We start from the raw sequence: 129,107 nt of genomic DNA, 5'->3' as shown, positions 1-129,107 counted from the left end.
GACCAACTGCATTTGTTGGCAGTTGACGATCTACATCAGTTAAAGGCGCAATCTTATGTCCGTTTAGGTTTCGTAATCGACCTAAACTCACCTAAACTGTATATTTTCCTGATTCATATAGCCCTCCTAAGATACGTATCTTGTATCTCGATACAATTATATATTTATATGAAGTATTGAGTATCTTGTATCGCAATACATGAAATAAAATAATTTCATTAAAAAATACTCGATACTTTGAAAAAATAAATTTTTCAGGATTATTTTTACTCGTCTATAATAACCACGACTATTTGACTATGTTTTAGTATAATACTATATTAATATGTGTAAAATAATATGCGCGGCAAATTTAAATTTATGAAACCATAATTTAATTGCAGTACAACTTATACGAAATTATTTTTCAACGTATTAGCTACATTAAGTTATATCTGTATATCCCTGGCAGGATTTATTCATAATCCAACCAGGAATAAATTATCAAACATTACTTTTGAAAAATTAGTAAGGAAATAAGAATATGATATGATATCTATAATTTATTTTTATTATTATTTATTTATGTAATTTAACAATTGACTTATTATAATATTTTTATACTTAATTAATATTTGAAATTTTAAAGTTAAATGCATTTAACTTTTTTGCAGTGTCATACAGTGGCGTGCTAAACATTTTTCAGACTTGAGGCAAACCATAAAATTTGACCACTCACCCCATTGCCATCAGTTTTTTTGCTATTTTTTTTTTTTTTTGATTATTAAAAATTATAAATATTAATATGTTTTTTAAGGTATCTACGATAAAATAGGTCATATTTTTATAAAAAACATCAACTATTATAAGATTATATAACAGTATGACAGATGCCGAATTGCACACGACACACTAATAAATTAATAACCCACCCCGAATTTTTTTCCTTGAGGCAACTGCTTCAAAAAATGACTGTTCAGCACACCACTGGTGTCATATACTATTCGATATGATTTCTATAATTTATGTATTTAATTTAATGATTGGCTTATTATAATATATTTATACTTCACTAATATTTGGAATTTTAAAGTTAAATGCATTTGTCTAGATTCACAACCTACCTAATTGTGTATAAATAAAATTAAAAAAAATCCTATGCGTCATAGGCTATGACTAATTTTTTAAAATGTATCGAATATTGGATATCGAGTATCTAAATATTTAAAATGTAAGTATCGAGTATCTCGATACTCCAAATCCAAGTATCTAGTATCGCAATACTGATTTTTAAGTACCTATCTTGTTCATCCCTGAATTTGTAGTGTAGTAGGTAAGTTATTAGTACTAATAGTAACTAGTAATCGACCAACAGAGACGACAAGACCTTATCTCAGATTCTTTTTTAAATTTGGTGAAAAGTGAATAGGACGAAAAGGGGAAGGTACGGTTTTGGTCAAAAACGGTCTCGTCCCTATAGATAATAATATGGTTTGACTCACATGGAATCGCTTCCAATTACCTTTTAGGTTTTTTTAAAAATCGGGGTCTACTACCAAGTACGGAGAGATTTAATATTTATCAAAAACATCCCTATCTCTGTTCAAAATACTCTATCTACACACAATTAACTTGCTTAAATTCGTAAATATTTATTAGTTTGTAATTTTTATGAAAATTGTATATTATGTTGTATATAGCTCATCGCTCGGCATTAACTAGGTACTAGTTTTGCGAAACATTAATTTATTATTTTTTTATGAAAATTAATTTCTGTTTATATTTTTTTAGCTATTGTTGAATATGAAATAACTATTTATACTCCGTATTGATCAGTTAATTGTGTCGTAAAATTTTCCTATTAATAATAACATATTTATCTATAGTTAATATCTATATAAAATATTTTAAATGACAAATCTCAAGTTGATTCCCTAATACTTTCATGGCATCATTACGCTACTTTAAAGCTGGATTCACATTACACAAACCGTATAGTGTCGTGTTCCGTATATTCAATATCTTATTAGGTACCTATAGTCTGTTCAGCGAGAGAACGCGCTGATACAGTGCAACCCTCCGCGTCATCATGTTATCAAAACTGGTTCGCTTATGGCTGGGTATTATTAGAGAATTCGCAGAAAAACTGATTTTGGTTGGTCTGCGGCGCGTTCTCTCGCTGGACAGAGTATACGTACCTATAGTTAAAACGTACAAGTCACACTCACAATGCCACATATATGTTGAATATATGCAAATCTATATATACATGTTAGTACGCTACAGTGTACCTATATAAGCTATATTAATGTGTACTGTGAATATTGTGAGCCATAGCCCATAGGTGATTTAATGACATTTTTTTTTTGAGGAAGAGTAGTATTTTACTAAACAAAGCGATTGATGAAGTAGCTTTGTCCCAGCATCCCAAATATTATATTACCTTATACCTACTTTTATTCTTGTCGTATCCAGTTAAGATTGTCAAAAATTCACAGATCTTTAATTTCATATGTTATATTGTAGCCAACGTGTAGCAAGGTCTATGGCGTTTTAGTTCGCTTGAATTAAGTAATCCATGAAGCATATTGCCGGATTCTTGGTACATATGTAAGTGTTCATCTGTCTGGCGTTCACCGCAATCACACTTGTCAACTTCTTTATTTTTAAGTCTCCATGTAACCATATTTGATTTTGTTTTAGCTACCCCTATTCTCATTCTATTAATAGTTTTACATAGGTTCCACGGTAAATCTTTATCAGGTGGTAGGTATTGGGAAAGTTGGATAGGATCGTCTGATTTTGTTTCATTTTTCCATCTTTGTAATCTAGCTTAGTGTGGAGAGTCTTTTAGTTCTGTCGTTGAATGGATAAAGCTATGTCCAAGGACGTATTTGAGTTGAAACCATGGGGGGGGGGGGCGAAATTAATTTTTATTCTATACAAACTAAAAATAATTTACAGTTGATTACTTAAATAGGCATAAAATTCTTATTATGTTAAGTATGATATTAATACGATTAACGACCTTTATCGAACAGAAAATATTTTAAATAAATTATTCATTAATGTATTATATAGAAAAAAATACAAGCGATGGGGGGGCGAATGCCCCTTACCCTCTCAAATACATCCTTGGCTATGTCGGGATTTATGTATTTTTCTTTGGGCTTCATACTCAAACAAGGTATGTCTCTCATCTTTTAACTGCTTTGTTTTTTATATGCCTATACTAGGCATTAAAATAAATAAACACGATTAACAAAAAAACAACTTGCATAGTTTAATTAAGGGAATATTTTAATATAAATATCAATTTTTAGATGAAATAATCTATAATTTTTTCGATACCTATGTAAATATTTTCTATGCATTATATAGAATAGATTAATTGATTAATAATAATTTATGCAATTTATACGGTAAGTATCTTGAACGGTGCTCGCCCGAAGCGGGCAATCGCCACGTATTAAAATAGAAGGTAGGAGTTTCGAGTATAACTTCATCTATTTATTTATATACATAAAAAATAATAATTTACAATATTTTGGGAAAAGGTTCACGTTTCCTCCGACCTTGTCTTAGGTTGGTGGAACGAGACCTCTGAACAAACTTTGTTTTAATTTGAGGAAAAACTATGTTGGGACGAGGTATGGTGTACCACGACCATTCGCTCAAATAAGTGGCGTCGGTACGTGGAACAGTCCGGAAAACGTGGCCTAGACAGGCGCGCTTGGAGGGATAATTCTGGCAGGGTTACCCTAAAAAGGGCCGTTTTGAGTGTCCGTTAAGTGACTTGTATCCTCCGAGTCCAGGTTCTTCTTTGGTGGACTTATCCGGTTGACGGTGAGTAATTTGATTCTGTCTCCGCAGCGATGTTAAGTTTATTTATCTGCAGTCGGCCCAGAGCAGGATCGTAAACGATGACCGTTAGTGTTCGGCGGGAACGATGGTCGGTTTGCATCGAGGTCGCCCTGTAAGGACGGTTTTAATGCAACGTCGGTAATACCGTCGGTGGGTTTCAGCCTAGCGGGTAGTAAAAGTTCGTTGGTGTATCGTGTTTGCGAACAACTCTAACTAGACTGGTTTGACCTTATAAGGACAATTTTAGCTTCACAGTTGTCTTGCGGTCAGGATGGTCAAGTCCCGGATGTACTAGCTGCCGCTCTGGTGCGAGTAGATATCGCCAAGAGCACTGGCTAGCTTTGTTTCCGGATGTCGTATTTCTTGCGATGGTCGTAGTCGCCGATGGAGCTCTTGATCGCTCGTTTGTTGCTGGGTGTTCTCCGTTTTTCCTTGGTATTTGAATGACGTATGGAAGTCTGTGGAGTAGGAGAGTGAATGAATTTAGTAGATTTGGCCTGTCGATACACTCGTATTTATACCAATCGGCAGGCCTTTCTGTGATGCTGGTTGGTTCAGGCAGACCGTTATGACGCGTGATCCTCACCTCGTCCGTACGGTAACTTGATACCATTGCTGTCGTTTTTATCAGTCAATCCAACGTTGGCCGTGATAAAATTCGTAATATTAATATATAATTAAATATATAGTAATTTATTTTTTAATCTTGTAAACCGATATTTTAATCGCTAAAAAAATTATTGTCTTATAAAGTTTAAAAAAAAAAATGTTATTTTATTGTAATTCAAAAAATATTTCATATTCGTGGTGACTTAAGAGGACGCTATACCCGCATGTGTTGTCTTTGTCTTATACACGCGTAACATAGTTAAAAACTGTTTTGCGCGGGACAACTTTATTCCCTCAATATTTTAATCTGAACAACCAAAATTATAAATCCCATTGGGAAGAACTTTACCTGTGACGTAGCGTTTTAATTTTTTTGATAACATGAATGCAATTAAAGTTATCGGTTTGAGAACTTTAGGTTTTTTTCATTTGATTATTAAAAATTATTGATTACCACTATCAAAAAAATTAAAACGCTACAACACAGGTAAAGTTCTTCTCAATGCGAATTAAAATTTTGGTAATTTTGATATAAATATCGAGGGAGTAAAGTTGTCTCGCGCAAAACAGTTTTTAACTATGTTACGCGTGTATAAGATAGAAACAACACATGCGGGTATAGCGTCTTCTTAATGCTTTATATGATATAATAATATTATGCCTAATAACTATTATTTATTATATAATATTGTATTGTTGTATGAGATTTAGTTTTAGTCATATAGTCATATCATAATTTAAATGTGCATCATTGCAAAATATACATTTATTACCTAATTTAAAATCACACGATTGTAAATATTATAGTTCTATATGTTATTCAATACTTTAAATTAACTATTAAAATATTGGAACAAGTCTATTTTGTCTATTTACCACTTTTGACTATTCTCAAGAAATTTTTAATTTTTAATTCTTGTATTTATGTGAGTTAAAAATGTAGGTGTAATCAGAATTTGTTGGTCGGACTTTCAAAATTTGGAATATTCATTAATTTTATTTTTGAAGTTAACCAATTTCAAATTTGGTATTTTACTATATACGTTATCAATATAATTCGAAAAATATGTACTTTACCAGGACCGTTTTTTTGTTCATTACTTGGTGTGTTAAACAGTTGTGCGAACAATGTTAATTGTTTCAACGGTGCGCTTTTTTTCAGGTGTATGGACTATGGTATTGACACTGTGCTATATGATAAAATAGCATATAGCATGATTTGATATTAATGGTTTATCTCTGAAAACGGATCAAAATTTTCGATCTTATACATAGGTGGAACTAGACATTTTCATTAGACTGGGCCACTCATTAGAGTCATTCTGTACCTATCATATCCAAAGAAAAGGCGGAGGTTGATAGGGAACCCTGATGTTTTTATTACAATACAAATGTATAACATAAATAATTTATTTTATTACATTTACCTATTTAAAATATGTTCTTAGCAAATGTATACATTGATACGGAGTTCCGGCTATGATCTTAACATATGAGTCTTAAATTTTAATAGCAATGATTATAACATATTAACATAGGTATTATAATCACCGAATATAATAATTTTATAAATTCTGACATAAGATGATTTTTTGTGTTAAAAGTTTACTTCACAACACATATATATTTGCTTTCAGATGTCTCAATATAGATTGCTGATAATGGTTGGTAATGTCGATTTGTATAAGTTGTTAACGAAAATCGCAAACATTTGAAATACCTACTGGGCAGTGCCGCTGCCGCATTGGTTACTGGTGGTGGCAATTGCAGCTAAGGTCATTTTTGTTTATATATTCTAATGTTTTTATAATTTTGATTAGGCAGGTACGCGTAAACGTGTTTATGGTTAAATCCGCACGGGTAAAAGCGGTTAAAACGGTTATCAATGAATGGTAATGTAATAATATTACAATAATCGGTTAGGTATTTACCTGTATATTTTCCATAAATATGTAATACACTCATATTCATAACTAGGTAACGTTTACCTTTGATGAATTTTGATGGTATATTAATATGTATAGTTTCCAATTAGTGTGGCGACTGGCGAGTGTGGTTAAATGAGTTGGTATAATAATAATTATTATCCTTTAAGACATTCGTCACAAATCACAATAGCTACAATAATGTTTAACCTTATTATTTATGTGTACCTCTATAAATATGTAATAATGTTCTGACTTGTATCACGTAAAATGTTATACGTACCGTTAATCGTTATATAATAAATAATATAATAGGTACCTACCTATTGCATTCTACGCGCAAGTAGTTAAATATTTATACGGTGAATATTATAAAACATTAAAACCGGCAGTAATTACGTGATTTACGTTTATTTTTGTCTTTGAAAATAGGTATCTAGCTGTTATCATTTCCAAAAACAGCAATGAAATAATAAAGTATGTATACAATTATTAATTACCTATATTTATTTTATTGAGTAAGCATACCATTAGAGACTGTTCTTGAGAATTAAAAACCTCCCCACATTTCCTATCTATTATTAAAATAATATTAAACAAACCTAATATTTTACAATTATTTTAGTAAATGTATAGACAATAGTCAAAATATTTTAATTAAAAATAAGTTGAATTAAAATTTTGATTATCTATTATTGTTAGCAAATGTATCCACCAATATAAATTTACTGAACACCATGTGTCGATTTACAGAGAATATTGCAAAATCGACTATTACTATAGTCTCAAATCTAAAGTATGATTTCTTAAATTAAATTTCTTTAAAAAATAATGTTTTAAATCTTATAAACATTGGAAAATTAGTTTCGGTCAATGTGGAAATCGACTGTGCTTAAAAAGTGTTTGTTTTGGTGGTGTATAAAATTCAGTGCAAATTCGTGTTAACTATGTGCAAACTTTGATTTAAAAACAGAAAATTGAGATTTTCGATTTTGTAATAAGTAGATAACGGGTAACTTATACACTATACACAAGAATATAACATTAATTGATCCGTTATCCAATATAGTAGGTATATAAATATGTGTCATAGTTGTTGATATATGTTATCACGTATAAAGTTTGAATACTTGTTATACAAATAATAAAATTAAAATAAGTACACGATATGGCATATATTATATACGTATAGTAGCGTACAGCACACTGCAGGCATTTGATATCAAATATTTTTGTAGTAAATAGCAAAAGTCTGAAAGTCTCCACTAAAAGCATTTGGACTTTGATAGGAGAGTGTAAACAATAACAATAATACATATATATATATATATATAAACAAATAAACACGGCAAACGTTAATAATTTCAAACAGCGGACAGCGCGTTAGCGATTCGCCCTAATAATGACGTCGTCGACGCGCTCTAATTTATCTCCGCGCGACACAAGGCCGTCGACTTGAACGTTTTAAATAATAACAATCAAAATATAATATATTATATTATCGATAATAAAACGCAGTGATGACGATAATGCAGCGATAATACTGTGATAGGTTAATTATTTTACTGTCTACACACATATCGTACACGTGCACGGTGCGTATACATAATATTATATATATGATATTGTGTACACAGCTCAGCAGGCTCGCACACGACGCGTATATATAAGGGTTGCGCGCGCCGGCCCGTCTGCTCATGGCCGTGCGTCGGCGGCGTCGGCGACGAACGTTTCGCCGGCGGCGGAAGTCACTGGCCCGACGTTGTCCGGACCGGAAGTGTTCTGTATACGTTACACGCGCTCAACACGCACGTACGGCCGCGGCGCGTAAATACAATACACGTACATCATGTATATATATGTATGTCCGTAAATGGGCTAATCGCGTACACATCACGGAAATCTATCGTACTGGGAATCGGGAAATCTCGTTCGAGGTATAGTCGTCGCGTACGAAAAAGAAAAAAATAATAATAATCAAATATATATATTTTTGACCGCGACGGTGAAGGTGCGGGAATAGTGATATAATATATTATAATATATATATGGTATGTTTTATATGCGTATCATATAAATACAGTGTACGATACCGTTCACCCAGTGCGTAAGTGTCTAAGAGATTTTATATACACGTGTCGTGCTTTTTTTTTGCACCCCGCGAGAGTGGTGCGACCGTTTCCGGACGGAGTTTTAAACGCGCTCGCGGAGCCGGAAACATTCAGTGCTGTAGATCCCGAGATCGCCGGCTGGCACTCGTGTAGGTATATCAGTCCGGCCGTAGTGGTCTCGCCGCTACCGTTAGTCGATCGGGAGGATCGCGTGATCGCACTTACGTCGACGGGTGCGGCGAGGGGGACTTGTGCGAAAACGAAAAACAAATAAAAATAAAGGAGCGGAAAGACGAGCAAGTGAAAGAGAGAGAGAGATTAAGTGAGAGAGATAAAAAGGCGCGAACTTTACGCGGTCGGGCGCGAATCGTGTGGTATCGCACGCATCATGTCCAGGAGGAAACAGGCTACACCTCGTTCGCTCAGACGTAAGTACACCGATTTTATACACTATAGCTATTTTATACCTATAAAACATGTTGTGTTCAACTACCGCGTGGCGCGAAATCGTAGCATTATCGTAGCATTATTAGAACGTGCACTGCACTGGCTTTTATAGTTACGAGCCCGGAGCATGCGATAGATGTGTATATACGGTAGAATCGCTTCGAAACTCCTGTGTATAATGTATATACGTGCATCGCGTATAGTGCATATGATGCAGCAGTGGAGTACGCGGGATATAAATCCACTTGTGTATTTCAAAAGCACTGAGGGGTATGACGTTTTTTTCTCAACGAGTGGCAGAGGTTTTTATTTATACTTTACGCACACACACACATACACACACACACACACACATACATATATTTATACATAACACAGAAAAATTCTGCAAAAGAACGTTTATTATATCTACCGTCGGTATACTTGTAAAAAATTTTGAAACTTTTTAGACACTGTGACTGTGTATTATGATAAGCACGGCGGAAAGATGTGTACAACATCATGCGTCATCACATAATAATATTTCATCCTAGGTGGTTACATGTAAAATGTTATTTACTTGTACATTTGTATCATATATTTTTTATTAAGTAATAATAAATTATCATAAATTATAATTATATTAAAGACAGCGTGCGTGGTATGGACATGCGTAAATGATAATTTTCAATATATATATATATATATTCATATAATATAGCTACTAGTTAGTCACAATGCCACCGTATGTTCACCGATCTCGACACTGCACCGGATAATCATATGCTTAATAATAATATTATGTTTTACCTATATGTTATATAACTATATATGTGCGTGTACTAATATCCGCGTTTATTTTACAATAGATAGTCGGTTTTTATTGTGTTAAATACCTTTACGGGAACTCACTACTGGAGGACGTGTTGCCAATTATTATTTTTATGTATAGGATACAATATTACGCTTACACACAAGACAACTGTTGCCGCCTTTTCGTCTATATTATTTTTATAAGAATAACCGGTTGACACGATGACTAAGTAAATAGTAAACCTAAGTAGGTACAATGCAAATTTTTATTTTCATAAACAACAAAATTGATGAACCACAAACACGCGAGGAGTTTATTATCATCAATCGGCGGTACGCATATGATTTCCATAATTTCGACGTTTCTGTGTATGGTACCAAATCATCGATAATTATTCCTAAATCTTATTAATTTAGTAACAGTTGTGCAAGATTGTATAAAAGTCTAAAATGAGAATTTACTGAATGCTGAAAAACTGAAAAAATAATAATGGATACTATTAGGTTATATTCATATATGTTTAAATGTTTTACGCAACGATTGGCCATTATCAGTTTTTATGAGCCACGATAATTATCAAACATGCTCCAAAATTTAAATTTAAGTTCTGAGGCTTGAAGCAAACTCGAATTTTTGGAGAAAAAATTTGAATAAATTAATGTTCCAATCTATCTTCATCTTGTATATTAACATGATTTTAGCACAGCCAATTAATATGTTTAAAATGATTAATTTGTTCAAATTATGTATTGAAGCCTAACCTGATTTTGTTATAAATTATTGTGTTTATTCTAATTTACTAAATTTAAAAAGTTAGAACTGTACAATCAACACACCTTAATATTTATTATAGTTAGTAAACTCTATATTATATATAAATAATCAATGTTTTTAACCATTAGAGTATGTTCATTCTTCACAGATAAATAATGAAATATGATTAGATATTTGTTAATATTTATTATATATTAGGCAATAATATAAACACACTATACGGTTTTATAGTCACTAAATATAATATGTTTTACATGATTCTATCCTAACTCCTAACTCCTAAATATATAAATATTTTAATTTATTAATATTATCAAAATTTTTCAAATGTAGTTTTAGATTAAAAGTCATGTGTCAACTGCAATATTTTATAGTTGAATGAAATAAATATAATGCAGGCATTCACATTCAGACAGGTTGTCGTGTGAAAATAGTCAAATTTCCATTTCATTATTACAGTATTACAAATTTGTTGACGTATATGAATTTAGACGTTTTGTATGAAAATTCGTTTCTAAGATGAAAGGTACTGAACGACAGAGCATATAAGTATGGATAAATTATAATTTGAAAATCTTTCAAATTTACATATAATAAAATATGTAAAAGTGTTTTTATTTAATAAATGTTATAAGTTATTTAAATTGGATAATAAAAAAAGTTTAAGCTAAGATAATTTATCCGTCAAATTTCCTTTTCCGCAAGAATTCCCCTGTTCAGGCTCATTCTATATATAAATATATATATGTCATTGATACTCACCACGCAACAATAAATTACGGGCTAGGACGATAGGTGCAGTAAAAAAAAAAAACAGGCTTTAATATTATCATCAGTTATCTAAAGCTAGGGTTTTGATAATAAAGGGAGTATAAAAGCAACAGATAAAAATATAAATCTAATAATAATAATAATTATTATTATTATTATTATTTATATTAGGTATTGTAGTAAAATATCTTATAACATGTTTAACGTTAAGATTCAAAAAAAAATCATATGTTTTTCATAAGTGTTTTAATATAAAGTTAACCAATTAACCCTTTGCGTTTGCACTACCTATAGTTTCATAGAAATTCGTACATCACTGAATAGATAGTCGAATCTCTTCACAGCCATATTTTCAACAGCGTAGCGTGTAAGCGGTATTTTCTACCACCAGTGTGTGCATTTACGAATATTACTACGGGGCGCTTGGAAAACTTTGTGATGCGTTCATCGTGATAACCATTCCACACCAACTTCATATTATACACGCAAATATACAGCAATAATATGATAATATGATAGAATATTATATCGTTTGAAATTCTTTCGATACAGTCTACCGATCGATGTGGCGTACCTTTATTTATTATATTAATATTTAGTTTTATTGTTGAAAATATTTATCGAATGGTTTTGCTTCACGTAAATTTATATTAAATCATTACGTCAATCATTGCGCTGATGCGAGATCACTTGTAATTTATTTTTATAAATTTATTTCAAATTATTTTTTGTTTTGATTATATTTGTTAGAAAAATAATTATTATTATCGCCTATTTAAAATTCTTCAAAAAGTGGTCGAAATATTATTTTCTCTCGTTTTCGTTACCAACCAAAAATTTTCTAAGTACGTGCCCTATACCCATACTGTCCATACTCTATAGCGGGTGTGGTCAAACTTTTTTTGATAAGACATCCTAACCCGAGAACACGTTTTTCCTTTGAAGAAACAAAAACGAACGACCATTGTAGACAGCGATCACTGGTATTTTATATGCGTCTACTAAATGCATGATTATAAATTCTAACAAAAGCAGATCTTGAAATCGTCTGCGATCAACCGACGTCTGGCCGCCGCCGTTTTACAATACGGTAATATATTTTGCATACCACACTACATATTATAACGTACGCGTGAACAGTTTTTTTGCGCGTGTACGAAACATAATCATTATTGCGCCGGTATATATATATATATATTATTATGTTATAAATATAAAAAAAAAATCGATTCGAGATCATAATTACTTTGGGATGTCCGTCAGCGAGTTGAGCGCGGGTGGCGGCGGCTGCAGGAACATCGGTCAAAATGAATTCCCATTGTAACGCAATGGGAAATTCAACGGGCACGGTCAGGCCTCTGGGGACGCGGCGTTGCCGGCTCGGTTTTCCCGCCGGTATACGCTTCTCGCGAGTACGCCTTTAGCTCCACCGCCGTCGCCGCCCGCACCCGTTACACGCACGCACGGGAGCGGTGGCAGTCGTCGTTTTTCCCTGACGAGGCGCCACCACCCTCTCCGCCCAGGTGCCGTCACGTACCTCGACTAGACGGCCAACGGGACGCGCGGCGGCGGCGGTGGAGGTAACAAACTTTTCCGTTCCGATTCGCGTGTACGCGTAGTACCATTTGTATATAGTGTTAGTACACGTATTGTATAGCTATAGTTACGCGTATATAATAATAATAATAATATATAGTAACAGTCGTGTATAGCAGTGGCAGTAGTAGTGGCAGCATAGTACGAACTGTGGTGGTGGTGGCGGTGGTGGTTGTTGTCGTCGTCGTCGTCGCCGTCGCAGCCGGTCTCTCGGGGGTATACTATATATATATATATACACACGCGCACACACACACACACACACACCGATGGACGGGCGCGGCGTCAGCGTCGTCGACGATGCCGGTTTGTGCGTGTGCGACCGTTGGAGGCGCGTTATATATATATATATATATTTGTGTGTGTGTGTTGCGAGTACGGAGAAAGACGTAGTTATATCGGTTGGGTGTGGGTAGGAGCGGGTGGCGGTTGCTCTCGGTGGTACGACTGCAGCGGGGGGACCAGCTGCTGTCTCTCGAGCGTCTCGGCGGCGGTCGTCCCCCGGGGGATGTACAACGTATAATATAATATGTACGTGCGTGCGTATATAATAATATATAATAATATATATATATACACGATGATAGCAAGTCTGTGTGTGTGCGAACACGTATAAATTAAAGTATGTGTGTACACGTGAGTGTGCACTCGTCCGCTGCGTGGGTGCGTTGGTCGGGTTAGGAGAAGGTGGTTTTGAAGGGAGATGGGTGGACAGTGTGGAAACCCTGTCAGGTGCGGCCGCGTCCGCGTCTCGTCGGGCGCCCTAACCTTTTTGACCGCGAACCTATATTATGACGGTGCGAGTAGTTCAGCAGTAGAGTAGGCTGTATAATATAATATGTATCATTGTAAACCGTAATAAGCGTCATAATATGACGGTCATGTGTTCGCGACTTCGCGGCATCTGCAGTGGTACACGACGTGCAGAACTTTCTTGTGTAATATTCTTAAGGGGTGAACAACGGATATTATAGGAGGGGAATGACTCGGCCGCCGTTATTACGGTGTTGAGCTTGAAGTCGACGACGAACGTGGCAGTATATCCTCGATATTGTATTATTATATCGTTATTATTGTGTTGTGGCAATACGCACGATGATAATAATACCTAAAATGGCTGCTGCACCTTTCGCATCGGCGGCGGGAGGACGGAGGCGAAGTGTGTTGCTGCTTATGCTGCAGATGTCGCGTGGAAACGTGGTGGGCGACGTGACGAGACGAGACCGCGGGTGAACAACACACGTTCGCAACTTCAAAATTGTATCGTGTTATATAATAATAATCATATCGCGAGCCGACCTTTAGTTTGTGTTACGAATATGCCCTCAAGACTATGTCATAAAGCAATCTTCCCACCCCTCACCGAACTATTGGGAACAAATCGGCTCACATATACATTTGCTAGTATTTCAATACGCCCATATCACTTATGCGTAAAGCATAAATGTGAGTTTCATTGTTAAGTTTTGAAATTTCGATTTTATCTAGCTCTGACTAGTTATGTGATTTTAATAGCGAGTAACGACACCGTTTTAAATTATGTCAAAAAAATAAAAAATAAACGACTTTTGTTGAGTCCGTGATGCATATTCGTTTGCCGGCAATTTTATTCAAAATAGTCTATTGCTTATTTGCTTGTGGTGAATACACCTTATATCCATGAAAATTAACACTAATAATAATAGCTTAATATAAAAGCATATCTTGCTGTTAAATCCACAGCGATATCAACTATAAATTGATCGATATCTTATTAATTAATATATTATTGCACGAATACAATGTCCTTATTTTAATAATAACATTCATAGTAAATTAAACAATATACATAATATAAAATATCACACTAATGAAGGTGTGTAGAATACTAAAAAACTGGAATAATTTATTTAAAATTGACAAGTAACAGTATTTCAGAAAATTTATTAAAATATAAATTTAAAATCAACGATTCCTAGGCATTATGATTATGAATAATACATAATATTACACAATATAACACACTATATTATGATGGTATATTATATATTAATATTTAATGTATTTGGACTTCGTAACGTTTCCGTTTTTTATTGTATACTTATATATCAGCCTCTTTCTAATGATTACACTTCACATAATTATATTTTTTAATAGATGCTCTCTATAGAAATTATAGTAATATATTTTTAAAAATCTAAGAAAATTATTTTTAACCGAAAATATTCGGTTAAAAAATTATAGCTATCGTTATGATATCATTAATAGTATTATTTATGAGGTGGTTTGGTTTATATAAATAATATATTACATAATAAAATTAATTAAATGATGAACATAAACAAAAAATAAATTCAAAAATATGATAATGTTTGATGTTTTAAATTTATTAATTTTAATTTTCTTCTCAAAATCATTAAGTTTTATACCATAGTTTACATTAAAATTTATTCAAATCTAAAATAAAATTACTGTAAACTAAACAACAAAAGCTTTAAAAGCTGAAATTAAGATTTTAGACTTTGTACCAACTGCTGTTCTACAACTACTAAATTATTTTTATTTTTATCGTTTTGGGTCTACGACAGACCATTATCTCCGTTAATTGTTATAGTTTTTACTATAGATTAGTTATGTGGATGGCATAAAATAAAGAATAAAATATAAAGATAAAAAGTGTGATTTTTCAATTAAAATATATTGCGTACAGCTTTTAATTTCATGAATTCGATAAATAATGTATTAATATAAAGGTGCGAATAACAAACGATTCGAATTGTATCTGTGCATATTGTATACATAAAATCAAAAGCGATTTCAAGAAATGTTATTTTTAGAATCGTAATCCCTTTTGATACAACAAAGTCCGGTGCTTCTAAATAATATATATATATATATATATATTAATAAGGAATGTTTGAAACGTCGGCGCGGAGAAGTCACGCGGAAAACAGAAATACTATCTACATAGTACTGCGTGAATAGTTTCAAAGGAGCGAGCACATATTCAAACATATTTTTCGATGCCAATCGACGATTCCAAATATTGCGTTTTAATTAAAATAATATTATACTGTTCGAGTTTGAAAGGGAATTCATGCTGAGAACTTCAAGAATTTGTACAGATACCATCGATGTCAATCCATTTGTATAAAATTATATATAATATGCTGTGTACGTAATAATACATTTGTCGAATAGGTTTTACGATATTAATTTGTTTACAACTATTATTGACACGGCGGTTCAAATTATTCACGTCATATTAATTCGTGAATATTGATTTTTCAGAATTTTCGCGTACAATTTTTCCAGCGGTCTTGAAATTGTCGAAAATCTGACGGACATCCTGGCTGTTCTAAAGCCGAAACTGACGTTACGTACCTAGTCTGCGACTGACGAAAGTATATAATATCATTGTAGTGCTGTCGTTGCAGGCGCAGCTATTTTTATGACGGTAATAACAATAATGAATAAATGATAATATAATGACGACGACCATACCACCACCTGCACCACCCTCCCCGGGGACGGATTTGTCAACGCCACTCTCGTCGTGGGCATCACGGACGACGCGCGTACGGGGGTTGTAATGTACTAATGTGCAGCGCGACGCACAAGTGCGCGACTGACGCCACCACCGTCGTTGAACACGGTGAACACGCTGTATACATATTATACACATTAAAATGATATGTCTGTCATGCATAACGGCGTGTACTTATAGGAATGACACGGCCCCAGTGCGGTGTGCACGAACTCGCGTCGTCGGATTAATTGGCGTTCCGGAGATAATACGTATAATACTGGCACGGGCGCGGCCGAGTACGCTGCAGTTTGACATGGCCCGCGACACGTTAACTCCCCTCCTATCGTCAACCCTATCGACATCGACACCCGTCGCCCATAACCTCGGCCCGGAGATAAACATAACCGTACGCTTTTTCCGCCGCCCGCAGATAATAAAATGCGATTTGTCCGCCGCGTACATGAACGTGACGCCGCCGCTGGCCTATGCATATTGTACTGTGACACGCGATCATCACCACCCCTACGCGGTTACTATCACCACTACACGATATGATTCGTTATTTCATACGTATTTGTACGTCACACAGTCACAGTATGAACAGTATAATATTATGATATATACGACACGTGTGGACGGCTCGCTCTAATAAAAAAAAAAAAAAAACGAATGCTTATATTATTATATGTATAGGGTGCATCAGGGAAATTATAGATACACACCCTGTAGTAGATTGTAAACAGTGTCTGATCAAAAGTATATATTCACCCATAGTCGTCGTTGTTGTATGGTAACAATAACGTGATTTATCCAAGAAGGTTAGCTTGTAGTGCTTATACGTTAGAATAATGCAATTTTTAAATCCGATAAAGGTAAGGAATGCGTACCTATACATAATTATCGTGGTTATACTATTTATCGTCACTGCGTCACGTAGATAGTAGTAATTCTTAATTCTGATATTATTTACACCATTGCACGTCGAAATTAGCGATAGGTCGAGCGTTAGTTTCACTTTATGCTTTCGGCATCTTGTTTTAAATTCTGAGCAGGGCGATATTCTACTCCGAGCCATAGGAGTACCCCGGAGTACTTAAATTACGTGTCTTTCGGACCTGTCAACGTCGATTTTTAAGCAGCTTATACGTCAGCGCGATCGGAAACATTTGGTCCTGACGAACATCCGAAAACCCTTCGGGAAGCGCGCCAGGATTCGTGATTATGCTTTTTGTTGCGATTTTGACATCGTCGTATCGGACAAATGTTCCTCCAAATCTACGTCATTTTCACCGCAGTGTAATATTTGACTTCAGCTCGGGTCGATTGCACTCCATTTTCGTTTACTCCTCTCACAGTAATCGTCGTATTTGTGCTTTAAGGGAACCACGCTTCTTTCTCTAGACCAATTTGTGACCCGAGCGTAATGATATATGTCAGACTCAGACAATATGGTCTCACGTCCGGCACCGCCTTTCGTCGTCATTCACACCAATTCGAATTTTCAAACGCGGAAAAAACCCGCTCTGACACGTAATTGTTTTTGCTTTCTGCGTTTAAACTTGGTCAAGTTTGGTTTAGCCACTGTTGGTAAATCAGGACGACACTGTACATACGAGTTTAGTATTATTATACAGCCGACATACTATTTAAGATTTAATCCAGAATAAAGTATTACATTATTATTATTATACAAATAAGATAAGGAAATGGCTATTGCTAACACTTAACGGAGACCGTAAATGACGATTTATATTTAGTTCCCAATAATAGGGTATGTGATCCAGTATTCCAGTTAACTCAAAGAAAACGATTATACATTTATACATTATACATTATACCTATTATCTACGGTCAACGGACGTAGTGCGTTTAATAATAGATTAAAAAATCAATAGGAAAAATACGCGCGGTCTAACTACACAATGCGTTTGTTATCTATTGCCGATTGATTCGTACATAAAACACCCTTTTGTATATATTTTATTATTCGCGGAAGAGTGATGGACTGGTCGACAAGTTCGACACGGTATTTTAGTACGGCTCGCGGCGCGTTCACAGCATAATACGAAATAATATTTTCAATTACGGTTGCGTGAATAGTAATTATAGTAATGTACAAGTTTATAAAGTGTACGCTACGCCAGAGGGGACGGTTGGGTGTGGGTGGAGGGTGGTAAGGAGGAAAGGTGTAAGGGTTAGCGAGATAGCCCGTCGCACGTACACTGCTCACGTATCGCCGACCGCCGGATCAGTTATTACTGGCCGTGGAGGCGGCAGCTGTGACTTTCTAAGAATATTTGTTATTCGGCTTAAATGCGTTTCGTTTGTATCGCGATTTAAAATTTATGCGAGGAATAAAACGGAGTGTACGCACGTTCTAAAAACTATTTGATCTCGCGCCGTAATGATATTACGTATATTATAGATACCTAATTATATTATTAAATTTCGTCGTGTACGGTAATCATTTTTCTTGTTATCCGTTCTCTTGAAAAACAAAATATAGTCTGTAATTTTTTAGTTTATTTCTAAAAACACACGTGCTTGAAAAAGATACTTATTAGTCATTATTTTGTTTGAACAATAGTCTTTGTTTTTCTATATCGTATAACATCACGTATAGTCAATATAGATAACATGATAATGAATTATTATTGCGCTTTTGCTGGTTAGGTCGAGTACATTATGCATTGCATCTAAAATCTATATAATTTATTATATCAACTTAAATATTCATATAATATGTTTATTAAATGTATTAGTATTGTCAGCTGCAGATATCGCCCGTCGGTGGAGATAGGACTGAAATAGTTGTATGTTTATATCACATTTTATATAAAATATCTAACCGATATAAACAACAAAATGTCTGCATCCGCGAGGGAACCTCGACGCTCTTAAGTTTATATTGTGTCCAATATAATTGAGTTTAATATATTCAATATATTTATATCATAATATATATATACATATATATATATATATATATATAGATCGACGTGTGTCTCGCTAGCTTTCGAATTTACCATCATTAAATTATTGTAGACTGAATTATAGACGTCTCAGTACGTATAATGGCATACAGACAATCTCACACGTGAAATGTGCCAACTGTACTATATGTAGTACACGTATGTAGTGTAAATGTGTAATATTATATAATAGCGTTTGGAATAATTACTTTTGAAACGCGTTTGTCCATTATACGACGCAAAATGCATTTCGCGCTGGCATAAATCTCACGACAGACCGAAAAATATTCAATTGTGACGATGATGGGTTACGCGGAATTCGAATTATCCACCGGCTTAATGCACTCGTATACCCAGGGTAGTGTTGTGGGATATATTAGCATTATGCTGTACATAGTTGACGCACTACGCGTATAATATGGAGCACAAGTTTTTCCCATATAACGTATTTGCTGCCGGCGCTAGCATTATGTGTTGTATTATATTATTATTACGATACCTGCAGCCATTAGGATAAAATATTCGACAAGTAAATTATCGTTTTGATGGGATACATCGCATTGCACTTATACACACGCGCAATAGTCGCGATCGAAATCCCATCGCAGTTATTCCCCTTTGGATTAAAATAATACCATTTTACCCCCTGTGGTACACAAGCCATCGTATTATTATTATTAGGTAATATAAAATTCACCTCCGACAAAACAACGAATTGTCGCCATACTACTTATAATATTGATTGATTTAAAATTGTCGTCTTCACTTAATATAGTTAAAGGTTATAACTCATTGGTATATAAATAAGTAATGATTTGGGTTTGCGCTTGTATTATAAAAAAATTACAAGTAAATAAGAATTATATTAATTTAAATCTGATTATATTTTATGGTCGCTTAATCAATTACTGAGCTAGTGGTGACAAATTAAATCACATTGGTATAGGTACCCCATTAATGATTGGGTCAATGATTATGTACAGATTTACTTTTGATTCTCTTCGCTGTTTAATTGTCTTATAAATTCTAATCTTAAATACGTTGAATTATATTACCGTAGAATATGTATTTATACATAACTATCATAATTTGTTTATTATGACATGTATCGCAACTGTGCAAGTAACATGCTATGTTTAAACTATTAACACAGATGCAGTAAAATATGTAATATGCATGTTATTAAAATTCAAATCGACTTTTGTGAGTGCCGATATACCCTAACCTAACCTATTGGCCACGCTCACTCATTGACTGCTATAGTGACCTAATTAATATTCTAAAGGAGGTCAGTATGTTTATAGTGAATCTAATAATGTCGTTACTCCACCAAGAATAGAAAACAATAACATCAGTATAAATATGTAATATATGTATATTGTATAATTATTATCATGTGATCAACTACAAATAAATTCAAATTATACACTTAATTCGTGTTATAGACGTTGCTCAGTGTCGTATATATTTAAAAGAAAAACACCGTAAATAATGTATATTTCGATGACCTTTAAACGGTCATAAAATCACTTCTACTTTAAATTATAGTATTTTGTAGACATAGTAAGAATACCACTATTTAGAAAATGTTATGTTGACATTTCATCGAATCAAAATATGTACAAGTATGTCTCTACTATATATAGACTTTTTTTTTGATTTTAGGTGCAAAATTTGAATAAGAATACTTTAAGAATATTTTAGTTTTGTTTACTAATTAGGAGTACAATATGTATAATATTTAATATTCATAATTACAAATTTACAACTGAAATAGGTACCATGCTTGACATTTTAGCTCCTGTTTGTAAATGATTATACTCATATAAAAGGACAAATATATGAATTTTTTTAATATCAATATTAAATTGATTAAAATGTGTATAATATTATGTATATTGAAAAATACACTGTTTTTATTTCAAATATAAGTTTGAAAAATATCTAAATCAATAACAATAAATTAACAAAATGTGGCTTGGTGTGGTGCGATCGTACATTCAACTGTGGAAACGCTCCGAGTGTACGTATCGGCCGGTGTTGCTAGCTCCCGGATGGTCACCCATCCGGGATTTTAGCGACAAATCCTTGTCACACATACAAACAAATGTGTTTCAACTTACTGTTCCTTCCTTCAACAAATGAATAAAAACCATCCAATGGCCTTTGTTGCCATGGATTAATTAATAATAAAAATAATAATAAAAAAAATTAATAAAATAATGATACTTAATAACTAGTTATATTATAACCTATATGGCTATATTATTAAAAGTATCTATGTGACTATATGACTATTATTATGACTGATGATGCAAAATAATACTTAAAAGTCAAAATGGATATTTAAAGATGTGAATAATAATAATAAAAAAAATGATTTACGATCTCTATGTATATAAGTACGTTGTATCATGTAATATGTATAGTATTTAATATTGATAATAATAAAAGGTGGGTGGGTATCTATTGGTTCGGCTGACAGTTGAGATAAAAGTAACAGTTTATCAATTTTATCAGTTATTGTTAAAACGAGTTTATTCATATTCAAAATTATCGTTAAAACAAAAAATAATCATTCTTAAATATTCATTTATTTTTTTCGTTTTCTATACAAATATAAGTATCTATTTTAATTATCATATTTATACTAATCTACTGTGTAGGTGTTTAGTGTTGACTAATGACTATTTATAAAATTACGATAATACTATTATTCACGGTTGTTTGTGTATAAATGTATAAAATTAAAAATAAAACCAAAAATAATTTAGATTTCAATAAATTTTTAGGAATTGAGTAGGCATAAATGTAATATAATGTAGGTTTATAATAGTTAATATTATAATATATATTTGGCTGTCACGTAATGAAGTCATCTATTAGATACGATTATTTTCTGACTTTTTCTCTTGTTACTCTTACTTTTGTTTTAATTTATAGTCATATTTTCTAGTGTTAAATGATCGATAATAAGTTTGTAGAAGTGTAGAGTGTAGGACAGTGAAATAATATTTTCGTATTAATAACAGACGTAATATATTATATATTTTATATTTCTTTAATATTTTTTTTTATTTTTTTTTTTAGATGGAAATCTTGACGCAGACGAGGTACTAGACGACGAAGACCTCATGCCACCATTGTCTCCTACAGGTGAGTACAAACAAAAGTAAAATAAGAAACTTAACAGAGATCATAAAAACATAGATTTTTCACACTTTTTTTAGGCTTTCGTGTATAATATAAACGTATACACTAACACACATACACAAATACATAAGCACGCGCGCACGTCGTTTTCTCTTATATTTTCGTTGGTAGGTTATAGGTAATATATATGTATACATGTATATTGTATATAGGTTTTCATCCCAACAAAACATATATGTGAATAAAAATCCCAGGATTTTCGAGTCACTCCCGCAGGTGCTAGGGGGATATTTGGTGTCCCTAGGGGCCGGCCGTAACGAAGAAACGAGGTGCAGGAAAACCCCTTTTGCAATTTCCACTACTACAGGCCACGTCCGCCGTTAGCCCGGCACGACGACGCGAGGTTGCATTTCAACTAAATTGGCCGCTTTTCACGCGGTATTTCCACGGTTCATATACGTGTTTCATTATGCCAATGGGAACGGTTTGTTCTCTCCGTCCTTCCACGTTGCTCGCTATCAATGCCGAACCCCCTTACTCATCACGCACGAACTCCCAGACTATCTCTTTCTCTCTCGCCTCTTTTCTCTTATTATATTTTGTAGTTTGTCCATCCGGCACTCTTTCAACTATTTACTGTACGGCTCACACTCTTTCACTAGTTCTCTATCTTTAATTTATTTTGTACGTACTTCATCACTCTCTATCCCTCTCTCTCTCTCTCTCTCTCTCTCTTTATTTTTATGATTATTTTCGTTTTACAGGTATATGTTATAAAGGTTGACTTAAGGTACATTAAAAAAATATATCCATTAAAATTCCATTTAAACGATTTTTATAATATTTTTTCTATCGTTTATTACGGAAGGGAAAATATGTGTATATAAAAACCCAGACCCGGTGTAATATTATCTTTGAATGATGTATATGTATAATATATATAAAAAGAGTGGCAGAGATAGACTAGCAGAGAAAGAACGAGAGAGAGATAAACTGAGTGTCAGTAGTGAGAGGGAGTGAGAGGAAGTAAGAGTGATGGAGAGAGAGAGAAGACAGAGAAAGATGCCATTTCAATTACAGAACGAAGAGATAAGAAGAAAAAGAGGGAAAAAAACCATCGGGACGGCGTCGCGGAGTAGAGAAACTTACCTTTTATGCGAGGGGGTTATGGTTCTCGAGGGGTTTGCCGACTAATCAGAGTTTTTCTTGTGCGCGTTTTCTCTTTTTCCCGGGTACCCTTACGGCACATGCAGCAGAAGCAGCAGCAGCAGCAGCAGCAGTGTACAACGACTTGGCGGCGGGCAAGTCAATATTAGGTATGCGCCTTGTGGTATCCCCTGGGGGCATCGTGCCCCGCTTTCGGCGCCTGATTAATTGCATCCCACAAACTCGAAAACAAGTTTTATGCCTTCTTCACCCCTTTCATCATGAAATCTATTACGGTTTTAAATATATATTTGTGTGGTTGTTATAAACGTTTTTTTATATTTGGATGCTAAATAATGTTTGTTTTGTTTGACTCAAGATCCAGGTTTATTCAGTTGTTCAATATAAAAATTAAATAATCAAAACAATATTTAAATACGTTGACATATTTTTCGTTGTAAATTATAATGATTATTATGCCAGTAAAATAAAAAACCTTTGCTTTCCATATTCTGAAAATTATAGGTAAATATAAATAGTCTTATATAAGGTGATTTATTTACCATAAAACACTCATTATTTCAAAAAGTATTCATGTTTTTGAAAAAATTGTTTTACATAGTTTCAAGTTGTTAAAAAAACAACGTTTTTATTAAAAAATTATATTTTTAAATATTTTTTATCCTTATATTTTTTATGTTTTTTAATTTTTTGAATGACAACATAGAGTTTTAATTTCATATTCCAAAGCAGAATAATTTCCTAAGTATTTTGATACATAAAAATCGAATTAAGGGCGAGTAGTTTATGAGTTATAAGTATTTAAAGCTTAGATGCGCGGAGTTGAGTGGTACGGGGTTGCCCTGAAAAATATCTGTCCACTACTCCGCTTGTCTAAACTTTAAATACTTATAACTCATAAACTACTCGCCCTAAGTTCGATTTTTATGTATCAAAATACTCAGGAAATTATTCTGCTTTGGAATATGAAATTAAAACTATATGTTGTCATTCAAAAAATTAAAAAACTTAAAAATATATAAGGATTTAATTTAAATCGTATATGTATATTGTACGCTGCATTATTCAACGAATTATGTAGCGTTGATATTTTATTATATTTGTTTATGTTTCTGAAACCTTAATTATCAAAAAACTTTTTTTCAACTGGTTTTTAATACAGCTAATTGTGTTTCGTTTACTTAATATTTACTTAGCATATTGTATGGCGTAAGAGTAAAAAGATAAATGCTAATATTTGCTAATAAAATATCACGTGGGTATTTTAATAATACAACCATAGTAACGCGGCGCTTTAGTTAGGCAATTTAGGTACACTACTTTAACGAGTTAATTATCTGGGTAATTGATAAGAATGGTTTTTAATACATCAAAGTATGATATATACTCGTAAGCGAATTAGTATTAGTGTATATATATATATATATATATATATACACCATAATGTAGCTAATAACAACTAAAAGCAATTTTAGGTAACTGAAGAAATATAATTTGTACTTCAGTAGTAGTTTTTATTTTAAACAGAAAAAATTGCAATACACTATTAATAAATAGTTTTTTTTGTATAAAACACTGTTATTAAAACGAACGAAGTATCTTAATTATATTACATATTATAATTAAATAGTGTTTATACCAGCTCTGTACCAGCTTTACACTTCTTCTGCGCGGGATTCTAGTAATGGCACAAATTACGATAAAGTAATATAATTAATTAAATATTACGAATAGTTTCTGAAGGACTATATAAAAACTATAAACGATCAATACTATAAAATATAAGGAATGGACGTTAATATAGGTCACGTATAAATGCATGATGGTGCGAGATAAATGATCCCATAAGAAAGTTTCTAAGTAAATTCAGATGAAAATATTTAATAGTGTGGTATATAGTCAAAATAGAAGGCAAAGTTAATGTTAGTTCTAGAAGAAGAGTAAATATGAAAACTACCGAAAGATGATATAAAATATTATGGTAGCGTGATTATTTATATATATATGATATAAAACTAACGATAACGAAAAGAACAACATGTTTATATTTAAAATGAAATCACGGACATATAAATTTAATTTTAAATATAATTTAAAAATAGATATAATCATCAACGATTTACACTTGAAAATCACATATAGAAGGGGAGCACAGAAAAATGTAGAAATATTTAATTGGGTAAAAACAGAATAAAAGTTTGAAAGGTTTTTAAATTTTTTTCATCGGTGTAATTTCTATTTGAAGATTGACAATTAGCTTATACAACAGAGATGCGTCATCATGCATGACGAATTAATAAAACTTATATAACCATATTTTATGGTGTTCTGATGATAACGTTTTGTTATAGAGTCATGGCAATCTATTAATAGCTCGATATAATCCGCTATATTTTCTTCGTGAATAAACACAGTAACAAATCAGCACTATGAATTCTGCCAGACGTTCATAACGAGAACGTTAAAGTACGGCATTACGTTCGTTAGAAAATATAATATACATAATATATAATGTTATCATGCAAGATACCCTTATTGAGTTTCGGTTGCGTTGTACAAGTATAATAAGCATATTTATAATTAACTGTGACGCATACATTAAATATCATAAAACTATTCACTACTTTGTGCAGGTAAAATACGTATACTTTATCTCGGACGATATTATAAGTGTACGAATTTTATTTTAAAGTCACAATGAAAGGAAACGAAAATCTCAGACCACATATATATTTGAAACATATATTATATATAGCATATATAGTACAGGTATAATATATATGGTATGCGCGGTTTTCAATTAGTCGATGTCGGGGAATCAACTCGTTTCGCATGCACTCGACGTTGTTATGATAAACCCCTCGTTGGGCGGTGGTGGCGTCTGAAAAAAAATAAAAGCACCGAGCTTCCGCTGGCGGCAGATATCCTCTCGAGTGACGTAGACTGCGGTGCTGACGGTGGAGAGGCGAGTCAGACCAGTCGAGGTGTGTGGCGGGGTGAGGGTGCGGGTGCGCGGTGGCGTCGGGGGATGAACGTTCGGGCGAGGGCGGGTTGGGCTCGAGTTCGACCGGTGCGAATTCAGAGTTCCGGTGGTGGCGGCGGCGGAGGTCGGTCGGGTAGAGAAAGGGGTAGGGTCGGGTAGATAAGCCGAGAGGCCGCCGGCCACCTGGGATTGCCGGCAACTCCATCAGAGTGGCTTAGCGAGGCGCAGCAATTTCCCCAGAGTAACGCTCGCGCTTTCGCTCCCCTCTTCACCGCCACAGCCTTCGCCGTCGCCGCCGACACTAAACCCCTCTTGCCCCTCTCTTCCTACTTACACACACGCGCGCGCATACATACATACATACACACACACAAACATATATATATATATATATATACATACGCATTCATTCGCGTACACACACACACACACGCACGTGTGCGAGCACCTACGCAAAACCCGCTGCTTGTCACTCTCTCGCCCCCCACGGCCCGCCACTCTCGAAACCACTAGGAGAATTGATGAGTCCTACACGTACACACGCACACTGCACCGTCTGTGTACACCGGGTTTCACCTAACCCCCCCGCGTGCGACCACCGGCGCCTTCGGCAAGGGTCAGACGCGCGCTCCATGTGTGTGCGGCGCGACCGAGACCATCTCTTGCGCCACTGCATCGTTCTACAAGCACCTCTGTCGAAACACGTGCGCTTGCGTGTTTGCGCTTGGTACGGTGACGTGTGCGCGTCCGACTCGTCAGGAGGAGACACTATTATTAACATTATTATTATCCTGTCGTAAGTCGCCGGTAGATTCGGCGGGAAACCGGTTGGAATCCTATGGTCTAAGACGAGGACTGTTGTACGTATACGGAAAGTGTAGTACGTCTTTAGTCTTCCCGAAGCTGCGACGATAATCCGTCTGATCTTGTGAACGGAAAATGTAATGTAATATAACATATTATCGACTCGCACGTTTATCGGTACGCATATCATAATAATAATAATAATAATATTATAACGTACACGCGTATATTGCGAACGGCCGTGAAGCGGCGGCGGCGTTTAATATACGCATGCATGAGACCGCAGTACGTCGGGCGGTAAAGTTGAATTGCGGTGTGGCGGCGTCGGCTGCGCGGGGCGGGGTGGTCGTCGAACGGCCTCCGGGGTGCCGTTCGCGTATAGAGGTAACCTTCGGAAAACGGTAGCTCGCTGACATATTAGTCTACGGGGGATACGCGTGTGCAACCCCTCGGCGGGCGGTGTGTGGAGAAGAGCGCACATCATACTGTCGCCTCCCAGAGGTACCTGCTTACCTCTCCCCGTACCCGCCTCGCCGTCTTCCTTATAGTCTTTCTCCCGCTCGTGCACAGCATATAAATATATATACACACACACACACACACATATATTTACAGACGTTATACGCACACAGACATATATACACATAGCTCTATATACATGTATATGCATGTACGTACAACAACTATATGCGCGTGTGTTTAAGTATATATATATATATATATATGTATGTATGTATGTATATGTATATGTATATATAGCACGTTATTGTTGTTATCTCGCGTGCACATGGCTTTTGTTTACCGGCTGAACGCCCGAAGGCGTCGAACGTCTCTCGGGACGTACCGGCAAGTTTGCATTTTAAAACTACTCCCGGGAGCACTTCTTTCCCACAGCGCGGTGCTCTACGCGAGTTGTTGTTATATATACGCGTCTTACACGCCGGCTAGTGTGTGTGTGTGTGTGTGTGTGTGTATGCGCGCGCACGCGTATATTTATGCGAGAAATGTAATTTATATACGTAAACGTGTATATACGCGGAAACGCGATCGTAAAATCGTCGTCGGCGTCGGCGACGGGGAACGGTTTCGGCTTTTGCCGTGTTGGCGAAAAATTGATGACGTGAACAGCTGTTGTGTTTTGGGTACGGCGGGGCACACCGACGGATGTGGCGGCGAGCTAGTGTATAACGATTTAAAAGCGTTGTTTTTAAAAGATCCGTGTCTTTTAAAGACGGTCGGCCGCGGATTCGGGTCAAATGTATCGCACGGCGGCGTTGAAAAATATCTGTTGTATAGGTGCCGTGCTTTAGTCGAGCTAGTTATGGTGGTCAGCGACCGTTAGGGTGGATAGAGAGACTTGAAACCAATTACGTATTGAGCCGTGTACGCGCAGAAATGAACTAAACGCACTGCGTATACGACGATATGAGATTTAATGACTACATATATAGGAGTGCGAAGACTTTGGTCGCAGGGTATGATGCTATTGAAGAAATGTGTTCCTCAAAAATATATGTGTCTCTAAATTATTCACAATTTCGGAATTATTTCATATTTGTTCATTATATTATGTCCTTAAAAATAGTTATGATAACTATTTTTATAATAATCGTTGCTTGTTACCTAGAAAATGATAGGTTTTTCATTTTTTTTTCATTTAAAAAATAAAAAATAAATTTCATAATGATTGCCACATAATCATGCCTTGAAAATGGGTCATAACTACAGATTTTGTTATTTTTTCTTTTTTATAAAATGTTATTTTGGACTTTACACACATAATGTATGTCCTCCAAAAAAAAATTTCCGGCCACAACCCTCAAGGTATTTAAGCGTATACCCTTCATACACTGTTCGTATATCTATGATATAACTTTATGAGTATACAGTGTCGTACAAACGCCGATTGTATGTTTGTTCTTCAATGCATTATGTCCACTGACTAACTTTGACTTTTATTATACTCATAAACTAGCTTCGCGTTTAATTTTTAAAACGTCTCGGATATTAAATAAAAAATAAAAACTAAATGGATTATAAGAAATGCGTCTCCCAAATAAAGTAATAATTTGTCGAAAATCGTATTTAATAAAAACTAATTTGCTAACTGGTAACACATTTTGTTTACTATATATTACGAGATAGGTGTATTATATTCACTGTAGCTCAAAACTATGTACATTTTCGCAATCTCGTACTAAATATACAATATATTTAGTCACGGGAAATACGACAGTCAATTGATTTTCCCGTCTGTTGTTTACACAAATGTACGCGTGTGTGACGGAAACAAAATACTTATGAAGTAAATGTACGTTTTACACGATTTATTTACTATAAATTATAGTTAGCTGAGTTAGCGCAAAGCCTACATCGGAATTAGTGGATTATGCCACGCCGATATTTCTGGTAATATAATTTTCTACCTATAATATATTTGTACGGTTTACTGCAGCGAATTACGTACGTTTATTCACAAGTACGTCGGTCGGTGACAGGCGGATCGCGTGATTAGGACCTACTACATATACGTCATGGTCGTCGACAGTTTGTATGTCGTATACCTACACCTTTATAAGCACCGACGTCGTAGCCCAAAGTGTCCGATCTGGCATGATTTGATTGATATATATTTTTCGCATCGATCATTATATATTTTATCACCCATCTTTCGCGTGCGAGCATACAGATGTGTTGTGCACGCCATTCGTGTATATTTACGCCCCAGGTATTCGACGTCCGTTTGTATGAACGCCCGCAACTTACGTTTGAAAAAAATGATTTTAATAAAAAAAAAAAGAACGTCGTATAATATTGGTGGATCTTATCCGGAATAAAAGGAAGGTTGCGTTTCTTAATCTCGACGTCGGTACAATTGAAAATATCGGGATACTCATAATATGCTTCGTGCACATTCATACAAATAATGATATGATATTATTAATGTAATGCTATGGTATTCCTATTGCTATTAATTATGTCTATAATACAAACGAGTAACATTGATCAAAGTGAATCATTATTTTTTTTTCATATTATGGACTAAAAATACAATCAGATGCAAGCAAATTCTGTTTGTGTTAACAAATTGGAATAGTGAGGTATCATACATGATTATGAATATAGCTTTAAATTGTATATTATACAGAGTTGTTGTGGTACGAAATTAATGTACCGTGATTTAATTTTTATGAAAATAACATAACTATTTTTTTTTCTCACGAAATTTGAAATTGATCAGAAAATGAATATGTGTATAATATAAATTAATACGCATGACAATATGTTGTATAGTTTATTAAAGTATGTCAAAAAAACGAATTAATTAACTGAATGTCATCTGGTGGAGATGAGTAAAAAATTGTTGTAGTGACAGAGACGTTAAGGTTGCTTGCGTAAGCTAAGATTATGCATTCTAAACATATTTGTGCGCTGTACGTAAATAATAATAATATATTGCATGATTACATATGAGTGATGACATAACAACTGAAAATTATTGTTTGTAGACTTTGGTTTTTGAGTTATGTATGCTAATATTGGTATTTTTTCTTAAAATAATATATCGAAACATTCGCTAAATTATTTGCTTAAAAAAATTCTGAAAACTTTTTAAATCTATGAACAACACTGATAATATGTGTAAAGAATAATTGTAATACTCTAATTGATATCTACTGCAATACAACATACATTTTACATATTTTATATTTTTTAAAATGATGCAGTTGATGCAGGTCAAAAAGATAGTAGCAACCAGCGAGATATATAGCATTTAAAGTATGCAGTAATTATGTTTTTTAGTCAGTAAGTTACTAAGTAAGTTTTTCTTAAGATAAAAACACAATTTTTAGTGGAATTGTTGAATCAGGCATATCGCAATTGATTTAAAAAATATATTGGTCATCATTCGAATTTCCTAATTGTAAAAATTAAAACCTTATTAACCTTATTAAAGTATTATTGATTTACAATTTTACTTTACAAATATGTTTATTGGTGCTGGCAGTACACTATACGTTTAACAAACAAAAGTATGTTTTAATAGGATGTATTTTGTTAATTCACTACACCACATTGTGTAGAACATAAAGTATGTATATTTTAAACTTGCACATTGTTCGTGTATAATTTTATGTAAAACTCTATTGATATGTATATACGTTCAAAACAGTACCTTGCAGAAAAGAATAGTTATTTTACTAAAATATATTATATTGTTTGAGTACAATATAATTAATTGTCATAAACTCATGACAATGATGTAACATAACAACAAATTATCTAGTATATGTATATTCAAATTATTTTTACAATGAAATATTTGGATTTTATACGGAAAGATTAAAAATTCAAATGAATCTAAACGAATTGATAGGTCATAAAATCATGAATATTATACATTTAAAAAGGAAAAAAATATATATTGTGTACATTGTATATAGTAATACGTACGTGTACAATTTATAGATATTGACATACACCGATAAAAAGTTATTTTCACAGGCTACACAAACAATTCTAATTAATTTATCCAAATATTATAACACGTAGACTTTTGTTGAGATGTAGGTAATGTTTGGTTTTTTCGTTGTCGATAAAAGCTTTATAAAGTAAATAAAACACTATACTTATACACATAATGTAATCCGTTTTACGTGTAAAAAATAAACATAAAACGTTTTGAAATACCGTTTGATTGGAATGGGAAAAAAAATCGCGTGATCCCCGACAGTCGTCGTCTGCAGTAGGCGAATATTTGCTTTGGTACGAATATGTATAGAATGCTATCATTTTATGTTATTGCAACCCACGGTAATAATGAATTATTAACGTGGTGTTTTTTTCCCAGATCCTCGTTGTTTTCGTTTTTCGTCCATCTCCGCCGCGTCAAAGTGCATGTGCATGTACATGTGCAATGTGCATGTATGACAGATGGTGGTGATTTACTGCCTCGCGATACTATACATATATACAGTGACAGTAGTGCGTAATGCAATAATATTAACCAATATATATATACCATCACAATTCGAGTAATCGGACAATATAATAGTAGTGACATTCTGGCGCAAATGATAGTGTTCACTGTTATTATTATCGTCATTATCATCATCGTTATCCCGCCTTAGGTATACAATATCATAGAAAAAAAATAATAAAATCTGCACTGCGTGCACTAGTTGCAGTGCAGCGTTTTGGTATGCAATTACCGGCGAATTCCTTGTATTGGTCATCGGGACGTCTGCGACTGCAATTTTCCGTATATACGTACAACACCGTTTGCGGTGCATATATATTATTATTATTATCATTACGTATATTGTTTAGTTAAGAGCGATCTGACGAAGAACGCGCGATCGACCGATCAACCTAAACCCGTCCACTATCGCACAGCCGCAGCGGGGTGTATGAAATTAAATTATCGGAAATACCGTTACTCGTGGCAAATGCCTATATATAAATGATTATATTACTAAATCGTGTTATTATTTTTTATTCTTATGGCAACGACAAAGCGCAAATATCGGCATAACGTTGTTAATCTATATAATATAAACAGAATGCCTCATTGTCTAGCGCAGCGTGTTTGTCTATGCGATGAATATTAATTTTTTTTTTTTTTGTTATTAATATATATTATTGCGTTGAAGACAACATCTAATACGTTACAATCGTTGCTATATTTTTTGAATTTCTTAAAATCGAAATGAAAAAAATTAAAATTCTATATAGTTTTAGTGTTCACTGTTTGGTGAACCGGCTGAGATAACCAACTCATAGAGCTAATTTATGTTAATGTTTTAAACAAAGATTAATTATGAATTCACATTATGTATGCGAGTGGCTACGCAAGTTTTAAAGTATAAGCAAGAGGTGAGTAATGGAGTGCCTATATATTGTGGACTGGCGGGCATATGTACGAGGGCAAACAGTGTGGTGAGAGTCTGCACCATGTATACACGAGTATATATAAACATATATATATATATATATATATACATACGCAGACTTGTTTCACTGCAGGGTTCGACGAGGAGGGGGGATTAAACCCTCTCCGGGATATCGACGCAGCAGCCTCCGTCGATATTGTCGGGGGACCGATAGACCGATGACCTGGACGGCGGTAAATCGGCGAGGATGAACGGTGAGAGTTGAGAGAGAAGGGGGGACAGATCTAATAACCTGCGGGTACGAGCGACCGCCGTTTAATTGATAAGTCCGGCGGGAAACAAGCGATAATTTATATTGTGGATGTATTGTATACAGTGTATAGTGTGTATATAGGTATAGGCATTCAGTGTTGTTTCCTCAAGACTTTGCACTTTGCCAAACCGAAAATTATAGTTTATAACGCTGATGAATTTTTTTGCAACTATAAAAAAAATGTGTATAAGCGAGCGTTTCATCAAAGGTATATTATTACGAGATCATAAACAAACAAAAATCGATTATTCACGCGGAATATTTTTGTTTCATTTTTTTTTTTTACATAGCGAATATTAAAACATATATTTTCGTTGACGTTGGTTAAGCAATTGGTGATGATTAATTACATGCATTGGGTATAAGCGAAATATTGCGATTTAATTTCGATTCTAGTTTGACAGTCTGTACGTAATATATTACATTAACATAATTAAAACTGAACTCTTATTGATCAACAGGTGGTCGGTAATTATTCAAATAATATTTTCTATACTATGTTATTGTTATTTATAAATGATATTATACTAATTTATGCCAATGAGTGGTTTTTGAATATTTTATACCATGATTACCAATCTATGATTTCTATGATTAGTAACCACAATTTATTTGTAGGTATGTTATTAAAAAATATTATATGTATAGTGTACATTGTACACAAATCACACAAAATACCACGTATCAACATAAGCAAGTGAATCCAAAATGGAAGACGGGACGTCTTTACCAAGTATTTACCAACTCATAAATAGTTGCTGACGAAATTAATGGATATTTTTTGAGCTAATCAGTTAAAATTCACTGATAAAATTAGTGACTGTGGAAACAATATTTTTATAATTATTTGTATTTAGTGTATATTTGATTTATTATATATCTTTGAACTAGTTGTTTAATTTATACCAAAATAGTTTCAGATTGGAAAGGAATCAAATTTATTAAGTTACTATACTAAGATGGCAAGGTATACATAAAATATTATTTATAATGTTATAATTTATAGGTAATATAATTTATGTATACTTTTAAACGATAATTTTTTGTTAAGAAAAAATATACAACTAAAAAAAAAAAGTTAACGATGAATAATGTTTAATTGGTTGTTTAATGGACTGATTTTAACAACATGACGTTTAGGTTTGTTGTTTTGTTGAATACAAAAACTTATTGCGTAAATGTCTTATTTAATCCGAATATTACCGGTCTCTGTTTATTATCATATACCCCTTCCCTCCGTGTACGTCAAGGAAAAAGTTACTCAGTGAGTTTTAACAAAACAGTTATGTTAATTGTTATTCGGTAAAGCTAATCGTCAGTCATGGTTTTATTGTTTAAACAATAAATTGGTAGGTATAACATACAAAATCAAATATTTATAGTAATAGAATTAATTTTGTCGATGATGGTAATTTTTGTATATCCAGACTTATAATTTTTAAAACAATACATTTAGCTGTCACAAAATAGAAAGTAAATACACTAAACATATTGTTTGAGACAAATTTTTAAGTAGGCAATACTGAGCTTTCTCGTAAACAATAGCAAGTCTGATTAAAAGTATTAAGTAGATATAATAGTATGATGTAATAGTTTTATGTTAGTTATAATAGTTATAACATTATATTTTATTTATTTATTTAAGTCAACGTGGGTTTTGGATAAGCTGTGCTTAGCACCCAAATATGCATAACATTTGCTTATAGATTTATATTTTAAATGTTACTAATTTAAATTTTTTTCTTAACTATAATTCACAAATAAAAATAATACATAATAGCTAGTGTTATTCTATGTACTTTTTTAATGTAAAAAAAAAAATATTTTTTTGTTTTGCAAGCAACAGTACAACGAAAACTATAAAACTATTAGGTAATGAAGTCTATAACTTGTAGAATTAAAATAAAACAACCGCAATATGCAGTGGATATTTTCCCATAAATTTAAAATGTACCTAATAATATTGTGATTGGTATTATTTTAGTGAAACTGTTTAGGTGATTTAATTTTTGGCTGTGTTGGGTTACAATATTTAAATTATATAAATTTCGCATACAATATTTTTTTTAAATTTATTATTTTTCGTCCACAGGGTCTGGAAGCACGAAAAGCGATGAAGATGAGGGAGACGAAGACGATGAGGAAGAGTGCACCGTTGATGATGATGATGATGACGAAGACGACGACGACGACTTGCAATCGGTCAGCTCTACCGAGGGATCAAACCACAGTCTGCTTTCTGGTAAATATAATATATTGCACTATAATAATATGACTTTAAGTACAAGTTATCCGATGTATGTATTACGCTACTTCTTATCGATTCTATAAATACTAAATAATATATATATCCCTTGCACCCAAAATGATATTTTAAATTGACACTTAAAAATTTGTGTTACTTACATGTATTAAAAAATATATTTTAGAATAAAAAAAATTTAAATTAGTGTAAATCTTACGGTTAGTTGGGTAAGGCGGAATATGTCCGAATACTGATTTTTTTATGCCATTACATTATAATAATATATTGTTTACGTGTATCTTAGTGTACGCATTGGCACGTGCGACGTTTACAATACCTCGTGTTTCCCGTGTTTGTTTTACACGCGGGAAATTTATAGAATCCGATTAGTATAATATAATCATTGTTCATTATCATAATTATTTTGGTAGGTTGGTACCTATAATATGTTGTGTAACAATATTATTCCGAATGGAAAGTCGCGTGACACTGCCTTGGAGCATTTCACCGTAATGCATTTAATACTATTGACGAAAGCAAGTCTTCGTGGCGACGACTGTCCTCTCTTACTGTCCCCGTTACACACTCAACCCTTACACGGTCCCCTCACGCGTACCACCCACCGACGAGCCGTGTCGTCGTCGGAAGCGGAACGGTCGCATCGTCGTCAATGGGACGCCGAGCATTGTTAGTCCGGCGGTGGTGTGTGTACCGGAAATAATTACAGCAGCCATGGTCCGCATGAAAACCGACTTTAATCACCTTTTCTAGTCTCTATACATACACGCCGAGCAAATCAAATATTGTTACAAGAGTGAAGAGCAAATAAAATTAATAATAATGTGATGATTGTGTGGTTGGAGTCCGCTTCGTCGGTCGGTCGCCGCAATGCGTAGCGGACAGAATCGTACGCGCACAGTAAGAATATTTTATTGATAATATATCCGAGTCAGTGGCGTCGGAGAAGAAGGGCAAAGGGGGCAATTGACCCCTCAGATATAAACCAAAGGGGCAAAAGTATACTATCCCCCATACTACATTAAAATTAAAGGGTATATACAATCGTAAATTATTACGTAATACGTTTAATTTATACATTTACTTATTCAAAATTGGTCTCATTTTTCTGAATGTGCGTAATAATATTAAGGTAATAAGTAGATACACTTTTTTTATTTCATTTATTTATATATTGTTACTTTTGAATAGAACTTCAGGTACATAGTGAATATATTTCTTTTATATTTAATTTATTCATATATTTATATTTATATTATACTATAATTATATCAATACATTCATATAATTGAATAGTTTTTATATTATTATATACTACCTATATCAACATTAAAATAATAAAATATCAAGAAAGATTTTCTGTTATTAATCATAAATATAGATATGTATTATAATTGTTATTAGGTTTTTATGTTTTATCCCCCCCACCCTTATCATGAAAAATAGTTCCTGCACCACTGATCCGAGTCAAAGGTACTCCTGTTTTTTCATGATATCTGCTGAAATAAGGACTTACTTATTAGAAACATTGCCATATGATACAATTTTCAATTCAAAATTAAGATCCAATTGAGAACAACGATGTGTATGTAGTGGCCAAATAGAAAGCACAGCATAAGACTAAATACGTATTTACGGTGTATTTTTTTAACAATTATACGGTATTAAAAGAACTGCGCAACATCTATAAGCAGAGTGGCGGAGATCACTTTATTTTCTACTGGACAATGTAATAAAATACAATTTGACTAATTCTCGAATGGTACACGAAATTCCAACAATTATAGTGCAATATTTTTGGTATCACGATGATATTCTATCGAAGAACATTCGATACACTGCTGGAACAGTTTTAAGGTTGTGCTCGTAGAAATAATATTATTTTTAGGAATTCGTGACCCCCAGACCCTGCTTAAGTTTGCCAAGAGCCAACGTTGTAACAGAAAGTACCTGTGTGTGCTATTTTTTACTTAAAATATCGTCATCTTAATCGTTGAACTCTTTTCTCTTTCTCGCTATTCATGGCCTATAGACAATCTTAAGTTTTATACTGTTTTTGTCTAATAATGTTTGATTCCCAACCTCTCACTCACTCCGCATGTCTCTATTATCAGTTCATCACTTTATTGGTCTGTGTTATATCATGGTATTAACCTAACTATTATCATATTGCATCGTTGCAAGTAGATCATATGGTATATATATAAACGACACCAGTGCAGACCTCACCATAATATTATATATAAACGAGCGTGTCGTACCTGATTATAATATTATACGTATAAAGACGTACAGTGCGGCGCACAGCCAGCTGTAAGCGTGTCGTTATCGTGTTTTATGTACTTTTTCTCGAGCCTCGGCGGGAGACGAACGTCGTGAATGGGTTATGCGAGAGTTTTGCGGGAATATAATTGTACCCTTGCTAAAAGTTGCTGGCGCCGTCGTCTGCGCACCGCTCACCACACTAGCTGCGGCGGCGGCATGCATAAGAGCGGCGTGGTTGTCCCGCGGGAACCGTATAATAAACCCGCGGCGGAGATCGCGTGCGGGTGGTGTGTGTTGGGTATATATATATTATTATATTATATTATATACGTTCGTTTTGTTTGATTGTTATTGCCTCGGTGGCAGTCGGCGGTTGTGCAAATGTGGATGGGAAAAAATGAGAAGCATTTTCTTTCTCTCACTCTGTCTTTCTCTCTCTGTTCGCCGTAGAGAAGAAAAAAATGAAATAAAATAAAAACACCGTCTGTCTATATAATATAATATATAAATATAATAATATATTATATATGTTCCCGTCACTGATGCTGCTACTGCAGCAGGCACTCGGACCTCGGCCGCCGTCGTCGGAAAATCGATATATGCGGTTTTTGCTGGGCCACCGCCGGCCCGCAGGACGTACAAAATTAACGCGCGCCGTGTGTCAATTAGCGACGGCGATGGCGGCAGCAGCGGAGGACGACTGTCCCGACAATATCATAGCCGCGTAGGTACCTGCAAGTCTGTCTCTCCGTCACCGTTGTACATTACACAGAAATGCACTACGCCCCGTAATGATATTTCTAGTGCAAAAGTGCAATTCAATTATCTGAAACTATATATGTATACATAAATATATATATATTATATGCGCATTAAGGGTATATACAGGGTAATTTATCAAGCACGACCATCGTTTTTTTATCATTTAACACTACAATTATTGAAATTCCAATTTTTTAATTTTTGATCATACTATTTATATCACAATAAGATCATAGCTTAAAATATTTATGTTATTATGAATAAGTGTCCGGTATCGATAATAATTTATTTTTTTTTAAAGAGGAATACAACTAATAATAATAATAAGGACAGTAATCGTTAATAACATTCTTACATAAATTCCAAAAATCAGAATTTGAATAAATAATTTAAAATACATAGTTAAAAGAAAAAAAAGAAAAGAAAATTATTAGTGAATCACTCTGTACATAACATATGTGCGAATTATTCGGAGTATGTGTGCGTATATTTGGATTCATATATATATATATAATATTATATGTACGAATAAGTCCCGCGCTGACATAATATATACAAATTTATATAATAATAATACACGTCCCCACAAATATTCACCAGCTCCTCTGTTGTACCATGTGCAACGTGCACATATGAATATCTGTATGTGTATATGTATGTATGTATATATGTATTATGTATGTATGTATATACATATTATACAGGGAAATTCTCCATTTTTCTCTTTAATAATTTTAATTTATTTACATTTTTAAGATTATTTTTATTACTTAAAGAGTGTTCTGTAGCGATACAAAAATTTTTTTTTTAAATCTCCCTTTGTTACTATATATTATTTAAGCAATAATTTTTTTTTAAATGTTGATATATCTAATTCAAAGTTTGAACCAGCAGTTATTAAAATGTTTATACATAGGACAATAATCCTAAAAATGGTTTAAAAAATATATTAAATACATATTACATTGAGTGTAGTATTTGTTATATTCGGGGAATTTTTACAAATTATAAAATTATACGATCGTAATTAATGCTGTTAGATTAAAAATAATAACTACATTTTTTTAAATAAACATAGCTTCCATATCTTTTAAACTCATTATCATGGACTTATTACCTTTATTACAACACAAAGAACCCGTAAAATAACTTGATAACTACTCGTTTGAATTTTGATTTTCAGAAAATGTATCTTTTAAATAATTTATAGTAAAATGAGGTTTTTTTCATTTGAAAAACATAAGTTTGTTCTTCCACAAGACAAAAATAACAAGAATTTGAAAATATTTTGTTCTTAAAGTATACTTAAAAATTCTAAAAATCAGATTTTGAATAACTGCATTGTTAAAGGAAAAAGGGGGTGAGGATATTTGATGAATCGCCCTGTATATAAATAAGCCAAATATAAAATATGTATGTATTATATTATACTCTTCTCTGGTCTCTTTGTGCAGTGCATGTATGACATTTAATATTAGGTAGTTAGATGTAGGTCCCATGAACGCGTATGTAGAACAGTAGGTATCTAATATTCGTGTGATCCAAACCTAATGTCGTTATCGCGCTTGTAAGCAAAAATAGTTAGTAGTTATCATTGGTTAAACAACATCATATAGGTATACTTGTTTAGGCGCGGATCCAAGGGGAAGGGGAAAAGAGCCATGCCTCTCCCCATTGACTCTACCACACAGGTAAATTTTAGGATGTCTGTTTTTGGCAATCGATAAAATACAATACGCACATGGTATTGTCCCCCCCAACCGTTAATATATTCTGGATCCACGCTGTACGCGTCACATAATTACATTGGTTCAATAAAATAGGTGAGTGTATGTTTTATTCATAATTCAGCGATAAAACATTGTGCAAAATTTATTAAAATGATGTTATATTTTGGAAAAAATTAACGTTTTGTGACAAAATAATGTGATGGTTCAATTGTCTTTGAAAAATTTTTATAATTTTTTGTATTATACCAGGCAATATATTGCACAAGCAAGGCGTTAAATGTGCTAATGATAATTTAAGAAAAAAGTTATTTATAGGTTATAGGACCTTGGATAAATATTGATGGTTATATTTATAGGGGGAACTATGGGACACCAAGCATACATTTAACATATTTAAAAATATTGGTTTGCTCACTTTTAATTAGGAACCTATATTAAGTCAAATTGAACAGAGAAATCTATAAAACACAATACAAATTTGAATAAATTTGAAAGGTACTTAACCAAGTTGATGAATTAATTATATTTGATTGGCATGGTGTGGTTGTTTTTTACGTACAGTAGTACAACATAAGTCTTTATGAATAGTATTGATTTTTTTTTTTTATAAATCACTATTTAGTTATTGTTGATATGCATATATAAATTTAAATATTAATATAATTTTTAATCTTTATATTTTTAAATATTGGTATCAATTAAGTAACATAAAAAATGATAAAATTGAATGATTCATTTTTACCTAATATACATTTAATATAATAAAATACCTTTTACCTATCAACTATAATACACACATGCATTATACTATATTTACATATTTATTACAGTTATTTACTATATTAGTATATTTTATGTTTTTATTGTCAATTATATCAATTTAAAAATTAATAAACTAATAATTAATAACTAATTAACGATGAGTGGAGAAGTTTGGTCACAAACATCTGATTATTTAAAAACGCAATTCGAAAGTTGTTCATACACAGCTTAAAAAATAGGTAAGTAAAAGATTATAATAATGTAAATTACATTTACAATTTTCATAATACTATTTGAGTTCTATATTGTTTTTTTTTTGTGGTGATGGTGGTGATGAGTGGATCTTTATTTTTAGATAATATTAGCTTCTTAATTAGTGTATAACTATAAGATTACATTTCATTAATTAGTGATCAAAGATCAGCGCAATAACCTGCTGAGCTATTAGTCTTATAATTTAGCATAACAGCAAGTTTTGTTTTGAATTCGGAAAAAATGATTATATGTTAATCAAATTTATTGATTAAACATTAAGTTAACCATTCAAAATACAACATTTTATTTTTGCATATCTTAAACGTAACTAAATACTAATAGCTTTTATTTATTTTATATTTTGAGCTGAGCGATTTATATATTTGTTGATAACCTTTTGGATCACTATAATTGCTTAGATTTACCACTTTTAGGCGGTTGGGATAAAAAAATTGGATTTAATTGATATTATTAAGGGAAAAAGGAAAATTATCGGTACTTTTCAAAATAACTTGGAAAAACCCGTAGTTTTCTAGAAAATGTATTTACATTTTTTATTGAAACTTAAAAATGTATAACTATAGAGACTTAAATTTTAAACCAAACAATCATATTAACATATAAAGAACATTAAATATTTTTTATTATTAAGAAAATAGGTATTTTAAATTTTAAATCTGTTGACGTTTTTATTCCATTTATGTATTTTACATTTTTTGCTAATATAAGGTTTCTCATTTAATTTTCATGTATCATTTAAAAAATTATTTTAAATTACTAATATTTGTAAATTATTTTGTAATATAAGAATCATACGTTTTTTAATATACATACCTTTGAAAATATAGTACAAGGTTCCAGATACGTTTTTCTTAAAAGAATAATATAAAGTAGTTGAATGCTAATTTACAAATATTTTTTAAAAGCGTTTTAAATTTAAATTTTAAGAAAATGCACATTCACGAGTAAAGTAACGTTTTTTATTATCTAATTTTGTTTTTTTGTGTAAAAAGTATTAAAGTATTATTTGTAAATGTTGAAAACTTGAAATATTTTACTGTTATCTAAATTGTAATTTCTATACTCAATTTACAATGTTTAAATATTTATACTAGATTTAAGCAATTTTGATTTATTTATTTATTTTAAAATATTGATAAATGTTTCTAGCATTAGTTAAAAACTTTAAAAATTTAATGCAATATTTCACTTAAGTCATTTTATCTATTTTAAAATATGTAAATTACTTTTTTATGGTTTTTTTATAAGCATTTGATGTTTTAAATTTTGAACAAAATTCGTCAAATTTTCAAATAACTTTGTTGTTAAAAGTTTATAAGACATTTCATTTTTATAGTTTAATCTTGTTAATTTCGAATTACCTTAGCGTTCTACCGTTTTTATAATATATTTTATTGGCAACAATATTGCATTTGTGCATGAAAATTAATAAATAGTTTATAAATTATATTTTTGTACATTCAGTAACAATATTATTAATATTTTATTTGCAGCTGTAATAGAATACTTGCGATACTACTAATTTCCTATTCAAAATTATTTCAAAGTGTCATTTGTTTCCTTTAGTGTTTAATAGTATATATTTTCACCTATGTACTTCTGTAAACATGATTAGATTAATTTATTTAAATTTTTTCTGTTGTATAAACTCCACACTGGTTGTGTTTAGATGAAATTTGCAATGGAAATTATAATTAATTCACTTAAAATAAAATATTTAAAGTACAGGATGCGACGTAATGGACTCCCACATTATTGTTATTATTATTATATTTATTATAGGCAAAAAATATATTTTTTAAAATAACATGACACAGAGTAAAGACTTCAATTTTTTAAACTCCCATTACATATTTACAACTTTTATTATAATAATATTGTTAAATTATGTGTATAGTCATTTATATTAAATGTTGTATGTAGAAAAATATTTCAAAGTGTCTATATATGTTTTTAACTTAAAGATTTATTATAAATTCAAAACATATTTATAAATATTTCTCAAAGATTTTGATTTATATTTGATATTTACTTGATTATACACCAAAAATTTAAGAGTACCTAACAGTATTAAACTACTGTTTGAGTAACGTAAAATTAAATAATATTATTTTAAAAATTTGACTTAATTAATATAAAACTTATAAAATTGTAGTAACATAATCATAAGAAATAGAAGGCGAAATATTATTACTCAATAAATTAATAAACTTGCCAGTATAGAGAGTTGGAGTATAGACTAATAATTAAAATATGTAATACATATTATGTTATTAACATTTCAAGTGTTTATTTAAGTACATGTACAATGTATATTGCTACTAACTATGTAATTAAAAAAATACCCAATCAACAGTCCATGAATATGAATATTTTAAGTCTATAAATTACTTTTAATTAAGTAGAAAAAATTATTAACTATCATGGATTTGGTTAAAAACTAATATCTCGTAATCTTAGTATTTATCTAATTTTTCTCTATACTTTGAAAAATTGAATATAAAATAATTTTAATTCAAAATAACTTGAAAATTAGAGTATATAATTTTATTTTAACAAGTAAACAATTATAAAGCATCATACAACTTATAAAATCTTTAAATATTCTATTATTTACTCATTCTTATATATTATCAATTATTATGTAAATATAATATAGTACTATTACTAAAATATATAATATTATACTTTAAATAATGAACAGTTATTATTATATTTAATACTTCATGTGTTTTGTATAATGATGACCATTAAATAATTAAATCAGTTTCATATATTTTTACAAACACAATTAGAATTAACTTTTAACATAATAAACAAAAATAAATAAAAATAAATACGCCAGAAAAATATTTAAAAATTTGAAATACTTATTTTTTATCCTCTAATTTCTTGTATTATTATTTTGTGTAATTTTCCGACTAATGTTTATACTTCTGGTTTCGAAGGTCAACAATCCGTAAATTTCATTGACTAACGTTAGATTACATTACAGTATAGATACTATTAAATAATACGTACACTAGTCACTAACTATGTTCTAATTAAATAAAAACACAGTGTAATTTATTAATAAATACTGATTGTGTATATGTCATGGCTTTTAAACAGATCTAAAAATGTTCACTCATACTATTTAGTGGTTGAATGTACTGTAAATTTATATACATCTGAATGCGTTGTATTTATTCTGTAATTTATTTTTATTTTTCTGTTAATGAATAATAATATTATGTTGAAGTGTACTACACATTGTTATTACTTACAATAAAAAATATTTTTTCTTGGGAACATCAACAATTATTATTTATTAGTCGATTTCGAACAATGCCATTGGTTTTATAAGTATAATATGAACAGTTATTGTATATAATCGATTTACAGGTGGGTATGGCACGTGCTTGTGGTAATGCAGGTGCTCTCCGCGCCCGCTCTTTCTCTCAATCGTTCGCTCATGACTCCTTCCATCTCATTTACTCTGACTTACTGGTTGTCCGCGGTCGTGTAGTAACAGACCAGGTGACACCTGCTGCGAACCTCGTGACCATGGACTATGGAAACCATGTAATAATTTATTCGGTTTGACCTTTGTTTCAACGACCAGTTACTGTTGAAATGTCAGAATATTCAACACCTTACACAGTATGAGCGATTGGGTTATCAACATATAACTTAAACAAAATAAAACAATGTGTCCAACTGTTGCAGTCGTACTATGTACAATATTATAATAAAATATTTGAATTATATGGAAATAAAAAATAATAATAATAATATGTTGATAATAACACGTCGAACGTTTTTTATTTGTTACGATATGAACATAAACATTGTTGATTATCACGCATGATTTAAGTCTTCTATAGTTTAGTGACTAAACTAGTCCATAAATCAAAACAGGGTATCAAGATTTACCAAGTTTTGAATTCGTTTAAAACATATTATTGTAAGCACCAGGACTGTATTATTATTAATTTCTATGTAAAATAGATAAAATAATATTACTGTTAAGTAAAAGCACTTGTTTGCATTTATTCGTATACATAATTTATTGAAAATCATTCTTTGATAATTGTTTATAAATATTTCAAATTTAATTTCATAACTATTTTGGATATTAAAATTATATTATTATTGAACATTTTAAGAAATGACCTATTGATCAAAAAAATTAATTAAATTAAAACGAGACATGATCGTAATGTTTTTAATTTATTTTAAAATTAAAGAATGAAAATTTCGTTCTAAATGATAAAAAAAAACCGTTAATTTTTTAACTATTAACTATTTCAGAATGATTAATATGACTATAATAATACAAAATTCCTATGATTATAATGCGATAAAAAAAATGGCACGGTCGATTTTCGATTTATTAGTAGGGATGTAATTCTTATATACTCCACTAATCTTAAGTACAAGTAGAAACAAATTGTCTCGCATGAATCTTATTTACCCGCAGGTGGGTAGGCCCTATAGGAACAGTAAATTATGTTTAATATATAGTTCTGTGTCGTGTACATTAATGAATAATAATTTATATTTATACTGTAGGCCAATACCGCGAATTAAGGTATATATATGTGTGTGTGTTGTACGTCTTAAATTTTAGCCAATACAAATAACAGAAATTTATTTTATTTACACCTAAATAGTCTAACATCTTTTAGTTTTTAAATAAATTCAACAATTTTTTACTTACTTATTTTGAAGGTATACCACATTGAGTTTTAGAATTTTTGTTCAATTATCTAACACTTATTTTTCATCAGTTAAATAAAAATTATTTTCGTTGAAATTTTTAAATACACCCCGCCTGTAAGCAAGTGGATTATAAGTTTATAACTTAAACTACGTATTATTATGATTAAAGCCGTTTCTTTCGAAAAGATTTTGAATATTAGAATAGCTTGTTGTTATTCACTTGACGAATGAATGTCAAAATGAGCATCTGCGAGGTCTCTCTTTTAATCCTCCACTCTCACATATCGTTTTTGAGAGAGTTTCGATTACTCGGACTGTAATATTATAGTGTCGGGTGTGTAATCCATAACTGCAATTATTCGCTGTCTCGGTTGAAGCTTAATCGTAAAACTTGGCCATAATTATATAAATTCGTGCAGGACTGCATCACACACACACACACACAAATGGTTGAAGTAATAATATTGTAATTACTCAACGAGAGATATTCGAGGGAAAGATTAAAAGAAAAAAAAACCAAGAAGGAGAAGTATTTAAAAAAAAAAAATAATAATAATAATAAAACAGAAGCGATGTCAGACTCCCACAAGCTGTCATTAATTATGTCGTCGTCGCACAGCGGGAGGGTGACGGGCCCCAAATGCCATCCACACTCTGCCGCCGCTGCCGCTGTTGCTACCACAATAGTTTTGTCATTTATTGTGTGAGTAATGGGCGGTGGAATTATGGGAACCGAGAAACCCAGGTGCTGGGACCCCCACGCCGAGATATTACGGCGGCGGTGATATAATAATAATAATAAGACAAAATCCATTTTTGCCGCAATTCGGACAAGGGTTATATATATACGCCACATTACCGGATTGTACACACACACACACACACACACACGCACGCAATAGACACGTCACGCGCAAAGGGGACCCAAATTTCGGATTACTCGCGTGTATTACGGGCGAACGAATATATATATATATATATATATATCTGTGCGCGCGGTATTGTGTTATGAATAGATGAGATGTACGAAAACGATACGGAATCGTTGTTTGCTCTTAAAACAATAGAAATACACTATATAATATTATACGCCGTTGTCGAGCATTTTTTTCTCAGCCTAATTATTATTATTTTTCCGACCAGAGAGAGAGAAAAAAAATTCTTCTCCAGTTTTTATTACCGCCTTTTGTGCATAAAGGATGCTTAACGATCAGGTGGATATACACCACAGTCACCGCCATGATCTCTCGTCATCTCTTTACACAATATACCTATATTGAACAACATCTCATTAAAGTCGGTATCACAACTTTTGTACGGCTATGTATAATAATACGTATTACGTACTCGCAGAAAATAATATATTTTTACACCGAGTCCATCAAAAAGTTTATATTCTTTGACAAATTACATTTCCATCCAAATTTTATCAAACATTGTTTATAAGTTTATAACATATACGACTACAGCTATGTACAATAAACCAAGTATATGATATTATACACGCCATAAAAGACTTATTCAGAAATAAATAATTAAAAACTCATATACGTGGTACTCGTGCTTTACATACTCTTTAATTTAAATTTTGGTTTTAGTATTTCGAAATGTATTTATAACTGTATAACTGAATAATACATGGTTTAAAACTGAATACTTAAGATAATTTAACATTGTATAGCTACTTCTTCTGTACATAATTAAAGTAACAAGTGATGTTTGCATTGAATATCATATTTTCGTGCAGAGAGATAAAACTAATATAGTTGCGTTATGATAACTAACAGCTAACAAAATAATAATAATGAAAATGGAAATGATTTAAGATGTTTAAATACCATATTCACGCGTATACAAAAATTATTTGATACTTCTATGAATGTATGAATACAGAATTTATTTTAGTATTTCCAAATGTAAGCAAAAAAAATATTGATGGATACATTTTATTTTATTTTTAAATTGTACATAAAGTACATGCTCTATTGCTCTATTATATTTTAACATAAACTTATTAGAAAATACAGAAAAATCCTATTTTTGAATATTTCAATACTTCGAATGGCACCGGTTGTTGCAACATCAAAATTTCTGATAAGTTGATGAAAACAAAGCATTTTAACAATTATAATTTACCAAAAACAATCTATTTAAAATATTATATTTTTATTGAACGATTATGTTTTTCAAACTAAAGATTAGGGTATATATAATAAATACCCACGTTTTATCCATTAATTAGGTACATCTGAAATTGTTTTGAACACAAAAGCCATCATTATACCAAAGTGTATAAAAGGCGATGGGGTACATGTTTATTTAATGTTAAAGTTTTCGTTTTAAAAATAAAGATACAACTGATACAAGGTTATAGTTAAAACGAAATTTTTACTTCAATGGCATGAATATACACTTTGCTATACACTTGATTTTATTTCTTTTCATCTTGTTGTAGATTGGTTTCTACATAATAGTAAGAAAAAAGTTTTCACGTTAAAAACTTTCATCTTTAAACTATTTGGTTCAAATGAAAATTAAACACAATGGGTAGAGAGAAATTTTCAAATTTTGTACTAAAATAAACGATTTGTGAGACAAAAATAAGTATTTTTATTTCTGTTGACGTTAAATATTATAAGTACTTTTTTCTCATATAAATTCGTTGAAAAAATCAAATTGTACTCTGAATGGAAAATGTTATTATCCAATCGGATTTTGTTATTTGTGAAGGAAAATAAAAAATATTTTGAAATAATATTAGATTTGAATAATTTTATTATAGAAGTATTTCTATAATATAATATATATATTCCCCTAATTATATTATACAAGACAAATTTGACGTTCCATAGCTAAAAATTATATTTGTCGTCGTTTTAACTGTATTTATGGTTTTAAACATAATATAATATAGGTAAATAACATTTTATGACAATTGCACCAATACAATAAGTATTATTATAATATCGAACAATACGTGCAACACAACATTCAAAACTTTCATATTTTTGTTTGTTTTTGTTAAATCTATAGAAATATGATTATTTTTTGAGAGTTTCTTAAATGTAATTTAATTTTTCAATATTTATAATTTGAAAGAGAACATCTTCCCAATACGCACATCGTCACGGTATGTGTACTTGAACATTACATACACATTGGTACGCTTACTAACCCAACACACGACATGACACACGGTAATAAATAACCGTTTAGTTTGTGGCTTTCAAAAATAGTAACACATACGACAGCAACAACAGTTTAATATCTCTTTTTTACGCACACGCGTGCGGTTTCAACGGGTAATTATTTTTTATTACGCTCGTCGTATAACATAATAACGTTTCTTTCGATTTTTGCGGCCAAAACGTCGCACGATGCTCTGCCCACACCACACCGTAATATTACAAAAATCACATCGGTCGTGTCGTGTAGCATTTGCTATGCCCGCATCAATGTGCGTACGTCTTTCCTACAATAACATATCCAACTATAATGTCCACTACGATTTTACAACAACCGCTATAGCTAGGTCGGCGACAGGGCCGCGCACGACGGTAAATAGTGTAATAATGGCGATAACACCGTAAAATGCGCCGAGGAGTATAGTCGCAGTGTCGCTGGCTAATTGATTTTCTCGACGCGCGCGACGAATGCAGCGGAGGCGGCCGAGTCGGGGGGTGTCGGACCGGCGGCCGAGGACCCTTATTCGCACGCCCCAGGTGTCTGGCGAGGTGTTACACGTGCGTACAGTGTACTGCGATGTTGTGTGTGTGTGTGTGTAACTGTTTGTGTTTTGTATTTCCTGCTGGGTGACTTTACCTGTACCGTCGATGCACATAATTGTATATATATATATATATATATCGTTCCGGCATTATTGCTGAAATTGATTCTGTTCGCTCCCGCGCCGCTCGTACGACAACCAACACCTCTACAAGGTCCCAGTGGAGACGATTTTCGTCGCGTGTACGCTGTTATTATATTACCGAAAACAGGTCGAATTTCCACTAGTTTTCGTGAAAAACGACCAACATACTATATGCGTTCACGACGATGCACCGAAAACACGTTAGTGGCGTTTCAAAATAAACCGATTTTTCCTATCACTCGGAAAACAACAATTTCGTTGGAAATATTATTGATTTCTAGTCAAGTGTCAAGCTGCGTGCAAAACAAAAATTGCTTTAAATTAATTAATTAATTATTTGTGATTAGATAATGATTTTTACTTCGTGTTTATTATCGTCTCCTCCTTATGCTTTTGTTAAAATTTCATTTAGTTATTATTTTTTATTTCTATTCGAAGAAAAGAGGAGAAATCGTTGAAAGTCCAATTATTTTAGGTTCTATTCAAAACGCATTAAGTGTGTAAGGGCCCTGATAATATCAGATTGCCAAACTCAGTTTTTCATAAGCTGTATAAATACCAAATCTTCTGACTATTTCGATGCTTTATTATTTTTGAGCAACAAAGTCAACAAATTTACTATGTCCCGATTAACGGATCCGTGGTTTTGGTTATGACATGGCTTTTCATTTTATAAATTAAGTTCAAGCTAATTCGCCCTTTGAGTTGTCATTGGTTTATTTACGAAGTTCAGCACAATAACCGAGGATAAAAATCATTTTTTCCATTTAAACTATTACTATTAGTATTTGATACACTCAAATGTCATTATAAATAAATTAAAAAACATAAAACCCACACTATAAAAAAACTAGTATTTATCGTAGAATTGTGTGTGAAAACTAGTTTAAGTGAAAATTTAATAAAAACTGAGTGAAAATAAACATTTTAATATTAATAATTGGTAGAAAATAAGTTTTACCTAGAAATACGCGTTCTTACGAACACTTTTTTGTAGTTTTCACTAGTATATCTTGGTTTTAACTTATTTTGGATGTTTACTGCAACATATATACTTACATAGATACCAACGGCAAATACTATTCGTTTAAATGTGGTGCCGTTTCGGTGCCAAAATTTTCACCCGCTCAAATGTGCGGTCGTAACGCGTTGACGGTTGACCTATTTCGTACTGTAAATTTCTCAATGAATAATTAGTATAAGTACTCGTTAAATGGAAGTGATGATTTAACTAATTACCATGTTTTACATGTAGCACAATTTTATTTCAGATGCATAGTCAATAATGTAGGTTTTATGCATAAAATTATGAACAATATTGCCTAATATTACATTATTATTTAATAAAAAATAAAAAAAAAACATATAAATAAATATTTTGTATATAATTTCTATCAATATAGTATAACATTAAATTAAAATGTTTATTAAATATTTTTATTTAATTATTTATATTTCGCAGTTTTACTGTAGTCAATAATATAGTTTGATCACATCACGTTAATTAAACATTTTTACAATACATACATTTATATTTTGTATAAATTTTTATTAGAAAAATATTCGTGAAAAACGTTTGTTTATCTATTTGGTAAATAACTATAATTAAAATAAAGTTATTAATTATATTGATATTTTCACTACTATGCTAGTAGTAATATTGTAATAAATTAGAAACACATGATAGACTTATGATAGTTTTAAATTAAATATTATGTACAATTACCGAATATGTTAAATAAATACTGATTAAATAAAATAATCAATATAAGAAACGTGTAATGAGGTTAAAATAACTTTGGAAAATATCCTTATTTTTGTAATAGTTTAAATGTACAGAATTTATTTCATCAGTTCAACGTTAAGGATGTTACTTCTTATAATTTATTGACTAAAAGACTGAAGAAAAAAATCGGTAATGTAGTTATTGACGATTCAAACTTATTTCCGGTATTCCCTCGAGACAAAAAGTATTGCAGGGACAGTAAAAGTATACTCTTTGGGGTCACACCCAACTTCTATAAAATTCTTTCGAGTTTACCGCGATACTTTCCTCAATAAATACACTATGCAACAACCATTGATAAGTAATTTAAAAAGAAAGAAAGTTAGTTTATAATGATAGCAAAATATCAAAGGTCCAATAATGGTTCTAAAGAATATAATATATTCTGTCGGTAACACTTAATAAAATATTATTACATCGAGTGTTCGAAAAGTTTTTATTTAATTGTTTCATTTAAAACGTAGTAAAGATCTTTTGTCAAACAAAAATATAAAATGTTAATTTTATAATTTTTTATCATTGGATAAATTATAAATAAATTACACATTTATTTATACGAGTATAACTTGCAAATAATTCTAATCATACGAAAGGAAAACAATTATTGATTATTGATTTTAATGTTTTTCAAATATACATAAGCTTATTATGCATTTTATATAATATATAAAATTTTCAATTAATATTTATATATCTCCAATAAATATGAATACTTGAATGCTTCTTATTTATAAAGAATCAGCTTTTTACTGATAAGTTATTATATAGTGTATTGTTTTTAATATAAAAATCGCTGCGTTAAAAATAATTAATTTTAATGAATAAATTATAATTAACGATATTCATTCTTGGATATTTAGCTAAAATATGTATATGGTTTATGAGTAAATGGCTTTTCATCACAGTTTGTATTAAAATATATTTTTTTTAACTATTTAAGCTGCTGTCACTTTTACTGAGTAATCATAATGAAATTACAGGAAATTTTCCATAAAATATTTTAAATATACTTCACCAATGAAAGGAATTATTTAACCTTTCAGATACTAATTTTTTTTTCAGTTATTCAAACTAAAAATCGCAATAATATCCAATTTTATTAGTTTGAATTATTTTTCACCTTCAAGTTTTAACATATTAGTAAATAGTATAAGATGACAATCACTAGAAATTCCAATGAAAATGTAAATAAAAAAATTATATCTGGTGTTAACTTTCGACGCGATAATAACTTTTAGTAAATAATATTAATAATATATAAATCTTCAATAATCTGATCAGAAAAACATTAATTTATTCTTTTATGATACGAATATTGATTAAGTTCCACGATAACGTATACATTTAAATCTTATTTTATTTTTACATTTATTTCAGAAAGATTGTTGATACTGCGTAAAGTGGGGTTTTTCCGCGAAAGCCTATTACAAATTATTCCAGAATATTTTATTTTATACGAACGCCCGAACATACAAACCTCAGTTACGTAATAAGAAATTATGCGTTGTGACCCGCGACGTAATATCATTAATATCTGACGATAGATTTCTGCTCGCTCGGCGTGTTCTCTGCAAGAGTTATTAAAGAGATATATATTTTAAGGTAGACGTTTTTCCAAACTTTGACTATTAAATGTTTTTAACTTTTGTTAAACATAAGTAAATTATACAGTTTCGCGTATCGTCGTTAGGGCAATACCACTGCTGCGGGAGGTCCTATGTATAAAAGTATAACAATATGTTAACCGCGGTATAATATACGTACGGGTTCGCGTCGTCATAAGCGCTCGTTAAGTTTTCAGTCTTCGGATATTTCATCGGGAAAAATAAAATAGTCGCGGCGGAGGATCATAACAATATAAACGTTCGTCGAACGACTACGCGAAACTAAACGTTAGCTATTCGTTTTCGGAATCTGGTGTTGTACCGATATCGTCCGCGCGGTCTGTTCGTTTACGGTAATGTGCTCGGAATGTGCGATAAATCGCCGTCGTTCGGCGTACTGGTATCAGAACTGCGGTCAGTGGGTTATTTTCACGACCACGTCGGACGAAAGTATGTACGCCGTTTTGCAATACGACGGAAATAGTTTTAACGGGCTAGCCGCCGCGGGTCCTCCTCTCGACTTGTCCCCGCACACGTCACTGCCGAACGTCCCTGTCCGCGGCAGTGTGTGTAATGCATATATACGTGTTTTGGCGTTTGTGTGTGTGTCTCAAGTGCAGTACAACGGAAGTTTGTCGATATTCGCGTAGCCGGGCTGAAAGACGATATATATATATATATATATATATAGGGACGAGGGAGAGGTATATAGCGGTCGTATAGTGTGCGTGCGAGCGAAACGTGTGATAGAGAACGATGTGGGGATTTCTTGCTGTAGGTTCTAAATTCTTCTCGCAGTTCTTATTCGCGGCAGCTTTATTCTGCTGCGGGCGGCGGAATAAGAGTCGAACCGGGACTGTCTGTGGGGACCCATAAACGTTACCTCCGAACGGGTCTCCGAGCGCCTATAACCCGACGGGGCCCGAGCGCTTAATGGTCATCTCCGGGCAATTAACTAGGGACACCTTTGTTACCCGAACTGCCGTTCAGAGCTCGTCGGTAGTATACACATATAATATAATATATATATACACTTGTATCGTGTATAGGTATATATAGGTGTGTAGTTAATAAACGACGGCGCTTCTGTATATACGCGATCACCGGACTCGGTAATTACCAGAGTAAGGCCGAGCAGCGTACCTATCACACGGAACCGCGGCGTCGTATTTATTTTCACCTCTGTCCGTTTTTCGTCCGGACGAGCGCGATAAAATTCGAGGGCCGGTTATAGGTTTTCATGTCGATATTGATTTTTCCTCACCTTCCCCCCTTCCCACCGCATACACCGGGTCCCCGAACCTTAAATACCTCCAGACGGCTAGGGGTCAATTAAATTATTAACGTTAAAATTCAATTTATTACCCATTTAATACTTACTATATATTTTACCTTCCACCACCTTCGCGAAAATACCTCAGTACCGCCGTTCTGATTATTTCTCTTTCGAATACATTTTTCTCCGTACGAACAATAAATTTGACTAAACTGCAATTTTAATTGGAATGCCAGTTTTATACTTATAATATGTAAATGTTTATACATCCGTATAGAAAAGCATAGGAAAGTGAGAAGTCACTATACTAAATATTCATTGTTGTATCCGATATGCATGCTATATATATCTATGATGTATAAAATTGGATAATATTAGATTATACCGTGTATAGTGCAGTGTATTCAAAATCACCTGTAGCTCATAAGGTTGTCATATATACCACCGTAAAACGACCCGAATAGTAGATATTTTCGTATATTATATTAAGATTCGATCTATTGGAAAACAAAATACGAACGTATTTCATTTATGACTGAGTATATTATGCTGTTTTTTACAATAGTTGTGTACAATATTGTTTTCTAAGCATGCGATTTTTCACCTAAAGTGTAGAACTTATACAGACCAAAAACATATTGTAACTATTTGTATAATTTTAGTGAACAGCATTGATTTTAGTGTGTAGTAATAATAGATTATATATCTTATAAATATAAAAAAAGACAAAATCAATAGGTTTTTTGTGCGTAATGATTTGTTGACGTTGTTTCCGAAATGATAGCCGTTATTGTAAAAACTGATAGTTTATATATCTATAAATAGACCGTTATCAAAGGTTATGTATTTTACTCATAATTAATTAATAATTTGTATTTTATTTTGATTTATTAGTTTACAGGATATCAATGTTAAGGTTAATACATTTTAAGAAGTTTAAATCATGTCTTACACTTAAATGGCATAATATGGCACGAATTTAATATATTGTTTTCCTTGTTAAGTAACGATTGCCATAAAATTCTTAAATTTTCGACAAGTATACGCATGGTAGAAATCCAATTGTTGCATATAATATTATGTATCTCATTTAAATAATATAATAACAACTTAGCTATCATTTATATTTATGTTTGACATTAACATTTTGAATAAATTCCTCGATTATCCATTTACTAAAATACTATTCGTTTCTAATAAAATATCGTGAAATCATTAATAATACTTAAAATATTATTTTTCATCAAATATTTGTGACATACTTATACAGTATTTGGTATGATAGTTTACTGCCTTTTCAATTTTACCAATTAGTATAATATTAATTTATCACATGCATTGTTTGAAGTTTGAATAACTCTCCTGGGTTGTGTAAATTACCGATTAATGGTTTCGGAAATTTGATTACAGTTATGGTGTTAAGGTAAAACTTATAAATCTTTACAATCGACGTTCAAATGTGTATAACATTGACACTCGTTGTAGTTAAAACAACTCCAAATTTCTACGCGTGTCGTGAACACACATACAATATTTTTGTTTTGTTCAGTTTATAACTAATTTAAAATATATTGTATGTTTTTGTCTATTGTCTTAAATTAATAGAATAGAAGAAAATGATATTATTTACATCTCGTCTGCGAATCAACAGGTAGTGAATGTACGTTAAAAATTAAGCCACCAGTTATTTTTGTTTCCGCTTTCACTAACATTTTTTCCATCATCAATGTTACATTTAGGTAAACATTTAACTTTCGATGTTAACTGTTTAATCAGACAAATCGCTTAAGTAACATGCAAACTTTTTTTACAATTATGTAAAATATAGTTATTATGTGCGTAAACCATAACATATGTTAGTAGGTATAATTACTATTTATCGTGAGTTACTATGTACAATTTATTAATATTATTATTGTTGTATATACCTTTGTCGCGTTACATCATGTAAATTTTGTAACACGGTTTCGGGGCACAGACGGTTTAAATTAATCGAATACAGCACATAAAATGCAAATCTAACAAGGAGGTATATCAATAAAATATGACCGGCGTGAGTTTTGTACGTTTGTACGAATAATATTGGCATTCGTTTTGAAGGTATCTCCGGCTACGATTGGGTTCAAACATTTTCGGAATCAACACTCTGGGTGGCTTTTGTATTATTTGTATTTCTCTAGTGGGAGAGAATATCGCACAATAGACGGTGTAGTTCCGGGAACGCACGTTAATCATACACTTGTCGATCCCTTTTCAAAATAAGATGCCTTTGCTCTTTTTTTGCCTTTAACACATATTTGTTTGTACGAATGTACACGCATACTGACACTTGGACACACGGACACATGCATATGGGATCAGAAAGGGTGCGTCGTTCATTGATCCGTTAAAGTCGATTGTCATTTTTAAAATACACACATCCTTTGATCGAAACATGTATCCATTTTTTCTTTATTATTATTTTCTCTTCCTCTGCTCCGCCCGTATACGTGTCTTCTTCTTTATAGTATATATTTTTTTCTTATTATATTGACCGACGGTATACCATTTTCTATCAAATGAAAATTGTCTCAAATTGACGTAGAAACGAGTATAGACGTTAAATCGAATTGCAGTCTTGAAAAGGCGATAAAAAGAAGGGCGATTTGGGACCCTGGGATAATCATCCATCCGGGAGTTTGACATTGACCGGTGCGAACAGGATAGGGCTGAACGGGTGGAATAAAAGGAACGCTCGTTGATTGTCCGAGAAAATGAAACAATTCCCAGGTCTTATTTTGAAGCCTGTCCCTGGATCCCCTCGAACATTATTGTCCCCCGAGACCCTTTCTTTTCTTTTATTTTTTGTTTGTTACTAAAAAAGAAAGAGAAAAAAAGCTAAAACAATACACTACCCGAAAGTCGTTTAAGCATTAAAACTGTTTTGTTCTCTTTTCACCGTCAAACACCATTACTTTAATTGCATCTCGTTATATATATATATATATACGTTTATAATATACTTCGTCGCTCCTCTTTGACACTTGTTTCTTTGGCCCTTTAATCTCCTTTAATCGAACAACCGACTTGAACCGGAAGGACAATGGCGAGGGAATTATATAGGTTTGGAAAAATGCACCCAATCTTCACGCATGACCTACGGAATTAATAAAAGAATTTGTCTGACATTTGATGTATGTTTATTTTGGTTTAAAGATAAATAGCCTATGTCCACTATATGCCACCCAGTGCCTAATGGGTCGAATCGAATGATTGACTGGAAGCCCATTAACCTGGTCGTTCGGGTAGGATTAAAAATTATCTACCTATGACTATTATGTTGTGTTTACAAAAAAGAAATCGAGTGTTGGGTTTCTCAAGAAAAAAAATACATATAACACTATAGTACTTAGGTAACGCATTGAGAGTGGATGATTTATTTAAATACTGACACATATAAAATAATCATTTTCAGTTTTTGTTATTTATTATTATTTGTATTGTTTTATGTATTGAGCATCGTATCGATACTCAGGTTATAATATTCACTTAGTAAACTTAGTAGTGAATTTACAATAGTTAAGATTTTCAAATTAAATTCACAAAAACGTGTGGTTGAAATATAATATTATAGTGATTTATAGGAATACAATTTATTATTTAATCATATTTTTAAATTGAAGAGAATTTTTTTCATAAAGTATAAACATTACATTTTGAAATATTGGTTTTTATTGGTATTAATAAAATTAAATTGAGAGTGATAATTATCTCTTGAAAACTATTATAATAATAAATTTTCAAATTGATATAACCTTAGTTGTTGATACTAGATGAAGAATAAAAAGAAATTAATTTCAAATCCTATTTGAGTATTATTGGAGAAAAATTTAAAAGTAACTATAATTATTATGATTATAAATTACTACAGCGATTTGAAAAATGTGTAAAGTATATAGTATTTTTTGGTTAGTTTTAACTAATTCATATTTTTAAAACAGAATACTAACTAAAAAATTAGTCGTTATTAAAAATAAAAAGTCTATAATTTTGTTAATCATTTTTTATTGAATAAATACAATAACTGCACAATTTAAAAAAATAATAAATAATAATGTTATATACCTAATATATTATACAATGGATCTACGATGTAGAGAAGATATCTTCTGAATAGACCAAGCGAAAAATCGTTAAATTCCTATGTTTATAAATTTGCATTAAATCATAAATCATTCTACCTGTTACCGCTTATCAGTTTTTTTTGTATTCTATAACAGTCTGTTTATCTTATTACAGCATTGTTAGATTATATTCTCACCTTTATTGATTGGAATATTATAATATTTTAACTTGTAGTTATAAACACATGTTGTATTAATTTAATTACATTGTTTTTTGACCATCATTTTAATAAAAATAAAAATTCTTAAATTTACACGAAAAAATCAAAATATGTCGCTTGCACCCTAAAACGTGTACATCGAGGTGGCCGCATAGTCGTCGTCGCGGTAAACCAAAACGTAGAAAAAAACCGTACATTCTTCGAACAGTCTTTCACGACGGTGGAGTTTTTATTTATTATTTCGTCGTGCTCGTTGACAAGTGAGCGGTTACTTCAGGCTTATTGAAAATCTCCGGGGCCACCGTGACGAGAACTACACCTCGTCACTACATAGTTACCATACCTCCGCGCGACCGTATACCGTGTAATGCGTATAATATTATGTATCTGAATACTTAACTATATGCACCGCGTATTTGTCGAGTAGTATATGTATATTATTATATTAGTATGCCATCCCGTAAATCGTAACATGGATCACTGCCACTGCAGTTCCACCTGCACTGATCGATACCTATAGGTATATCGCAGGATATCGTATCATAATATTATTTTCCTAAACGCGCACGCGCATAATAAAATAGTATAATGCTCGTGCTTTCGTAATATCGTATATTATATATAGGTTATACCGTCATCGCCATTACTGGATAACACCGCCGCCGCGTCGCGGTCTTTCCGAACAGATATATCGTCGTCTTTCGTCTACATCCGTGGTGCACAAGTATCCTATATAATATATAATATTATCATTGTATTATATATGGTGTGTATAATGTACACCGTGGGAACTGTCCGAGGCGGATGGCCCGTGACAGGCTTGGCGAGCATTACTCCTGCAGGCACCCCATTATCGCGCTCCGCCTAGACGGACGGTATATGAGCGTAATATCTATATAGAGCACGTCGTCCTATACATAATAAACACTAAACATGCGACGAAGGATAGACCACGGCATGTATATATATATATATATAAGTAGTTTGGTCAGAGCCGAGAACTATACTCTATGAACTATATATATATATATCTAAGTTAGCTAAGTACTTACTGTACGACAGTGGCCGGCGCGCGATATTGTAACAAATCGGACTTTAATATACGTATATATTCTCGACCCCGTCGTGCCGCGTTTCACCCTCGTGCGCACACTGCTGCACAAACGCCGTGCTTATATATATAAAACTATAAGGATTTTCTTGACCCGGCGCTAGATATTTTTTATTGTCATTATTTTTATTTATTTATTTATTTTTTTATTGTAATTGCGTACACAAAACTCATCGTCGTGAGAACACATTTCCCGTCGGACTGCGTTCGAAAGTGTATATTATACCCAACGCACTATAGGTATATATACACGCAAAGACGACGACGACGGTTTCTTATTTTTTCATTTTTTATGTTTAATATTACTTTTTTTTTTTAGTTCTTCTCGTTATATAATATAATACACACCCGCGCGCGAGCAAGCGCTCTCACACACGCGGCTTAGAGACGAATATTGAGGTTAGGTTGGTCGTTGAGGGAATACGTCCACCGCCGCCGGCTATGGGTCGGAGGTGCTTGCATATCGTCTTAAAGTTTAATTGAGTCTCGGAGACCGAACAAAGATTACTTCTGAGGCGTCCGTCTCTGGGGACTGGTTGCTGCGGAAACGTTACGACGCCGGGGTCTGGTGGCATGGTACACACACATATATATATATATAATACATTGCCGCCGCCGCTATATAGTGATGAAACAAATTATAAAAATCCCCGGGCCTCCCCCCACCCGCGAATCTTTCACCCCGGGTGTATGTCTTATCTAGTTTTTATGTAATGTCCCGTTTCTTTATTTCCATCCTCTCGGGTAACCAGCTCGCTCGTTCTTCCACCCCCTACAACTCACCCACACCGGACCATCATTGCCCGTCGGCAATGGTCGGTGGCGCGGTGATGGTGTGTATATAGATATTATTACATATTACAAAGTGAAGGTTCCGCATTAATCACCGTGATAAATACTAAAATCATTATTTTATACATAATATAATATTTTATACGTCATAACGTTCACCCCGCGAATAATACGCGCGAGATTGTGAGATGCGAGAAAATGCCAATTCGAGTTTTCCTCTCGCTATACGCCATTATATTATACAAAACTATACGTACCACTGTGTGTTATAAACTCGGACTCGAAAATTACGCAATAACTGTTAAAGAAGAAAAACAAATAATAACAACAATTGTAAATAGGGTGAGCGTAATCTGGACGAGGGGGCGCGAAACGATCGAGTAATGATTAGAGTCGTTTCTTTGCAAACGTTTTATTTGGGGTTCCGATTATTCATTTGTCCCATCGGACACATATTTACATTATTACTATAGTGTGCAATGAATTCGAGTTTATTAAACTCGTCCACATCAGAATCCCAAACATTTATAATTCGACCGTTTTAATTGTCATTAATGAGTTGCCGTTTTAGTTTCATATTCAAAGTAAACTTAAATTATAACCACGACTATTGTGGTTGTTTGAACTGATGTGTTTCATAAAATCACATATAGTTTGTCTCATTCATTAAATATAAAGGTTGGAATATTATAGTATATAATGTATTGTGTAAATTTCATTCAAAATTTATGAATTTAATAACCAACCACATACAGAAATATGATATAATTATTTAGAATTTTTCAGGTAAAAATAGATATTATAGACAATATTATTTAGTATTATAATCATATACCTAATGGTTAATTAAACTTCTTTTAAATTTAGCTTGAATAATGATACTTATGATAAGTATAAGTAATAATATGACCTACGTAATATAGCATATTTTAAGTACATATTTATGCGTATATGTACTATAAATAATTATAATACGTATACGTGCATTTTAATATTATTGTAAAAATAAGTTTAACGAGCTAACTTTCAAAGAATGCATAAATATAAATGCATGGTTCGAATTTTTTCCCTGTCGAATACAATTTCTATTCTAAAGAAAAATAACAGAGGAAAAGAAAAACGATTTAAAAGTACCCTTTTACAAGGTCTGTATCAGTTTGTGTACTGTCGCATTTTAAATGAGTATCAATTCCCTATAGATATGTAAAATTGTTTGTTTTATAATGCTGTATGACAATGTAGACGAATAGTTTATAAGTAAAATGTAATTTAGGAAAGATTTTATTGAAAATGTTAATAAAAAAAAAAGAATTATCTCGAATAGAATTTCAAATGAGATATCTTACACTGTTTAGATTAGGAATTTTTGGTATTTTTCATTTGTACATATTAGAAAGGTTCTCAAAATAGTCAGAAAGTTAATGTCGAAAGCTTTTAAATAATTGAGTACACAATTATTTATGATTTAAATATTATAAATAAAAGTCCAACAATATTATTTGTTAGTTTTAATAACTCGAATATTTTCTATAGAAACTTCTATGAAATCAAAAACTTTGAATCATTTAAGTTCCATACAAATAAGAGTACTACATTGTTTTGCAATATTGGTGTCTCGTATGATTTATAAAATCAGTGTAATATATGCTATAAATAAATAAGAACGAATAATTTTATTTATAGTATTCTTTTATCTGCGTTGTTTTAAAATTCTTGGTGAATTTTTAAAAATAATTCATAAAACAAATTTGAGTACGATACCATTAGAATCACTATAATAAACAGCGTAAGTGCATCAACGTAAGAGCACATAAACTTTATGTTATTATTCTTCATTTTATGTGTTTAGTAAAAATAATATTATACATTTATACATCCCATTTCGTTTAATATTGTAACAGTTAATTATTTTTAATGAATTCAATAAATTTATCATACAAATGATAAAAGTTAAAAGCTTCAAAACCGGCACATTAGAAGAGAAATATGTTAACACGTATTTAATAAAATTAACAAACATCACTGCTTATCTATTTGAAAGTTGCTTGTAACATCAGTATGTGCAAATTAATTATTGACTCGATATTTTCTTTTACAATGCATTGAAAAAAATGTAAATCTGTTCATTGATCTGTATCATTTATGCATATTTTCTATTCTTAAATGTGAAATTAAAATCGCATAAAATTTTTTACACAAAGGCATTATAAGCGTTATTAGTTCATTAGTGATATAACAAAAATTATATAATAACGACAATTATTAGTGTTTATTTTATTTTAATACGTTGGTATAAAATAATAAGTACCAAATACATATATTGAAGTAGGTTTATTCACAATAAGATATATACGAAACTGAGAGGAGGGAGAAAGTCAGGACATGTCCTAGCTACCCTTATTGTTGCTACGTCATTTGTAAAAATTGTGCGAAGATCCAGGTCTTTGCCGAGGACAACCATTGGTGTATTTATTTATTTGTTTATTGAATAAAAGATGTTTCATGAGGGGACATAATGTTTTCGCGGTCACCTCTCATGTGACAGTACAAAAATAAAGATATATTCACAGTATAAGCAAATTATTTCTATGAGTTATTGTTGAAAATACAAATCTGCAACTTCGTCATAGTGAATAAATTATAAACAATATAATATAATTATTTTATTATATAAAAGCAGTTAAAATATAAATTACGGTTTTTAGAAAGTAATACGCATTTATATTTGGCTGTTTAATAACAAATAACAATATAGTACATTGTTTTGTAAAATATAACTTCAGTGTTTTTGAATTTCAAACAATTTATAAATTGTTATATTTTTAAAACTAATTTAGTTTTATATTTTTTTTTTTGGCCATAGTATTATGTAATAACAGAGATTTAAACAAATATGATTATTTTGTATTTATTCATAGAAAACCGTCAAGTACACATTGTGTATGTTCTTCAATTGGTAGGTATGACATATTTTAATACAATACCAGTGCATACGAGCAGATTAAATATTAATACTATATTATATGCAACGTGTTATTATATATACTATTAAACCAGTAAAGCATTGTGTTTGATATGCCTTGAAAAAGGCGAGTCCGAGTCGTTATGGTCTTGTAATACACGGTAATAGTGCAGACCTGAGTAAATATTTTCTGATTTTTTACGTTCCAGGCGTACATTATTACGACCTTCCAACAATTAACTGCCGACCCATTATACGCATTTTCTGATCAGAAATTCCGTTTTGTAGTTTGAATTCTTATAGATTTCAACACCGTTTAGTTGACGATCGAACATCGTCGTGAATGACATTCAACATGCTTAACTATAGTGTGTAACAATATTCCTAATAATCGAATATACACCTAAACCAATCGTAAAACAGAAAAAAAAGAATAGCGTTGTATGTACACTAATAATAATATATTTAAATACATAATATTCTATCATTATTCTCGTGCAATTCACTAGAAGTCTGTGTAAAAAAATGAATTAAAAAAAAAAATGGTTGTTTTTCGTTCGATTCGGGCGGATTGATATTGTGTGTATATCATAGTAATAATAATAATATAGTCGTCAGAGTTGTCAAAAACGCGCGCGCTGTAAATTGGTGCTAGCTCTATATAGAGCTTCTCCTTCTCTGTATACGATGAAGGAAAAGAAAAAACGTAATGATTGAATAATAATAATAAAAAAAAAGACAATAAGAGATAGGTATATTGTGCTCTCGATCGAAATTAGTATTCTCACGGGGCCTATAATAATATACTGCGTGCATATAGGTATATAATATAATAGTATATATAGCGTAGCACCGGTGCAGGATGGATGTTTACACACAAAACGACGCGACTGTCGTTGATTTACACGGCGGATTGGCGGCCACCGCCTCAAACGGTGGCTAATCGATTTGCTAGTGGAAATTTCGCCTTATCATCGGTCCGTGTTGTTTACATTTTAATAAAGATATCAAACCGTCGGCCGACGTCCGAGGAGAGCTCCCATTGTGTGTGTGTGTGTGTGGTTTTTTATATAACTGTCTTTTTTTTCGTGTATTTTTTTCTTCTCGTTTTTTGTTTGCGTTGTTGCGTGGGCGACCGCGTGTATATTATACACAACCGTCGTCGCGTACGACCAACACGCACACGATAGTGATGTATAGCGGTGTGACGGACCAAGTCATTGTTCGGACGCGGAATGTCACGGGTTTCCAGCAAGTCATCGTGTTCCCGGGCTCCTCCTAGTCGGTTTTCCCGGCGACGGCGACTCCCGGGCCAATATTATTTTTACACGCGTTCCTATAGATCATAATATTATATATTATGATAATTCGGAAAATAACATAATAAAACCGATGAGCACAAACGCACAAAGTATACTCCCATATACAATCGACGTGTTATTACTCGCGATTATCATCGATAATGAAGTGTAATCCTTATTATTACCATCGTAATAGGTACGCATAACAGCTGACGCGTTGTAACCACGGAAAACGGGTTACCCAAAAGAGGAGGTACGCACACACACACACTCGCACATACACTCGAGCATTGTTTATGTACTGTAGCGCGCGCGCGCCCCCGCTTACGAGAAAAACACGTTTTTTTTAGGGGGTAGGGGGTGGTAGTGAACAGTGACGAGTCTCGGTCGGAAGATAATATTATTTTGGCGGCGCTGACACCTCGCGCACGGACGAGACTGCGCCTCCGCCACCCTCGAATAACGTGCGCGCCCGTGACAGCAGGGCCACCCAACCCGTCTGGCGCGGCAGTGGTGGCGACGACGGCGACAGTGGCGTCGGTTTTGTGTCGGACCCTCGTCAAAAAAAGAACACAAAAAAAAAAAAAAAAAATTAAATCTCTCTACTGTTTCTCCGACATACATAATATATTATATTATGCGTGTAGTGCGTCGCATCACTTTAGTCGTCCGGTCGGCGGCGGCGGCGGTGTTGTCACAACGTTAGGTACCTATACGTATATACTATAATGCTGCTGCCGCCTCAGACGACGATAACAACGGTAGCGACTATCGTACAAAATATAAAATAATATTACATAAAATATTGTTCTGGTCTATATAGGTATAGTGTGTGTGTGTGTGTATACCTACCAGACACGTTATTATTATTATTATTATTATTATTATTATACACGCACGCACACATCTACAGGTCGGATATACGGTTGACGAATACATTATGGATCGTTAATCGGAAACGGGGTTGATGGGACCGAAGACGACGACGTCTATGTGCTGCCTCCGCCGCCACCGCCAGACGTGAGCGTGTGGTAAACCGTCATAATACGTACTCGCGGAGTAAACGTAGGAAAAAAACTCGAAGGAACGCGCGCGCGCGCGCGCGTAGAAGATAATATAATATATAATAATATATAGGAGTCGGCCGAGAGAGACGCAGAAAAATAGCCCATACTCGTCGTCGTCGTGTACACACGTCGGAGTAGAAAAAAAATTCATACATTTACACACACACACGTGTAAATAGAACAGGTTTCGCGTACAGAATTCCCGTATACAGGCATTGGATTTTTCTACGGACAGTACACCCAGACTCTCGGAATCGACGACGATGTTGCTGCGGTTGCCCATCATCGTCGTCGTCGTCGTCATATAGGACTGGTGCAGACGCGACAACGTCTGTCTGAGAACAAATAACATAATAACGACCGAGCGCGGTGCGACGACGTTCAAAGTTTATATAATATAATAACACCGCATATACTATATAGCTATATAATACGGCTCTATAGCTAGTCACCGGTGCAGCACATCACAAGCTCCCTGCGTGTGTCCCATCCGTAGTATAACGGCGGCGATCTTGAAAAAAAAAACGTTTTTTTATTTTTCTTCAGTCGTCGCGCGTACCTAACCCGTCCTACTAACTATGGTATGATGTTGAAAAAAAAATACGCGTATTAGCAATGACCTCTGGCTAGTTTTATACTCGCAGTATTAAATACGTTACATATATATATATAATAATTCTCCCATTATAGTTATTGCGAATAATTCCAAATCGCCTAGAGACACACGAGTACAACATGCATTGCCAATCTAATACATGCGCGGCGTAACTGCAGTGACGGACGGATGAGCGATCGTTTTTTTAAGTTTATTTTTAAACTACTTTGGGGTACCGAACGCGACAAAACACGTACACGGTTCTCGACAAAAGAAAATAAATGGAGCGCGGGGGCTAGGGCGAGAAAATTCGTATGACAGAATCGAATATTATAAAATTAGGCATCATTTAAACGCATAAATCACGCAACTTATTTTTTCCAGTGAGAAATAAGAGTTTCGCGTTCCTAAATTTTGTACTAGCAGCGCTTATAATATGCTTAAATAAAATCAAAAGTGATAATAGTTATAGCTAACGGTCGGAAAGGCAAAGCATTGATTTTCGTTTTACGACCCGCTATTATATAGGTACACATTATGTTCGATTGTTATTGAGTTTCGACCCCGAAAACGAACGCGAGAAATTACTATTTACGCTCGTCTATGTCTAACATAATTATCGTTGCAATTCTCCCGTAGAACTAAATAATTCATTGAGCTCTGCAGTGAAACGAACAAGGAACAGACCGCCTTACACCGTGTACAATAATGTTGATAATACTTAGATCGTATAGGCACTACTATCGGGAATGAAAAGTCGTAAATTTTATTGAGACTTATTGAACACAATATGTGGAAATTAATCAAAATGTGCACGATAAATTGAATTTTCGATCGGCAGGCGGAAGTCATGCGAGTACGAAATATAATATCTATAATATTATTATCGTTTGATGAAAAAGAATAAATTATATAACAAATACGTTTAACATAAATGTATTTTTGTTTTTTTGCTATCGACGACATAATATATTCCATTAAGCCAATTAATCATTCAATGCGACCGTAGTATTTTTTTTTTTTTTTTTTATGTTTTAGTTGAAATTGAAATTGAAACTGAAATTAATAAATTATTATACGAGTGTATAGTATTTTTTTCATACACAAATCTGACAAGGATGGGAACGGTTCAAACCAGTTATTAATGGTATTAATATTATGGAGGGTTGACGCGCTAGAGAGGACAACAGACTACAGACACCCAGACGAAGAATCCGACACGTAAACGATTGAATGTGGTTTTCAAAGAGCCATTGACGAGTCGCAAAAAAAGAGAAAAAAACCAAGCGGAATTTTAAACGCCCGATCGCCGAGTGAAATAAAAATTATATGTGTTTTCTTACACCTAGCATGCATTGATTTTCTTGAAAGGAAAAGGTAACGATTGTTTTCAAAAATAAAATGTGTGCCATTTACTGACTTTCTACGATAGTAATATATTAATTCATAATAAGTAATAGTTTCGGTAGTATTCGTATATAATGAAACTGCCATGCCCGCGGTATTGTAAAAACGACCTTAATTTATTTCGTTGCATCATTAGACGATACAGTCAAGTGACGAAATTCACTTCCTATATACAGACACGTCGCGACGTGTGCACGTTGAATTTTTACTTGTGATTTAATCGGTAGTTTTGATGGCATGTAATGTAATATTCTTATATCTTATTCACGATATAATAATAGGCGTGTACACTGCAATAATAAATGCACCTATCCGGCGTATTTAAATGTTTAATAAAAGCATATATTATATAGTTGTGTTAAAATGTCTGTTCCCCAAAAGTGTAACGATCGACAACAGATTTATAATAATACGTACAGTACATAATATGATAATATATAACCACATAATAATAATTTTAACAATAATAAATATAATAATAGGTATAATATTATATTGTCTGCGTGACGTAACTACATCGATTATAATATTATGGTGTCCGTGTAATTGTATTTCCAAGTCTTAAATCTGTAATGCTTTGTAAACATATCGAAAACATTATACTATTATAGTATTATACACCTAATACTCTATAGCCGCCGGGCAGGTGTATGTCGGGTCGCCTTATTTTAACCACGTACTATGAATATATAGCACCACAAAATAATTATGGTGGTGTTCATTAATCGACGAATCTTACTCGTGATTGGCTTTTTAAGATTTCACGTACATGGATAACGCAGTTTCACCTAACTATGAGGTAAAGCACGAACAACACTTTTGATGGTCTCTTAAACAAACGGCGTGTTACACGGATTTTTAAAAACCTACATCTGTTCTTTTTAATCTTCGTAAATATATTTAAAAGTATGATATAGAGTGTTCTGTTCGTCGTCGGAATGATCCACCGCGCCGCCGTAGATGCGTGCAAGATGTCTGCAGATAGTATGGAGGTATTACCTACAGTTATTAAACATTTTCCCGAGGGGGAGGGGAAACATGATCATAACGCATTTATAAATTGATGTAATTTTTTGCCGAGAAAAACGTCCAATAGAGATGACGTATAAACATCGGAAAAATAACGGTTGATTAATGATTGAAAAACGTTCGGATCATCGACAGATCCAGACCATATCAGTAACGGTACGTCTCGGCGTATATGTATATGCATAACGTGTATAAATATACATTTTAATACAGGTACATAAAAAATATACGTATTACAGCTACTGCGCGCCACGTGTTGCGCGCGGCGGAATGGCTGCAGACATATTATGTTATCATATCACTGTGCTATATCAAATGTTTAAGTCTAGGTACAAATTGCCCGGGCGATTTATACCGCGAATGGTTCGACCTAAGCGCATAATGTTTATATCTCCGGGGACCGAGTACAGTTGACCTAAACAATTTATATCAGATGGGTGTCCTACCGCGCGCATTAGCCAGGTCTGTATTTATCTTTATCCATAGGGTACAATTAACCTCGGTAATTTATATCGTACTCGCGGCGGGATACGGTGGGTAGGTTATACCCACACTACCTATATACACAATAATGTAATATCGTCGGACGTCCGGTTGCGCCGACGGCGGGAGATGAGCAAGTCAAAGATGCTGCACGGTTAATTGTTCAAAATCCGTGCCGAATATGTAGTTGTGGGAGTAAACGAGGCAGTGAATCGTCATGGGAAAAAAAATTAGTTTAACTATAATTGTCTATACTCCAATTTCCAGCTGCTGTAAAACGTAGTTGAACGGGGCATAGCTATATTTTTAGTTACAAGCACTATTTGTTCGTAGTTAAATCTTAATTGAACTAAAATGTAAACTAATTAGAACGTTAACTTTATTCTTAAGTTCAGCCAATGATATTATAATTTTTATGACAAATACAATATATACTGTTCAGTATGATATGTAACTGGAAATTTAATAATTGTAACCAATAATTTCATCTAGAATAACTGTTATACAAAAATAATATGATTTCTTAGTATTTCTTATTAAAACGTTTTAGTTGAGACTACTAACTGTTTATTATACATATTATATAAAAATGTAATACTATATTATGTATTTTATGTAAGCACGCATATAACAAATTTAAATAATATAATCAGTGAAGTGAAAAAAAAATATGTCTTTAAATTTAATAATATGATATGGGTATTAAAAATGTAAAGCGTAAAATATATTTATTTAGATTTTAGGTATTAATAATTGTAATAATATATATTATATAATAGTTATAATTTTAATTGGTATTTTTTAAACTCCAAATTAATAATAAATGCCAACATTTTTCCAGTATGTTGGAGGGTTATGTTGTATAGGAAGGAACTTTAAAGTTAATATTTAGTATTAAACTAATAAATAATAATTTAATATTATATAATTCACGATATTTAGTTATTAAAAGTTTACCAAGTAGAACATCATCTAATTTTAGAAATTTATCCAAGATAATAATATCTATGATTTGTTTTAAAATAATAAATACAATTTAAAATTCAGAATTGAATGAAACTAATTCAACAATACGCGTATAACTTAATCTAAAATATTTTAGGAAACGTGTTTCATTTATTGATATTTTAATTGAAACGTTTATTAATAAATTATTGGATAAATCATTATAAGATTAGTGTTCACCTTTTCCTTTTTTATTATTTAATAACAAATTTATTCATTTTCTGATATTTGGAATTTTTAAATATATTATATTTTTGAACATGCCGATGCACCTAAATGTCCTAAACCAATAGGGTAGCAATGAAAAGGTTTTTTTTAAATTATTTATTAGCTTTATGTAGATACTAAGGACGATATATTTTCCTTAGAAATTGTTTTACATAAAATATACACAATATATCTAGTCTAGTAATTATTATACTCGGATAATTTTTATAAATGATAAATCTCTGATCTATTATAATATTCATCAATTTATAATTTTCAAATAACCATAGGTAACCTTATTTTTTTTTTCATAGACGTAATATTCTTATAGTATATAAAATTAAATAATTGAGAAAACACTCAATAAAATACTCGTCGATGCTGATTCTTACAAAAAAAAAAAAAAGAAGTTAGTATTTTTAATTAAATAGTACGTATAAAAATCAAAATATTTAAAAAAAATAATCTTTAAGTACACTTAGATGTTATAAAAATCAAAATGATTAAATCAATTTAAAAAAAAAGTGAAGTTGCACGCATGATTTTTTCGTATTTTTGCTGTTAATGTTCACTATACGAATTTATTGGCATTTTATTGACTTTCTTATAAATTCATTATTAATATATCACATTATAAGAAGAAAATTTCAATATTTTTATGAAATTCGTAATACCTAGAACTCTAAACTATAGTATTAATAGTATATTATTATGAATTATTTTATAATATGCTTAATTATTTATTTTTTAATAACTAAGCTAATGAAAGTGATTGAGATTAGAATTTAATTGTCTATACAGCATTACTATGAGTATTGATGATTTTTTAATCATGCAGGCTTGCGCTAAACGAGAGAATATGATTATCCTAAGGGAAAACAATTTATTGTTTAAAAGTTTAATACAAAACTCTCGCCTATTTTTCAAAAGTTGACGTAATTAAGTTCACTTTAATAATATATTACATGTCAAGTACTCGTTTTATAAATATTATTTTACAGCAGTTGCGAATTTTTTAAATATATAATTTTAAATAAGTAGTAATTCATTATGTATTATTATTTGTTAAATTTTAAGTAGCTACTTACTTCATTAATAATGACTCATTATCAATTAAAATATGAAATAGTTTAAATAATACAATTAAGGTTTAATAGGTAATGATTGATTATAGGTCGTACTAAAATTAATATTCGTCACTTCCGATATTACATTGTAATATATAATATTACTATCGTATAATTTATAGTTTCAAACTTATTAAATAGTATGCCTATGAAGTATAAATTATAAGTTTTACATTTCTCACAAATCATGTGTTTTGTTTGTTTTTGAAATATTTCACAAAAGTCATTCTAAATTTCTGATTTTTTCTCTTTAAAATATTTATGATCGTTATTTTGAATTCGTGGTTTTAGTCGTTTAAGGTTATATACGCTTTTAATCTATACATATTATACAACTTGGTAAACAAGTGAACACTGAGTTGTTAGATAATATTAGATAAGTATAAGTAATATTTCCAGAGGCTATCGTATCTTTTAGTTAATCCGACAGCACGGTTTAATCGTATGGTAATATCGTACTGTTTAATACTTAATATAAGAACAGGAATCAATATATTTGTCTATAGAGTATTATTATATATAATTAAACACTAAATCGATAATATTAAATGGTTTCAGTAAAAATTAATAAAATAATTTTCCTATACCGATGAAAATATGAATTCTTATTTCAGATTGGCTGAGATAATTGATCAAAGTTGGTTTTAAAGTAATTATTTATAGTACGGCCGACAGGTGAATAAACAAAATCAGCAATTTACAATTGACCATGATTGATATAACGAATTCATAGGTAAAACGATTACTTAACCATTATAACCGAATTTTGACTTAACAATAATCTACCAAACCGTATAAATTTCGCGTAAGCGGCTTATAAAGTTTTAATCAACTTAAGTATCATAAGTAATTTACGAACCACATTAATCCACTAAGATCGGATTTTGACTTGCCATGATATTAACATTATATGTATTACTAAATCACATTAAGGATCCTATATACATCAATACAGACGATTAGATGTTAAAACTAACGCAAAACGTGCTGTCTGTGAATTAAATTCGTACGGCAATAGACACCTAATTTGAAATGCCATAGTTGATTAGCTGCTCGTTTAATAATATTATTTCATTTATGTGTATATGCGTAATTCCGTTTTCAATACCAAACCCCTAATTAGTAAACAGTAATAACTAATAATTTATTCACAGTTCACTCGTTTACGGATAGCGAGATTTCCAAAACTAATCAACAAGTGGCGAATTCCGATGCATAATGAAGTGATTTTTATTGAACTCCCGTTGTAACTATTATAGCTATACCAATATTATTATTTTTGTTAATACATTAATTAAAAATATTGAGCTGTATGCAGATGTACAGTTCATCAGTTAAAAATGAACGGAAAGTTATGTAATAAATAGTATATATTATTATCGTTGCTAATGTATAAAAATGAAAACTTCGTGTTTACCGTACACGAATCTGTTATAAACATTTACAATACATTATAACATGGGCGTCTAGATCGGGAGAGGTGATTCAGACCCAGTAATAGGTATATTAATAAAAGTATACAATTTTCAGTGTCTAATAAATTATTTATACGTCGTTGAAATTTGATAAAAAAAAAAACTGTATGGTACTCTGCTGTTTTTTTTTTAAATAAAATCCTAAATCGCTCGTATTATACTAAGTCTAATCAATATAATATTCTAGGCAACTGGAGTTTTCTAAACAAATTTGTAGATTTATTTAAGCAACTCTCAAACGTATAGAGATTAAGATTAAGATGGCGTGTATGGCATCAAACCCAGTTAAAGTAATTACCGGTTTTAGACAAGGAGATACACTCTCCCCATCAGGCTTCAACTATTATTACTTAGTATTGGAGAAAATGAGAAGATAAATAAAACGGATGGAATCTTCGTATACAAATGAGATCGAAGAAGTAGGATAGGATTTGAGGCGTTGTCCAAAAGGCTGTGCGAAATCCAATAATAAAATTAAAAAACAAATAGCTAGGTATAACGGATAGATATGAAAAACTCGAAAAACACATAAATTGTGTACAGTGATGAAGATTACAGCATTGAATAAGACTCGTCAGTTCGATTTGAACATTACTATTCGTGTTATGATTGCAAATTGATTTTGATACGACCAATTTTACTGTCATAATATGAGCCAGGCTATACCAACAATGTGCCAGTACATTATTATGCCTTTACACCAGTTGACTGTAACCAGAATCCGGAACACGATAGTATGCGCTGTATTATTGATGATAATCGATATTATACTGTGGATCGATGTTCGCAGGGGTAAAAGAAGTAGACCCGTAAGATATTATCGTAGTCGCAGCAGAGACGCCGAGCGGAAGCCGCGTGCGCATTACACCCGCACACGTCCGCGGGGAAATAGCTAGTGGCTATAGGTATTTTAGTATATTAAACAATTAATGATGCGGTGGGCGCGTGTTCGGTAGACTCGCGTGTTTAACTTTGGCAAACAATTGCACAACGCGCGTCGTCGTCGTCGTCGTCGTCGTACGGATTGCGTCGATACAATGTACATAATTACGTTGTGTACGCGGTATCTGATATTATTATTATATCACATAGATGGTCTGTGAAATACGCGTATCGTTGTTTGTTATTATTATCATTATTATATATATATATATATATATTATAAGCGACGACGAAGTCGACGATGATTATCGAACCAGACGGGGAGAGAGACCGGTGTAGGTAGCACGGCGGCGGTGACGTTTCAATACCAGAATATTTCGTCTGGTGCACACACACACACGCTCGCACACATATACACACATTTACACATATTTACACGCAGACACACACACGCGGATAAACACACAAGAGCGCTCACTATATACGTACGCCATCAGGTCATTCCGTACGTAGTTAGTGCAGGTCAGTTACGAGCGCAGATCGATTTTCTAGGAACTGCCGCCGCCGCCTCTCATTGAGTATCCGGTACACGAACGCAGCAGTATTACAGTCGTCGTCGTCGTCGGCGGCGGCGGCGGCGGCGACGATTATCGCCAAGCCGCGCTCACCAGTAGCGTTTATGCGCGTCGCCGCCGCCGAAGGAGACGACGGAGGGGAAGGCACTCTGTGCAGGTTGCTGTTGCAGTCGTCCCGCATATATATATATATAAATATGAATGCGCGTGTGTGCACACTCGTATGTACGCAATCAGACAAACTGCTTCGGGTCCAATACCGGTCTGCAGGCGGTCTATAATAGAGGTCGTACACGCACAGAAGCGGCGGAGTTGGGTAGGTATGGAATAAAAAGAAGAAAAAAAGCGTCGGACCGAAAGGAGGGAAAAAAAAATCCGCACTTGGGTCTTGCGCGCGCGATTCCTTTTGACGACCGGGTGAGTGATTGTCGTCCGGTCCGGTACCTATGCGATTGCACTGTTGCCTGCTGCCGCTACTGCTAATGACCCTACTCCGCCGCCGCCGCCGCCGCCGCCGCCGATGGTATAAAGGACGCGCGAGATAGACTGTATACACTATATGTATACTGAGCGCGCGCGATCGCAGAGGAATGCGACACGCGCATTATCCGTATATATATATATGTGTGTGTGTGTGTGTGTTCGCGCACCGGGCGGCGGCTGGTTCTCGGTATAAAATATACGGTATAGCCACCGCCGAGTTGCCCTCGTTTGTACCGGGAAAATAGCTGTAAAAAGTGCAGCACGTCCGCGTAACGCGCCGCCTGCGCTGAGCGACGGTACGCCACTGCAGTAGTAGTCGTCGTCTTCGTCTTTCGGTCCACGACACTGCCCGAAAACCCGTCGAGTACGCATCACTGCAGTATGCTCGCCGCGATACTAATAATGATATGCGCAAAACAACCACGTGCATACGATAATAATAATAATATCGGTGTCGTACGCACGCGCACCGCACTGCACTGTTGCTTGAATAATATTCACACACCCCGATGATATTGTCGTGTACATAATGATATATTATAATTACCGCTGTAATCATCGGAACGGGTTTTCAACGCCGTGGGGGGACGATGAGCTACACCCGATCATAATAAGGGCAGAATATCGAACTCGCCAATATTGTACGGGCTTATGATAATAATATATATATTAAACAACACCGACTACGACAGTCGCCTACTCGTCTGACTTTGCGAGTCCGATGAAAATGTTTTTATCAACACATCCCGAGTTTTACTCGAATATGGGAATTTACATACCTGATAGGGGGACGACTCAAAGTCGTTATAAGTTAATCAAAAACCATTTTTTTTTTTTTAAGTACTATATCAATTCACGGACTTCTGGGTTTTACAATATTTAATAAAAAGCATAAATAAACTATGACGAGTGCATAATGCACTGTGTTTATAAAGGTAATCACAACATTACTATTATTATTATTATGATATTTCGTACATAATATAATAACGATTAAGATTTAAGAACAATATTAGATTTGATGCTTTTTGGTTAGAATAAACAATACAAAATAAAAAACCTTATTTCTGTAATAACTTACGTAATAATTTCAATATAATATTATTACAAGACTTCAAGGCTGTTCGATAGTCTCCGTTTAGAGTCGTTTTTCGTTCGTATGCAATGATTAAAATTTAAACAATCGAGTACCTATACTCACTCGACGCCTATACAATGCAGCAGAACAAAATATTCTGTTTTATTTTATAGTTTATGTTTGAAGTATGTTGGAAACATTTTATATTTCTTGGTCAAAAAACTAAATAAATCAATACAAGTTTTCTTGTGAGTTTTTTTTACATCAATTATTTACAAAAAAAAAAAAAAAACCCCAAAAATACATACCTACAGTTATACTATCATACGTTACATATAAACCAATTTTACAATAGCGTTTTGAATTTATTATTAATAATAATATATAAAATAAAAAACAATTAAACTACTTATTAAAAAGATTTATTTGTGACGTTCAATACAATTTACAGTAGCCATTTTAGTTATTATATGATATGTATTACGCAAAGCGCAATAAACCATAATAGGTACGTCTAACAAATTTGTTCTTCCGGTGCCATAATGATTGACGTTTACGTTAGACTCTTACAGAAATCCTATCTATAAGATCCATCGTCTAAGGGGTATCTTTCGTCAGCGGACAACCGTACGTATAGCATAGCCTTCCGCGGTCTTCAGGCCTTGTGACTCCGCTTGAACCGTCGAGGTGATCTTGACCTCGGTTCTGTACGCCATCACCGTGTGGTTAGAAAGTGTTGTACCAGCAATACATTTGCTTATTGTTACTTTGGGTTTATTCGGAAAATTTGGCTAGGTTTAAATCAATCATGCCGCGCGGACTCTTAATCTCGGCTCCTTGCGTTATTCAACATCGGCGTGCGATATTTTTTAGTGGGCCAGCTAAATCACGGTTTTCCGCATCGAGTTTTGCCAGTTTTTTTTTACTTGCTTGAAACCATCGAGGTTAGGTTAGGTTAGGTCGAGAAGCACGACATTTCGTTTCCAATCTCAGACGTTATAACTTCTATGTTTGGCACTGTATCGTATTTTTAAGCGGACCTTCGGAATTATCGGTTGCCATAATGAGGCGGTCTATAGCTTTTTGGCTATTCAAGTTGACGGCGTCTTGATCTCAGCTTCAGACATAAATGAAATATCAGGCATCCAAGTGAAAACTTCGTCAGTAAACCATCATGTGACATAATTAATTAATTTATAATACCATGTTAATGCTTTTTAATAAATACGACGTACGTCTTAATTTTTAGACTAAAATAGATTAATATTTTTTACAATTTTCATGACGAAATAATTTTTATTGTTTTTATGTATCAAGAGTAAATTTCATGCCTAATTCAAATTAAAAAAAAAAAAATCACTTATATTCCTCATAAATTGTCTTTTAAATTATATAAAAATAACTGAAATCGTTATTTTACGTTTAAATATCTAATTTCATACAAATCTGAACTTATTGGATTGAATCCGGTGTAAATAGTAGGTAAAAACGGCCACATAAAATTAATATTTATGAATTATATTTGCATATAGCCCGATTATAAGTTTTTTGTCCTGTATAGCATATCATATGCTCGTTGCAGGTTCTCGACCCAGGTAGGTAATACAAATTCTATACAGAATATTACCTTATTCAGCCATGTTCTATATAATACTAAACTCGAGAAACTTTTTCGCAAACAAAAATTCAGCTTTCCATGACGTTGATTAATTAAACGTGTTTCGAGGAAGATATTGATGTGGTCTGATGTTTAGGTGATCGTGATATCGGTTATTTATCAACTGGTTAATAATGTAAATGATTACCCAAAACGACGGAAACTTTTAGATAAAGCTGCATCTGAAAGATATCTGATCACAGCTGCATCGTTAATATATTTACTTAGTATTATTCAACCTTCTTATAGAGTTATCGAGTAATTAGCAATAATGCAGTATTATATTATTACATGTATATTGTTGTATGTGTTAGAAGTAGTTTATATATTATATTTTTACAATTGATATTAAAACATGTATTATACACTTCAACTGACGACAGCTCAATAATATATAGATTATAATATAATTTAATCAATTGTGATTTTTAATTAAAATATTAAACCATGATTTTCAAGCTAATAAATGTATGTGTATTTTTAATGTCATACATTTAACAATATATTATGACTAAATAAGTAATTTTTGAAAATATAACCATTCTTACGTTATTTGTTTTTTAGTTATTTACATTTAAAAACATGTTATTATTACAGATAATGAATACTAGTAGGTAGGCGCCTATATGTACTTTATAATATAATATTTAGGTAATCAATATATTTTAATATAATTCATAGTTATACAACATAATATGATAATATTTAAATTTACTTAATTTATAAAATCTATTTGAAATTTTGTATAGTGTATTGAATAACATTACATTATAGGAATAAAGCAATTGATTTATGAAAAATTGAATTCATCGCTCGTAACCAAACAACAATTTTTATATAATATTTTCATAATATAATGCATCAACGCTTTCATTTGTTTAAAATGTTAAATTCAGTAAAAAACTCAGAAATCGTTATGATATTTATCGTAAAAATAAAATGTATATCTTGTTGTGTAAAATATAGTACATAATATATTATACGAAAGTCAAATACGATAATCCATTTAGGTTAATTTCTATAACGCTCTATTTTAAATAATTAACTGATAAATTTATAAAATATAAATAAAAATACATTATTTCTGATTATTTATTAATTAAGGTTTATAAACCATGGCAAAAAGTGTAAAAATTATTTGATTTTTAACTTTTAATATTAACAAATATATATTTAGGTTTATATAAAATATCATACTGATCCTAAAACTTGCATTTAATCAACTTCATAAGTTATAAAACCGTATCATTTTGAACTTTTCGAAACTTCATCAAAGCGAATGTATTATAACTTTTCTTCTTTATTTTGTTGTGTGTTTTGTAAAGTTCACATGCTTTTTAGAACTTTATAGTGAATATATTGTGATATCGCGTTGGTATCTACTTCCAATGTACATTTTATATGAATAGGTACCTACACTTTGATGTGATGACAATTTTAAAGTCCAGTATCAAGTTCTATGTAGTTTTTTGTTGTTATTGTACTGTTAAAGTTTAAAACGTCTTCGTATTTTTTTCATATCTTATCAAACATGATTTATTGAAAATTTAACCGTCATTTAAAAAATATTTATACTCGTAATGCCGTAATAGTTAACTGATTATTGCATTTGTAGTTTAAAGATAAGTAATCTCATTTTTTTTTTTTTTTATGTTTTAGGTGTAAGTAGTAGGTACTTTTATTGTTTATTAAATAAAACCTGAAATGAGAATTTTTAATAAAACTAGTCAGCAGAGACCTGTATCAATTATATTTGTAATGCAAGTATTTATTTTTTTTTTATACACAAGAAAAGAACAAAGAACAAGTAATAATATATACGTAGATACATCGTCCATGCAGAAAAAAATTATGAAAGTGTTAACTCCGGTACTCATAAAATAAGTCTCCGTTTAACTTGTATTTTATTAGTGTCACACATAGACATTAATCATACAATTTTAACCAAATACACTTTATCGTTAATTCAAAAAATAAATATATAGTTATGTAATATTATGTGTTCACCCAAACAAATTTTTTTTCAAATTTAAACTCGTTTGTTCCTCCATAGTGAAGATTTTTAAAATCGTTAGGTAATTATGATATCAAAGCTATAATTTTTAAGTGTATTTCTTAATATATATATGCTATTATATTTGTTGTTTTATAATTAGTTTTACACATAAGTAATATGTAGTATAATGTAGTAAGTATAATTTTCAATTTACTAAATATTTATACTTCTATCTGTATACATGTTAATGCTAATAGGTTAGGTGTCAACATATTGTATATTCAAATAATCTGATTTATAAATATAAATGTTTTTTTAATTTTTTTGTTTTACAAGCAATTTACAATTTATACAATTTATATCGTATAATATAATAATAATATAGACTAAAAGTAACAAATACGGCAAGTTCCTATGATTACCTAATTATTATAAATGTATTGTATTGAATATAAATATATAGATATGTTGAAATTGGCCTATTATAATATTAAGAATAACACTGTTAGCACGAAAAATATATTTAGTATACAATTCGTCATTTAGAAAATCAATTTTAAAAACATTTAATGTATGGAACAGATAAAGATGCCTATTCACTTATAGTCACCAATATTATCAATGATTTATTCTTTACAAATAATAAAATTAGTATCGTACATACTACAATAAATAGTACAGAGAATTATTGTAAAAGTATACTTTAAGAGTATTTAAACAGCATTTATTGTGGTGAACATGTATAAATTGTAATAATAACTATAAATTATTAAACATTTTTATCGAAAAAGGATAACAAGATGTACGAGTATTTAATGAATTGTCTATACTAGATATCTATACACAATTAATTTAAAAACTAGCACACAAGATAATTCGATTACCTTTGCCTATAATAAAAAATTTGGTTTAAAGAAAATTCTTTGTGCCTTTGTATATGTTTTCCTTTTATGACCTGAGTATATTTTTACTTATCATATCTTTCGGTTCAAATAATTGACATTTTATTGAATAATCAAATCGATTGTTGAAGTATTTCTATTAAATAACTTTATGGATGAATTATATCAGAGTCAATTTAAAATAAGTCTTTTTCTTTTATTATATATACAAAGTGATTTCCCAAACATTTTCGTTCCCCTATTTTTCATTTATTTATACATTTAATCGAATTCTGTGTTCAGACATTTTTAACATACTTCTTTAAGTACAATAGTGCATATTTTATGTTATTTAAGATTTTGACATCTGAGAAATAACAAACTTTTCCAAATTAGACTCGACCTTTACTGTAAATTGTTAAGCAGATTTTTCAAATTTTTTATTTAATTTGGACGAAATTTGAACGACCAATTTTCGAGTTATTGTATTTTATGCACAATAATATAATGTAGTAATGGATTTAGACAATTGGGGGATGATGACTTAAAAATTATAAACATTTATATTAATTTATTATATTTTACAGTAAGTTTGTATATTTAATGACAAAAAAATAAATAAATCGACACAAATATGACTGACTTGACATTTTTAAAAACACTGCAATTTTATATATTATTCTATACATTTGTTATCCTCAAGTTCTCATGGGAACGGGAAATTACGAGCGTTCCCCGAAGCTTAAATAAAAACAATTATATCCTATAATCTATTAAAAATAAGAATTCATAATACTTCATGTTCTTTATCATTGTAGAGTACATATTGTAGGTACGTATGTTTTTATATGTGAAAATTGAAAAAAAAACATGCCGTTGTTTTCTTAAGATTAGTTGTCATTTTAGTACTTTTTATTGTCGCGTCGAAATAGAAATAAATTAAAGCCTGTTATATGTGATTGTATAGAGCGTATATGAAACGGTTCAGCAGTCAATTAATTCCAATGTATTGCATTATTTAGCTTTAATCTGGCAATTATATCAGGATAAGACGTGGCAAATACATTATAAACTATAATTTACATGTCTCGCGTCGAGCGTGTACAGTAAAAAAGGTCTCTGTTGGTCTGGTTTTTGACGGGAAAAAATAGGGTGCCTGCAATTTTGGAAGGGTAGTAACACCAAAATATTTTCTTAGCCGGCGTGTTGTACAACGTTTTAGTTTTCACGTTATTCGACTTGTTTTCTTTTAAAACGTTGTGAAATGTTTGACGTTCGGGGCGCCGACTCACCTTACATTATAGTTTCCTACAACCGACGTGCCCATATACAATGTTTCTACGTTATTGGTCATTATACTATGTGTATAATATGTGCACACTGCACACTGAACGATTAAATCTTAAATTATCATTTACTGGCAATTTATCTGACCACATGTAACCGCAGCAGTGTGCGAAACAAATGTTTAGCTTGGCGTAATAAACAGTTTATATAGGTACGTCGTCGTGTCGTCATTGTCGTACACAAACTCGTTGTTGACATGTTCAGCGTATCGTAAATAATGATTATGGAAAACAAATCGGTGACTTCTTCGCGAACCGTATTAAAAACGCTATTATCTCTTAACGTGCTTCTTCGTATACATCACACAACATATACTGCACCGAAGTTTTTACAATACATAATATAATATAAAACATACAATAGTACCGTACATAAATTCGAATTTGTCCTGTCGTGTACGTTTCGATTTTTACCGTAAAACGACGTTCAACCAGTCGACTTTATAATAATGACAATAATATAATAATGAAACCGCTGCGGTACTTCGACTGTAATGCAGAACGACAATACGACAACGATATAATACATATTTTATTATATAAAACGGATTCAAAACGCGTTCGTGTTTCGTCGTCCGAACAGAATGGTTGTTGTGACTTAAATTGTTATATTAATATTTTTATTCGGTCGCGGACGACGACTAGGATTGATTGCATTAACGGCGGCTGCACTCGGGTAGGTACCTCCTACCTGCGCACATTATAACATTAGGCATACGTCATATTTATTACCGCGCATTTCGTGTAATATTATTGTAATATAACATCATGAAATGCGCGCGCTGTATGACACTATTGTGACCGCCGACTTGCAGGCATATAAATCACGACGAGGTGTACAACAATATTAATAACAATTATTATTATGATAACGATTTTTCGTTTTGTTCTTGCCGAGCGGCTGAACCGATTTGTTCGTTTGTAACGGCACACGCATCCGATGTGCGATCAAAATTATAACATAAAAACGACTGCGACGACAATTGCGACGACGAGGTTATAATATTACATTGTGACAAGCGTAATTTGGAGTCATCACGCCGCTGCACCGGAACGCGTCCGCGGAAATCCCGTTATCGCGCAGATACCTATACGGTAATACGGTATATATTATATATACCTGAGCAGTGTCTATATACCTCATAACGTATAGGTATATGTATTATACTTAGGTACCGGACGGCGGTGGCGGCGGTCATCGGCGGACAGCAAGCAAACAGCGATCGTCGTCGTGTTGCTGTTACCATAACGCAGCTAATAGTTAGCCTATCTCACAGAACGAATAGTGCTATGAATTTATGATATCATTTAAATGTTAACGATAAATAGTATAACATCGTATTACACTTTTATTATTCGAGAGTTCATTACCATTTTCTAGTTAAAAATATAGGTAGGAACTACTACAATATAGCTTATGAATTCGAAAAATTATTTTTTATTTCGCTTTTACCCTTAGTGCCTATGTAGAATGCATTTATTACAGATTAGACATTGTCACCTGCATCGATCCATATTACCATAATATAGAAAAAAATACGAACTAATTTTATCGATGTTGTGGAATTTACATTGTTTTAAATTCTGTTGAATTATTCGTTAGATTATTACTATAATATATTATTGTTCTTGTTCCTGTAGTCATATTATAGGCGATATTATGATCAGCTTAAACTACTAAAATCACTCGTATGATGTAATGTATTAAAATTGTTCTGTATACTATTGTGTGAAAACAGAGCATATTATTACAATTTATCACTAATCGGCAATATGACAATGCATAAAAATTTAATTTTGAACTTCCTAATAATTTTGATATTTTTTATAAAGTATACACTTTCGTTAAACTATTTAAATAAAAAACCAACCTATATTATAGAATATAGGATATTAACCAAAGAATTGATACATTTAACACCAGATAATATTCACTATTTACTGTAAGTACCTGTATATTTGACACTAATTTAGACATGTATAGGAATTTTTGAAACTATTTGTAACCGTGAATAAATTATTATTTCAAAGTTTTCTTTTTTTTTTTTGTAAAAAAATTATATTACAATTTCGTATACCTAAAATGCAATAAGTTTTTACTTTTTGAATGGAAACACAAGTGAATTTTTAATTTTATGCTCCAAAGTGGTACGTTTTTCGAGTATTTCCAAAAATAAAAATTGAATTCCGAACGAGAAGCTTAGTAATATACATTTAGCACTTCCACTGCTACAAAAATGCCAAAACACAATAATCCGGATTGTAAATAAAAAAAATTTGAAATATTCAACAGAAAATCTATTAAATGTCTTTAATATAAGTCTCCTATAACGGCTATATTTAAAAAATATCCATATTATCTAAAAAAAAAACACAACCAGTTGGATCCTATAAACCATGACGGGAATACGGGATCAGCATCAGATATATAGCTAATAAGTTTACCTAAAACTGGGAATCTAAAAGTATTCTATTTTCTGAGGACTCGGTTATTTAATGTCCTGTGATGCGACCGAAATTTCCCACTGGCCTCGATATGAATACGACGTGACCAAAACTAAATATATATCACATATTTTGATATTTATATCAACACTTGCAACTTGATCTTAAAATTATTTATTTTTATTAAGAAGATTTGTTTTTCTTTATATCATAATAAGGGAATTGTGAATATATCGTTAAGAATACTTGTTTTTTACGAGATTAAAAAATGTTCTTGTGTGGTGGTGTAGTATCCATAGTAATTAGTAATTTATATACTGCCAGGTTTATTGCATATATTGTATAAAAACTGTATCCTTTACAGTATAGGTTGACAAATGGACTTGTCGGTGCGAGTTTTTGCCTGTACATATAGTATACAAACGATTACCACAGAGAGAACAATAAAGGCTTTGGCCAGACTTTCCTATTTCCGTGACATCATCATCATCAGAAAAAAAAAAAGTTGTTTAAACAATAGTCAATTGAGCTGGCTAGGTATTATTTTAATCGTTTTGTACGTCAGAATTAAAACGAGTAGTAATTTCAAAAGCATTCCACTAAAGTCTACAGTTTAAATAGGCCGTTGATTCCATATTATATCGTGCACTCGTAATATAATATAGGTACCTATTATCTATTATGTTTACACTTTTAACATAAAAAAAAAAAAAACGTGTAGCGGAGTTAACAATTTGTATACCTGGACGAATATATATATATATATATTTTAATCAACCACCGCGTCTACAAGCACTACTACGGTGTTACGTAATTACGAGACTAATAATCGTCGCTAATATTATAATGAAAAATCATAAATTTATGTAAAAATCACGTCGAGGGACTTGAACGATTTCTGTAAACGAGAATACATTATATATTACACGCGTAATAGTGTCATAACGAATGTGTGCTCCGCAGTCGTATAACATGATGAGTGCACTCGGCAGCAGTCGCAGCCACCCGTCCGTGACCACCGAATTTATTCATAATAATAATGACGTATAAACTGTCTCATTCGATAGCATAGTACATGGTATACGTATTATAATAGTTGATCTACAGCAGGCGTCCGTAAACCGTCCGTGTCAAAAAACGATTTTGATAAACATGTGTATATACGTAATAGCAATATGTACACAGTGATTGATCTTAGTCGACGGTCACGATGCGGTAATCAAAATAACTAAACATCAAATATAATGGTAACGAAAAGACGAGTGGCGAACGGTGTAAATAGCCGCGGACGAGATCGTTCGAACGCGCCGCCGACGCCATCATGGAGTGATCTGAAGAATCGTGAGCGCGTGTTTGTTCTCGAATCGGCAAGCCGCGGTAAAAAAAAAAAAAAAAAAATCAAAAAAATCTACGTAAATATATTTTTGATTTACTACGGACCTATAGAACATACCACCTATAAGAGAATGGTGCGGATACGGTTCGGTTTTTTTTCTCATCGCCACAGCAGAGTCTGCCACCATTTTTCTGCGAAGAGGCGGTGTTTTCCGGTGCGAAAAACACCACGCACGAACGGCTATAGAAAATGGAAATGTACAGAATAAATATATATATACCAAAAAAAAATTGCGAATTATATTCGGTGCGCGACGGCCAACGGTTGTTTGACGAACGCCACACTGCACCGCACACCGCGTACAGGGCACGTTTGGAAATTGGAAGTATGTTGTTGTTATTATTATTATTATTATGCAGACCACCGACGCCTTGATTCGAATATATCAGTATATATATATAGGTAGTGTATCTGGTTAGATACCGCTATGGTTATCCTGAATATATATATATATATATATATATACAGAATTAGCTGTATGTTTACAATATGTATATTTTATATATATATATATGTATAATTATTATCGGAACGCAACAAATTAATTTACCACACGAAACAGTGATGCACGATTCGGTGTCGGTCCACGATGATGCGAACATCGTCATCATCATCATCATCATCATCATCGTATTATTATTTATATTGACGATACACCGTGTTATTCCGTCTAAAGTATATGTATAACGTATATATATATATATAATATTATATTATTTGTGGATGTGTCTGCGCGTGTAACGGAACACATAATTTTTTTTTTTTTACCGCAGTGGTGTATGTGTGCAGATGACGAGCTGATTGGGTTCGCCGCCGTAAACCCGCGAATAGTTATGACTTCACAGTGAGAGAGACACAAACGAAAAAACAACAATATTCACCAAAACCGTGTACAGAAAAACTACCGAAAAATCTGAACGATAATAATATTCTGAATAACAATCAGGTGTATTTTTTAATATTGTTATTATTATTGTGCGCAACGGACATGCGAATTCCAGTAATAAAATCCGTTACAGTTTAACGTTTCCGTCCGTTGATATCACATAGTATCTATGAACACATTTTGTCGTCTATAGTCTTTAGTTGTCGTCGTCGTCGTCGTTGTTTTTATTATTATTAGTTTTTTTTTTTTTTATTAAATAATTTTTACGATGTAGAACGCGTTTTTTTATTCCACGTCAATGGAAAAACAATATTGTGAATTAACGTCGTCGGACGAGTTTTGATTTAATACGCGCGTCACGTCTGAGTAGCGAGTAGTGAGTATATGATACTGGTTCGTATTGTACTTACCAGGTCGTAATAAAATTGTAGAAAAAAATTACCCTTCGACCCTGAAGGCGATTATCAAAGATAATAATAGCAGTACACACACAAACATACATATTGGATATATATGTTTTTATAATTTTATTCATGCCAACGATATCAGCCTTGGCGACTAGCGTCGAGATCTATAACATAATATAAAGTAAAATAAAATTTATGACACATGGTGTAATGTAAACATGGTGTACAAATCTGTTAATATACAACTAAACTCTAAAACGCAACGCATCAGATGCTGTATTATGTAATGTTTTACAATAGATACAGAAACATAATATTTAATTGACATGTTTTTGTGCATAATCTTAATGTTTAATTAAAAAGGAACAAAATATTAATTTTTGTTTGAAATCGAATTTAATCTTTGACGTATACACATCATAATGACAGATTCCTAATATTTCTTTATGTAAATTATTAAAAATAATCCCATCGAAATATAATGACACAATATATTAATTAAATAGCAATAATATATGTGTAATTGAATTTGTTTTTGCAAATAAAAACAGATTTAAGCAATTTATGCGTTTTATTATTGGTTTACAAATAATTTACAATTACACATTTTCGTCTCGTCCTTGATCTTTTGGCTTCTTTGTTCGGAGCTTCTCTTTAGAAACCACCTAAAATTTAATTAATTTGTTTACCAGATTATAAGCTAAGTTGTAAATTAATTTAACCGCACCGAAACTTCAACTTTACATAGGATATTTTCGATCGTATAATAATATAATATTATAACCGTGTACGGTGTACCACACGCGGTAAATCGAAATGTTGACTATACAATATGACTTTGTTTCTCAATCGGATTCGGAATATGGACCAAACGCTTTGGGATCGGATGAGTAGACATATGTGTATACATATAACACACGGTATTTATGGTTTAGGTAGTAGGTACTTTGTGGGAGGTGAAATATTGTGACAATAGCAGTGGACAATGGGTGCACAGTACCTCACAAAGTATACACACGTGTACACGTGTATACAAAACGTATATATTTATTATTATTATACTTACTTTTTTTTTTTTTTTTTTTGGCAATAACAGCTACCTACGATTTTTCATTATATATGCGCTGACAGACGGGCGGCGATTTTCACCCCGTCGTGGTAGTATTGTAATAATTTATGGAGCCGTCCGTCGGGACCCATCTCGTCAATAAACTCTGGCCGATATTTTCCCGAAAAAACCGCACACAACACGGCTATAATGATAATACTACTACGTATATAATAATATAGACGTATTATATATTTATTGTTGTATTATGTCTACGTATGGTCCGTGCGGTGACATGTGTCGTTACATATACAACCATACCTTATCGACCCTCATCGTCGTACCCCAAGACGCGTATCTATATACACTGCAGAACACACACACACACACACACAAATACGCGATATTATACACGACAAAAAGGCAAAATGGACATGACGAGTATTTCACTGTACAAGATTACTATTATTATTATTATTGTATAGAGATGATTATATGTGCTGCATATTTCGCCGCAGTAGGTACGACGCCGTAAACGCGATTTTTCTCAAAGGCCTTGACGCGCGTGTCGTGTACATAATAATATTATGTATAAGGTAAACGAATATCGCGTTCGTCTTTGGGTTGCGGAAGAACATATACGACGACTCGCACGCGTAATATATTATGTATATATATATGTGTAATATAATTATTGCTTATTTATTATGTTCGTACTGTACATGTTCGCGGGAATAATAGATTTTCGCGGCGCATTCCACGCGCGCCTCGACAAAGCACGTATGCCGTGTGTAAATCGTATACACATTGGTATATAATATATAGGTATGCGACACTAGCGGCACTTATATATATATATATGTATTATATCGCCAGGTGTTTCGCGCTCGAGTATATAAGGGCATATTGTACCCGACACTATCCGGTAAGCCTTATATTATATGTACCTGTACATACTTTTACGCGTAACACGTGATATGACGTGTGTGTGTGTGTGTGCGTGTGTATAATAGTGCACTGTGTGTGCAGGCGAAAAGCTCCGCAACGACCGTGAACCTGATTAGGTATATGTATACCACATAGTATAGGAATCGGATACAACGTATATAGTCGCGCGTGCCGTATACAGTAGCGACGGACAAACAGTAGGCACGTTAATAATTATTGATATATACTTAATAACGATTGTATGGGTACGATGTATATCATTACTGTCGATGATATTATACTCATAGACCGCGGTCCGATAGGAGGCGGCGAACGGGGAGGAGGCATAGACGAAGACGATTAGGACGACAAGACGCTTACCCGCGCTACGATATTATACGCTGCTCCGTGCGCGCATATACACCCGGATACTGCCGCTGCTGCAACAGCGCGATTCGAGGGGACGTTATACCCGTGCTCGTGTTGTCTCTGTCTTACATACACACGATACGGACAATTTTTGGTTCAGCAGAATTCGATTTGCGATGTCAGATTTGAGTAAACTTACCTACCATAAAATTTAAAGGCAAGAATATTATCTAGGAAATGTCATATGCTAAGTGAGCTATAGCTATTATGGCTTTAAAATGTTCATAACTCGTTTTAAAATGATAATATCAATAAAAGCGTATGATATGTCCTGCTGGACAACATTCTTGCCTTTAAATTCGATGGTAGGTAAATTTACTCTAATATTAAAGCTGACATCGATCGCAGGATGTGTTGCTGAACGCAAATTCGCCATGATGTACGTTCGTAAGACAGAGACAACACATGCGGGTATAACGGCCTCCGGTGGCGGCTCGAGTCTTCATAACTCAAGGAGCAAGTTTCTAAGCAACCCACTCACCCACCCACCCACCAACTACATTTACTAGGAGGACCGGTGTAATATTTTTAGGTTCTTCTTTAGTTAAATTCTTCGTTAACTTTGATAATCTACGATATCCGATACACTTATTTTCACTTGAACGATCAACCTTCTGTTATGAATTACGAATAAACCTGTTAAACTTTAAACATTATTTTGTTTTCCAATTTTCGGGACTGCAGGAGCAGCCGCTCCTAGTGTTCTTATGACAAGTCGCCCCCCCCTCCGAAGGCCTCTTAAGCCTATGATAATATCACATAACGTAGGAGATGAGGAATAATATTTACTACAATAGTGATGATATTGCAGATCTGTGCCCGCCGTCCGTACCCTTGGCCGGCCGACGTGGCGGGCGTATATCACGACGGTACGACGAGAAGAACGCGCGCGTACGTGCGGCACAATACATATAATACAACGTACGATAATGTTATATTATTATTATACCTGTGCAGGCGGGCGAGGCGGCGCGCGTACGACCGAACCGGTCCGCCGTACATGACGACGTGTGTGCGCGGCGGTGGCGGTGGGGGCAGCACGCCCCGCCCGGGCCGCTGGGTGACCGTCCAATCGGCTGGACCCGGGGCACCAGCATCCAATCCTCCGGTCCACCTCGACCGGTGCGCGCACACCACGAGATCCGCAGCGGACGACGACCGCGACGACCGACGTGAACATCGCGCTCGGCATTTTACCGCCGCGCGTAAGGTCCGTCTCCGTCCGTCCGTCTCTCCCTCTATCTCGACCGCCGCCGCCGCCCGACGACGAGGGTGCCGCCGCCGCCGCCGCGTCGTACGCGCGTCTCTCGCGGAAACGTCGCTCGCTCACACACCGCCGCCGACAGCGAGTCTGCGTGGTGTACCTATACGTCTCTCGTGCGCGCCCACCCCGACGCGCGTCGTTCCACAATTCGACGGTTTGTTTATTTTTTTTTTTTCCACGTTTCCCGTCACCGCCCGTCCGCGTATACGCGTCACAACAACGACAATAATAAATCATAAAAGTTTATAACAATTTACGAATTTTTCGCGTGCACCAGTGATGCTGTTCAAAGGTAACAGTAGTCGCCTACAGCTGCTCATCGAAAAGATACAGTCCAACAACAAGGACAACAACGACGAACAAGACATAGAAGGTATATATTAATAGAACACACATTTATATTATATCAAAGCCGCGATATCGATGAGACGCGCGTCCTCGCCAATCACCCCGAGGTTATGGGATATATAGGTTCTCTGCGTTCTGTTTGCTTTTGCTCTTGTTTTTCACTTGTTGCGCGTGTTTCTGTACAATATAATATGTAGGTAACGATTTATTGACGGTCGAACGAATGGTTCACGTGATTCGTAAATTAAATAAATAATATTTACATTTTGATTTAGGTACTTACAAGTATGCATGTATAGACGTATGAAGTGGGTATATATTGTACTATCAAAGTATAATCTAAAATATACGTAACATCAACGCCGGGGTGGCGCCAAGTCTTGTGCTTCGTTGGGTTATTGTTTCTAAACATAATAGAATGTAAAATTCGGTGTTATTTTTACGCGCACTGATGTTTTGGGGTAGTTTTTTTCGGAACATAATCCGTTTTACCTTGTAATTGTTGAAAAATACAATATACGTACGAGTGGTGAATGATGGCCATCTGTTATTAAATTCTAACGTCAATATAATAAATATTTGTAGTTTTATTGAATCATTTTGGCCGTTTGATTCTACATGGATTTTCGCGCGGGAAATTCGACACGTGCGCAGGTTTTTGGTGAGTAGATATATATACAGCGCTAAACAGTAAACATGAATACTTAACCGATGCATAGAGACAAAGTACAATTTACGATAATGTTGAAATTTTCTGTGAGCTATTATAGAGACACCCTCGGGAATACCTCCCCTCTTCTTTCTTAAACAAAAGGGTGTGACGTGAACCTGCACTTAGTTGCGGTATGGAAATTGAAATCAGTTTGGTAAAGAATAAAGAGTTGATAATCTGTATTGTTTTTCCTATTGATAATTTGTATATTAGTCAATTTGATATGAAAATTAAAAATACTGTGTTTTACTATTTTGATAATACGATGAGTACCTAGTCTAGAATTTAAATACATAATTGAAATTTCTGTTAATCTTATAGTAAACACATCACATTTATGTCAATCATTATATTATAAATATTAGCTCCATAATGATGTTTAATTTAAGTTTAAAAAAACCGACTGATAAAATAAATAAATACATTTATTAAGCTTAAATATTTAAATCAGACTACCGAAACTTATGATGGCATGTGTGTCGCATAAAAACAACTTGGAAATGTATAGTTAGGATTAACCCTTTTAATTTTTCAGCGTGTTTAAATATATTTTTTTTCTTTTTACTCACATATTATTATAATAGTAATTTTTAACATTATTCGAGAAATATTTGATTAGTATACACATTCAGGATTCTTGTTTTATTACAGAGGAATTTACTTAAATAAAAAATATATGTATTAATTAAGTATTGGCGGTATAGCTTTCAGCTGCCAATAATTAAAATCGTAATACATTATCAAAATTTATAATATTATTGTTAAAAATAATAAATTATTTGTATATTTTATTTTTTTTTTTTATGAGAAACTGGTTTGTGCAACTAGTACATTACTTAATTCATACTAGTTGTATTACTAGAAACTAATTTGTGTGAGAGGAAGGTGCAGGGTGTGATTAGCATAATTATTTTTACAACATCTTCTTTGGCATGCAAAAAAAAAAATTATAAAAATGCTGACATGTGGTTTAAATATGATATTGCAATTTTTGACATTGAGTCAGTATATTATATTTATTTTTTCAACTTTTTTCAGAGCAGAGTACTGAATGTATTGATTTTACAATGGTGTGGTTTTTCAAGTAGATTTTCAACTTTGAGAATGGTTTTGGATAAAACATTAGAACTAGTTTATACTTTAGAGAGATCAAAATTAAAAATTGCTAATATTTTTCTTTTATAATCCATAAAAAAAAAAATTAAGGAAAAAAATGAATTTTTACGTTAAACCAGAATGAAAACCACAGAAAATAAAACATTTTGCTAAGTATTTATATTATTATTTTTTGTATGTGGTATAATTTTCAAAACATTTTGACGTTATTTATTGACAATTGAAATTTTCGATTATTTATTTTTATAAATGTCTCTTAAACAATATGGGTAAACATACTTGAACATTTAATATAAGATTTCTCATGCGATACATATTTGAAAGCAATTATTTTTATAAACATATTAAATTCGAATTTGGACAAAATTATTAATTTAAACGATAAATAACGATGTTAATTAATTTGTTATAATTTAAAAACATAATTCGTAAAAACCTAGAGCTTTTACGTATATTATTTTAATTATTTAGTATAGTATATTATACTATTATGAATTTTACTATACGCTATGAAATTTTTGATTTATTTTAAAATATTATTTTTTTATACCATGACTTATGAGTCTATGAACCTATTTTAGTAGTTTTACTGTATTAGTAGAAAAATTTCATTACATTTTTGAGTTTATATAAATTTTTATAATATGTTATAAATTTATATTATTATAATAATTGAATACTATATTATCTAAAATTACACAAACCTTTAAACTGCTATAACAAAAAAAACATACTATATTTCTGCTTAGAATCGTTTTTCGTATACAATAATAAATCATTGAATTCAAATTTAACATACCCATTAAAGTGACCCACTCGACAACTAATGTACAGCAAAAAGGTACATACTTGCCTACCTTTTGAAACATATTTTTGATGTATTTTAAGTGTCAATTCACCAAGAAAAAATTGAATACAAAACGGTTATGTATTTTAAAAACAAAGAACAAATAATAATTTAAAACAGTTGCTTATATTTCAAATCTTATTACTTTCCTAATAAAATACGTATATTATTCTAAAACTTTATATTAATTATGTAGTCTGATAGTGATTTTAAAATGTTTTTCGATTGTTTTGGTTAGTATTACAATTAAAAAATTGAATTGATATGCATGGTAGAAGTATTTATTGTGTTATACATCGTAAATCAATTAATTCAATCATAATAATTTTTCCATACAAATTTAAATTACACTAAAATAATATTAAGATATATATTTAATGAATTGTATACAATAACACGCAGCTTGTTTTAAAGGGGGATATGCCAAAAATGTCTCATATAGGTATTAAACTTTTGGAATTTACTACCGTCGTCAATATTTAGTATTATTTTTATTATTAACGCTTGAATCATATAGTATTCATGTTTAGTATTACACTTTAATTAGCAAAATATTTTAACGCGATTTTGTAGAGTACAATAATATAAGTTATAAATAAATACATTTTATACAAAATCATGAAACTCAAATTATTAACATTTAAAGCATATATTAATGTTTTACTACGAGTTGTATAATAATGGTAATGATATAATCTATAAAAGCACCGAATTGGAATTCGTCGTATTTAATTGTTTTGTTATTATGTAGTTATAATATATAAGTATTAAATGTAATTATATTAAATTATTAATAATGATTAAAAATATCAAAATTCTAATAGACAATTAATTACGAGTCTCTAAAATATCTTTAAATAGAATTTTGTAAAGATTCAATAAGTTAATTATTGTGTTATTTTTGAAAACCAATTTTTCAACAAAAATTATTTTCAAATCATTTGTTATAAACATTTAAGGCAATTAAAATATGATTCACAATTAGGCACTTTTGATAAGTTTTTTTTTTTGTTGAACAATAATGTTTATTGTTTTATATTATTATACTATCAAAGTATTTTGTATTTTGTTTAATATCATCTCCTTAAGCAAAGACTAATACGTGTAAACAAATGCCGAACATTAATATTTATTTTCATTATTTAAGTAGCCAATGACACAGGTCAAATATTCAACAATGATAATATTTATTGTTCGATAATATGATTAAAATATTATTAATTGTTCGATTTATTAAACTTGTAAAAATAATTGAATACTATATTTTAATACTAATTATGAAATATAAATAATACTAATGAATATTATTTATTTGTTATGCATAGTAGGATGACATGATATAAAATATAATATATACTTTATTCAATATCAATCATTATAGATTAGAGATTGCGCATTCGTTAAATAAATAAAACAATAAACTATTGCAATATTAGCTTTACAACTTTTGTTAATCTATTAAGCAAAGTATTATACTGTGTTTTGTATGTAATGTAAATATTATGTACAACTACAGTTTAATTATTTGTTACTTATAATAATAGCTACCTTTTTCCGTGCATTTATAATTTTATCAAGTTATAAAATATGTTAATACTGTATTGCTTTCGTAAGTGGATAAAAAAAAAAAAATTTTAAAATAAATACGACTCTTTTAAAGGTATATTTTCACTGCCGTAAACTTAATTCCAAGTTACATGAATACATTTTTCTACTCAGTAACAAGGTATGGTTTACTGATATATTAAGATATTTTGAAATTGTATTTATTATAAATCGAAGTTAATATTTTTATGTATATAATGTATATATTAGTATATGTTTAGTATATTATCCAATCACCTAGATATATGGTTATGTGTAATTCATAATACGTCTTTAATATTGATCTAAATTTGTATGTAGATAGAAGTCTATGTGAAGTAATAATATCATAAAATATATTAAATCTCAAAAATGACAAAATAATTGGTAATATTTAGGTAAAAACCAAGTTATATAATGTCAATATCAATTAGTAGCTATTACTTGGTTCGATAATAATAATTCGATTTAGATCGTAAAGTATATATTTTGTTAATGGCTGCCGTACCGGGTGATTTTCGGTAAAAAAATATTGTCTATAATGCGAAAAGTAAGCATACGAAATGCATTTAAATCGTTTTATTCTCGTGTTTGATAAAGTATAGTCGTAAGTACTGTAAACAACATAATGTCCAATCTTAAGTTATTGCTATTATTTGTTAATAAACTTTTGCTAATGCTAAACGATATGATCTTACAATTGTGCGTATCATCCAAGTGTTCAACTCTGTTAATCTAGATGCCGGAGTTACCTATGGGGTAAAAAGTCGTATTTTTTTTATACTCTAAAAAAAATTAAACAAATGAAAAAACAGTGGCTGCCGGCTGGCATTTTCTACCCGAGGGGACACGTTATACTAAATGACTTTTCTATCCCCAAGGTCTCAAAAACTAATGCTTACACGAACTTAACTCTAAAACGTATATCCTTACCGTTCTACACCCACCTATCGTAGCTCGATAATCTAGTCAACCAATTTCGTTCCTATAATGGTCCACTGTCCCCTTATAGCGGCACACGGCGAGAAACACCTCAGGGCCAATAACAGCGATCTTCACCAACCCTCCACGTCCCATCATACCACGGCCCACGATCCCTTAATAAAATTAAACCGCCAACGTCATATAAAACGAGCATAATTCAATTTAAACAGACTTTTATTAGAACGACTTCGGGTGTCGCGAGTACAATGTCAATAATTATTAATAAACGCGAATCGTATCGCATCACTACTATTGGCGATGCAATAATTTCCGTTGCTATAATTATTCGCACCGGATTCTTCGGTGGCTATGGCGGTTTGTTATGTAGTAATTGGTATACGTACACAATTAAACATTTTATGATTTTTCTAAATGACGTTCAAGTCTTTAAATCTTCAGAACATTTTCAGGCCATCTTTTCACCTTTATTCCGATTCAAACACTATACGCTGCGTACGCGACTATAAGTATAAAGTCATAGTGTTATACATTATACAGACACTGTGAAATGTGCTGTTTCTATTTAATAAAATACTATTTATTGTTATAAATAATAATATGAGTCGGTGAACGTTAGGCATATATGCAACTGTGCAATAAAAGATGATTGAGGAGTCGTCGCGTGTACGTGTTTATACGTATATATATATTACACGCATTCGGAACGCGCGACGAGGGAAGGGTGAAAAACGGTCGGAGGGATATTATTCGTTTTGAAACGGAATATTATTTCTGTTTTACAAATAGCGTCCGGTCATTAAACGCGATTAATAATCCACGGAACTACGGTGATCATATTAAAGACACTAAAACGACGGCTGCTAAATTATAACAATAATAATATGAATATGAATAATACGAATGCTATACACTATAACAGAACGCATTATAATATTTTATATACCTATAAGGTATAATATGCATCGTGTGTATATAACGTATGTGTGTTACATCGTACGATGACGTGCACTCCGCGTACCTACGAGATATTCCTGTACAGCACGCACGCACGACGTACGCGGAAAACGACGACCGGACCGAGTAGGCGTGTGTGAGGCACGCGTAGGCAACGCGCGGCGGACCATCATCATCTACCACACGCGGCCGGCGCGTCGTGCGGATGCGGCGACCCGTCTCGCGTAACGATCAAAATAATAATTGACGCCTACTGCACCACGCAGAGTTGCACAGTGCTGGTGTTGGTGGTGGTGCGTGTCTGTCGCCGGCGGCCTGCAGCAGACGCTTACGACGACGACGACGACGACAATATCGCGCGTTCCCCTTACGTCGTCGTTACGTACAAATCGCGCGTCCTGCACGCCGATAATAATATTATTGTGTGCCCAATAATATTTGGGACTATCGCAGTAGCTACCTATTGTATACCTCGACGCGGTTAATATAACATATTATATGATATTTGCGCGTAGACATAATAATAATAATAATAATAATAATACGTTATTATCACGACTTGGCGCGTTCGGACGGAATAATAATAACGTGTCGTCGTTGATCGCGCGCGGTCGTACTTACATTATAAAAGCGCTCGCCACAAGTCCCGTCTTCGTCGTCGATAGCTTACGTTTTTTTTTTTTTTTGAAAATTTTTTTCTTTCAAATCTAACCCTTATCCGATGCCTATCACTGCATAGGTATAGGGGTTGCAAAGCGTTTTGTGGTGTTAAGGGCTACGGTTATTCTGTTTCAAACGCGTGTTTTTAACGATTAGTGCAGACCGATTAACCAACGTTTAAATATACGGTTGTCAGTGTCAAAAATATTTTTAGTTCATTTTGTTTTCGCACGATAACGGTTAGTAACACAGTCGATTGTCATAATACTTACATATTGTATTTTGGTTTCAATCGTTATCATTTTTCGTCTGGTGTGAAATCTGCAGATATATCAGGTACTTATAAATAGTTTTTTTTTTTTTATTAATAACTCACTAACAAGACTTTACGCTATTTGATAATTGATAACTGTAATCTGTAAAAAGGTATCGCGAAATATTAAAACCGATGGGTCTGAATAACAACATGATATCATGCATTCTTTATTAAACCAGCTATAGTTCTCGTAAAATTTAGTTTTTAATATCTACGTCGAAACTAATATTGTGTCTGCAATAATATTGAAAGAAGGAATAACTAATAAGACGTTGGCCGTAGGTGGCAGGTATAGCATTTAGAACAAATTTATCGTAGAGAAAGATAACAATAAAACACGTCAAGCTAAAATGTATTAAGTGTTCAGTTGAAATAGTTTGCCAAGTCACAATGATCTTTCGTATAAATAAATGACATAAACTATCATAACTCGTAAGTCATAATATTCCTATTACTATATTATTTTTGACGAATCTAAAATACTTATTTTACACTTAGAAGGTAATGGTATACTTTATTTTTCTTTAATATTATTTATAATATCTTAAGTATATCTTTAATACATTATGAACAAAAAAAAAAAAAAACTGATGTTATAATTTCAGGCGTATTATTATTTATTAGTTATAGTTGTGTACCTCATAGAAAAAAATGTTTTTTATTCATGTAATAGTAGTCGGATTTCGGTAAATACTGAAATACCAACATTAAAGTTCTTTGAATATAACTTTAAACAAAAATGTATGTTTGTATTGGTACATTTCATTGGTTAGGTAAATGGTGAATGGTAATATAATTTAAATTGGTTATTTATTTCTGATAAACAACAACAATAATGATATGATGCGTTTCTCGTGAACACATTAAACTGTAGTGTGATGGGTATTCCTGAATGTTGCACTACAATATTTGCAAATCACAATATCATAACAATCTATTTGTCATTTAGGCGAAATTTTATCGGTTGACTTTTCACGTTGTACTTGTATTAGTCATAATATCTCTGAATATTATAAAAATAAGTGATAAATTAAATAACCATTTAACTGTCTCCTATGACGACAATTTCGGTGTTGTGAAATGACGATAACGTATCAATATATATTTTTTTAAATTCATGTTTTTTCATAATACACAGATATTATTTAATACGAATAGTTTATACACAGTAGCGAAACGATACAGCTTATCATCGATGAGACGATGATGCTGTTGTAATAATAACAATATAATATCACGCTCCTCGAACGAAACGCGTTGTACATACACATATATAGCGGCTGTATCCACTGGCCACTTGGGAGTCGAGACTATATCGTGTTAGCGTAATCATATTATTATTATAACGTTGCCGTATCGTTAGTGTCATCTCTACTTGTTTAGTGCTCAATATAGTGTATTTTGTGTGCTCAATAACCTGCACACATACTTATACAGAATGTCTTACCGTGATCGTCCTTAGAAGATACCAGTTGCCCGAGTACTACGCATGTAATTCTTACATTAACTTTTTGTCTAAACTTTCACAAACATACTTATAACTATTTGAATACTTAATGGAATAAGTGATTAAACTTTTAGAATATATAAATAAAATGGCCGTCTTGGGTCAGGAGAAAGACGAGGACACACATTTTAATTTTCTTATCTCGAGTATAAAAAAAAAAAAAAAAATACTGTAAATTATACCGACGAACAATATTAGTAACTTATATTATAATCTGCCATACACACAATATTATCGGCTTTCGTGTAATAAAGTTTAAAATAATAATATAGTAGAAAAATAGTAGTTATAACTAACGGAAACGAATGCGGTGCGAGACATTTTGTACATATAGTGATGATCCGATCGTGTATATTTTAACTCGTGAGTTCGTTTCGTTTTCTCGGGTGAATCAATGTACTCACGGTCCATATAATAGTTTTATTCGATATTAAATACTTGCCAAACCAAAGTCAAAATGATAATTTAATATAACACTATATTTAATACTGTCGTCGCTATTTTTCACAGAAGCATTGAGTGGCGCGGGCGAGGCGAGCACCGAAGAGGCAGCTTCGTCGTGGAGTTCGGCCGTATCGGAGGACCACACGTCGCCGGACAGCTGCGCCACGAGCAACAGCCGGCCCGGTTCCACGGTCGACCACCGACGCGATCGCCACAGCCGTCCGCCGTCGTACGCAACGGCCGGTGCCGCTGCCGCCGCTGCCGTCGCCGCTGTCACAGCCGCAGCGAACTCCACCGACGCCAACCCATACGCATGCCAATACTGCGACAAGACGTTTCCCCGAGGGAGCTATCTAAAAAAACACGAACAGGTGGGTTTCGGTTTCGTTGTTTTTTTTGTTTTTTTCGTCTTTTACCTACCTACGAGTACAACAATAATTACCGCAAACGACGCGTCAGATTATCAAGACAAAACTCAATTTTTAAAAATTATCAAACAATTAGTCGATTAAACATTTTTAAAATATAATGAATATAATATAATTGTTATTAGTTACACATTAAAATAAAATAAAACTCTACTTTTTAAATATTAATAAAAATATATTTTAAGTAAAATTCGTTAAAAAAGAAAAAAAATGTATCTGTTTAAAACTATTTGAGATACCACAAAACTAAACATTCAATCCCATTTGTAGTAGTACGAAGTTTTTTTGGGTTTTAGTCTTTAGTTTTGATTAATTTAAATTAAGTACAATAAAACATACAAGATTGGTTTATGAAAAATATGGTACATGCTACTTTTTCTTAAATATTAAACTATATCAAATTTGTAATCACGGGTAGCAGATATAATATTATAATCATAAGGTGATCAGGTAACTCCTTTCGATCCCCCCCCCCAAAAAAAAAACGGTGACAGATTCAAAATCACTTTAAAGTTAGCTAATATGTACAAGCATATTCCTCGCTATCAATAATTTGACGAATCGTCAATTTTTCTCGGAGGTCTGATCTACATGGGATATCAATATATATATATAAATGCGTATAATATGATAGATCACTTAAACGTCGTAAACTTTACTTTATTAATTAATGATGTTAAATCTGTTTTACAACATTTTTTATCTCGACATTATGAGCATTTTATCTATGTGGATATTTTTATCGAGATTCCCGATTCGTACACCTGATATACGCGTAATACGTACTATTATATTATATTATTTATTATACTGGTAGGGTGTCGTCGGCCAGCTCGATGAAATTTATCGTTTTTTTAGACATAGTGGGGGAAAACCGTTCCTCGAGGGGCCGGTGCAGCATGTGCTGTAAACACGTCCTATATAAATTCATTATAATGACGATATAATATTATTGCATTACAATATACACGCGGTGCGTGTAATACAGTGCAGCTGGGGTGTTTTTCAAATAATATTGTTTACCTATGTATAAAAGTAGGTATACCCACGATGAGATTATTGTTTTGTTTTATTTAATTCTTTTAATATTCCATAAATTCGAGCACAATCACAACAATAAACGACCTTTTTCGGGAACAGAGGAGTTTTGTTTTTATTTTGCTTTTACGCTTGAGCGTTCACATAACTTTATTATTATTATAAACACATTAATAATATACGTAGTATGTTAAACTTTTTCAACTCACATTACACTTACTTTATACACCAGCTATATTATATCATATATATATAGGTAGACTAGAAGTGTCCACAAATTTTCCTAATAAACGCGAATCCCGGGAAAAGCTTAAGTCGAAAACACAAAATAATATGAACAATCCAGCAATTCCGATGGATTTGAAATCATATCTCTGTTAAAACAGACGGACCAATAATAAAGCAAACCCCAACTCAAGAGTGACACTTATTTCAAATATACGCAGTCACCGTTATTGTATGTATTGTTTTTTCATCGTCAAAAATAAATTATAACAAATAAAAACAAAATATATACAATTTTAAAAGAACGTGATTGTCCATCGATAATTTAAAACAGCGTTTAATGATTAATATAAATATAAAAAAACTGTAATTTTCGACGAATAATAATATTTATGTTTGAATGAATAATCTAGTTTAAGATATAACGTGAAAAAAGCCAGGAAACTCGATCTTCGACATAGTGAATATTGAGTGTACGTTGTTGATGAGTAGGTCACAGGAAATATTAGTGCAGGTAAAATTTATGTACGATTATGTTAAATTTGAATCCAATGATCACTCATTGTGTACGAAACCAATTCTGAGTAAAAGCACACTATAGGCGTCAGTTTCGATTACTTTTTCTGAAAGGTTTTTTATAATATTATATTTTTATTACTATTGTTCATTTTTCTACAAGTAATACCGTAGATGAAATGTTGAACCTGCACTACTTTTTTTTTTTTTACAAAATCATCATATATTACAGTGGTTCTCAACCGGGCTGACATGTCACCCAAGAGTGACATGGACCCAGCTTAGGAGTGACACGAAATCTCCACCAGGGTCAAATTCCCTATTAAATGTATACAAATAATTATTATTTTTACACTTATTTTTTTATCTGCCAATTTAAAGTTAAAAGTGTCAACGTTTATTTGACTCAGTAACTCAAATAAAGTGTATGCGTAAAGTTTGTCTGTGTACTGTTTTTTTTTTTTTTTTGGAACGAAAGAATAATTCTAAAATATAAACTTTAGATTGTTTATTATTTTGATGTTAGGGCGACGCAGTGTTTCATCTTAGTGGTTACACGAATAAAAAAGGTTGAGAACCACTGTAATTCATATAAATTGTATAATATATTATAAAAATAACAATTAAAAACCAATATAAACAATATACTCAACGTAAAATGTCGTATATATGTTTGTATATATCGTTTAAAATTAGTCTAAATATTGCATTGTGCAAAAAAATATAATTCTAAAAATAATAACTGTAGAGACTTAAAATCTTTTGCCATTATTATATTTTTTTAATAAAATAACTAAAATTATTGGAAAAAAATGGTTATTTTAAATTGTGTCTTGTATTAAATTTTCAGGATTTGTGAGTTTTAGATCAAGACAAAAAATATTATCAATATTTGTCAATTATAATAATAATAAAAAAAACATATAAAAGTATTTGAACGTTTTAAATTTATAATAAATTAATAATAAATAATAGATTAATATTAGTCTTATTATATTTTAAAAATTGCATTATGAATAAAAAACGGCAGTTTAAATTTGAACTAAAATTGGAATGTTTTGAATTTCCATGGTAAGATTCAATTTGGTATACCAAAAACAATCATAAATGTGAAGACTATAGTTGTAGAACCACTAAAACGTGATAATAATAAAGATTTATGTATGATATTTGTATAAAAAGAAAAAGTATACTCATTTTAAAATCAATAAATTCATTTGTGGTTGCGATTTTAATCTAGAAGTCAATATAATTTTTATTTATAATTTACCCGATTTGCGAAAAACTTACTTATTTGATTTAATACCAATATATTTTTTATTATCACCGGATACTATTATTATAATTAAAGCATAATTTCTTACGCCTATTGTACGCATGTTAATATGTAGCGTTTCGTCGGCTATCGTATTAGCAGCTCAGAGGGAGGGATGATCACTAAGCACTTTAGCACTTTGTGTCATAGATCACATGGATATAATATGTGTTATTATAAAAATAACTAATAACATATTACTATAGATAGGCCTATATAGATAAGCGCAATAATATAATATAGTTATTATTCAATAGGTGTAACATTGACAACGATATCACTGTGAGTAACATAAGTACTAAGTAGGTAATGGGTTGTGCACATCTTAATAAAGTTAACTAACATCATAAACTATTCGCGTTTCGAACATTCAATGGCGCGCAGTTTACAAGTTATGTAGGTACATGTATATATTATTTAATCGTATAATATTACTATAATAAATACGACGAGAAGACCAATAAGAAGGCAAACAGGCAATATATATATAGCTGACCGAGGCCTGAAATCGGCCCCGGCCTCGTCCGATAAGGTGTGAAGGCGCTCAACTCGCCCGAAGATGTCCGCGGTACCTATATATATATATATATATATACATACATACATACATACATATAACATTATATATAGAGTACCATGAAGGCATACATACGCACACACACGCCAAACCGTGTCGTATTATATTAATATTATTGTTTTCATCATGTGTGTATTTATTATTATTATTATTCGCGTTTAACACGCGGCTTTGCGTGTGACCTAAAACACCAAGTGTGCGTGTGTCGTATACGTCGGACGACCGACCTCCGTACGACGATAGAGTTGCATGTGCTTCGAAAAATCGCCTATATTATTATTATTATTATCGTGTTTACTGCCGTCTGTGCAGCATCTGCTGCGCGATCACCATTGGGATCCCCTAGTGGCGCAGCGGTTAGGAGTAGATTTCTGTTTTTTTTTCTGTCACCGTCGGTTCACACGTTATCATTTGTATTAATATTATATACGTATTATATAAATTACTATAGCTACAACTGCGGCATGCGCGTACACACACGAGAAAAAAAAATACTCGACCGATTTACTTACACGTATATTATGTATTAAAAAAAATTGTGTTTCGTTGTGTATGTGTATGTGTGTGTGTGTGTGTGTGTGTGTGTGTGTAGTTATGCATATTACAGTAGAGATTAAAGATTTCTCAAGACCACGCAGGGACCACGCGAGATGAAAAAAAAACGTTGATGATGTAGTGAATTACAAGCGATTTACATTTAAAATCTGTATTGCGTTTCAGATTATCAGTTTATTCGTGCACTATACAATATTTAAAATACTTACCTATTATACGTGTTTTGAAAAATATCGAAATCGTTACGGTAAATTCAGATCTTATTTAATATTAAATCATATTCATATTTCTACTTATGCGTAATCTAAAACAAAGTTTCGTTTAGAATTTTAATTAAGCCAAAGCTGAAATTCGCAACTTAACTGAAACCTGTAATTTATTATAATTGCATTGAATTTAAAATGTTAACGCCATATTCGATAATATTATTATAGCCACCGATGGATAAAACACGGTAGGGTAATTATTATTGATCGATCAAGAGAAAAAAAAACATTTCTAAGGATGAATAATGAATGTCAGATATCGGGATATAAATGCAGATAAGTGTTTTGACATCGACTTGCTCGTCGTCGACTATTTAATTTTAAAATACAACTCATCTTTTATACATCACGCAACTACTAAAATTGACACCGTATTTGTTGATAAGTCAGAATAGATACTGGCTTTGGGATGTGACTTAAACCCGTTTAAAAGAAAAAAAAATAATATCAAATTCTTTTGACGTAATTTATTTAATGAGCTACCGTTCCATTTAGACGCTCGTCTATAAATAAGTGCCTGAAATATACCTACCTATTATTTGTTTACTTTCTATATTCGATGTACATTTAAGAAATCCATTTTTACAGTAAATCCAAAAATTTTAAAATATACAACATTGTTTTGTTCCACCAATAAGTTGCTGACACTTAAAAATTGTTGTTACTTGATTGTTACTAAAGTTGTTCTATTTCGGTTATTAAGAGACAATTCGTTTATGTTATTTTAAAATTATTGAAACAGTTTCTTAAATATTTAAATAAATAAGCAATGTTTGTCATATAGTTAAAATCATATGCTATGTAAATAAAACTATAACAATGTAAAAATAAACGAAAACTATAAACAATAAACATACAATAATATCATAATATTATTCCTATTATACCTATAATTTTAATAGCGGGGCCACTGTTTAAAAAAAAAATAAAAACTATGGTTACTAAAATAACAAATACAAGTAGCTATTATAAGGAAAAATAAAAATTGCTTACCAATATTTGTTATACAACATATTTTAAAATCAATATTATATAAGAATCATTTTTCAATTGTTTGGGATTACTGAATTATGATTAATGTTATTACTGCCCGGGTGGACGACGGTTGACCACTTGTGTATAAAATATAATGCGTGTTCTTTATTTTCGATACTAGAATGGAAGTCAAATGCGGGTGCCCTGGTAGGTAACTCGAGTGGTCCTCGGGCTGATGCGACAGTCGTCAAATATAATATATCATATTCGTTTAAAGAGAACAATATTATCTACACATTCGTATTGTCGTCGTTTATATATTATCATGACTCTAAGATCGAGAAATGCGATGAAACACAAAAACAATTTTGTCATTGCTCGAGCACTTCCGTGACTGCATTTTTTGTTTTCATTTATAACAAACAAAAAGTACAATTGCACAAATCGCTCTTAAACGTATCTGTCTTGCATTGAAATTCAAGGAAAAACAATACGATTATTGGCATTATATAATACATATATATGTATGTACTCAATAATGCGTGGGCGTGGGTGTAGTTTTTATATTATACGAAACGTGTTTGCGTTTTATGACTCCCGTACACTGCAATAACATATAATATTTGCGCAGACACGATTGATCTATATAATATGACGGACAATAAGAAGAACGAAATTGCAGTATATTATCTCGAACCGATTGAATGTCAAAAACCGGAGAAAAAAAAATGGCATAAGAACAGTCTAGTTCGACGACGGTGCACGTAACGACGTCATGCAGCTCTGCGCGTATATTATATATACCTGTATATAAACCTGTAATGCGTTTCTAATGCGCTCGAGGAGAACGGCGGTGCCAAAGTTGCAGCAATGTGCAGCATCTGCGGACGGAAATGGCAACGATAATACACATATTATTATTATTATTATTATTATTATTGTATTCTCCCCGGTCTCCGTCACTCGCACTCTCTTTCTGCCGCCGCCGCCGCCGCCGCCGAGACGGAGGATCACGTCCGTCACTCGTCATCGTCGCCGCCACTGCCGTCGCCCCTGGGTGGTTGGTGCTCTCAAGCGCGCGCGGCGTCCTTGTTTGTTTGTAAATGGGCTCGAAAACTGGTTTCACGCGTATGTATATATGTAACTAGGCAGGTACCCGTACACATTTTTTATTTATCGCCCGGGGCCTTACTTTTATTTTTATACGCGTGCTTACGTATTTATCATACGCGCTCGGGCACCGAGGGGCACGAAAAAATAAGAAGAAAAAAAAAAATAGTAACCCGTCGACACGATCGTGGCGGTGACATATTATTGCGCCGGACCCGATGCCATCACGTCCGTGTCCCCCTCGCCGCCGCCCCCACTCGCGAAGTCGAGTGGTTCACACGAATTTCTGTCGTTGCGCGTCCGTTTACCGCCGCACACTAAACGTATATATGTATATACACACATTATTATCATACTCTATACAGATATTAAGTAAGTACTATTATTTTGATTATGCGATCGCGAGGACACGGACGGTTCCACCATAAAATACATTGTACGCGTGTTATATACGGCATGTATTATGATGCATACACGAAGACAATAGATGCGCACAAGAGATCGTCTTTGTACGCTATTCGTTATCATATATATATATATAGGTATATTATATTACACGAACACGAAAAATAAACTAAAACGATGAGAAATAACCATCACCGCCGTATAAGAATTAGTCAGTGAAATCATGTCACACTCCGACTTATTGTAATAAAACGATGCCGCGGCCCGCGTTTGTTCGATTGCTTATTATGACCCGAGTGGCTCAGCGAAATCTCCGTCAAATCGTTCGAATGCATATCATAAATAAACCGATAGGCACACCACGAACATGGCACACCGAATGAGTACTATATTATTAGGCTTACGAACTCGGACAATATTTGCGTTTAATCAAACACACATTTACATAACTATATGTTATAGACCTCGTGTGCAGTTGCTAAATGAATGGTTCAAACCGAAAATAGTAATCAGTTACGCGAACTCGCGAATAACGTTTTGAAACGTACAGCTAAAAAACGTTCCTAATAACATTTTTTTTTAAATTTTAACCTTGCCAAGTTTTCAATATAACTATTATTTATATACTCGCATCATTTGATTAATATAGTTAGTCATTATTCATCGCGCGTTCCCACTACATTATGGGACGACCGATTTCTGATTACACTGTATAATAATATGAAATACGACAAATGAGAATAAACGTTATAAGAACAAAATTCCGAAGAGCCCACAATGCTCCATAATTGTTTACTAATACTTCTTCAATACTGTTGTGATGTGTACAATGTGTGTATAATAAATGGTTATGTAAGCGTGTAGGCATAACATAGATATTGGTATATTACGATATAATATTCCTGTCGGAGGATAAAAACTCGTCGCTGCTTTTCGTGGCGATCTTAACAGCCGCGTGTGTTTAACAGTGTCACGCCGTTTACATAATACTATCGCGAGTCGCGGAACGCTGTCCACGAAAACTGTCGTCGAATCGTCATATTTCGCCAACGACACGCGAAACTGTGATAGAAATCGCTCAATTGATATTATCATGCTCTAATTTTTCCTCTTTTCCGTAGAAAGCGGGCCGACGAAAAACCGTGAAAGCCAAATGCCATTGTACGCATATGACAATTCACTTTAGACTTATAAACGCATTGTGACGTACGAACAAAATTAAATGGTTTTTCGTTTGCGATAAATTTATCGAAATTTTAGTCGTCGACAAAACCGTAAAAGCGCATCAGACCAACGAGATAATACAATGATAAATGCACTGCAGTCTGTCGTCGTTTATGAGACTTTGACTATGGTACCTACTGTATAATTATACATTAAAGTTCTCTCCGAGTAGTGCGCTTTTAATACTGTATAGTCAGCCAGTCATAACTTGTATGGTAAAACTTCTTAGTCAACTGTTAAATCTCGGTAATAATTTTAGTTTCTCGGGGTTATGGTAATTATGTCGGTGTATACGCAGTATGCGCTATACTTGCATTATGGTATTATTATATTATATTTTCTAGGGAAGCGATATAAAGAAAACTTATTGAAAAAAACTAATATACACTTTGGTCATATTGGATGCGAGGGTATTAATGTTGCTCGAAATGTGAAATTTAAAATATTACTTTGATTATGATTTTTGATGGCGCTTAGACGTTTAGAAACTCTGATACTAATAATCACGTAAAAGCAAATTTAGGTGAATTGTCCATTGTAAAATATATTTTTTTTATAATTACCGAATATCAACGTACGATGTATCTTATAGTGAACTCTAAAGCCTTAATTGTAGAACTAACAAAAACATATTTAATATTAATTCTTATTAATGTATATGTTTTTTAAACCGAGATCTGACTTGTTTAGAAGTCGTTAATAGCATGTAAGTAAATAAATTGTTTGTAAAATCTATATGGTTTAATTAGGTCGATAGGTACGTCGGAATGAAAATAGGTCTTCTAACCGTGTACTTTTTTTACGGTTTGTTTTGAATTATTTCAAATGTAGTCTTACTACTGGATAGTAATTGAAGGTATTTTTGCAAATATTTCTACGTTTATTTTCCTTGTACTTACATACATATTATGTAGGATAATACATATATAATATATGTTGTGAAAACGATAAATCCCGACTAATTTCACTTTAAATTTTTAATCGCAGACGTATCATACAACACATTATTTATACATACATTATAATATGTACACAGTACGTGGTGTGGACACGGTGGTTTCAGCTATCTCGCAGTGATAACAAAAACAAACGACTAATGTCAAGTATTAAGGCGAAAGACGTCTTTGTCACTTGGTTTTTTTTCCGACAAACCTCCTCTCTGGGGGTGGGGGCCGAGTGGGACACCGAATGAAACGATCCCGTAAACGCGTTTTGCGAGTGATAGTTTTTTTTTTTTTTTTTTAAACGTGCGAAGTATTAAGGTCCGTCGTGTATAGACCGCGGATGGCGGTCGGTTCCCGAAAGACGTCACGTTCTTTTTTTTCATCACTCGCGCGCGCGCGCGAAGACTAAATCCACGGTACGATCACAGAAGTCGGCTAGAGATGAAGAAATAAAATAATAAAATTCGTAATATATATATATATAATATTGTATAGCTACGTGTACGATATAAAACACGTAAAAACCGTTTGGGTCACACGGTCGGGAAAATGAGCGCCTACGCACGTATGATGTATACCGCGACATATTTGATATTAGATACATAATAATGTATACGATACTTTATATTACAACCGTCACATACGACGCGTTACATTATATTAATATCATAATCGTATAAAATGTGTATGCATATAAGAACCGTGGCAGCAGATACGGAACCGAAATAAAACACGACGCCGACGCCGTCAAAGACACCTTCGGCTCCGCTAATAACAATTGTAGATACCCATCTGCCGACAGGTGGTGGACCTCGAACCGCGGTTGCGATGTCTTGTACAAAGTGCGCGCGTGTGATTCTGTAAGTGTGCGTGTGTAATCGAGTTTAAAGTCGTTTCCCCCCCCCCCCCCCGCCGGACGCGGTTCGCCGGATGGGCGCGTGCCCAGAATCCGCGGCGGTGCAGGCGGTCACCGCTATCGTCGACGTCGTAGTAAAAAAAAAAAAAACGAAATAATAATAGGTAACTACATGTATATATACATGTTATTTATGTTTTGGTAGATATAATGTATAATACTATACGCTATGGCTGCCGACGTGCGACGTCGTGGACCGCGTCGCACCTGCAGCTGCGGCGGCGTCGACAACAACAGGTGCTCTCGTCACCGCGCTTTTCACCGCGCGACCCAAATCCGGCGCCCGTGTAGAATAACAATAATATTATCGATTAATCCTAAAATAAAAACCCAATCGTCACGTCGTCATCAGTCATCACTATTTCACCTGTTTTGTTCTCCTTCAGATCCTCTGCCGAGCGAGCAGTGTGTCGTCGGTTTTTTACTTTTATTTTGCCGAGAAGTGTCATTTCGAGTAGGAATAGTGCTCAAGTTTTGTCATTTTGTGTGACACAATGCACAGACGGATTGTCAATTATTAATGGTATTCTAAAAATTTTTTTTTTTTACGATTCCTTCGATAGTATACCTAGTAATGTCCTAAAGTGGTTAAAGTACAATTTAAACGGGTTAACGGAAAATCAAAAAATTAAAAAAAAACCAAAAATGATGTAAAACACAATGTTAAAATCGTTAACACGTTTTCAAAAGGAAATAATCCACGCGTATTTTAAACATTTTAATAGAAGCATTCTATGTGGAATTCGATAAAAATTCATGAAGACTTTAATATAAGTATATGACATTTTTAATTTTTAATCCATGACCGTATTTTGGTTACAAGTCGTTAAAACGATATAAGAACAATGAATTTTGCAAATCTCGCACGCTGCATACTATTTCAAGTATGCCAATAATCATATTTGTCCTATCGGATTACAAAATCTCACCCAAACGGTATATTATTGTATACAATATAAATATTATTAAAAAAAAAAAAAAAAAAAATCGCATAAGGAGAACACGTTTTTGCGGTACCCATTACGCTCGATTTTTGTACTCGACCGGTCGAACGCGTCGAACGTACAGTGCGCATAATAATATTGGAGTTATCGTTGGCGGCGTCCGCGATCCAAATCTCAAACCTGCGTCCATAACATCAGTAAAATTCGCACACGACGCGGACGTCGTACGGTCACCGGTGCCGGACGCCGACGAAGAGAGAAAAACTTTTGCGCGTAAATTTCGTTCCGACGTCGCAGTTTGAATTTTAAAAACGTCTCCGTACAATACGCACGACAATACCACTATTCATATGCAATCCGCTGTACTCGCCAATTACACGCGTTATGTATATATTATATTATTATCGTCGTGCATCATACCATTCATACCTGTATATTATACGTGATCCGTCCTATAGTGTTCTGACCGCGTACAATGAAACGTTCAGATTATGTTGTGTGCCTACAACGGATCCCCAGGGACGTACGAATAAGGCAAATGGGAAGGGGGCACAAAAAAAAAAAAAACAACCAAACATGTACATAATATTGTACATTCAGGTATAATAAACACCGTTTAAAAATGTACACTTTGTTTAACGTCATCAGTAGGCGCCTACATAATACGTCGTTTTCGATAGTAACACGATATCTATGTTTATAAACAGAGTTTAGACTAAACAGCTACCTGTAGTACTTGGTGTTTTGATCGAATCATACATACGGACGGACAATGGCGGGAGGATAGGCGCCTCCGTGCCCTATCCCATAAATATACGCCACCGATATAGACTGTAACCCGTACAATACACGATTAGTGATGTACGCAACACATTACGACGATACAAATTATGGCGTCGGCCGTCCCTTTAACGGGGTGTCAGTAACAGTTCGCCGTCCGAAATTTCTGACGTTTCAGTCTCGAAGTTTTCGTCTAATATTACTTGCAGATATCAGTATCTCTATGTGATAGTAACTATGCGATTTATGTACACAATCAATTACGTATTATTTTACCGGCTTAGTAACATTGATTAGTGTTTATAAACATATTTTTACTATTTACTATTTTTATTTATGTAATTATAATTAAAAAGTCTGCATATACATTTCACTATAAATCACATTAAAAGCGATGCAACTTAGCTACAGAACATCGTGAAAAAAAATCAAAAAAATATTTGATTCGCCACTGACGGAGAGTTTTGGGTCTCTTTATATGGTTCCCAAAAGAAGTGTTGAACGCGCAAAAAATGTGTAATTAATTAGTATTATATTAGTATATATTATTCATTGCGTGGAAACATTTTAAATGAAACATTATAAAGCCGTTAGATCACATAAAAATGTAATCAATCCAAAAGCTTGAATATTCGTTACTGAACGATATAATAGCCTGTATAACGGTCCAATTACTTGGATTTTGTGTCTCGACGACGAAATGACTCCAATCGAAGTCGCTCATCGACAACGAATACCCCCGAATATAATACAAATAATCGCTTATATCCCGCTGTAGCTGGTCGCCCGGTTACGAGGTTCGGTTCGGTGCAACGGTCGCACAGCCGTGTATATTACATATTATATATCATAACGATGATGGTTATGACGATGACGACGACGACGATGATAACAATAATAACATTACACACGCATATATATATATATATATATGTATGTGGTAGTTGTATATAGTGACGGTATTATTTTTCGTTGTTTGATTTCAGACTCATGGAGAATCAATGCCGTTCAAGTGTCAATTCTGCCGGAGGCTGTTCAAACACAAGCGCAGCCGAGACCGGCACGTGAAATTACACACGGGGGACAAGAAGTACAAGTGTACTCAATGTGACCATGCTTTTTCAAGGAGGTGAGTACCTATACCTGCAGCAGCGAGACGTGCGCGTGCGTATATATGTGTATAATATTATGTGTGTTCCGAACGTAATGACTATATCATATATATTATTATTGGACATACATATATATATATATATTTATCGGAGATTTGTCCGTATCGACCGGCGACCACATAACAACACACACACACACATATACACGCGCGCGCATATATATGTATAACACATAATATTATATGTATTACACGCGGCGACTACGACGCACGGTTTTCCATTGTGAATTCATAGTCACGTACGTCGTATAAAGATATTTGGTACCTAGTTGACTTATAATATACTCGCCGAATTCAATAGGTTATTTTCTTTATTTTTTCGATTTTTTTTTTTTTTTCGATTTTTTTTTCTACGTAATTACCGATGGCCACGCGTCCGACAATTATCCACGGGGAGAGACACACACACACACACACACAGAGGTATAAGTACATGTCGTGTATACGGTCGTGAACTTGTCAAACAGACGGACAAAATGCACACACACACACAAACACACATCATAATACGTCATACCTGCACACATGTGTGTGTGTGTGTGTGTGTATATATAAGCACGCCCACCCAAAAAATGTCATGCAGACGTGCTCCCGAATACAATGCTAAAGAATATTATCGTCGGCGCTCGCGCGTCTCCTCGCTCGGGTATATATGTATATAATACACGGTGTATATATAGGTATGTGCTAACAAACTATTGTGTGCAGCCACCGCCGCCGAGTGGACGTGTGGCCGCAAGTACATTGAACTGAGAAGACGTGTGTCCTCACACACACGGACGTACGGACGCACGCACAATCGTGTGATGAAATACGATTTATTTATTTATTTTTTTTTATTTTTTTTCAAATCCGAGCACACTTCTATTAAGTCGTCACCAACACTAATTCGTTGGACGATTCGTAAAATATCTACAAAACAACACTGCGGGTCTGGATCGTCGACCGAAATACATAATATTGTGATGTCATATACCAGGGGTGGCCAACTTTAATAGACTTGCGATCGACCTCCGAGATTTTCTAGGTTGTCGCGATCGACCAAAAACAAAAACAAAAAAAGGTTACACTCCTTTTATTCAGTGTCTGTGTATAATCTCGTTTTTCATAGTTATTTATTGCTTTTTTCTAAATATAAGTTTTATATTCCTGGGGTATATACAAAGATATACAAATTTACAAAAAAAAAAAATTCAAAATTTTAAAAAAAGGGTGTCGCGATCGACCGGTCGATCGAGTTCGATTGGTTGGCCCACCCCTGTTATATACTATTGCGCGACCCCGTCATGGTATTATTATTGTCGATGTTATGACGATTCGTCGTATGCTCACTATAATCGGTTATTTTTTATGCGAAATTAGCGATCACCTGAAGATCCACATGAAAACGCACGACAATCAAAAACCGTTCCAGTGTACGGTTTGCAACAGAGGTTACAGCACGGCGGCCGCGCTCACGTCGCACATGCAGAACCATCACAAACGGGCTGCGGAACGGGCAAACTCGCCGCAGATATCCGGTCCCTCGTACAAGTGTCTGCAGTGCACGCAGATATTCCGCAAACCCGACGAGCTTCAGGTCGGTACCCGATGAAATGTTAATGTTAATGTTTATTCACCCGCCCCGCGGTAGCAGACGTATGCCCACGCGCTTCCCCCACGCTTACCACACGCTTATCACACGACACCCCCGACACCCGACGCCCCTGATCACGACGGGGTTAGGTAAACTCGTTTATATACCCGTACGCGATTCCCGGAAGAGATTTTATTCCATTAACTTCTTATCGATACGGTCTCGTGTTGAAAACGATATTAGTTAGGTATTAGGATACCCGTCAGTCCGAAGGTTTCCAGTTAAATGTACTTTTCAGTACTTTCAGCCCGTATCAAATTTGGTTACGAATAAAATAAGCACATTACATCGGAGGTCATTATTATTTATTTTATTTATTCAGGTACCTACCTAGTGAAATAACCGGATAAAAAACTATGGGGACACAGCAGAAAAACTTATTAACCGAAATCGAAACAATAATCGTTTGGTTTGTTCACAAAGTCTTAAAAAGTTAAAACTCATTGTATAGTCTAAAATCAAATTGTTGAACCCGTATCGTTACATTATAATATTAGGCAAATAAAAGCTCATACGAAAAAGGTGCTATAACTTGTTTGAAAATAATAATGTGATAATTATCCCGTTATCATAATATTCATGACGTAATAATATTGGATTATTTAACACTTTTGTAACCCAGATAATGCGTCAACATAACTATGTAAACGGAGAAACGTGAAATAGGTTCTATCTTCTACGTGCAATAATTTGAGGAAAAAATATTTTTATCTTATTATGAATATCAGTATTGTATTCTTTCTTAATTTTAAAAAACTCGTAGCTTTGAATGAAAGCTGTAAACATCAGAAAGTTACGTTTAGCGTTTTTCAATATTTTATCTGTTTGACGCGATCACCGCTAGATGGTACTGTAGAAATATAAAATATTTTATTCTTACGCCGTTTAAATGTACAGTCAAATGTACGTCAATCGTATTATCTATTATTGTACAAAACATTTAACCGTGTACATTTTAAGTGCGAATTATCAATATTGAGGTAAGGTGGACGAATATCAGTTGTGCAACTATCGGGTGCATATATTACAGCGGAAAAGTTTGTTTTCGAATACGATAAGCATCGGTATACCGCAAGTATTTTAATATGGCATCATACCGAAAATTTCTACGCGTATTTAAAAAAAGAAAATAATAACGTCTATTGAAACCAGACAAAAGCGTTCAATTGCGACGAACAATAATGTTTTGGCCATGACATTATCCTTACCACGTCCCCGACTTAACGGTTTATTTTAAAAGAAATAAAAAAAAACCCTGCACTTAACGGAATCGTCCAACAACCCTTGTAATATCGTTCGTCTGTACACAGAATCACACTGCGACGCATCATCTCGGCGAACAACTGTCGTCCAACTCCCGGAGCTCGAAACGTTCGACGCCGCCGAAAACGCCCAACCAGTACATTTGCATGTACTGCACCAAAGAAGTGTCCAGCATGGACGCGCTGCAACAACACTTCCAGACCAAACACTGTAAGTCGCCGAAATATTTCGCGCGTGATAATGTTTATAATAATAATTATAGTTCCCAACCTAACCGTCGGATTTTGCTTGTCCACAGCCGCGATCGTCAACGGCAAGCCGCAAGAGGACGTCTTCTCGGCCGTACCGCCGGCAGCTGCGTTCCCTTGGCTCAACTTTGCCGACTCGCCGGCCCTTGCCCTGCCACCGTACTCGTGCCGGTTGTGCATGAACCAATTCCCGTCCGTCACATCGTTACAAAAACACTTTACGACCGCCCACTATCTGAGTTCCGTCCTCAACAACAACATACAGAACACCAACAACAACAACAATAACAGCAACAGCAACAACAACAACACCAACGGCTGCAAAGGCGGAGCCGGTGCGATGCCCTTGTACAACTGGCCGATAATAACCGGAGCGAACGGATACCATAACCACAACCACCACCAGCGGCACTCGACGTCGGGCGGCGGTCTGTTGCCCGAGGAAACCGTTCAGACGGGTCCCACGGACTTGTCGCTGTCGTCGTCCAAGCACGGCGGCGGCAAGCACCATCACTCGTCGTCGTCGGGCAAGCACAAGTCGGCCGACGACCAGCGGCACCACGCGACCAGCAAAAAATCCCGTTCGTCGCCCAGCCGCGATCCGTCGGCGACTGACCAGCGTCAAATAAAACAGGAACGCCACAACGCTTACGACAGCAAACACCAGCAACCGCAGCCGGCCCCAGCACGACCGTCATCGCAGATATCCGGCGTCCCCGGCAACAACAACAACAATAACAACAACAACAATAACAACAACAACGTCATTCACGCCAACAACAACAAGATCCAATTGCCGTGTCCGCACTGCCATCTGACTTTCGCGCACTTCGAAGACTACCAGCAGCACGTCATCGGCCACTTTCTCATGGCCGCCGCCGAGTACTCGTGCCAAGAGTGTTCCACATCGTTCGCCACGTCCGAACACGTGCAGAAACATCTGATGGAAACGCACGCGCAGAACTTTTACCGGTGCATGCTGTGCAAAGAAGTGTTCCCGACCAAGTCGGCCCTGAAGGTGCACTTCAGCATGAACCACGGCAGCGAACATCGAATGTTCCGCTGCAACAACTGCACGGGACTGTCCCGGCCGCTGTTCCAGACGGAAATCGAGTTCATCGATCACCTGCGCAACGCCCATTACTCCGCGAGATCACCACCGCCAGTCCAACCGAACTTGGTGAGTTATGTTATAGTTAAATGTCTGGTCGTAGGAAGGAGGAGATTTACACGTATATTAACACGATAGATCATGTACTACGAGATTGTGTGAAAAGCAATTTATTAATATCTCTGTTATTTTCAGATGCTCAGGTGTTTGGTATGCCACGCTACGTTCAACACGCAGTCCGATATGGAACAACATTTAGCTAGTCACTCCAAACAATTCCAATGCCAATTTTGTTCGGAAGCGTTCCATATAGAGTTCTTGTTGGACAGACACATACAAACGCATCACAGTTCGAGCGTAAGTCGCTGAGCCGTGCGCTGTTGGGCTGGGGGCCGGACGCCGAAAATTAATAACGATACATTGTGAATGATTACAGATTTTAAGTCACCTCAACCGGAACCACAGGGAATCGCCAAATTCCATGTGTACGTCGCCCACGTACATTTCCAGGACGGCGGACGGCGGTAAGCATCAGACGGAAAACGGCACGAACGCGTGTGATATATGCGAGAAAAATGATTTTCGAAACGAATTGGACTTGATTGCCCACAAAAGAACGATGCACCAGGTGAAACCTACAAATCTTTCTACAAAGGTGAGATAATAATCCTAAGCGATTAAGTTACGAAAAAAAAAAAAAAAACAACTTAATTGTTCGTTCTCAAACGCCCGTTACAGGTGAGCTTACATTGCGCATATTGTAACGAAAACTGCAAATCGAGAACGGAGTTGGAGAACCACATGAAGACGCATTCACAACACGGTTCGAACGTCGGAAAACACAAGTGCAACATTTGTGACGAAATTTATCAGTCCGCGATCAGCTTAGCCGAACACAAACTCACTCATTGCAAGGTATTATATTTATATTTATTATATAGTGACCATAGTTAAGCCAATATTATATCAGAAAAGGCGAAATTTAAAAAAAAAACAAAAAAAAATATATTTAAATAAATAAATATATTAAAACTATTATATGTGGAATTAGATATTTGTATCATTAGCACAATTATGGTGGAGAACGGGTCACCGGCATGGTGGTATTTAGAATCGGAAAATAATAAATTAGCACTGGTAAAATTGAATGCTATTAGAATGTGTCAATATATAGCATAGAAAAATAAAGTTTAAAAGTCAATTAAGATGATTATAAGGCTATGTACTTATTTTACGAGTAAAATAATAAATACTATATTATGCTTTTATCGTATTATTGGATATCATTTTTTATTATATTATGAGACAGGTAGAGTGTGTACATTGCCCCCTCTCGCCCCCAATAATTTATGTTTTACCGTTACATTCTAATTGCGTCCTTGACCTTTATCCACCTGTTGTTTACTATATTTGTATAACCTATATTTCGCGTAATTGTGGATTTTAGTAGATACAAACAATATTATATTTGTACGTATACAACACAATATATTATACTTGACGGTCATTCCCGAGTGGGTATAACATAATATATTGATATTTATTGGTCGTCACGCGTAGTGAACTATATTAGGCATATTTCCATCACAAAACCATATTATATTTTAATGTATGCATATTTATAATAATAATATATACACGGCAATTATACGCGCGATCTACATGTCAGCTCTGTAATCATTTCTGTCGATTAATCGCCTCTCTTTTTTTATCTCATTCTTCTTATTCCGATACGCAGGTAGCCACGAGTACCGTGTGTAGTCACTGCAAAATGATTATTGACAACGAGGACCAGTTCCATCAACACCTCCTGAAGCACTGCAATCCGGCGAACGCGAACGGCGGCCAAGTGGCGTTCCCCACGTCGTGCATAATATGCAGGCAAACGCTCGTCTCAGACATCGAAGTGAAGGTGCACGTGCACTATCACCTGTCCCGGCTCAAAGAATCTCCGGCCGTGTGCGGTAACTGTAACCGGTACAAGCGGTCAGCGTCGTCGCCGTGCGCCGGCTGCAACCCGACCAGAAACAGTGCGGCGGAACGATGTCCCGACTGCGGTGCGGCGTTCGACGCTTTCGGCGCGCTGCAACACCACCTGACCACCGTCCACAGGAAACCGTTTCACTGTTTCAAGTGCAAGGTAAGAGCGAAATCAATTGACGCATATCGCATACCAACGGCGGTCGATGGTGCACATTTGCACAACAAATTGTTGTATTTCGTTAACCGTCGTGGACCGAGATCGTCGTATGTTACGCGTAAAGATGTCATTACAACGTTCGCGCTTACAATACCCGACTTTAGAGTTTTTATCGTTTCAAAATACTAATTTAAATGTACTGAATCCCATACGTATAATATGTTAAAATTGTCACTAAACGGGTATATAATTATATTATCAACGTCAACTATTACACCGCGAGAAGACCAAATCACCATTTAAGTAGTTCGATTATCAGTAGTATCAGTAGAGTCGAGTAATTTATGTACGCTGATGCACCGAGTAGATTTTCGTTTACCACACTTCACCGCACCTGGGATTTTCCTGGAAATCTACGTTAAATTATACGAAACCTCAGAAAAAAAAAATTAATGTCCGCTACGTGTCACCGTCACCCTACTATTTTAGAGAACGACGAGAACGTTTCCACTGCAGGATCGTAATCGCGCGTACGGCTTCGAAGCGGAGTTTGAAGGATTAAACAGGTTTTATTTTTGAATACGATGACGTGACACACTACGCGCACGTCTAACGCGATACGAGTATACGATCGTATCAACAAACGATGACGTAGTGCACCGCCGCGGCATGACTCGTTGTCGTATACTATACGCTATGACGTTATTTTTTTTTCGATCGACTTACGTTCCGTTTTTGCCCCGCAGATCGGGTTCGAGTCGCAACAGGAAGCCACGATCCACTTGGGCACGCACCTGGCCACGCTCAACGGTTCCGTGGACGGCATCGAGTGCGGCCTGTGCCCGTGCGTGCTGCCCACGGCCAACAGTCTCCAGACGCACCTGATCGAGCACACGTTCGCCGGCTGCAAGGCGTTCACGTGCTACCTGTGCTCGGCCATATTCACCGCGCCTACCGGCCTACAGGCGCACATGACCGTCGACCACTCGGCCGAAACGCCGCCGTACGACTGCCCCAGGCCCGGGTGCCAGGCCAAGTTCTTCTTCACCGCCGAGCTCGACCGGCACACGCTCGAGCACCAGGGACAAGACGTCCTGGCCAACGTGAGTATTGCGTATAACGCAGGAGACTTGACAGGTCTTCGATGGAACTGCGCGCGTCTGACTTGTTTGACCGCGAACGCGGTCGTTGTTTTAGTGTATTCACACCGCGGGATAGGGGCAAAGCGGTATTGCCGTATCGGGTATTAAAAAATAATATAAATACTACAGTAATCGCAATGAGATTCCAGGAATTAAAAGTTCAATATTTATTTTACTTTTTAGCCGGTTTTTATGTGTATTCATTTTTTTAATTCTTCGATAAAAAAAAAATACTTTTTCTTCTGTAAATAATTATGCTTTTGAAATTAATTTTAGATGACAATTATTTATTTTAGTCTAATATAAATAATATATATCTACTTGGACGTGATCCGTAAAATTAAGCAAACGCTCTTGTTATGAGTTTAACGTTTGTTATGGTTGGGCGCGGTGTATAATATAATGCCATATAATTTACACTTGTTAGTTATTTTATCAAAATATTAAACGTTTATATACTTTCAGATGAATTTCTACAAGTACCAAAACAAGCTTATGTCTATCTGCGAAAAACTGTCGTTCAAGTGCGCTGAGTGCTATCAGAGCTTCTTGACACAAGCCGACTTACAGTGTCACGTGTACGACCACCATCGGCCACAGAAAGACGCACCGCCGCCAGAACCGATAGACGTCAAACAAGAAATGAGCGGTATTAACGGTAACGCGGAAACGCGGGCTTCGGACGGATGCGAACGGCCCGAGAACCCAATCAAAGTGGAGGAAGATGGGGACGAGGTGAGCGTGAAAACGGAGCACCGCGAAAAAGACGACGACGACGACGACGAAGAGATGATTGACGTGGGAGAGAACAACCGCGATGAGCTGAAGTCGGGCGAAGACGAAGACGACGCGGATATGCGTTGACGGGGCCATCATAGTCGACGCTCAAGATGGGATCGTAAAACAAATCCAAATCTTTTTGTTGTTATTTTTAAACCATATTTTAAACAAAAAATCATCTCAGAACGTATTAAAACGAAAATCGAAAATGACGATTATCCCGAACCCGTTTCTTTTATAATATTATGTTTCACCGTCGTGATGACATGAATACGATTATTATTATTATTATTATTATTATGATTATTGTTTATTATTATTGTTATACACGCGCGCAAATGATACGCATGATATTAGAGTATATTGTTTTAATGAGTAAATTCGTATTATTGTTATTATTATTATTATTATTATTATAAGTAGTAGTAGTGTTATAATACACGTAATATACCGCGTGTTCTGTTTATATTATCATTATTATTATTATTATTATTGTATACGTTGTATTTACGATGAATAATACACACACATTTAAAGTTTTAGGTGGTGAAATATTATTATTATTATTATTATTATGACCTCGTCGAGGAATGAATTATTTTCGAAATAAATTGTGTTATCCTTTTCGTACGTACATATTAATACTTTTAGCGTTATTGTTCATATTATACATTATATTAAACAAGTTTTACATTTTTAACGATACTAATTAGCTTATTATATTATTATTTAAAGTCTTATAGGATTTATGTTTATGTTAAACGATTCATATAGATATTCTGTTGTTTTATTTTATTTTTTATTGTACAAATATCATTACAGCTCTATTATATGAAAAACACATGTGTATATATATATAATGATAATTTCTTTAAGGGTTATGGCTATTTCTTATGGTTAACAATATTTTGTTTTTATTTTATTTTAACTTTAATTGTGATACTATTTTATCAAAACGGTTTTTATTATATACACACCGTATTTTTTTTTTTTTTGTTATTATATTTAATCACACATACGTCCTTAACAGAAATAAAAATCTATTTGATAGACAAAGTGAAAAACTGTAAAATATAAATGGTCATCATCGCTTTTTAGTGTCACGAGAATCTTGCCTTCTACCGATGTATACTTAAAACGGTACATAATCATTATGTAATATGTAATGTAATGGTATAACAGTTTGAAATTAATTATTTGTATCCTCAAACTATAGTCATTAAAATGATATATTAATTCTTGTTCATCTTCTAGTTGAATCGAAATCACAACCTGGTAGTTTTTTATTTGATTCTATATGAATAAAATATATTTTTTAAGTTAATTGGCCGCTGCGCATTATAATATTATCGTTTATTTTATTTTTTGTATTTATGAAAACGTGTTAAGGCACATACGAATTTTACATATCTACTAGTAAATCATATTTTTCATAACAACTATAAAATGTACATGTTATATTAATTCTACTTAATAACATTATTGACTCATGTCCGTTTTCACATGCTAATTTATAACATAATTAACGTAACATAAATAAATAGTATAATAAATTTTAATCCTAATTCTTAAAAATAATATTTTCATCAAAAATTTAAATTTAAGACTAATGTTACAACTATTTTAATACATAGTTAAATACTTAAATAATTAAAATTAAAGAGTGAATAATGATTTATAATATTTTATCAATACTCGTATTAATCTATTCATAGTTCCAAAATACTTATAAAGATAAAAACTCAAACTAATGGGTGGCTTTCTCCCTCAAAAGCCTTAAATATTACTACTCTCTTCAAATTTGCTCATTATTATACCTATGAATAGATTGTAAAAGTAAAAGTAAAAAAAATTTTATTGAAAGCGAAATCTGTTAGTCTGTTTGAAATTTGTTTTACAATAACTTAAGGAGCAGCAAATATTTTTAAAAAATCAGTAAAATTATTTTTATAAGTATGTCATATTCCGTCAAATCATATAATTATTATTGTTAATAGTTAATACAAGTCTGACAAAAAGTAAAAAGACACTAAAATTATCATATTATATGGTTTACTATCAAACTGGAAATTGACAAATATTGAAACAAAATAACATGTTTTGCCACCTATTATTGTGTATGGTGTGAGATGAAAAATGATACATAATATTATAATACTGTATTATAATATTATGCAGTCCAAAATAGTTATCAACCGGCGCAATGGGTAGGCAATATGAATAATTCTTTGCTTTAATTTTTTTTTTTGTTTAACATATCAATAATATTATTCTAATATTCGCTTAATTGTCGTGTAAATACCAACTGGGACCGAGGTCAAGAAATATAATCAGAATCACATATATTTAATCGTATAAGAATAAAACTAATAGCATATGAATTTTAACATAATATATAAACAAGGTACCGATTTTTGACAAGGCAGCAAATTTTTTATCGAGACATCCAATAAGTTTTGATAAATCTGAAAAAATTAACTACGATATCGATTTAGATTTAGATTTAGTTTTGATAAGTATGAATTTTACTGAAAGATTATACAATCTAATTTCTTATGATGATATTATATAAGAAAATGACAAAGGGGTTACATTTAATTTTAGTATTAAACAAGTAAATCAAGATTAGCTTAGTGACTACTTCGATAAAACGTTTAATTTAGTGCATTGCGTTTCGCAAGATTTTGGTATGAGCAAAGGTATTAGTCATAATTTCAAAAATAAATATAGACACAGAAACGAATTAAAAGCACAAAACAAAAAATCAGTCAGCTTGCTCATTTAAATTTTAATAGTCATTTTATAATATATTTAATTACAAAATCAACAACTTATGATAAAATTACGTACAAAATATTATTTACTACCTTAAAATTGTTAAAAAAAAAAAAAAAACTATTGTATAGCACTTATAACATAAAATAATAGCGATGTCAAGGATTGCATGCCGCTCAGATACATTAAATTGGTTAATTGTTTTTAATATGATAAAATACTTTTTCGTGACACAGCAATTGACATAATAATTTCAATATTTACGCTACTACAAGCATTATATATCGTCGGTTGAACCTATTAACGTATATTTGTTGCAAACACGTAACGATTTTTTACTAACTATAACAGGATAATAATAATAATTATAATAATGATAATAATCACGAGTCATTAAAAATAAAATGGATTAGAAAGGCTAAATCGTACAGTATTATGAACAAATACAATAGGTTTTGTATTATAGAGATATTTATAAAGTTATGCCAAAACTGGCGATAGCATTACAAGTAAGTTTAGTCAACGAAGTGATTGAACATTTTCATAACGAAAAAATGTCTGGTGCGCACTTAGGCGTCCATAAAGTATTTAATAAAATAATATCACGATATCACTGGCCTACTATGTAAAACGATATAAAAATTTATGTAGTTTCTTGCAAAATATATCAACAGCGTAAACCGGATAAACGGCCACCGGTTGGAAAATTACAATCAAATCAAATAATAAATGGCGTTCCATTTCAAGAAATTTATATCGATTTTATAGGACCTATTCTGGGACCAAGAGGGTGTAAATACTGTAAATATAATAAATTAGTTGCTACATGTCGAGCAACAAAATTTTGCTACGCTAAAGCACACAAAAATGCAGATGAATTGACTATGTACATAATTTTTATTAGATTTAATATTAACATACGGCTCACCGAGAATAGTGAGGTCTGATAATGGTACGCGTTTCACGGAAAAAGTAATTTTACAGTTATTATTAACTTTAGGAATTCCAAAAAAGGAGGAAATAGCCTATAGACCAACAGGTCAGTGTTAAGTAGAAAGGCAAAATCAGGTGATAATATATACAGTAAAACTTCCGTTAACGGTTACCTCTATGTAGCGGTTAGGTGTTTTGGTCCCATCAAGTGTTATGCCATATGTATTGTCACCTCTATAAGATGGCCACCTTTAAATAGCGGTAATTTTATTTATGGTCCCTTTGGTGACCGTTAATTGGAAGTTTCACTGTATACGATAAAACCATATGTTGCAGAGGATAAAAAGTGGACCGATGTCTTACTTATATAGTTTTGCATGCATATGGCCATACACCATCACTCAACTGGATACACTCCCTTTTATTTAATACACGGCTACGAATCCACTTCTATTTTCGATATCGCTATTATTCCATAAAATTTTAATCATTCTATTATATCGTAGAAATACATGAACTAAATTCAATTCGAGAAAAAAGTTTTTGACAAACAGAAATGAGGAAAACAAGATATACACTTTTATGTAGGAGAGAAAGTTTTGGTAAAAATTAACGTAAGGAAAGATAAATTTGCAGATATATAATGAAGGCTCTTGTACAATATTGAAAAAAATTAATCCAGTAACATATTTAATTAAGTTAGATGAAAATGGAAAAAACAAGTCCAAAAAAAAACATGTTCAACAAATAAAAAAATATAGAGATCGGTCGCAAATACAAAGTATTATGTATTATTATAGTTGAAATAACTATTAATTAAGTGTTTAAATATTAGATAATTAAAATATTTTAGTAGAACTCACTTATTTTAATATATACAGTGATTGTTCTTAAATTATAAAAATTGTACATTATATTATTATTAAAATATGAAATTTACAAGTCAATGTATTTAGTTAAGAATATTATATTATAATAACAATTTTTGAATATCTTACTATAACATATTGTTTATCACGTTGTAAATAATATTGTTATAATTGGACTATCTCGATAACGATTAAAAACCACTTAACTTCTTAGTATTGTATGCAATATTAATGAAGTTTTGTCGGTTCATATTTTTAGTAACTATTATATAAAAATAGTGTAAGTGTATATAACGTAGTTTTTACAACTATGCAATTTAATAAATATATATATATATATATATGGGTCAATGGTTGACTGAACATTAAAAATATATACTCAGTGCTAAATAAAACAATAGAATATAATGTATATACTCATTACTCATAGTAAGCATGTATCTATATTCAATATAGTGTATATAATGAATATCAGATACATTGCTTTATTAGTAAACAGAAATTGACATAGGTAACATTAATAATAATCTAAACAGTAACATTATAAGAACGGACGTAGCCCATTTGGCTCCCATTTTCCTAAACGGCTACCGTTTTACAAAAAAAGTGAATTCTCAAACGGCTCCGGTATTTTATAACATACATTCCTCCTCACTTCATACAGACTATCTCAAAAGAGGAATAGTTAAAAATGTATTGGTTAACGCTGAATAAATTATAAAAATTATATAAAAAAGCATATACTACTTATCGTATTATTGTGAATTTAATTTAAAAGTAAAAAGAAAAATATTTAAAAGAAATGTATAATGTTATATAAAAAGCATATATTATATTGTATAGTTAAAAAAAAAGTTAAAAAATGTAAAACATGTATGTATATATAGAAATATTTAAACAAATCAAAAATTTAAATAATAGGTTATTTTTTTGGCACAATTTTTTTTATGATATACTCCATACGAATATTTTTGTCGAGTACTCGAGTATGTATATAATTATGTATATAATTTTGGTATTTTTGATATTATCAATATATATTATCTTTTCGGTATTCAGTTTTATATATTTTTTTAATTTAAAAATACGATATACCAGTATATAGTGCTTGATAGTAATATCTACATCCTGCATGTTATTATAGTAAAAAAAAAATAATAATAACAATCAACATGCATAATTTATTAAATATAATAAATATATGACAAAATTAATAATAATTGTTTTTGAAATAAAAATCATAAAATTCATAGCAGTTTGGGAATTTACCTGTTTGTAAATTTTTTTCTACGGGAGCCGTTTTGGAATAAGCTAACAATAGACGGGAGCCGTTTGGGATGCGCCGGTAAGAACTAAAAGTAGGATAAACCAATGTTTGGAACGTTCACTTAAAAAATGAATTCGTTCACGTTCACGTTCACGTTTAGTCCTTAAAAAAGGAACTCGTTCACGTTCACGTTCGTATTTTTTTCAAACGCGTTCACTGTCTTTCAAATAATGAACACGTTAATTGGATCGTTTATTTAGTTTTTTAAATTTTTTTTTATGAATCGTTAACCTGCAGTAAATATAAAACCCATAATTATATAAGACTCAACCCAAAAATAAAAATACGATTTAGGGCCGGTTCTAACACCATAGTACAACAATATCATGGAGAGAATAACAAATTAAAAATTAATTTAACTACAGGCCTACTATCCTAGGGGAACAAAAGTAAAAAATTCTCAGTATTATTATTTATTATGTGTTTTAAGTTTCAAAGCAGTGAACGATTTTTCGAAAGAGATTTATCTTTATTTTTTATTACCGACATTTTAACCTTATACAATTTATAATAA

The 129,107-nt window shown here is 32.9% G+C and overlaps 1 protein-coding gene across 3 annotated transcripts; it reads left to right on the top strand.

The window, feature by feature from the left end:
* Positions 1–8,876: 8,876 nt before the first annotated feature.
* On the top strand, positions 8,877–123,258 carry LOC113557348 (zinc finger protein 521-like). 3 transcript variants are annotated; one of them, XM_026962814.1, is made up of 14 exons: positions 8,877–8,916; positions 22,440–22,505; positions 35,756–35,905; positions 101,047–101,351; positions 114,185–114,327; positions 115,732–115,948; positions 117,316–117,478; positions 117,567–118,696; positions 118,823–118,984; positions 119,064–119,282; positions 119,366–119,542; positions 120,366–120,767; positions 121,514–121,870; positions 122,375–123,258. In XM_026962814.1, exons 1-14 carry the CDS (start codon positions 8,877–8,879, stop codon positions 122,771–122,773), a joined length of 3,930 nt encoding a protein of 1,309 aa, XP_026818615.1. In that variant the 3' UTR covers positions 122,774–123,258. The 3 variants fall into 3 exon arrangements, with proteins under 3 accessions (XP_026818615.1, XP_026818616.1, XP_026818617.1); XM_026962815.1 differs by lacking the exon at positions 8,877–8,916 and adding an exon at positions 16,209–16,305 and having other exon boundaries at positions 122,375–123,257; XM_026962816.1 differs by lacking the exons at positions 8,877–8,916; positions 22,440–22,505; positions 35,756–35,905 and adding an exon at positions 91,553–91,920 and having other exon boundaries at positions 122,375–123,257.
* Positions 123,259–129,107: the final 5,849 nt, after the last annotated feature.

The sequence above is a fragment of the Rhopalosiphum maidis genome, chromosome 1 (assembly GCF_003676215.2).
Source record: "Rhopalosiphum maidis isolate BTI-1 chromosome 1, ASM367621v3, whole genome shotgun sequence".
Taxonomy (NCBI): Eukaryota; Metazoa; Arthropoda; class Insecta; order Hemiptera; family Aphididae; genus Rhopalosiphum; species Rhopalosiphum maidis.
The sequence above is the reverse complement of the archived record's forward strand: the minus strand, read 5'-3'. Positions and strand labels throughout refer to the sequence as shown.

Coding starts and splice junctions, on each gene's coding strand:
- LOC113557348 (XM_026962814.1), top strand. CDS start 8,877: ATGTCCAGGAGGAAACAGGCTACACCTCGTTCGCTCAGAC. Junction 101,352..114,184: donor ATCTAAAAAAACACGAACAG/GTGGGTTTCGGT, acceptor GTTTGATTTCAG/ACTCATGGAGAATCAATGCC. Junction 118,697..118,822: donor CGCCAGTCCAACCGAACTTG/GTGAGTTATGTT, acceptor TGTTATTTTCAG/ATGCTCAGGTGTTTGGTATG.